This window comes from Acinonyx jubatus, chromosome E4 (assembly GCF_027475565.1).
Source record: "Acinonyx jubatus isolate Ajub_Pintada_27869175 chromosome E4, VMU_Ajub_asm_v1.0, whole genome shotgun sequence".
Lineage (NCBI taxonomy): Eukaryota > Metazoa > Chordata > Mammalia > Carnivora > Felidae > Acinonyx > Acinonyx jubatus.
This window is the reverse complement of record NC_069395.1, coordinates 19110936-19255114: the sequence shown is the minus strand read 5'-3', so window position 1 is coordinate 19255114 and position 144179 is coordinate 19110936.

Below are 144179 nucleotides of genomic sequence, written 5' to 3'. Positions count from 1 at the left end.
GTAGTAATTCTGTGAAGGAAGATAAACTTAGCTTATGAAAAAGAAAGAAAAGAACTGAGCCATTTAATCTTCTTATATTGATAATTGCAAGCTATGATAATTCTTTACACTGTGTGCACCTAGTACTTTCACATGACTAGGCTTAGCCATCCTTGAGTATTTCAATAAAAATGAAATTTATATGAAAACAGGTGTTTTTTTATGACCAAGTTTACACTTTTCTTTTACTTTTTAATGTGTATTACATACCTTCCATATTTAGATAATCAGATGATTATTTTGACACAGTACACACTTGGAGTATTCACACATTCATTTTTGCATACCTTATGTCTAGATTATGTCCAGAGTCAAATGCTTTAATAGTGGAAGCTGGAAAAGATTTTCCATTCATGGATTTTAATGAGTAAGGATGAAAAATCAAAGTTCTTTTAAGGATTAGGCAAAGGATTCAGCATGTATTGTATTAGAAAATCCTATTGATTTGCATATAAAGTATAGTGCTTAGTGTGGTATTATAGATATATATTTTATAAAGAATAATAGAAAATGTGTCCAAGCTTATAAATGAAAACTAGAGAGAACATCTGGTAGAGAGAGTAATTATATCTACATTCATTCGCATTTTAATATCTATATTAAAGTGTATATTCTAAAAATGTATTTCTCAAAAACAACATTTGTTAGTGACAAGAATAATGCAGCAAGTGAATGAGTACATTTTACAAGGTGAATTTTTTTCTATAAGAGTTTGAAGGATGCCGTTTTGACTTAACACAGACCTACGAAAGAACAGTAATCTTAGATTTGTGCCTCTCCACATCTTCTTTTCATCTAGGATAGGACAACTATCTACATAATCCCAGTTTCAAATTCAAGACCTCTTTCAATGGAGTGCATAGTTATTGCACTATTTCTGTTTTATATATGTAGAAACCATGAAACAGAGTCAACATTCCTATCCTTTGTGGCAGAATTATGTTGACTTAAAATATTGTTGCTGTCCTTTCTTCAATAAGATGTCAACAGCTGAATAAAGCTAGTATTCAATTCTCCTTATCAAGACTTCCAATGACTCAGTGATACGTAGACCAGAACACAATTCCAAAATCTGCCACGTCCAGGTGCACTTCGTTATTGGAGATTTTTGCAAATGATTTTTTACTGATTCTCAGAGCCACATGAATATACTCCCACATAATCCAGTATAGTTATATCCATGAGATTTATTTTACCAAAACCTGATATGTTTTTCAATCATGTATATATGTTCTATCTGAGAAAATTGTTCTATATATGAATGAGCTATTTTGAGACTCTTAATTTACTGAAGATGGATTCATTTGTAATAACTGAAAGAATAAGTCGACCAGAGTTAACCAGAAAATAAATAGGAATTTACTTATTTAAATGCAAGATACTGAGAAATATCTGTAAGTCTATTTGAATTTTCTTACATTTTATACCACATGTTTACACTGTGTCTATTCACATTAAATGAACACTGTAGGCTACATTCATATAGAAATTCTGGCATGTCAGATAAATAAAATACTTGAAAATTGTGTTGCTTTTTCTGCATTATTGCAACAAATAACTTGGAAAACGTAATATTTCCCACCGTGGGAATAGATTTAGACTGTGCATTTAATAACCTCTAAGATGAATGGTAAGATTTTACTTTTTTGTATGTGTTTGTATGTGCTTTATTTTAGTGTAGAAGTCCAACATTGATTTACAAGGTTATTTTCACTGTCATAAAAATATAAAACTTCATTAAACTGAATACTCACCAAGTATCTATACCTAAAATGTTAAGCTAAATATTGAGAATCACTGTAAGTGAGAGATATTGATGAAGAAGTGAACTGGTATTTAATCATGCCTGTGCAGTGAAAAATCCAGCTGCTTTCCAGGTACTTACTCTCACGCAGACTCTCCTTAACTCAACTCTGGGCACCATCTCTGAAGTGCAAGGGGCAAGCTTCAAAGCATTTGGAAAGAATCATCCTCTCCACCTTCAAGAGAAGGATAACATTCAATAATTACATATTATCCAAATATTCTGCTGTTTCCTTATATGCATGGCCTCATTCTTTTCTCATAACAACAATTGAGATGAAAAAGATAAAATACAATTCGTATTTTACATGTGAGGGACTGAGGCCCAGATACTTAGGAAGTATTAAAATCAGGTTTCAATTTGGGCACTCTCATGTAAAACCATTTTCTCTGAATTCCACCGCAAAACAATGCAAACGAAACACTTTTAGCTATAACCTTAAGGGAGCAATAAAGAAAGTTACAAGGTTTATAGGAACAGAAGATAAAATGTTTCTTTAAAAGGTTTCTGTAAATACATTTGATATACCTTGGGCCAGAAAAATAAATTTTATTAGCATTTAATACGTCTTAATTGTTAATTAAAATATATATTTTATTAACATTTTAATAGGTTTTTTGCATGTTTTGAATGTTATTCACATCTTACCTTAATTTGTGGAATCTTCAACTGCACTAGCAAACATTAGTTTTATTCGAAAGCTGAACTCATCATATAAAGTGATTAAAATTTATAGGTATAATAATGAAAAAAGAAATGGAAGACAAATAGTTGAGATTTAACACATACAGAAACCAGAGCCTAGATTTGGCCTACATGGGTCAGTTGTGGCTGAGATCCTCACAATCATCTAGAATCCTTGATGGGACTTACTGCTTTTAACAAAAAAAAAGGAAAACTTTTTAAAAATGATTCCATATGTAAGTAAAATCATATGGTATTTGTCTTTCTCTGTCTGACTTATTTCACTTAGCATAATGCCCTCAAGATCCATTCATGTTGTTGCAAATAGCAGAATTTCCTTCTTCCTCAGGCTGAAAGCAATCCCGTTATATGTATATATATACTACATTTTCTTTATCCATTCATCCATCTATGAGCATGTAGCCTGTTTCTATGCCTTGGCTATTGTAAATAATGCTACAATGAATATGGGGTGCAGAAAGATCTTCAAGTTTGTGTTATGTTTGCTTTGGAGGTAGCAAAGCAGAATACCCAGAAGTAGAATTGCTGGGTCATATGGTAGTTATATTTTTAATTTTTTTGAGGAATCTCTATACTGTTTTCCATAGTGGCTCTGCCAATTTACATCCCAAAAGTACACAAGGTTTTCTTTTCTCCATATCCTCACCGATACTTATGTCTTCCTTGTCTTTTTGATAATAGCCTTTCTAACAGGTGTGTAGCCATATCTCATTGTGGTTTTAATTTGTATTTCCCTGATGATTAGTGATGTTGAGCATCTTTTAGTGTACCTGTTGTCCATCTGTATGTCTTCTTGGGGAAAAACAAATGTGAGATCCTCTGCCCATTTTATAACCAGAATGTCTTTTTTGTTGTTATTTGCTATTGAGTTGTCTTTAATTATTGCTTAATTTAAATATTGCCAATTTTGGCAATGTGCCTACACAAATGCTAGATGGTAACCTTAATTTTCCTTTAATTCTAATATAGCATACTGGGACTTAAAGAATAGATTATAGATAATAGATATATAATTGATTGATAGATGATAGATAGCTAGATAGATAATAGATGATAAAAGATAGATGAAAGAAAGAAAAGAAAGAAAGAGAGAAAGAAAGAAAGAAAGAAAGAAAGAAAGAAAGAAAGAAAGAAAGAAAAAGAAAGAAAGAAAGAAAGAAAGAAAGAAAGAAAGAAAAAGAAAGAAAGAAAGGAAGGAAGAATAAGTGGTAAGTGGGAAAGTAAGTTTTAATCATAAAACACTCATAGCTGCTTGGATTATACATTCTGATATGATAGTTTCACAGAGAAGCAATTATTCATTTTTTTTTACCATAGTCTTTGAACTGCCTTTTCAAAGACCTTTGAAACTTGCAGGGAGTTAAGATGGTGGAGTTGTAGGGGGACCCTATGCTTGCCTCATCCCTCAAACACAGCTAGATAAATATGAAATCATTCTGAACACCCAGAAATTGATCTGAGGACTGAAAGAACTAATTGCATGACTAGAGGGAGAAAAAAGGCCACATCATGGAACGTAGGAGGTGTGGAGACCGGATTTGGGGAAGAAAAGAAGCCGGAATGCTGTGGAGGGGAAGGAACCCTGATCATGGAGAGAAGGGGGAGAGAGAGAGAGAGAGAGAGAGCAAGCGCAGTGGACAGGTGATCACATAAGAAAAACACTTCCTCAAAACCATTGAGAGAAAACGACAGAGGCTGATTATCAAATACCTTTACAGCTCAAGTAGATATTGTTGTCACATACAGCTGTATTTATTCAGCAGTTATTAACTGGATACTCTATGAGTTTATCAAGCATTCTGATATGTTTTGAGAACACAGTTGATGACAGTACCTTCTATAAGTAATAGTACATTCTAACTTTTGTGTGTGGCACTTGGATTGGAGATTCCACAATGAGAAAATAGTGTTCAATTATAGTTCAATAAAGATCCTGCTTAAGTTTCAAAATAAACACCATATATAGTTATGAGAGTGACAGAACACCTAAAAAGAATCTGCATTACTAAATGTTGTTGTTAAGAGCACAGATACAAGTCTCATCAAGTGTGTGACCTTCTAGAAAAACATAAAATTTATAAAAAGCCCTATGGGAATTGTCTGTGAATCAAATAACCAGTGGAATCTCATTATGCTAAAACCTCTCTGTTAAGTATCATTATTTGTTCCTCTCCTCAGTGTATTTTCCGTTAGCTCCCTGTTGCAGAAATCTCATACTGATTATTTGCCTTCAGAGTAAAATATTGAACTGGAAACATTCTTACAATCTACTCTTGTTCTAAATTGCTGTTGACATTTATGTACTTGGCATACATAATTGCCCTAATCTCTTTCTAGACCTCCTAATGCCCTGCTGGACTAAACTAAATTTAAAATACATTGACTTCAAATGCTGCTGTGATTCCTAACAGGTTTGTATTGACACCATTAGTGCCTGACATAATATTTCTGATAAGCTATTTATTTCATCAAATATATTTGACAGTTTTATGTTTATGACACCATATAACTATGTTGGAAAGGATTTTTATACCGATCTAATTAGAAATAATAATATATTGATATCTGTTATCATTTCTATTTCTTTCTTATACCAATACTCCAGTGGCTTTTATATTCTCATTCTAGGATGATTTTTGAATACATTGGCAATGGAAGAAATCCACATTAAGTCGCTATTTTCCATCTTTGTATATTTAATAGCTATTTACCAACATATAACTGCTGGTTTTAGGAGTTACCTTTTGTTTTAAAATTCTTTTAATGTGATCATTTATTTGCTTTATGTTTTTATTATGGTCATCATTTCCAATAACATTCTTAAAGTACAAATCATATACTTCTAAGTGTTAGAAAGAAGTACAATTTATGACCTCATTTATAAACTAAAATTCAGTTAATAAGAAGAGTTATTTAAATCAAAATGCATAAGTTACCTTTCCATAACCAGAAATATGTATTTATAGTAGAAAAGGAATGGTGATTATTAGTCTAGTATCAGAAGAGTAAAGAAAGAAGTATTTGCAGAGGTGATTGGGAAGCTTTTAAGACTTTTTTGGTATAAATTGCAGGGTGGTTCCCCTACTTACCAGATCCACTACTTAGCTTGACACCTATTTTTGTTTAATTCACATATCACAATTTTTTTTAATTTTTAATAATTAAAAAATCAAAAAATAAAATTTTGTGATGTAAAATTTTACTAAATTCATATTTCAATATTCATAAATTGGAATACTGTGTTCCTTTATTGGAGCACAGCCACACTCATTCTTGAGGGATTATGCCTGTGCTTGCCCTACAACGGCAAAGTTGAGTAGTTATGATAGAGAATGTATATCCTGCAAAGGCTAAATTGTTTACTACTTCTACATTTACATTGAAAAGTTTGTAAACACCTAGATCAAAGTATAAGAAGGACTCTTCCCTCTGGTACGTTCCCTTTGGTTTGTAAAACACAGAATCAAACTTGACCATGCTAAAAAGATTATTTTTTTAAGAGAGAGAGAGAGATAGAGAGAGAGCACTAATGGGTCAGGGAGAGAGGGTGAGAGAGAGAGAATCCCAAGCAGGCTCTGCACCATCAGCGTGGAGCCTCATGCTGGGATGGAACTCATGAACCGTGAGATCATGACCTGGGCCAAAATGGAGAGTCAGATGCTTAACTGACTGAGACACCCAGGCACTCCCAAGAGAGTATTTATTTTAAGATACCCGGATGATTCATTAAGCAGAAGGAAAATATTAAGGCTATACTTCAAAAACATACCGGAATCTCAGTTTAAATAGCCATTTTAATACCTTATTCAACTCCCTGTTCATCTACTCCATTTCCTTTTCTGTATCTAAAAAAGATTCTTTAGGGCACCTGGCGGCTCAGTTGGTTAAGCGTCCGCCTCTTGGTTTTGGCTCAGGTCATGATCTCACGGTTGGTGACATCCAGCCCTGTGTTGGGCTCTGTGATAACAGTGCTGACCCTGCTTGGGATTCTCTCTCTCCCTCTCTCTTTGCCCTTCCCCCACATGCTCTCTTTCTCTGTCTCTCTCTCTCTCTCTCTCTCTGTCTCTCAAAATAAATAAATAAATATTAAGAAAAGATTCTTCTACTACTTCAGTCAGCATAGATATTTTTTACACATATGGACACACCTATTCCATACCTCACACATACATACACTTCTTAGGTACAAGCTCTCAAAAGCTTTTTTTTTTTTTTAATTACTGGTCAAGCCACCAAATATAGATTGATTCTTTTTTTATCCTATTTCAAAATTCCTGGGAGCATGACTGGTTCAAACAAATTTAGTCAAGTTTACTCCTATAGGGCAAATAACTATGCTTAGGGAAGGTAGTCATATGGTAGAAACATGTCTGGCCTTAACTTTCCCCCATGGCCACATCGCCATCCATATGGAAGGGAGCATCCCCAGGTGCTCAGTACTTAGTAGACAATCCAGTATGTTAAACTAGCAATAAAAGTAATATAAAAAAATACATGTAAAATTAACATGATATATATATGATAAGGATATCAAATTACTTTAAGATGCCTTGAACACTTTGTCTTTTCTGTAATCAGACAAAATTATGAATCTCAAATTATACTTGATCAAACCAGAAGCATACAATATTAAAAAAATATGAATAACTACAAAAAATCTATAGCATTGATAGCAATAGTGTGTAATACTTATTAGTTTCTAACATTGTGCCAAATATTCCCTCCTTATTTATCCGATCCTATGATGTAAGAACTATTAAAACCACCATTGTACACAGAAGAAATCTCAGGCTTGGATAATATAAATAACAAAGGTCATACAATTTCACTGGGAGAGTCATGTATCAAATCCAATAGACTGCCTTCCTCTCCACTAATCTATTTCACAGGATGAAAAACTGAAAGAATTAAAATGTATCAGATACATATATATTTGAATTTAATTACTTTACCTGATAAACACTTATTTCTAAATTTATTAATATTATGAATATTAAGAATATGTATCCTCTTTCTCAAACTAGAATATATCTAGTAAAACTGACTAGGGACCAGATTTTAAATTCCATATACAATGGTATAAATTATTATTGGCCCTGTCAAGAAAAGACTTACTGTTTTAGTTTGAGTTTTGTTTCTTTGTTTGTTTGTTTGTTTTTTTAATGTGATTTAATTCAAAATGAATGGGCAACATTGCAAATTTCTGAATAATAATAAAATTGATATTTAATATTGATGATAATATTCAAAACTCTTCCTAAAATTCTGCTTGTTTTAAAGCTCAGCAAAAATAGCATTATATATTAACAAAAAGTATAAAATTTTCAATTAGGCACGTAGTTTTCAAACCACATATCTTGAACTTTGATTTTTAATGATTCCAAGCAGGTTTTTTTCTCCAATATTTGAATCAAACTCAGATCTTCCTCATATTTCATCTGTTAGAATGATTTATTTTAATTCAAGAATTGCACACAATTATCTCAGTTTGGTCCCAGTGGTTTTAACACTTCTCTCAGCAAACTTTATCTCATCAATAGTTTGGAGTTTGGCTTATTTTGACAGAAAGATGTATGGGTTTTGTAAAGGAATCAGCTGCCTCTCTGGATAGCATAATTAACTATTCAAAAATGTATATCAAAAAGATGTATCACTTGATGAGAATGATGCTTAATCTTAATAAATTATATGTGTACATGTGTATACATACACACAATAAAGATATGTATTTTGAAGTTTTATATAGTGTGATTCATAATTGTTATTTTAAATATCTAATGAATTTCTTATGCAGCAAGCAAGAGAAGAAATAATTCCTGAGGCTGTTTTACATATTCAAATTCTAACAGATAAATTTATTTTCATGGAACATTACATGAATGAAAACTTCATCTGTACTACCTCATGCTATTCATAAAAATGCTTATTAGACTATAGTAAAACTATAAGTATTATCATTCTATAAGTCCATCCTTACTTTTCCTGCTATATTTAACAAAAGATTTTCCAGAAAATAAATTGATTAAGAAGTAGGGTTTGCATATATTGTTTTAATGTATCTTGTCGTATGCAGAATGCCCTTTCTGATTTATTTTTAGGTCTAATGGGCAAACGCTGGAACCACAACACATGATATACAGCAATGGCTTTCAAATATTTTTGTCTACAAATCATAGTCAGAAATAGATTTCAGATTATGATCCAGAGTACACACCCTTATAGATATGTATGCATATATAAACTAAGAAAAGATGTATGACACATGTGATGAACTCTCACTGTAATTTTATTCTATTGCATATTATCTATCCTTTTTTTTTTTTCATTTTCTAATACTGGTTGCAGTCCACTAAATAGATTCCACAAGACCCAGTTTAGAAAAAAAAAAAATGCATCTCCAGAACCATTGATCTAGACGTGTTTAGACGGCAACATCACCTTTTCTACTGTGATTTTTAAATTTTTTTTTAGGTTTTAGTTTATTTTCTAATCTATGTAGTTCACATTTTAAGAAGAGAAAGAAGTACAAAAAGATGGCCATATATGAAGGAGACTGTCATCCATACAGTGGTCCAGACCACTGTGACTGTGCCATTTGGAAGGCAATTTATTTAACCATTAGAAACTTGGCCCAGCCTTCCTGAAATGTTGAAAAGCTCTCTGCTACTCCAAGTGAAAGGCCAGTGACATTTTTCAGCCTTAGAATTTTTGGCACAGCTCATCTCTAGAGCAGATAAAACTCAGAAAAAATCTTCCACTCCCATTCAACTTTGAAGAATACAAATTTTAATAAGAAGTGAAATTTCACAGCCAAAAATGAGGGGGAGTGTAGTGAGAAGGATATTGCTAATTTATTAGACCTGTCACTTATATTTCCACTCCCACTATGACGCTGTTTTAAGTGTCAGTGAAGCATGAGGATGAAAGACTTTTGAAGCAGTATCAAAGAAAAATAAGTTCTTTGACACAGAATACGGGGACCTGAATGTAATATTTTCTCAGCTTTCACTTTCAATGCTCTTTCATCATATATCACAGTTTATTAATTAACCTAGCACTCTTCATAAAATTAATTACTAAACCACTTCTGATTTAGTCATTAACACGTAAATGCAAAAATGGTCTAGCAAATGAAATATAGTTTTCATAAGTTGTTAAAATCATTGAAATGTGATATTAAATTGAATAAAATTTCTGATATCAATGCTCAGTTAAGATATATAAAGTTGCAAAATCTGGACATCTTAACTTTTAATCAAATTATATCATTTAGAAATAAATCATAGTTTGATATATGTAATTTTCCTGCCTTATTTTTTTAATGTACACTGCTCTGTATCATATTTTTTAAAAACATTTAAATACATTTTTTAAATGACAATACATCTCAAAGCTCTTACTTACCCTTCTACTACCTGTTTAAATCGTACACAAGAATGAAGTTTAGTCAATCATTCACCTATAAATAGCACTTATTTTGAATCCACCCTTTTGCCTCTGTAGGCATTTCATCAATAATTATCTTTATTCAGTTGCATTAAGTATTGCTTCTGCTTTGTGGGTTAGATTTTGAAAAATGAAATTTATAGATAAAATTGTAACTGTGGGTTTGCTTAAGTATTACTTTCTAAAGAGGACTTGAAACTTTATATTTCTTTCAATGTTTTATGAGAATCTCCTTTTCTCCACAACATTTCCAGCAATAGATATTATACATCTTTTACAAATATTTTTGTTAATTTTATAGGTATACATCGGTGTATCATTGACACCTTAATTTGCATTTCTGTGAATTTTGAGAATGTTGGTTGTTTCTTCATATTAAAACCAGGGTTCCATTAACATTTAAAAAATTTTTTTAATGTTTATTTATTTTTGAGAGACAGAGAGAAAGAGAGAGACATAGCGTGAGTGGGGAGGGGAAGAAAGAGAGGAAGACAACAGAATCTGAAGAAGGATCCAGGCTCTGAGCTATCCACACAGAGCCCCATGAGGGGCTGGAACCCGAGAACCTGGAGATCATGATCTGAGCCGAGGTTGGACATTTAACTGACTGAGCCACCCAGTTGCCCCAACACTTTTTTTTCCCCACTAAACCATCTATATTCTTTGGCTTTTTTATTTTCCTTATAATCTATCTTGCTAATGAAAGTTTAGATTGTTATATGTATTACTGCTATGATTTTTATAAATGGGTCAAATATTTCCCTATCCTAGAATTGTTCTTTTATTTAAATTATACATATGCTATACTTTTTATAAGCATTTTTAATGTTTATGTATGGAATATATGCATTTTCCCTCTATAGTGGGGAGTAACATCTTCATGAAAATATCTACTCCACCCCACTCATGCTCTCTCTCTATATATAATGAAAAGAAAAGAAAAGAAAAAAAGAAAAGAAAAGAAAAGATCTACTCCAAACTCATATTCTCTTCTTTTAATTATAAAAGTATTTTTATCTATGTGCATTTATATAGAGTAGGAATCCAGTTTTACATTCTGGGAGATTTATATTAGCTTCTGCTAGTTCCATTATGTACATGGTTGGACTAAATTTAAATAACTATTTTGCTATATAAAAAATTCTGATGTATTCTAAATTGTTTTTGGTGCTTTTTTCCTAGTTTAATTAATGTGTATATTTGAATGACAGATAAAATGATTTTATAGAGTATTTTACTATGTATAGGAGAATAAGTTTTGTTTTGTTTTATTTGCTACTCTAATTGGTTCCCCTTTTTTTGGTTCTAAGCCATTTCTTTTAATCAAAAAATAGTTTCTAATTATAATAATTAAAATTAAAAATTAATTTTAGAGAAATAGTAATTTTACTGTAGTAAGTTTTCCTTTAAAAAAACACAACATAGGGGCACCTGGGTGACCCAGTCAGTTAAGCGTCCGACTTCAGCTCAGGTCATGATCTGGTGGTCTGTGAGTTCGAGCCCTGCGTCGGGCTCTGTGCTGACAGCTCAGAGCCTAGAGCCTGCTTCAGATTCTGTGTCTCCCTCTCTCTCTGCCCCTCCCCTGCTCATGCTCTCTCTCTATCTCAAAAATAAATTTTAAAAATTAAAAAAAAATCTTTAAAAACAAAAGACAACATAGTATATCTTCTCATTTAAAATGTGTTATTTTGGGGCGCCTGGGTGGCTCAGTCGGTTGAGCGTCTGACTTCGGCTCAGGTCATGATCTCGTGGTCTGTGAGTTCGAGCCCTGCGTCAAGCTCTGTGCTGACTGCTCAGAGCCTGGAGCCTGTTTCAGATTCTGTGTCTCCCTCTCTCTCTGACCCTCCCCCGTTCATGCTCTGTCTCTCTCTGTCTCAAAAATAAATAAATGTTAAAAAAAATTTTTTTAAATAAAATGTGTTATTTTATCTACAAATATTTTTATATAAGCCCTAAGAATTCCTTGTTAAATTTATTGTTGGATATGTGATAATTTTCATATTCAGTGTTAACGTGCTATGCTTTCCATTTTTGTTTTGAGATACTTAGGGAAAAAAGTATTTATTTTTGTCTATTTTTCTATCAAATTATCTTTCAACATGTAGTATTTTTTTCCTAATAAAGTCTCTTGGTTTTATAGGTATAAATTTATATCATAAAATATTTCTCCATTATTATGCATTATTTCTTTTTCGTTTTCTTTCTTTTTTTTTTAGTTTTTAATTTGTTAAAGCTTCCCAATAATACAGAATTACATTCTTATTTTGTTCTTACATTCTAATACTTAGTAAATGTTAAAAGAGTGATTTTTAAATAGATGACCAAAAGATGTATAACACAAATCTATAATTTGCTATATAGCTTTAATATCTTTGTTTTCATTTTAATGAGAAACAACCATAGTTTAGGATACTTGAATATTACTTGGTTCAAAGATATTTTATTTCACAAACTTCATTTATGTAGAGCATCATTACTGAATTTCTGCCTATTTGATGTATCAATTCCTGACAGAGAAAGATTAATGTCTTTAATTATAAGAGTGGGTATGTCTCTCCTTTCAATTCTAGTAGTTTTTGCCTTACGTATTTTGGTGTTTTGTTATTAGACACATATGTTTTTACAATTGTTATTTTCTGATCTATACTTTAACCTATCTGAATGTTTATACATAGAGTTGATTTATTTTTAACAACATATAGTTGGGCCCTTTTTCTTCAATCCACAATGTCAGCCTATCTTTTAATTGATATACTTAGACTATACACATGAAAAGCGATTGTTTTTTTAATTAGACTAATAATTACCATTTTTATTACATTTTCCCCTCCACATTTCTCACTTTTTACTATTAGTTGCTTTTGGTTTTTGTTTTTTATGTTCTCTCTCTGCTTCTGACTTCTATGGATTTTAATTAAGCATTTTACATAATTCCAGTTTTTCCTCTTCTTTTGGATTACCAATAAACTTCTTTGTAAAATTTAGTGGTGTTTGAACTAGGGTCTATATATATATACATACATATATATATTTAAAGTTATCTAAGTGTACCTTCAAATAATACCATGCCACTTCACATGTAGTACAGGCAAATCTATAACAAAGTCTTTCCCAATTCCTCCTTCTTATCCCTTAAAAATTATTGTCATTCATTGCATATATCCATTTTCTAGAGTCACCCAAATATTGTGATTTGGCCCAAGTATTGCCTTTAACAAGCAGTTACCATAAAATGATTTAAAACAACAACAACGGGGCGCCTGGGTGGTTCAGTCGGTTGGGTGTCCGACTTTGGCTCAGGTCATGATCTCTCAGTCCATGAGTTCGAGCCCCGCGTCAGGCTCTGTGCTGACAACTCAGAGCCTGGAGCCTGTTTCGGATTCTGTGTCTCCCTCTCTCTCTGACCCTCCCCCATTCATGTTCTGTCTCTCTCTGTCTCAAAAATAAATAAACGTTAAAAAATAAATAAAAAAAATAAAACAACAACAAAAACAAATTTAGCTTCATTTTTTCCTTTTATTTTTCTATGCATTTCTGTATGTAGATTCTAGTTTCTGGCCTATTTATTTTTCTTTGGCTAAAGAACTTTTTAAAACATTTCTTGTGTAGAGGTGCCTGGGTGACTCAGTCAGTTAAGCATCCCACTCTTGATTTCAGCTCAGGTCCTGATCTCACGATCATGACCTCACAGTCATGAGATCAAGCCCAGTATCAGGCTTCCCCCGCTGGGTGTGGAGTCTGCTTAAGATTCTCTCTCTCCCCATCTCTCTGCCCCTTCCCACCTCAAAAAAAAATCATTTCTATGTAGCAGGTCTGTAGCTGATAAATTCCCTTAATTTTTGTTTGTCTGAGAAAGTCTTTATTTCCACTTAATTTATGCAGAATAATTATGTGGGATATAAAATTCTAAGGAGGTTTTTCCAAAATATTATATATTTTCCTTTATTCTATTCATATTTTCATGGTTTCTGACAAGAAGTCAGCTGTAATTCTTATCTTTGTTCTTCTATAGTAAGGTATTCCTCCTCCCCACCTGGATGTTTTAAGATTTTCTCTTTGCCTTTGTTTCCCTACAGTTTAAATGTAGTGTGTGGTATTGGGTTAAATTGTGCCCCTCCCCCAATTCATATTTTGAAGTCTTAACCTATAGTAGCTCAGGATGTGACCTTATTTGGGAAAAAAATATCTTTCTAGAGCTAATCAAGTTCAAATGATGTCATTAGGATAGCCCTTAATCCAATATGACAAGCGTGTTAATAAGAAGAGGGAATTTGGTTTCAGACATCAAGAAAGGGAAGATAATTTAAAGACACAAAGAGAAGACAGCCATCCAAAAGCCAAAGAGAGCTCTGAAATACATCCCTCCCTCACGGCCCTCAGAACAAAATAGCCCCTGCCAACCTCTGCCACAGTTCCTTCAGAACTGTGAGAAATAAATTTCTGTTGTTTAAGTCACCCAGTTTTTGGCACTTTTTATGGCAGCTTTAGCAAACTAATGTTAGAGAAGCTTTAACAAACTCATACGTATGCTTAACCTAAATATTTGTTTAGTTTAGTTTTGTTTTGTTTTTTCTATTCATTCTGCTTGTTTTCTAGGCTTCGTGTGTCCATTGTTAACTATGAAAAATGTGTAGCTATTTTTGCTTCAAATGTTAGTTATAATTTGTCCTCTCTCCTTCTTCTGCCATTCCAATTACACATATGTTAGTTACATCTTCTGTAATCACCCCACAGTTTTTGGATATTCTGTGGGTTTTGTTTGTCCTCTACATTTCATTTTGGAAAGTTCCTATTTTCAAGCTCAATGATTCTCTTCTCAGCTCTGCTAATGATTATTCAAAAGTGTTGCTCAAAATTTTGATTGAGTGAATGAATCAATGATTTAATGACAAATTGCAAAAAAAAAATTATTTTACAGTAAAAAAACAATGCCTAGAAAGTATTAATCCATACAGTGTTGAATATCATCTGCTTAAAGTCGAAACTCAAATAAGGCCTCTATTTATATCACAAACACAGTACATTGCTTTTTATTAACCCAGCTTGTAGGAGGAAATATGGCAGAAATGTAAATTAAAAAAATTTTTGTAATGTTTATTTATTTTTGAGAGAATGAGAGAGAGAGAGAGAGAGAGAGCACAAGCAGGAGAGGGGCAGAGAGAGAAGGATACAGAATCCGAAGCAGGCTCCAGGCTCTGAGCTGTCAGCACCGAGCCCACGCAGGGCTCGAAACCACAAACAGTGATATCATGACCTGAGCCTAAGCTGGATGCATAACCAACTGAGCCACCCAGGTGCTTCTTTTAATTTATTTTTTATTTTTTTAAATGTAGAATGAATAATTTAAAGAATGACTTTTTAACAAATGCCTTCATTTAAAATTTACTAAAGCTACCCACACTCTGTCTATTAATTCTGTTCCAACTAGTTCCTGGGCTTTTAGGATTTCTCAAATCAGGGAAGACTTCTTAAGCAGTGTGACAGCCCATCATTTGAAGCCCCTACAAGGAAGACAAGAGGAGTGATTTCATTTTATTTCATTTCATTTATTTATTTTGAGACAGAGGGAGAGAGAGAGAGAGAGAGTGAGAGAGAATCCCAAGCAGTCTCTATGCTATCAGTGCAGAGCCTGCCGTGGGGCTCGATCCCATGAACCGTGAAATCATGACTGGAGCCAAAATCAAGAGTCAGACACCTAACCCACTAAGCCACCCAGGTGCTCCATATGTCCTTCATGTCTTTAGACAATCCATCTATGAGAAATGCTTTCTTTGTGTTGGAGTTTGGAGAAAAGGCAAAACTGTAGCTTGGTGTGCTCAGCTAATATCCTGTGTCCTTCAAACGATCCTTTGCAGTTAGGAAGGAAGATTAATTCCCGAGTCATAATTAGATTCTGCAATTCCTTCACCGTTCATCTTCACTATTTTTCAAATATGACAAGGATTCTTCAACATCAAGTCCTTGGAATTTGCTGTTTCTCCTGCTTTGTATGATATTCCCTAGATAGAAGTATGGTTCACTCCTTCACTTTCTATTTAAAAGTGACTTATGAAAGGGGCGCCTGAGTGGCACAGTCAGTGAAGCGTCCAACTTTGACTCAGATCATAATCTCACAGTTCGTGAGTTTGAGCCCCACATTGGGCTTGATGATGTCAGCACAGAGCCAGTTCCCATCCTCTATCTCCCTCTCTCCCTGCCCCTCCCGTGCTCTCTCTCTCTCTCTCAAAATAAATACTTAAAAAAAGAGTGGAACTTATCAGAAAATATGTTGTCAGTTAGTCTGCATAAACTGTATCATACTTATACAAAATGATTAAATGCCTTAAGACTCTTTTCCCTATTATCATATTTTTCACTCATATTTTCATATTTCATTCATATCATATTTTTCATCATCACCTGACAGTACATGTTTATTTACTCTAAGGTATACAGAAAGAAGGTTTCCATTTTGGATGAAAATTAACACTACCTCTATGACAACATTGTTTGGAGTATATTCACAAGCCAAGAGTGTATTCCACTTCCTTTTGTTTTTTGTTTGTTTGTTTACCAAGACTGCTGCTTCTGGCCAGGTTTTCTGTATCAGCTAAAGAAAAACAAACAAAACAAAACAAAAACAAAAGGAGTTTTATTCTACTTGTCTCTCATTTATAAATAACTAACTTAGTTAATCCATAATTTAGAAATATGTTTACAGATTCTGATTTCATAAGATCCACAAAAATACATGCATGTCGATTTTGTGTGTGATTTCTGCAAATATAGATGTTTTTGCTAATATTCCTTGATGGATGTTCCTTTGGTACAGTTCACTTATGGATTCCAAATGAGCAACAGAATATTACATTGTCTTAGTTTGTCATTACTCATTTTTTTTTGATTTTTTTTCTTAAGTATGGCTAGATATTATTTCCAAAATTATTTTTAAATTCTGTGCATGTTGCTATAACTTACTTTTCCAGACTCCTCACAGTTTAGTTTTATGTGTGTGTGCTTGAATACAATGTATATTTCCCTGAAGTCTGGTATAAATCCCAGGTCTTTTGATTGTTGTACCTGAATTTAAATGAATTGAAGTAAAAAAGAAACATGACTGAGATGTATATAACTTTTCAGTATAAATTTTCCTCTTTTACTAACAAGTGCCTATTTTAATATTTGGTATTTATACCCTGTTTGGCTGTTTGGATTATACTTTTTCTAATCCCCACAAATCAGTTCTTTCGACTGCCAGAGTGACACTTATTCTCTGAACATTGTCTTCATGAAGAATAAGTGTAAACTACATAGACTGTCTTTGGTTTTTATTTTACTGTTTCCTTTTAGTCTCTGCCACTAAAGGACATACTGACCTATTGACCTCGCTTGAAAAAAAAAATGCAGAAGCACAGGGAGCAATACAGACTTTGGAGCTTGAGTCCATGTTTACTGTATATCAGGACAATCATAAGGCAGGTATCCAACGGAAAGCTTTAGAGACACAGGGGAAAAAACAACTCAAGTCAGAGTGTCAGAGAGCAGAAGAAGCTTATAGTCAAAAAGTAAATTATTTACTAAATACTCTTACCAAGGATTTTAATTTTCAACACTGTTGTCCTTGACCTACAGAGCACGTAGCTGAGAATGTATGAAAAGCTTTGCTCTGATGCCGACCAGAGCAGAATAATGCCTCTAAAGTAATTTCAAAGTGAAAAGAAGAAAGCAATAAGCACAGTGGTTGGTAGATTGGAGACTGGGAATAGACGCTCAAAGGAAAGTCTTCGTATCCAAATGAAGAGAAATGAGAGAACAGCACTGCAGACAGACGTGCTCTGGTGTAGCCAGATCTGTTTTGACTCAGCTTATTTTCCCCATCACTGAGAAGGGGCAGCTGTGCCATCAATCATAGTCAGATCATTTTTTCTCTGTTAAATAGACAACTTGTCAGGTAGGTAACTAAATGTATGTTATGCTCCAACAATGTCACTTAGGAACAGAATCAACACTCTGAGCGTGACTTTCACAATACAACATTTCATTATGAAGACGGTAGCGGTTCCAAATAAAGCTCCGAGGGCAATTTCCCAACAGCCATTCAGTGAAGTCAATGTCGGTTGAACTTTAGCAGAATGGAAAATGTTACTTCAACAAAAAGTCAACCTGATTGAAATAGTTTCCCTAGTAGCTCATTTATTCATGCAGAATACTTATGAGAGGAGACTCTGCATTGTTTAGAGGATCAGAATTAAATCTATACTTTAAACCTAAAACTAAGCTATTAAACAAGCAAATTATATCTTAAAAGCAAATGGATTTTCAAATTAGTATTGAGTGCAAACTGTGTCATACCAGCAACATGTTTCCAGGAAGAGGTTCACATTAAAGTAGATGCTGCTGCCTAGAAATGTCTTGAGAAATGGCAGTTTGATTTTATCACCAATTTTAGAAGCAGAGTACCTTCTACACTACAGTTCTCGGTGGCACAGTTCTAAATTTCCTCAAATAACTTTTCTTGAATTAATTGGTGGTATCCTATAGCACTTGGGTATTCTTTATAGTCTTTGGAAACTGTCAATATTTCTAAGGCCTTCTTGATATCTATGGGAAAAATGACATTGTAGTATTGAATATTTTCCTAAAACATTTTGTCCTTTTGGAAGATATTATGCAAGGAAGTTAGAATCTCTAAAGAAAACTGTATGATATGTGCAAAGCATTCAGCTATGTTTCAAAAATAACGGGTTGAAAGTCCTAGCATAATCATTAAATAGTAATAATGACCTAAGATACTTACTAATTAAGTGCTCCATCACTGTCACGGCAAATTGAATCTGACAGTGTCATTCAAAATTGTTACCTAAGCATCTAAGCAGCAAATAAGATTGAAACTGACATAAGGGACCTACAGTATTTAGACCTCTTGATCTCTAGGTCATATTCTTTCTCTCGCTCTACCACTCTCTCCAAAAAGAATGGGAGAAGAGACAAGAATTTGTGGAAAGGAATGTAATTAATACATACCCCCTACAAGTATTACAATGTTCTGTCTATATATCCTTTTATCTACTTACCTGTTTATCATCTATTGTCCATCTAAAACTGTATTTCCTTTCTTCTATGTCTTAATTTGTAAGGGATTTTGCCAACAAATATTTCAATTAAAAACATCTACAGTACTATTTTGGTTTACACTTACGGTACTCCTAACCCTTATTTCTCAGTAATAATAATATATATTTAATGATGAGACAAACATACTTTACTTTATGCAGAATTATATTCTTTAATGTGTTTGTGAAATTTGAATGTTATTAATTGGAGCATATGCTGGGTGCGATAAAATAGTTCTTTAAAAATGTCTGTGATTTTTTAGTAAGAAGAAAAATGGTTTAATTTTGTGATCAATCCATACTTCCATAAAACTAGAATACTTAAATCATTGGTTTTAATATAGTGAGTTACTTAATTAGCCATAATCAAAGAAAAAGTATATATTGAGCTTCTGCTGCTAAAAATATAAGACACTTGGAAGAAAAATAAATATAAAACTAGAAAATATGAATACTGTTCTCAATATTATAATCTAGCTATGAAGAAAAAAGCAAACATATGAAAATATTAGCAAGAATTAGTATTAAACCCATTTTTATTCACATCTTTTTAATAATCATTGAGACTCCAATTCTTTCTTTCACAATCTGCCCTCTTGTTTTCTTACTGCTAAAGACAAAGCTGGCCACTGTCTAAAATAATCTGTAAACTATTTAGCATGGCATACAAAGCCTATCATACATTTGACTTTCTTTAACTGTCCCCTTGAGTGATTTTTTAATTCCTATTTTCACTTTTTAAAAGGTGTACTAAAGCATTTTTAATTCCTGGAACATATCTTGGCTTTAAAATGTCCTTGACTTTCAATGTCTCTATGTACTTCCCTGCTTATCCACTTGTTAATCTCTTTGCCGGGAAACAGCTCTCTGGCTCCTCCAGGCAAACCTAGGCAGTCCTTCCTCATGGTCTTTCTGTGTCTTTCACATACCTCCTATCAGTACATTACACTATCATGTCCTTCTCTAGATAGTAGACTGGGAGTTGTTTGCAGGCAAAGACCATGTCTAACTTGTTCACTGCTCTTACACAGACATCTCATACATGGTAGACATTTAGTAAATATTGTTGAAATAATCACTGAAAAATTCTGGTGTAGTATAATTTTAATTTAAAAAGGCAGTTACAGATTTTTTTTTTTATTTCAGTAATATTATGCTGAAGTGCTAAGTACAGCGCATGGCAAGGTTAGTAATGCAGAGAACTGGTACTGTGAAAAGTTCAACTGATCATATCTGAAGAGTTTTTTGCGGGGGAATTATCTCTGTGATTCTATTATTATACCCTCCTTAATGCTCAATATAATTTAGGACAGGAGAGCCCCTGTGTCTCACAAGGGTTCTCACTTTATGCAAGCTGGAATACTGAGGTATAAAATTCTCACATCAAGTTATTTCTTTGTCTTGAGAAATATAATTGTTCAACAGACCGGAACACTCAGCAGCATGATTAGCATATTCTTTTAAAGCCAGAAACTGTACGAAGTTGAATAATAAGCAGAATATGGCTTGATGAGCATAGGGCCATTACAACATTTGAATCTTGAATTCCATCAAACTAAACGATGCTATACTCATCTAGGTAATAGAATTAGGAATGCCAAGGGACGACACTACCCAGCTATTGGCTGAGATGCGCACCCTGCCTTAACCTGGCCAGTGCTTAGATGGTCAATTTTTACATTTGTCTCTCTACATTAATGTCTAGCCAACCTCTCTTCTATTTATCTAGTCTTTCTTTGGTTAATTCAAACTAGTCAGGTTTTACTTATGCACCATTCACTAAGATTGAGATGCTTGCTAACATCAAAATGTGTTCCATTGCTCTCTCTCAAGGCATAGGCAAGCCTGGAAGTTCAAAACCTGCCTTTACTCTGTGCCTTTCCTGTATCAACATTATTTTTAATTTCTTAAGGGGAAAGGAATTTCTAATAAAGTAATGCAGAAAACAAGAAGAGTAGCAAATGATGCATATAGTTATATTAAATGCACATATTTAAAATATCACATTATATACGTGTTCTCTTCTACATAAATAGTGGTAATTTGAGAGCAAACATGCATGTGTTTGACATATGTTGCATTGGATTATTAGTACACAAATGCCATTACAGAAATTTTTATTACTTCATGTTTTATTAAATAATATAATTAATATGGAGCTGCTACTTCATAAATGACCCCACACTCTGATATGTAAGTGATTTGGCAAACCAAGATAGAAAAAAACTCAATGTGCTGAATGAATTATGAGCAGACAGAAAGGAGAAACAGACATTGAATGAGGGTTTGCAATGGGTGGGAAGGAAGACATCCTATTCTTCAAAAGCACTATGGCACTTCAAAAGTGCAGTAAAGGAAAAATGATTTTTAAATCAATACTTTGGTTTTAAATTAAAAAATAAAACCCTAATTGTTACATTAAATGTAAACAATACAAAGGTATATAAAGAAGATGTAGAGACCAAAGGCAGGCTGCCCTAAAATGAGCCATTTTGGCAGGTAGATTTTTGTGAGCTTAAGGTAATCAAGACCCTGTGGGCTCAAGAGAAACTTTTGCCCCTCCCTTAACTATAAAGAAAACTGTATTTGGGGGGCGCCTGGGTGACTCAGTCGGTTGAGCATTGGACTTCGGCTCAGGTCATGACCTCACAGTTCATGAGTTCGAGCCCCACGTCAGGCTCTGTGCTGACAGCTCAGAGCCTGGAGCCTGCTTCAGATTCTGTGTCCCCCTTTCTCTCCACCCCACCCCTGCTTGTGCTGTGTCTCTCTCTGTCTTTCAAAAATGAATAAACATTTAAAAAATTTAAAAAAAAAACCCGAAATCTCTACTTGGAAGGTCTTTACAGAATAAAGGTTATTACCAGAGATCAATTTTATCTGAGTAACCCATCTAATGCGGCAAGGCAACCATCTATTCACCAAGCATTACTCTTTTCCTTTCACCTGTGAATTGCGTTCCTTCCCTTTGCAGTTCCTGACCCCTATCCCCTTCTCCTTTGTTCAGAATGAGATATATAGCATATTTTGCCTGAGTGTCTCTGCAATTTCCATGTCTATGTGGAGATATATGCTACTAGATTTAATTTTCTCCTCTTATTCTGCCTCATGTTCATTTGATTCTCAATTCAGCGACAAAGACCTTCGAAGGGACAGGAATTCTTTTTGCCTAACAAAAAATATCAATATTCTCTTCCCCCAAGCCTAATCCCATCCCATCAATCAATATCAATAGCTTGGTGTATATATTTATATTATTATCTTTAACTATATCTAAATAGATATCCATGAAATAAGAAATATATACATGAGGAGAATGTATGATATATGCCATATGAATTATGATATATAGCATAACATAAAATGTGTAATAAAAACATATATTTTACTTATTTATATATTATATAATAACGAAGTATTAACTTTATATTCTTTTCTTAGTTATTTAAATGTGTATGTGTATATATGAATTACATACATAGTATATATGAATATATATATTCCTCACTTAAATATATAAATATATTTTTGAAATATTTCCTTACATATAATCAGTAAACTTGTAAAATCCTCAGGTAAAGTATACATTGGTATAAACCTGTAGGTGCTCCCACTTATGCTGACATCTGCAATAGCAATAGACTATATATTCTAAAAGCATTTTTAGCATATTACCATATGTAAAATGAATTTTCCAACTTTACGTTTGAATCCTTTTTTGAGCAAGCAAAATATAGGATGTATTTTCCAATTGCATGATTTTTCCCTAATTTTTAAGGTGAACAATGATTTATAAAAACACTACTAGCAAATGTGTGTGATACAACTTTATGGCAGTCACCAAAGATACAAAATTATATCTGTATGGTAATATGTCGCCTAGTCCTGATTCTGAAATGAATTTTCAGTGTTATATTAACAACCACTAGTAAATCACACACGAGTTATTTAGATTTTTATTTAATTTTGCTACTATTCAGTGGTTATCGTTTCAAACTTAAACTCTTCTTTCTCTAGTACCTCTTGTGTCAACTTCAACCATATAAAAACTAAATTATTTAAAACGAATTTCACACACTGAATAACAATCATTCAGAATAAGAAAAGTGATGTTCTCAGATCCTAATATGTACCTTCAAACACAACTTAATTCATTATAAGATTTAAAATAGAATACACACACACACACACACACAAAATGTTAAGTATGGGACAAAGGTTTAAAGAAAAGTGGTCAACTTTAGACTAAATGAGAATATTATCTGCATTGTTTATAAAAATGGAGAGAAGATAAATTTTTAATGTTTTTTGAGTATTTGTTTTTTTATATAATAGCTATGGAGAACAATAGGATGTTGTCTTTACTTGGTAAGTTGCTAAAATATTTTGTACTCAGGCTTACCATTGAGAAACAAATAAATACTATCTTCTGAAAGACAGAGTATGCCAAATAGTGTGTGTGTGTGTATGTATATACTTCTTGGAAGGATAATAAAGGAACTTGAATTTACCTATTTGGTGCCTATGTGATGAAGAGTGTCAAGAACAAGTGTGGTTTAGGAGGCTCCCCATGATGTCCATCAGCATCTCCTATCTGAAAGATACCATAAAAATGATACTGTTTGGTATGAGAGAGTGATATTACCTCTATATACATAAAATGTGAATAAAAGCATTTAAAATTCAATTTAATGATATTGATCTCCAGGACACATAGAACTACTATATTTGTGATCCAAATACAGCTTTATGATAGTCAGTCCATGATCTCATGTGACCAGAATGACACCTCTGATGAGAAACCTGTTTTAATACCACCATGTATTCTCTAAAGAACAGTATTTGTGTAGGGGAGAAAAAGTGTTATCCACATTGATTTCATATGATGTATTTTTATAGCTATGATTGCTAATTTTTCATTTATTCATTTTTGAGAGAGAGAGAAAGAGATAGTGTGTGAGTGGGGAGGGGCAGAGAGAGAGGGAGACACAGAACCTGAAGCAGGCTCCAGGCTCTGAACTGTCAACACAGAGCCCGACGCAGGGCTGAACTCATGAACGGCGAGATCATGACCTGAGCCAAAGTGGTACACTTAACTGACTGAGCCACCCAGGCGCCCCTATGATTGCTAATTTTAAATAACAAAATTAGAGTGACTTTAGAGTAAGTCTTTATGAAAAATATTTTATTTCCTCATGGATGTGTTAAAATTAGATAGAAGCAATACAAAGTAGAAATAAGTTTAGTATATGGAAGATGACAAAGCTTGATCTAATTCTTAATTAGGAAGTAAGAAAAAATACTAGTAATAATATGGATCACTGATTTATGAGGAGCATGAAGTTGTATTTGACTTCATTAGAGTCCACCCCCAGTGATACCTGGCATTGATATGCAATGGAGTAATGATCTGTTGCCCCTTTCTATCAAGTGAGAAACACAATTTTATATTCTAAAATAGTAACTTGTAGTCAGTGGGGATATATGTCAATTCATACTGTTTAATTGTACATATCAACAGATATCGATTTTCTGTTGCAACAGAAGCTCTTTCAATTATTGCTGATTTTATTACATAATATAAAAAAAGATTCTAATAGCAACATGCACTTGAGTTAAAGCGTTCTAATACTTTTTCTTTTTTCTTTATTTGCTCCTGTCTTCACATATGTAACCTCATATTCTCTCTCAAACATTCTGGACATTTTTATTCAAATTTATACATTTTTGTATTATTTGTGTATTTTCAAAATTTCCAGCTGATTTTATTTTTGTTTGACATATATAGTTCATACCTTCCAATTTTCTGCAAGTGATTTCAAATGAATTTTGCTGACATATGTATAAGACTTCCCAATTTAAAATTTCTGTCTAAGCTTCTCTTGGCCAATAGCAGTAAGTCAGTAGTGTTAGCACCGGAATCCTGAATAAGTTCTATGGTGCAATATGTAATCACATGCAATAACTTCAGTTAACTAAATTATTTTTATATTTTAAGAACATGATCTGTGTTTAAGGGAGCCAAAGAAAATGTTAAAAACTCCCTACAGATCCTATAACATTCTATGTCAATGATATCATCATAAACAACTTTGAGATAAACACTTACCTTTATGTTTGATATAGTTATCCTTGAAGCTAGTAATTATTTAGTTAGACAATGATGATTTAGTTAGTTATCACAGTATTTGGTCAGCTTTATCATAATTATTTCAGTATACCCCATTCTGTTATGTGTTATACCAAGTGATTTAACTTAGTGATTATTACATTTTCTCAATTTATGTCATTTTATATTAAAATTAATAACTCAATTCTTTAAATTATCCTTCTCTAAGTACACAAAAGTCTAAAAAAGTAAAAATTTCCAAAACGAAGTTAGTCATTATAACTTTTTTGCAAAAGGACAAAGATTTCAAAAATATTTAACTTGTTTAAATTAAATACATAATTTTATATTAATTTCCGTGAAACTTTAAAAATACATTTCATCTATATTTGACATTTAATTTCACATACTAAAAATTTCTATGATATTTAGAATGTATTTAGTCTGTTATATAAGAAAATATATCATCCAAACAAATTGTATATGCACTCAAATAGAAAGTATGTTATGCCATTTTTTTTCTGTTAGCAATTACTTTTCCTGCAATTCAATTCACAAGTTGTTCAGAGCACATTTTCATGTCTCTGCCTTTCCAGAACTGCTCCTCGATTTCTTGCTTAAAAGTTACAGTTTAGATTATGAAAAATTGGATGAGATAGGAGTGCTTCGGTGTAACAAATTGGTATCTAGGGCAAATCTAAAATGAAACACTATGGATAAGATCCACCTTTGCATTCAGAAAACTCCCAGCCTGACCCAGGAAAACACAATAGCACCGTCCTTAAATATAGCCGCATCATTCAGTTCTTCTATTGACCTTCTGATACCTGTGATGGAAAAAATAGGATTATATTTAGAAGAATAATCTCTGTAATATTTCAGGTACAGAAATCCCAGGCTCATAATATGGCATGACTTAGTTTTTGAAAAAAAGCAGGTTACAGTAAAATGTTACAAATATGACTAACACCTAACACATACTGGAGCCACTATTCAAACTACACATTCCTTTATTATATCATATGTATTATGATATATCACATATTATTATATCATATATATAATAACTTTTAAAAAGTTATCAGTAAGGGTCACTGTGCATTTTTTTGCTCTCTTTTAAGAAAAATGTTTCAAAATTTACCTAAGTTCTTAACAATTTTTTAAGTTTGTTTTATTTATTTATTTATTTATTTATTTATTTATTTATTTGTTTATTAGAGAGAGGGAGGGACAAAGGGAGAGGGAGAAAGAGAACGTCAAGCAGGCTAAGCGCTATCAACACGGAGCCCAACATGTGGCTTGAAGCCACAAACCATGAAATCATGACCAGAGCTGAAATCAAAAGCTGGAGGCGTAATTGACTGAGCCACCCAGGTGCCCCTTTAAATTCTCAACTTTAATCGTAGTCACACAAAGAAAATACTTTAGAAATATTTTTAGTTTATACCTGAATTAGTCCTGCCAATTCTAATTAATCCATTTGAACTAATAAAAAATATTCATCATATTTATGGCATAAAATTATGTTTCGGGGCACCTCCATGTCTCAGTAGGTTAAGCTTCTGACTCCTGACTTCAGCTCAGGTCATGATATCAGGGTTCTTGAGATCAGGGCATGCGTTGGGCTGTGTGCTGACAGTGCTAAGCCTGTTTGGGATTCTCTTCTCTCCCTTTTTCTCCCAAAACCAAATAATTAAATAGGCTTAAAAAATTATGCTTCAACATCCATAGGATTTCCAAAAAAAAGTATAACTCTTTAAAAAATAAGGCACCCCACTGAAGAAGAAATGAATATTGTGTGCTCAAATGACTACTAGCCCCAACAAAAGTGAATACAGGTACAGACACACCCACCTCTAGCTTTCAAGTTGAATGTCACTAACCTCACTTGAAAGGAAAAGTATCCAAATAATATGTTTGCATGCAAACATCTTTATCCTGCAGCCTTAACTGCAAGGGTGCCTTTGCCAAAAGCTAATTCTGTTCTATGGAAAAGAGAACATGTCCCCTATCACATTTTTCAGTTTGTTCTAACAAATTTTAAATCAATCCTCAAAGAATCACTAAGTTTGACTTATCAGTTGTTCAAACTTATGTTGGAAAAAGCTACTCTACCTCAAAACGTTTCTCTCTAAATGTAGAATTTTGTACTTTACAGACAGGATAAAGCACTTTACAAATAATTCCAAATTATGCTGTGTTTGCATGCTATTTAAATGAGACATTTCACAAAAGTAAAATGCTGCATTTGATTAGAAGCTAACCTATCTAAGCCATTTATAAAAAATATCTGAGTTGAGAGAATAATATCTTCATTTTGGAGGAATATGTTAGACACATTTATAATATTAAACACATTTTTATTTCAATGTTAATGCAAAACTCTTTTCATGTTAAGGTTGTGGTCATTATAATGTATTTGATTATTTTAAGTGTGGTTTGCTGGAAAGTTTATCTTTCCTCCAAGTTTTTGTTTGTTCATGTGAATAAAAAATGCAGTTTGGCCTGAGATTCAAGTTCATGTGATATTGCCAGCTTCCAATTGCAACATATTTCCTCAAAGATTTAGACCTTTGAGAAATTGTTAAGCATTTATTGTTCATTAGATTTTATTGAAGACATTTGCCATTTCTTTAATACTTTATTCAGGGTTTTAGTGATTATGTGTATTTCATATATGAGACATCAATTAAAATGTTCCAATATTATGTTTATTGATTGATATAAACAAAAAATGTACTCTATTCTTATACTGTAAAGCAGGACTCTAATAGAAGCTACTATTTTAATAACAAGTTTATAGGTAAACATATATCGATTCAGAGAGGTTAGAGTCAGAGTTTTTTGAGATGAGTAAACATGGTTTGAGAAGAGATGGTTGATTTCCTAAGCCGGAGTTCTTAGCCTCTAACCTAAACAACACCTACTAAGTGACCAGGAAGCTGCCAGGAACCTAAAATGCCTTCCCTCTCTATCACTTAAACTTATTTGAGACTCAATTTCATTCTTCTGTTCCATTCTTTCTCTCTCTTTCTCTTTCTTTTTAAAATAACATCGTCTTCTCTCCAATTCCCAAGAGAGAATATAACTACTCTCTCTTTATATCTCTCTATATATATACTCTATATATACCATAACTAACAAGTTTCCAGGTTGCAACAATCTATTATATACAGATAAACTCATTCACCCAGCTTAACTTTATATACCCAAGGGTGAGGTCTCATTGAATCATTATTGTAGCTTTGCTCCTGTCTTGTTTTTTCAGGCTGCTATAATGAAACGCCATAAACTTGCTGGCTTGTAAACATCAAATATTTCTCACAGTTCTGGAGGCTGAGATTTCCAAAATCAAGTCACAGACAGATTTGGTGTCTTTTGAGGACCTGTTCCTAGATAGATGTGTTTGGCTGTGACCCCCGTGATGGAAGGCCAAGGGAGTTGTCTTGAGCCTCTTTTATAAGTCACGAACCCCATTCATGAGGACTCCCCATACCGCCATCTTGGGGTTTAAATTTCAACATATGAATTTTGGAGGGACATAAACATTCTGAACAGCATTCTGCCCTGACTCCCCCAAATTGGTGTCCTTCTAGGATCCAACATATATGAATTCCATGTCAGTGACCCTAAAAGTCATAACTGATTCCAATGTCAATTCAACAGTCTAAAGTACAAAGTCTTATCTTTTAAAAAGTCTACTCCCAAGGCTCTACAAAGTTCTGCACCCATTGCTTTGAGTGATCCTGCACTTTAAGAAGGATCTATGCATCGGCCTCATGCTTGTTGTGGTTCTCTGAGGTGATCTTACCTCTGCTGTGGTTCTGTGCCTTAGTCCAAAGCTCCCTCGGTCTAAAATAGCCTGCCAGAGGTTCTACTTGTCAGAGGTCATGAGGGAAGTCCTGCCTCTGGGGCTCTCCTGAGCATTGCCATAACCGGGGATCTCTCTGCACTAGCCCCACAGGCTTGCCAGAACTCTTACACTCTGGGTCTCTGTTGGGAAGGGCATATCCAATAATCTCCAAAATGCCTTTGGAGTCATTTTTCCATTGCTTAGATGGATAGCTTTTAGCTCCCATTGATATGGCTGGTCTGTAAAAATCTGGTCAAATTGCCATACCCTCTGTTCTCTCCTGAACAGGTTTCCTCATTTGTTCCCCAATATATATGGGCTGAGAATTTTTCAAATCTTTAACTTCTGTTTTCTTTTGATTAACAATTTCATCTTTAAATTATTTCTCTCTTCTAGTCATTTCTACAAAAGGTCAAGAGAAGCCAAGTCACACTTTCAACATTTTGCTTAAAATTTGTTCAGCCAAATGTCCAATTTCATTGCTCACAAATTCTACCTTCCACAAAACACTAGAACATGAATGCAATTTAGCCAAGTCTTTGCCACTTTATAACAAGGATCACCTTTCCTCCAGTTTCCAATAACATGTCCCTCATTTCCAGCTGAGACCTTAACAAAATGACCTTTACTGCCTAAATTTCTAGCAGTATTCTGTTTTCGACCTCTTAGTCATTCTCTAAGAAAATTGAAGCTCTCTCTATAGCACTCCTCTTTTATTTCTGAGGTTTACCAGAATCTTTTTTAACAGTTTATTCACACCAGTGTAGGCCTTTCTAGGGTGCACATCTGAACTCTTCTGACCTCTATCCATTAACCACTTCCAAAGCTGCTTCTACCTTTGTACATATTGGTTCCAGCAGCAACCCTACTTGTTGGTACCAACTTTCTATCTTGGATCATTCAAACAAAACACCAGAGACTGAACAGCTTCTCAACAACAGATATTTATCTCTCACAGTTCTGGAGACTGGGAAGTCTCATAACAAAGCCCCAGCAGATTCAGTGTCTGATGAAATCCTCCTTCCTCAGACAGCATACCTTCTTGCTGAGTCCTAATGGCACATGACAGAAGAGGCAAGGGAGCTCTTTTGACCTCTTTTATAAGGTCATTGCTCCCATTCATGAGGGCTCTAACCTCATGACCTAAGCACCTCCCAAAGGCCCCACCTCTTAATGTCCTCACTTTGGAGGTTAGTTTTCTAAATATGAATTTTGGGTAATATGAACATCCAGACTATACAGCTTCCTCGACAATACTCTAACGGGTATATTCATTTTTGTGTCTGTGTTTTTGGAGAGAGGGAGGACAATCATATTGACTTAACAAAGCTGATGATAGCTAATCCTTATTCACTTTAGTGATACTATGGTGTTAAGTTTAAATGTCAAAAATGTTTGGGGGCACCTGGGTGAATCAGTTGGTTAAGCGTCTGACTCTGGATTTTGGCTGAGGTCATGATTTCACGGTTTGTGAGTTTGAGCCCTGCATTTGGCTCATGATGAAAGTGTGGAGCCTGCTTGGGATTCTGTCTCTCCTCTCTCTACCCCTCCCTTGCTTGCTGTCTCTCAAAATAAGTAAATAAACTTAAAAAAAAAGTTTGTTATATTTGTAAAAAGAGGAAAGAACAAAAATGAATATAATTACAATACCACAGTTCTAAGGCTTTTTATTTTTACTGATAAATAATTTATACATAATAAAATGTAATGATCTCAGGTGTTTGGTTTGATAAGTTTTGACAATAAGATGCCCCCATGTGACTGAAACTCAATTAAAAATATACATTTCCACAACCCAGAAAAATTTTATTTGTGCACTTTCCAGTCAATTTTCCCCAGTCCCTGATACAAGCATTTTCTTATTTCTATCACCATAGACTTTCTGTTTTTATACTTCATATATGTGGAACCATACATTATATATTCATGTATCTGTTTCTTTTTGTTCAACATAATATTTTTGAGATTCATTCATACTATCCCATTTATGAATAGTTCACTTGTTTTTATTTTTGCATAGTATCCAGTTATATAAATATAATGCAAATTGTTTATTGTTTGTGGACACGGGTTGTTTCCAGGTTTTATCTACTATGAATAAAGTTGTCACAACCATTCTTGTGTAATTTTTTTTGTGGGCATAGATTTTTAGTACATTTGAATCAATGATATGATTCTATAGAGATCTAAGAGACATGAGTTGAAGGGAGAGAAAGTATTCATCTAAATATAAGAACAACTTTTGGAAATAATCTAGAGTTATAAAAGGTAATAAAATATGTTATGATTCAGATATTTATGCATCATTAAAAAAATCAAATAGAAGCTGAATAAATATCTGAGAAATTGGAATGTGGTTTTGTACTGGTAGGTATTGGGCTAGCTACCTTCTTTGTATTCTCCCAGCTCTACTACCCAAAAATGGCAAGATTATGCTATTGTAGATTTAGTAGATTTAGTTCATTCAGCTGGTGTTCTAAAACAGGTCACTTCTCTAATACAAACCATATATTTTGTAGAAAAGTAAATTGCGACATAAAAATAGTAAAAAAAATATAACTTGAGTGTTGACCATATTGAGAGGAAATTTATACTTACATCATAGAATTTGAGGGAAATAGTGATTGCTGCATAGAAATTATCATGTATTAGACTTTACACTGAGAATAAACTTTTGCAATGTTTGAACATCTTTTTTCCATAAAGAAATGACATGATTTTTGAATGTTAAGTGAAACTCTGGTTTAGTAAATAGTGCGGTCTCATTTTTATTTATTTTTAAATTTATTTAATTTTTTTAGAGAGAATGAGAGACAGAGGGGCAGAAGGAGAGAGAGAGAGAATCCTAAACAGACTCCATGCTCAATGCAAAGCCTGACACGGGGCTTGATCCCAGAACTCCGGGATCATGACTTGAGCTGAAATCAATACTTGGACACTGAACTGACTGAGCCACTCACGAGCCCCCGCAGTCTCATTATTAGAGATTACCACAAATTTAACCTTGAAAGACTGCATTTTACAAGGTTCACAAATATCTACAATATGCAATTCCTTAGGGCATTTTAGCACACAACTGATATGCATATACAGACATTTATCAGTGTTTCATATTAAGGAAAGAAAAAAAGTCGTTCCCAATGGATCCTATAAAACACATAAATAAAAACTGATATCTATAAAGGTATTCAATCATGATTTGCTAAATTCAAAGTTTTTATTTTTTCCCCACAGCACCAAATTGTAGAGTGTTATTTAACAAAGTGACTTTGGTCTGTGTGAATGTCCTTTCAAAATGTTCTAGTAATTTGGCTTAGCAGCAGGACTTTTGCCACCAACTCAAACTAAAGCAAAGAACTCTAAAAAAGTGCAGTTGTTGTGTGAGAGAGTCCTCTGTAGGAAGTAGAAAGGAACAATGTGTTGAAATGTAAATTTCATTCAACTTCTTACAAATCCTGCTCTACAGGGATCTCCCTTTTCAAAGGAGTCTTCTGTATTTACTACTTCACTTGTTAAACTGTAACTCCCTGGGCCAAGATTTGTAAATGATCAGAGAACTGTCACCACAGGGCTAATTCAGGCATGTTTCCACCCTCCTTACATTGTACATCTTTCCACCTAATACTAATACTGTATTTGGAAAATGCTGTGTAAGAGGCAGTAAAAACATAGTTTTCAAAATATTTCTAATAGCTTGCTAATATAAAAAGTTAAAAACCAGAAACATTCTTAAGAAAGATAGAAGCCAAGGATACATCCCATTTTATGTCATTCTTTTCAGCCTCCACAGTCCAATCCAATATATTTATAAAAATAAGCTAGAATAAACATGGGGACCAATTGTGAATTTGAAAATAATTTAAAAGGCAAATTCTTAAGAACTGTAACCTGTTCTCAGCTGCAATAATGATAGGGGATAATACACAGATTGATACTATAATTTTTATGAACCTCAGATATTTCTTTTGAACATCACTGTAGATAATTTTATCCCCTACCGGATGTATTCACATATATAATGTTTATTAAATGTACTTGAGATTAGTGGATTTCTAAAAGTGTTTCTCAGAGACCTAAGGGCTCCATTGAATTGTATCAGAAGCTTCTAGGGTATGAGAGGAAGGAGGATTTTCTTCCTTTCCAATTCAATTATGCCTATCAAATCTGTTTTGATCTGATTCACTTACAGTATTTCCACATAAAAAGAGACTTATACAGAAACACTGCAGACACATATACACACACATATATACACACACACAACAGTTGGGTATGAGTTTATCATTCATATTGTAGGGACTGAGGACAGGCCACCCCAAGAGGAGCCACTATGGCATGAAGAGTATTTTGAGCAGAAGGCAACTGAAATACTGTATGCTCAAGAGAAACTTGTAACTACATATAAGGATATAAATCGGGGGTCTTTCCCAGAATAAGTGTTATTAGCAGAGATAAATTTTATCTGAGTCACCCATCTGTATGGCAGGGCAAAAATCTCATTACCAAATATCTACTCTTGTTCTTATCGTCCTGTGTATTACATTCCTTCTATTTGAAGTCCCAGACCTCTAACTCCTTCTCCTTAGTTCAGGATGACATATATACATCATTTTGCCTGACTGTCTTTGGAATTTCTATGTCTGCGTGGATTCCTTGTATATACAAAAGTAAATTTGATCTTGTCCTCTTAATCTGTTTAATGCTAGTTTGATTCTTAGACTAGCTAGAAGGACCTTGAAGGGAACAAGACATTCTGCATCCCCAAAAATATCCCAACTATGATACGTGTGTACCAGCCAGTCACTCTGATATTTCATTATAAACCTAGGAAGGTCTCTAATTATAGGGAAAAACTCTCCATCTATATCAATAGCCATATCTGTGTGTCTGGCTAAAAATGTAGCTTAGACTTAGATTATTAATTACAGAGCTCTACTTCTATTGTTGCTGTTGTTGTGATGAATATGCTTCCATTACTATCTATAACTGGCGCCTGCTGTGCCTCATGTGGGAGGCCGTGGAACATGTTGAGAAGCAGTGATGATTGGATTTATGGTATAAAGGTATCATGTTTTTGCCACTGCTATGTTAACAGAATACAGTGTCAGTTGAATTCAGAAGCATGGAAAACCACTGCCAAACTACTTCGAAACTGCAGGCAGGAGATGGAGGTTGCTGGAATAGTGTAGCCGTATTACAAGTGATGGACAGAAGTCACATTATGTACATCTTTTCATAATAGGAAAAATTGACTGGCTTGAAAAAGTTGACTGGAAGGAAAATTTGACTGGATTTTCAGGAGATTAAATATGGCGTGTGGCAGCACTGGAATTCCTGAGAGATAAAATTGTATACCGAACATAGAACAATTAGGACTTGTAGGTATGATAGATGAGGAGTAGAAGGGTGAGTCAAAGTAAAGTCAAGACTGTCTTTGTGGATGGTGGTAACATTAACAGACTATGAAAACTGGTAAAACAGCTTTACAGGGTGAAGATTGTTTGCTTGTTTGTAATTAGTTGGTAAATCTTAGCTGGTAAATCTAGTAAGTTTGCATCAGTTAGCTATAGCTGTTTTTTTTTTTCTTTCTTTTTTAAATCCTGAACCTAGTGGCTTAAAAACATTTTTTTTTTAATTACTATTGTAGGCTCATAAGTCCCTAGGTAGGGATCTAGTCATACTGGCCAGGCTCAGCTGATCTCACCTGGACTCAATCTTGCATCTTATGGGTCAGTTGGTGGTAGATTTTCTTATAGCAGTAGAATTGGCCGTAGCTTTCAAAAACAGCAAGTCTGACCAAGGAAATAGCAATAAGTAAAGAAAAAAGAAAAGCTGCAGTCAGAATGCAAGGCAATATATATTTTTTGCATACTTGCTTATATGCCAGACCTAGGTATTTGAAATATATGAGACTCCAATTTTAATAAAGATACCGTTACTTACAGGTTATATACGTAATATTCAAGAGTAATTTTCTTATTTAAATAAAGCTTTTGGGAAATAAACTAAATAAAAGTACATTATTTGAAATCCCTGGAAGGCTAAGATTTTGTTTTATTCTTAATTCTTTCCCATGGCTATATTTAAATTATACATATATATATAATTTATATATTTTGTATATTTCTTTAATAAACTGTACATTCTTAGAACACACATACACACAGGCACGTACACTCTTAGACAGTCCCAAGATTTTTATGTCCTCTGATAGAATTTATCTGAATTTAAAAAGTATAATATATAATGAGAATAAAAAGATGTAAGGATAAAGGCTTTGAATTTTTGACAGTCTCTCAAAAAAATAGAACAGTTTTCATCATTTGTTAGTAGAAAAGTAAGTCTCCAGTGTTTTCCTCTTCAATACATCCCCTACTAATATCTTCCCCCAGACATAGTGACTTCAAACAACTATTTACTAAGCTTGTGGTTCATAGGTTCCCCCCCATGAGTTTTATTGGGATATAATTGACGTGTAACATTGTATTAATTAAAAGTGTACAACATAATGATTTGATATGCTTATATATTTAAAATAATGACCACAATAAGTTTAGTTAACATCTGTCACGTCATGTAGTTGTAATTATTTTTTCTTGTGATTTGAATTTTTAAGATCTCTCTTAGCAACTTTCAAGTTAATTAATAACAAAATTATTAACTATAGTCGCCATGCTGTACATTACATCCCTGGAACTTATTCAACTTATAACTGGAAATTTGTTCACTTTCACCTATTTTCCCCACCCCACATCTCCTAACTCAGGCAACCACCAGTCTGATCATTGTTCTGTGGCTTGGTTCCTTAGATTCCATATACATGTGAGATCATATAGTATTAGTCTTTCTCTGTCTAATTTATTTCACTTAGCATATTTCCCACTCTTTGTCTTTGACTTTGACCATTTAATTATAATATGTCTCAGTATAGTCCTTTTTTAGCTCAACCTATTTGGGATCTGTTGAGCCCCATGAATCTAGATGCCTATTTTTCTCCCCAGGTGTGGGAAGTTTTCAGCCATTATTGCTTTAAATATATTTTCTGTCCTTTTTCTCTTCTTCTGAGATTCCCATAATGTCTCCTGTACTTGTGTCCCATAAATCCTGTATGCATTTTTTTATTCTTTTTATTTTTTTCTTTTTTGCTTCCTTGACTAATTTCAAATGACTGGTATTTGATTCACTGTTTCTTCTGCTTGGTCAAGTATGTTATTGAAGTTCTCTATTGAGGTCTTCAATTCAATCATTGTATTCTTCAATTCCAGGGTTTCTGTTTGTATTCTTATCATTTCTATTTTTTTGTTAAACTTCGCATTCTGTTGATGCATTGTTTTCCAAATTTTGTTCAGTTGTTTGTGTGTTCTTGTAATTCAGTACTTCTCTAAGAAGATTATTCTGAATTCTTTGTCAATTTATGGATCTCCATTTTATTAGGGTAAGTTATTGAAGTTTAATTTCTTTTGTCACATTTACCTGATTCTTCATGATTCTTGAAGGCTACGCACTACAAGTCATGGGCACACTACCTGTTTTTATGAACAAACTTTATTGAAACACAGCCATACCCATTGATATATGTGTATTTATGGCTGTTTTTAATGGCAGAATTAAATAGTTGCAAGTGACAGAACCCAGATACCTGAAAATCTACTATGTTTACCATCTGGTTCTTTAGGGGAAAAAATGTTGACTCCAACCTATAGACATGCTTCCCAGCTGCCTTTCCATCTCTACAGGTATATGCTGCTTCACCTTTCAGGAAAATGACTCTGCTGCTTTACTTTTTCTTAAACTTAGGCTGGTATTATGATTTTTTAATAAGTGAAATATGATGGAAATTATCATTTGACAGTGGACATTAAAAAAGGCTCATAGTTTCTGCTTTTACTCTCTTAGATTTCTGTCACATAAAGAATTCTACGTTATTCTGTTTCAGAGACAATTTGGAGTATACCTTAGGTACTTCAGCTAACAGCCAAGCCTATGTGATCTTTCAGATGAATGTGAACATGTGGGTGATCCCAGCCAGCCACATGTGGAGCAGAAAAATGGCCCAACACAGATAGACCAGCCAATCCAAAGAAATGTAGAAAATAGTAAGTCATTGTTTTAAGCCGCTAAATATTGTGGTGGTTTGTTATTCACCAATATTTAACTGACAAATAAATTAATTTATAGAATTGGGGTGTTCCAATAACAAAATTCTACAACACTGACTTTAGCTTTGGGTCTTGGCAACAAGCAGAGGGTAGAAGACAGTGAGTAGACTTTGAGAAAACTGGAAAAGCAGTGAGGTAAATGTGTCTGGGGGAAAGTGACCATTTTAGTTAGTACTTCCATAGTTTTATATCTACTAAAATCGTTCTAATGTTTCCAGAGATTTCCCACTGTAAATTAGCTATTTAAATCTTTTTCTGTCCTTAGTTCTTTTGCATTTTTGGAATGTTTAATTTAAATTGGTCAAAATAAAGAGATACCAATTTGCTTCAAAATTGGTGGTAATTTTTGTTTTCCAGAATATTGTTGGTTATGTTAGATTAGTACTTTTATATTTAAAACAGAAGCCTGGCTGATAAACTTTAAAATACCAGTGCTATGGTTTTAGATCTCAGTGCGATAGAACTTTTTCTTCATAATATCTTCTGTTTAGTAAAGCAGCTCATTTCTTAATGAAATTTTTTTTGACTCTGTAGATTCGATAAGATTACAAGACAATTTCTGGTCTTATTCTGGGAGACACTGGCAAATAATGGAAGAATCCCAGTAGGTGGGGTGGAAGGGTTGTCACTCTGTTGGCTGGCTTTTTTATTCCCAAGGGTGATGGGTTGCTCTTGCCTGAAGTCCTCTAAGGTCATGATTTTCAAATTCTAGTACTCGGATGAAGGGAGACCAATGAAAATATTCCAAATATATACAACAGCTTTATGTTTATTTTTTTAATGTTAATTTATTTATTTTGAGAGAGAGAAGGGAAAGAGGGGCAGAGAGAAAAGGAGAAAGAGAATTCCAAGAAGGCCCCATGGTGTCAGTGCAGAACTGGATGCAGGACTCAACCCCCAACTGTGAGATCCTGACCTGAGCCAAAATCAAAAGTCGGTCCTTTAACCCTCTGAGCCACCCAGGCATTCCTACATTTATTTCTTTAAATTAAGTGCTATAATTTGGTTTGTTCCAAAATATGTTTTCCTTATAAGTAATAGGGTGATTTTGTATTGTTACAATTTAGCTATGATGGAATTACATTTCTCAAAAGTTCCTCTTATGCATATTCTAGGTTAGCATGGACCACAAAAAAATGTTTGTATGGAATTGAAATGATAAAGGTGAAGTAGGAACCATTACAGTTTTAAGGTTGATGCTGGATGCCAGGCACTTTTGTAACTTCACGCATTATCACAGAACTGCTGGCTTATCTTGGAGGCATAGGCAGCAGCTGGCCCATCATCTTTCCTGACTCTCATAGATCTGCTTCAGTGTCTCTAGGCCCTAAGTCAGAAGCATAAGGAGCTCCAGGTACATAGTTCCAACTCTTTCTGCTGACCTCCATGTAGTCAAGGCTGGTGGCATAGAGAGAGTCATGTGGTTCCACTGTGTTCTCATGTGTTCCAGTTTGTCCTCACACTCACCTCCCCCACATCCAAATTTTTATCCCTTCTAAAAAGACTCTACTGACTGACAGAGACATAGAGCCCAGCATGAGACCCAAATGTGATGGTCTTCAATAGAATTATTTAAGAACTTCCACTATTACCTAAAGTGTAATCTCTCCCTACAATATGTCCCTTCTACTGTATTACTTATAACCATTCTGCTTCCTTCATCAAGGGCAATGGTTAAGAGTGAGGACTTTAGGATTCAGTTTTCTGAGTTTGCATTTAAAGCTTAGCCTCTTACTGGTCTTGTGACCATCAGCAAATTCCTTAACCTCTTTCTGCCTCAGTTTTTGCATTGGAAAAATAAGGATGACAATATTATAACCACATGAGCATGTTGCATCAGTTACTATGTTTAAGTACTTAAAATGTAATTTATATTACTTATTATTATTTACTTTCCATTAAACTATGTTGTTTGAAGAAGGAGAGATAATGAATTCACTTTGTGCCCTTCATTCAATTTGTTTAGATCCTCCTAATGTTTATGTAATTATAAATATGTTAAAATCCTCATTTCCATTCCAATGAATACTATTTCCTATAGTTTCATATTTAATTGAACATTTGGAGTAAAAGGATATAACCATTTGAGCTAACATAGCTATTTATCTCCAAATTGGAAAAACCTACTATTTTTTCTAGAACCTAGCACATTGTGTAGCACACAGTAGGCATTCACCATGTTTTTCAATGACTAATAGACTATTCCATTTAAACTATTATAATAATTCATTCTCATATCTCCACTTTATGTTTAAGAAAAATTGTGCAAATACTAAAAAATTCTTGTTCGAAAATAAAGTTTAATGATCATTTATTAGTGTCTCAAGTGATTGAACAAAAATTCACTGTATTTGTTTTCATCTTTATATCATTCTACCTATACCATTCTCTGTGCCTTTGAAAATTACTTGAGGCACACTTCAAATTCTGTAGCACAAATATGAAAGGCACAGGGGTTGTTGAATTACTGCTTCTGAAATCAAGACAAAGAATAATTATATCTTTATTTCTAGGTTAAAGGTATGTCTAGAAACTCAGTTGACTAAATTAAACATAAATTTCCAAAAGCTACCTGAGGGGGTGACTATAAGCTATTCCAAGCCATCAGGTCAGTTGGATAAGATTTCAGTTCTTTTTTTACTCAGAAACATGAATTTAACTACCGATATTTATTAATGTTGAATAGGAGCATCTAATGTATATTGCTGCCTCTCTTAGCTGTGTATAAAATGAGTTTCTTATCAGTTTATTTAGCAGCCTTCATTCATTATTTTGAGGAATACTTGTCCTCTACTGAGATAGTAATAATGCCCTGGCTGATTAATTACCAGTGCAGATGGGACAATGACTTAATATACTACACCCCAAAAGAGGAAACTTTAAGATTAGTGGCTTTGTGAGTAGGTTATGCCACCTAATGGTTGGGACCCTAGCATCGATCTTTCCCTTCTACCAATAGCACATAGGTTTTACATTGAGCCAAATTAATCTCTTCTATATTTTGGCTGTGGTAAAGGTATGATTAACCCACCTCTGATCACAGTGGAAGCCCTAGTGACTTGAGTCAAGTTCTTATTGATCAAGGTGTTTTATTCTGGTTTAGGTTTATTTCCCAATGTAACCCAAAGAGACTGAGGTGACTGGCATGGTTATGCTACATGGTTGAAAACTCATAGCATATTTGTTTTTCCCTTTGTTTGTTTTCTTTCAATGAGAGGAAGAAGGAGTGAAAATAAAGTTGTCTTACCTGGCAAAGTGGAGTGGAGAGTATCACCTCTACACCGATTTGCCACTCTGGTGACACCACTGACCTCTGAATCACTTAGTCTGGAGCCAGCCCTCCTCTGTACTCTTTATAAGATTCAATATTTTTGTTCTCAATTTTAGTTTGAAATATTCTGTACCTGGTTTGATCTTGTTTTACCAGTTTAGGAAATTTTCTTCTCCCTTGCCGTGGTAGGCATAATAATGGCCCCACATGGATATAACTTCCCAATCTCTGGTACCTGTAAATATCACCTTATAAAGAAAAATAGGTTTTGAATAAATTAAATTAAAGATCTTGAGATGGAGAGATTATTTTAGATTATCCAGGCAGGCCCTAATTGCAATTGCAATGTCCTATGACAGGCAGAGGGACGTTAGACAGACAGAAGATGAGATGATAAGGTGAAAACAAACGGATATAAATTGGAATGGTGCAACCAGAAGCCAAGATTGCCTGTAGTCAACAGAACCCGGAAGAGTAGGGAATCAATTCTCGCCTAGAGACTTCAGAAGGGGTGCAACACTGCAGACACCTTGACTTGCCCCAGTGATACTGATTTGGATGTCTGGCGTCTAGAACTGTGAGACACTAAATTTCTGTTTGTGATAATTTGTTACAAAATGTGTAGTAATTTGGTAAGGCGGCAGAATACAATACACTTGCAAATAAATTATTTCTAATTAACATAGAGGCACGAATCAAGCACAGATCTAATACCAAGAACTCTGTTCCACAATTTATCAAAGGAGATAGGATGAAGACACGAGACACAAATATTGTTCAAAACTATTCTCACATATATGTATGTTATAAACCTCTCTTTCACTCTCTTCCTTTCTTTCTTTTCTTTCTCTTTCTTTCTTTCTTTCTTTCTGCTTTTCTTTCTGCCTTTCTCTTTCTTTCTTTCTTTCTTTCTTTCTTTCTTTCTTTCTTTCTTCTTTCTTTCTTTCTTTCCTCCATTGTTTCGATAGAGAAAGAATATTTAAGGACAAGACAGTTGTCTGCATTGGCATCATACTAATTTGGTTTTGTCTGTAAGATAGTTTGATGTGTTATTTTATTGTGTGTCTCTCCAGGATTTCAATCTTCTGCTTTATTCTGTCCCATGTTTGTTTCTCAAGGTTCAAATTATCATTTTGACTTGCCTCAAAATTTGTAGTTTTCCAAATCCCTAAGAGATCAAAAGAGTGCTGTGTTTGTTTATAACTTAGTGTGGTCTCTTCTGTATACCATTCTTGATGTTTCTGAATGTGCTTGAAACACACTCCAAGTTCTGCAGCACATATATGAACTTGAATACATTTACAAGGGAAAGAGAGGTAAAATTCAGTCCCACTTTGTTTCATTAAAATATATGCACACAAACTGATTTTGGATGAATTTTTACTAGCATTTTCAGCACCTATTGTATTTTTATAGAAAATTTTGATGTAGGGAGCTGACATAGTAAGTTTAAACAATTAATTTTTTGTGATGTTTTTTCTAGCTTATATGCCACATGAAAACACAGTGAAAACATGTAAACACTTCTTATTTTGTTTTGGGGAAAATAAAATGTCAAACTTCAAAAAATGAAAGTCCCTGTGGTTATAAGATGTGTATTTTATGTTCCTATTATTTATTTTTTGACAGTAACTAAAATATGTTTCTTTTGTTCATTAATAATGCCATTTTTACATTTTAGATATAATTTCTAAAATGTAGCACATAGTCATTTCAACCACACTGGCCATTTTTGAGTTTCTGAGTTTCTGTTTCTTGACCACGCCAACCATACCCTCCTGAGGTTCACTGCACCTGCTGTCCGCTTTATTTAAACATGTCCCCCAGCCTGTCCCTGGCTCCCTTCCTCGCGTATGAAAATGTCATTTTTACCACAAAGACCTTTTCTAAATAGCCTGTATATAATCTTCATTTCTATCTCCTTATTTCTGCTTTATAATTCCTTTTCACTTACCACTTAACATAGCATATATTTGTTATTTTTTTCACAATCTGTCTGTTTGCCCTCCTTCCCACACCATTTTCTACTTGCCCACAGCATGCACATTGCCATACAGGGCAAACATAGTTGGCTGTTTTGTATACTTCTATATCCCCAAACCCTAAAACACAACTAGGACAATTTGGGGGCTCAATAATTTTTGTTGAATCAGTAAAATAATAGATACTTGTAAAAATGTTTTATATTTCAGGGCACTTGGGTGGCTCAGTTGGTTGAGCATCTAACTCTTGATTTTGGCTTAGGTCATGATCCCAGGGTTGTGGGATGGAGCCCAATGGGCCCTGTGCTGAGGGTGGAACTTGTTTAAGTTCTCTCTTTCTTTCCCTCTCTCTCTCTCTCTTCCTTGGCAGAGGGAGGTGATTAGGTATCACCCTGCTCCCACTCTTGCTCTCTCTCTCAAATTAAAAAAAAAATTATATATATGTATGTATCTTTATACATAAGTTTATGCCAAAATATTTAAATATGAATATATATGTATATACTATACATACATATATATTTATATTTAATATATATTTAAATATTTATGTTTAAATATTTTGGCATAATATATTTATATTAAATATTTATATTTAAATATTTTGGCATAAACTTATGTATAAAGATCAAGATAACAAATTTACTCACTTCTATCAACCTTGATCTTCATATCTTTTATTATAAGTGGTGTTGGAGCCTGTCAGATACCTGGTCAATGGCATCTACCTCCATCCCACCTCAGTGAAAGATACCAACATGAATTTTGTGTTTATCCTTCTGTGTATGTTTTCTTAAGTTTAATACATATTTCTGCATCTAGAATAGTATGTATTGTACTCTCACGTATTTTTTCAATATTATAGACATAGCATCAGGGTGCATGTGTCATTTTTCTTCCCTGTACTTGCTTTTTCCCTTCAACATTATTAGACTTTTTCAGATTGTTGTTGAAAATGGTAGTACCAGAGGGGGCTCAGTCGGTTGAACATCCAATGTCAGCTCAGGTCATGATCTCATGGCTCAATTCTGAGCCCCACATCGACCTCACTGCTGGCACTGCAGACCCTGCTTTGGATCCTATGTCTGCCTCTCTCTCTCTGACCCTTCTTTGCTCACTCTCTCTCTCTCTTAAAAATAAATGAACATTAATAAAAAAGAAAATGGTTGTACCAGCCTATAGCAGTATAAGTTCCTTTTGTTTCTTATTTTCTTGTTATTATCTGATTGTAATTTTGCCTATATAATAGATGTTAAATGGCAATTTGTTGCTTTTTTTTTAAATTTACATTTCTCTGATTACTGGTGAGGTAGACCTTTATGTTATTGTTTTATTTATATTATACTTTTTCTTCTAAGAAATAGCTCTAAATCAGCTCTACACTTTGGTCACTTTTTTTCTTATTTTTAATAGATCTTTCATATTCTGAGTAATACCTTTTTGGTGGTAAGCATTTCAAACAGCTGTTCTGAAATTGTGTCTTGCCTTATAATTTTGTTTATGGTATCTTTTGTTATGCAGAATAATTTAATTTTTATTACAAATATATTTAATATATTTTGTTTGGTTTTTGGATTCTTTATGATGTGCCTATGCCTAAGAAATTGCCTATTTTAGGGTGCCTGGGTGGCTCAGTCGGTTAAGCATCCGACTTCAGCTCAGGTCATGATCTCACAGTTTGTGAGTTCAAGCCCCGTGTTGGGCTCTGTGCTGACAGCTAAGAGCCTGGAGCCCGGTTCAGATTCTGTGTCTACCTCTCTCTCTGCCCCTCCCCCACTCATGCTCTGTCTCTGTCAAAAATAAATAAACATCAAAAAAAATTAAAAGATATCTGACTCATGAGTAGTGATAAGCCACTAATGTCCATTTTACCATTATATCCCATTTATTTTCTATCCATCTATCTGTCTATATTTTGATGTATATATTCCATTATGTCTATTTCTATGTCTATATATGTCTTAATGTATATGTATATATATATAAAGTGACATTTCCATTATATCCTTTTATGTGTCACTAATTTTATTTTCATAGAAAATGTATTCTACTTATGTTGCAAATAAAGCCTTTCTTGCATTTTTTAAATTTCCTTTATTTTAAATTTTGATTTCCCCAACCAAAAATAAAAAGAGCAGAAATTATACACTTATAAAGTCTTTAAATAAGTAAAAATTTAGATTACAGTTAAAGTGTTGTTTTCTAATCTTATTTTTGGAATTGAGAATTTATCCAGCAAAAACACGAGTCTGCTGCTGAGCTTTCTGATGTTTATTAACATTGTTTTATGTGAATTGTTCCCAATTCAAACTATAAAAACTCAGGAAAATGTCCAAATAGCCCTCAGTAGCTATAAGAAAATTCTGTAAAAGCTAATAAAAATGTCCATATCCCATAGTATATATATTTTGTATCAAAGATGTCACGGCTCCTTCTCAGTGTTACCATCTGCTATTTCAGGATCTCATGATTGCCTCAAACAAGGATAAAAATTTCTTTCTATGAATGTACATTTTTACATTTAATATTCTTATAAAATAATTCTTATAAAATAATAGTTTATTGCTATACTCTGATATTTTTTCCATTTTGAAAGGATGATTTGGCATTTTTTAAGCAAAATGTTTAAAAGATTTATACACATGTACACACACACACACAGAGTCTTGGGTATATGTGATTTAATTTCTTTCATGTTTGCTGTCAAAATTTTGTAAGAGATTAGGGTGTAATCTCAGTAAAAATACCAAATTTATTTTCTGTAAATTTTTCCTTGCCCTGTTATGTGTTTTTACCACAGGATACTTATAGATGTGTATCAAAGATATTGCAAATTGCTAGTTTTATCATTAATGCTTTGTCATAAAAACCTCTTGACAGCTACACTTTTTGCACAGTCTAATTTCTTGAATGTTATTTACTCATGTTACATTCTTTATGTTGATGTTTGATGAAAATATTCAGTAATTCAAAAAATAGGTACTAAACATTTACTTTGTGCTGGGCACTTTTTAGGTGTTTAGGATACATTAGTAAGCATAATGAAGATCTCTTCTTCATCGAATTTATTTGTTCATATGAACTTGAATAAGAGGAGTTAGAAATAAAAACTAAAATAATAATTTATTGTATAGACTGTTAGAAATTTAAATGAATGCTATAAAGAAAAAAAATTAAAAAATGTAAAGGATGTAGTTTTCTTGGTACAGTCAAGAAAAAATAACATATTTGGATCATTTGGGGCAGTACTACCCAAAGTAGAATCCACAAGACAGAGTTAGTCCCTGGATTATTTGTTTCTAATTTGTATCAGTTATTTGTCACACCAATTCTGGATAACAGGCTATTCCAAAAGCAAATGGTTTAGGACAATAACTTATCATGTCTATAGTTCTGACCATCAAAGCCAGGTTTCATTTATCTTCTCTGGGTTTGCTTATGCATCTGTGATAAACTAGACAGTTGGCTAGCGTTTGACTGGCATAGAATGACCTCAACTGGGGAAGATTAGCTCTGCTAATGTTTCTCACATTTCCACAGTACTAAACGGGGAATGTTATTGTAGAAAAGGCAGAGGAAAAAGAAAGAGAAGTAACAAAAGTGTTAAAGTGTTTTCTTTCTCTTTTCTTTTTTTTTTTCCAGACTTTGCCTGAATTAAATTTGTTCTTGTCCTGTTGGCCAAAATAAGTCATGTGACTGACACCAGAATCACGGTATGATAATTTGGTTGGAACACCCACTTGCAAATTAAAATATATGACATAAAGAACTTGAACATAGGATCAGGACAGGATGTGATTGCTCTGATGCAAGTTAATGAGAAGTAAATGATTTACTTAAGCCACATGATCAAAATAATTATAAAGTTAATGTTATTAGTGTTAACATATAATGAACTAATTTAATTCTATATCTGTAAATATTTGATAAATATTTGTTGGATGATAAACAACTAGATAGTAGATACTGTTTGAATTAAGATACATATTACAATAAGATGCTTCTCTTTTAAAGAGAACTAAAACATTTGTTCTAAAATGCAAACACTTTTCTTCAAGAAAAAAAAAAATGCTGTTGTAATAGTGTCCTAGGAGTGAAAGAATCCCAATGGAGTGGTGTTGAGAAGGAAGGAGGAACTGAAGGTAACCTTGAGAGATGGTGTATCACATCTTGCAGGTTCATCTATCTAGTACCTATTAATCTCACATTCTTTACTGTAAGAATCATGATGTGATTCAGAGTGAGCATGTTCTGGGGGAAAAAACAACAATAACAAAACCATAGTTTTCTTATCTCTCCAGGTGACTATTCATGACATTGTCTTACCAATGAGGTAGAAGTGGTTGTCTACAGCTCTAGGTTTTCAAGTAGGTTATTGATTTTTGGTTTAAAAAGTACGAACAATTGCATTTAGAGAAGCACCAATAACACTTAGTATATTAAATTTAACAAAAAAAAAAACATTCAAGAGCGCTTCATGGAAAACTAGAAAACCTTACTGAGAGAAAATAAAATAAGATCTAACTAAATGGAGTAGATAGAACAAGTAATTGTTAAGATGCCCATACCACCAAAATGGATCTATTGACTCAGTGAAAAATCTGATAAATCTCAAGAAAAATATTGGTAGATATTAATAAATTCATACCAATATCTACATGGTACAATTAATAACCTAGATAAGCCAAATAATCTTGAGAAAAAGAACTCCCTGTCTTTAAGTTTTAGAGAAAACTTCAATAATCAGAACAATATATTATTGGTGAAATAATAGAAAAATATGTCAATGAGAGAGAACAGATTGTTCAGAAAGAGGCCCACATATTTGTGGTCAAATCATTTTGACAAAAATGCAAAGACTATTCAATGGGGAAAGAAGTCTTTGAAACAAATGGAGCTGAAATAACCAGATAAGTTTATGAAAACGTGCACTGAAGTCTCTACCTTACACAATTTACAATAAATAAGTTATACCTAAACATAAAGCTATAGTAGAATAATTCTAGGAGATAATATAGTATATTTTTGCAACTTTAATGTAGCAAATATTTTATGAAGACACTTAAAGTATTAAACTTAAAAAAAAACATATGATGTATTGAAGTTCAATGGAATTCCATATATCTGTGTGTATTAGATAGATACATTGACAGATAAATAGATATAAATAGATAGATGTAGCTCAATATGGACATGACAGGTATGTATATACAATATATTATTAACTTTAATGAATCAATAAGATAATAATAAGAAGAAGAAGAATGGCAAAAATTTTGGACAGATATGTCACAAAGAATATATACAAATAGCCAATATGCACATGAAAACTTGCTCAGTCCCATTAGTCATCAGGGAAATATGAATGAAAACCATAATGGTATACCATTACCCTCAGAAAAGAATTACTAAAATTGCAAATATTGACATGATCAATACGAGGATCAATCAATCCAGAGGATGTAAGATAACTCAAACTCTCATATAATTTCTAATAAGACATTAGTAAATAGACCAGGAATATAAAGTGCTTCATAGTTGTCATTACGGGAAAATTTTAGAGAACCAAAAATCTAGTTACCAATGCTGTGCACTTTCAAAACATAAGTCATAGGGGCACCTGGGTGGCTAGGTCAGTTAAGCGTCCAACTCTTGATTCTGGCTCAGATCATGATCTCATGGTTTGTGAGAATCCCCACGTTGGGTTCTGTACTATAAGCACAGAGCCCACTTGGGATTCTTTTTCTCCCTCTCTCTTTATCCCTTTCCTGCTTGTGTGCACTCTCCCTCTCTCAAAATAAATACATAAACATTTTTTTAAATATTCAAAACCTAAGTCATAAAATCAATGACTTGCCCAATAGTGAAAATAAAGTCTAGTTCCTAACTATGGCCTACAGTGTCTCAGGCATATGAATCATTATCTGACTACTCACTTTTTCTGTCTCTCTTTCTATTCACTGTATTCTAGCCATACTGATCCCCATTTCCTTACACACGTTTCTCCCCCAGACTCAGGGCCTTCATATATCTTATATTTTCTACCTAATATTCTTTTTCCAGATCTCCATATGGCTCTCTGATTTCATTCATCTCTCTCCTTAAATTTCATCTTTACAGAAATAACTTCCCTGGCATCTGTTCTTTATAATTTGAAAGACTAATTATTCTACATATACATCATCACTACTCTTATCTGTTCTATAATTTGTTTTGTATTATCTGTCCTATCTCACTAAAATATGAGCTCTGTGAGATTTTAACTCTTTCATTTACTGTTGTATTTCTAATAGTCATTAGAGTAGTGCTTGGCACATAGTTGTCACTCATTAAGTGATACTGAACAAAGGGATGGGTGGTAATTTAGAGTTTGGCATCTGGGAAAATTTCTTGTCCGCAACATATGGTTAAAACTTTATAACCATTTTTTTATTTTTTTTTATTATTTTTCACATTTAATTTAAACACAAGATTTGTCTTTCTACATAATCTAATCCACAATATGGTCAAAATAAATTATTATGAGGTAGCATCTGGACCAGTTGTATTGATATTTTTTTTAAAAAATCATGAATATTCACATATTTTACCAAGGTTCCTAATTATCCTTAGCAGGTGTTTTCAATACACAAACCCTTCTCCATCACATATTTGGAATTTTATGGCTACCTCCACACTAATGAACATTTGGAAAAAATTGAATACTACAAAGCATGCATGGTTGTAACTCTTAGAACTTTGAGTTCAATTTGAGATCTAATTTTATTTAGAACTGCCAAAAAATAAATTGCTGCTGATTAAATTTAGACCAATAATTCAGAGACATATTACCTCCTAATTAGAAAAAGAAAAGTAAGAAACGATGCCCATAAGAAATGATGTTTTCTTTATTCAGCGAAATTTGTAACATTGCTACCTATAGAATACTTTTGACTATTATGAACTTGGCAGTTGATACAAATATACATGATATAGATATCTTGGTTGTAAGGAATAGAAGGTAACTTATGCTAATGAACATAAAAATTGACTAAAGGGATATCAAGTATCTGCAGACATTTGGGAGGAAATGAAAAGAAAGCCCAAGAATGGGATCCTGTATTTTGAAATAGCAATGTGTGAGAAGATCATAGTGAAACTGAGGCATTGAGCCTCTAAATTTTGTTGAGTCTTCTTTATCAGTGGAAGGGTTCTCCCAACCCCTTGCCTCCCTATCTCAAGAAGCAGCCTCCCCACCCTTGCTGGTATTGGCCTCTCCACCCACCATGGTACCTTCTTTTCCAATGCTGTCTGAGGGGATTAATATTGTATTGCCTAAAAAAAAACTGTAATGATTTTTCTTGAGACAGCTGCTGTGCAAAACAATGCTGATTCTCCTTAGAACCCAGCCTTACCATTCCCCTTTGCTAGAAGTAGAACCAAGCCCCTGCAGGCCCCTAAAGTTGAGGTGCATCCAACATGTGACCCATGAGTAGCTGTGTTACATTTCAAAAGAACTACCTGAGGGGGAGCCTGGATGGTTCAGTTGGTTAGGCATCTAATTCTGGATTTCAGCTTAGGTCATGATCTTCCAGTTCATGAGTTGGAGCCCCACATAGGGCGCTGTACTGACAGTATAAAGCTGACTTGGAATTCTCTCTCTCTCACTCTCTCTCTGCCCCTCCCCTGCTCATTCTCATTCTCTCTCTCTCTCTCTCTCTCTCTCTCTCTCTCTCTCTCTCTGAAAATAAATAAACATTAAAAGCAAAGATGTACCTGAGGTTTTCTTTTTAATAAATCAAGGAAACATATGTGGGGATGGATAATAATGATATGGGATAGTGGTGTCAGGAATACAAAGTTGGACAGGCCAGATTTAATAATAGAGGTTCACTGAACAGAGATTCAGCATTTGATTTTTTGGTTGGCTGAAACCTGGATTAAAAGGTGGTCCACAGTGAATGAGTTAGAAATATCACAGCTGTCTTGGATTAATGTAGAAGAAGAGATCCAAAGGCTTAGAGAGTTTGAAATATCAGAGCATATTTGTCATTTCAGACATACTCACACATACTATGAGGGTCCAGAATGCATGCTTTTCACTGGTATTATCAGGATACGCTTATGAGAGGAGTCCTGACGTCCTTGAATAGCATTGTGATTATTCTTCTGTTTAGGTCCGACCACAGAGTGGGAACTGCAGTTCCTGAATTAGGAAACCAGGATGCAGTGGCAGTAATTAGATGCTTGGGTGGTAGGGCAAAGTGATGGCACTCAGCTACCAGAGCTAAAGTGAGTATAGTTTCGGTGACAGACAGCATGCTGAGTCAAACACCACAGAATAGTCTGATTCACGCAGATCTCGGCATTGGCTGCTCGGTTCTGGTGCGCCTAGGATTTGTTCCATCTGAGTCATCCTACAACCAGAGATGACGCACAATGCGTAGCGAGCGTCTTTGGTCTTTGGAGGCACCTATTTCTCTTTTGGGTGTTACTCCAACCCATTTATCAAGAGACCAGAAAAGCTGCTGGTTTTGAGCAGGGTGCAGAACAAAACAAGGCTGTGCAGTAGGTTCCAGACTGCTGTGTAGGGTGCCTGCCACTTGGACCAGGTGATGCAGCAAACTCAGTGGTGACTGAAGTATAAAAATGACAATAGGGATGCTGTTTCGAGCCTTTGGTAAGGCCCTAATGGTGAATAACAGTGCAGACCCTTAGGATTTGAGAGCAAAGATCTGCTATCCTCCACAGATAGCTACCATCTTTCTGAGAAGCAGTTTCTTGCCTGCTACTAGGCCTCTCTAGAGACCAAACACTTAGCCACGGGCCACCATGGGATCTGAGCTGCCCATCATGAACTGGGTGTTACATGAGCCACCAAACCGTAAAGGTGGCTGTGCATAGCATCATTCCGCCAACCAATGTAAATGGTATATATGTGGCAGAGCCTAGGCAGGCCCTAACGGCACAAGTGCGTCACATAAAGAAGTAGCCCAAATGTCCATGGTCCCCACTCCTGCTATGCTGTTTTCTCTCTTCCAGCCTGGACCTGTGGTCTCCTGGAGAATTCCTTAAGATCAGTTGGCAGGGGAAGGGAAGACTCAGACTTGGTTTAGAGATGGTTCCATATGATAGGCAGTACCTGAAAGCGGCCAGCTGTAGTACTACAGCTCTTTTCTGGGATATCCTTGAAGGACAATGGTGAAGGGATGTTCTCCCAATAGCTGGAACTTCTAGTAGTGCACTTGTGTTTTCACTTTATAATATGCACTTATACACTGATGAATACTGAGCTCCCGTAGCTCTTCTCCAGTACCTGCCTGGTGCATATTGAGTAAGTCTTCCAGATGGATATGGTATTAGGTGTCTGAGTGCTGAAGCATTTCATTAGCCTATCTCACATCAGCACAGCACTCAACATGCTCTCCATTAGGGTGGCATTCGGGGCTTCCAGCCTGACCTCGTGGCTGTTCTGCAAGGAATTCAGGATAAGGTTGGTAAGGCCACATCTCTTGGGATATTCTGCACTGCAGCTAGAGGAAGAGGTTCACTTAACATAACAATAAAGCTGTGTGCTTTCTAACTTTCCCTGGTATAACCTCACAATATGCTTTCATTTTAAATTATAAAATGCCATGCTGTGCATTTTAACTTTACTTTTAAAAGCGAAAAATGAATGAAATTACTTATATAAAGATATGTTGGATTTAATGACAGCTGTGCCAAGCAAATAAATTACAGGAACCAGAGGATATTTCTCCTCAAAAACAGTAGTCGTTTCATACCACACATAGATACAAGTTCATTAAAAGCCACTTAGTGATGAATTAGAAACTCACCAATATTTTTAGTCAGTTTTATTATCATTAAATGTAGGTCTTATTATTTTTTACTTTGGAATATTTGCTTAATGTACCACAATTGATATCTGTGAAATAATAAACAAGTATTTACAGAGAGATTTCCTGGGAGAAAGAAGGCTGGGGATTATCAAGATGTGAAAAAAATGCAGCTGAAGGGTTCTAGCCCCACAGCACAACTCACAAGACAACTCTCCAAATCACACCGGGAGTGATTACCTAAGGGAAACAATTCAGGAACCCCTTCACTGCATCTAATTTCATCAATGCCCACATTCTTACTGGGAAAAGTGTGCTTGACGCTAGTATTTATCTGAGTAAAAAGTAGCTTTATTTCTTGCTGTTCAGATAACTTTCTTAATACTCTTAGAGAGAAAGATTTAGAAGACAAGATCTACAATCAGAAGAGACTTCAGATAAAGCATATGCTTCTGAAAGCTGAAAGCATCAAGCAAAATATTTCTATAAAGAGAACAATATTGAATGCTTTATAAATACAAATGAATCACTTTAGTATGTACACTTTTTCCTTTTATTTAAAGTCATAAGAGTGATGTTGTCATGTTAAGATTTTTATTTAAATTAATGTGAGTCACGTACATGTTAAAAACACATCTGGCAAGGTATAATCCAGTAGCAAAATGCAGACATTATTCTCAATAACATTGATTACATTTAATGCTATTGTTCAGAAAATTTTGTTTTTTTTTAATAAAATGATCATTTTAAATCATTTAACTTTTTATTGAGACAGAGTGAGAGACAGAGAAAGAGAGAGAGAATGAGCAGGGGAGGGGCAGTGAGAAGCAGGGACTGAGGATCCGAAGCAGGGTCTGTGCTTACAGCAGAGAGCCTGATGTGGGCCTCGAACTCACAAACTGAGATCATGACCGGAGCTGGAGTTGGGATACTTAACCAACTGAGCCACCCAGGTGCCTATTAAATCATTTAACTTTTTAAAAAACAATTTGCTGTGATCCATCTAAATCTGTGTTTGCTTGCTCTAAACATGATGCAACGAAAATAAAGCTACTAATCAAAGGAAAGAAGTTTCAGCCATGACATAATGTCTATTTCTTTTTTTTAAATTTTTTTAAATTTAAATTTTATTTTTTTAATTTACATCTAAATTAGTTAGCATATAGTGCAACAATGATTTCAGGAGTAGATTCCTTAATGCCCCTTACCTATTTAGCCCATCCCCCCCCCACAACTCCTCCAGTAACCCTTTGTTTGTTCTCCATATTTAAGAGTCTCTTATGTTGTGTCCCCCTCTCTGTTTTTATATTATTTTTCGCTTCCCTTCCCTTATGTTCATCTGTTCTGTGTCTTAAAGTCCTCATATGAGTAAAGTCATATGATGTTTGTCTTTCTCTGACTAATTTCACTTAGCATAATACCCTCTAGTTCCATCCACGTATTTGCAAAAGGCAAGATTTAAGTCTTTTTGATTGCCGACTAATACTTCATTGTATATATATACCATATCTTCTTTATCCATTCATCTATCAATGGATATTTGGGCTTTTTCCATACTTTGGCTATTGTTGATAGTGCTGCTATAAACATTGGGGTGCACGTGCCCCTTCGAAACAGCACATCTGTATCCCTTGGATAAATACCTAGTAGTGCAATTGCTGGGTCATAGGGTAGTTCTATTTTTAATTTTTAGAGGAACGTCCATACTGTTTTCCAGAGTGGCTGCCCCTATTTGCATTCCCACCAGCCGTGCAAAAGAGATCCTCTTTCTCCACATCCTCGCCAACATCTGTTGTTACCTGAGTTGTTAAAGTTAGCCATTCTGACAGGTGTGAGGTGGTATCTCATTGTGGTTTTGATTTGTGTTTCCCTGATGTTGAGTGATGTTGAGCATTTTTTTCATGTGTTGGTTGGCCATCTGGATGTCTTCTTTGGAGAAGTGTCTATTCACGTCTTTTGCCCATTTCTTCACTGGATTATTTGGTTTTTGGGTGTTGAGTTTGATAAGTTCTTTATAGATTTTGGATAATAACTCTTTATATGATAGGTCATTTGCAAATATCTTCTCCCATTCCGTTGGCTGCCTTTTAGTTTTGCTGATTGTTTCCTTCACTGTGCAGAAGCTTTTTTATTCTGATGAGGTCCCACTAGTTCATTTTTGCTTTTGTTTCCCTTGCCTCTGGAGATGTGTTGAGTAAGAAGTTGCTGCCGCCAAGGTCAAAGAAGTTTTTCCCTGCTTTCTCCTTGAGGATTTTGATGGTGTCCTGTCTTACATTTAGGTCTTTCATCCATTTTGACTTTATTTTTGTGTACGGTGTAAGAAAGTGGTGTAAGAAAGTGGTCTTCTGCATGTCATTGTCCAGTTTTCCCAGCACCACTTGCTGAAGAGACTGTCTTTATTCCATTGAATATTCTTTCCTGCTTTGTCAAAGATTAGTTGGCCATACATTTGTGGGTCCATTTTTGGGTTCTCTATTCTGTCCCATTGATGTGAGTGTCTGTTTTTGTGCCAGTACCATATTGTCTTGATCATTACAGCTTTGTAGTATAGCTTGAAGTCTGGGATAGTGAGGCCTCCAGCTTTGGTTTTCTTTTTCAAGATTGCTTTGGCTATCCGGGGTCTTTTCTGGTTCCATACAATTTTTAGGATTATTTGTTCTAGCTCTGTGAAGAATGCTGGTGTTATTTTGATAAGGATCGCATTGAATATGTAGATTGCTTTGGATAGTATCAACATTTTAACAATATTTGCTCTTCCTATCCAGGAGCATGGAATATTTCTCCATTTTTTTGTGTGTCTTCTTCAATTTCTTTGATAAGCTTTCTATAGTTTTCAGTGTATAGATTTTTCACCTCTTTGGTTAGATTTATTCCTAGGTATTTTATGGTTTTTGGTGCAATTGTAAATGGGATCGATTCCTTGATTTCTCTTTCTGTTGCTTCATTGTTGGTGTATAGGAATGCAACCGATTTCTGTGCATTGATTTTCTATCCTGCAACTTTGCTGAATTCATGAATCAGTTCTAGCAGTTTTTTTGTGGAATCTTTTGGGTTTTCCATACAGAGTATCATGTCATCTGCAAAGAGTGAAAGTTGGACCTCCTTCCGGCTGATTTGGGTGACAGTTATTTCTTTGTGTTGTCTGATTGCAGAGGCTAAGACTTCCAATATTATGTTGAATAACAGTGCGAGAGTGGACATCCCTGTCTTGTTCCTGACCTTAGGGGAAAAGCTCTCAGTTTTTCCCCATTGAGGATGATATTAGCATTGGGTCTTTTGCATATGGCTTTGATGATCTTGATGTATGATCCTTCTATCCCTACTTTCTCGAGAGTTTTTATCAAGGAAGGATGCTGTATTTTGTCAAATGATTTCTCTGCTTCTATTGAGAGGATCATATGGTTCTTGTCCTTTATTTTATTGATGTGATGAATCACACTGATTGTTTTGTGGATATTGAACCAGCCCTGAATCCCATTTTGTCATGGTGAAAACAAAAATTTATTGTATTGTTGGAGACGGTTGGCTAATATCTTGAGGATTTTTGCATCCATGTTCATCAGGGAAATTGGTCTATAGTTCTCCTTTTTAGTGGGGCCTCTGTCTCCTTTTGGAATCAAAGTAATTCTGGCTTCATAGAAAGAGTTTGGAAGTTTTCCTTCCATTTCTATTTTTTGGAACAGCTTCAGGAGAATAGGTGTTAACTCTTCCTTAAATGTTTGGTAGAATTCCCCTGGAAAGCCATCTGGCCCTGGACTCTTGTTTTTTGGGAGATTTTTGATTACAGACTTGATTTCTTTACTGGTTATGGTTCTGTTCACATTTTATATTTCTTCCTGTTTCAGTTTTGGTAGCGTTTATGTTTCTAGTAATTTGTCCATTTCTTCCAGATTGCCTTTTTTATTGGCATATAATTGCTCATAATATTCTCTTATCATTGGTTTTATTTCTGCTGTGTTGTTTGTGATCTCTCCTCTTTCTTTCTTATTTTATTTATTTGGGTCCTTTCCTTTTTCTTTTTGATCAAACAGGCTAGGGGTTTATCAATTTGGTAATTCTTTCAAAGAACTAGCTTCTGGTTTCACTGATCTGTTCTACTGGTTTTTTGGTTTCGATAGCACTAATTTCTGCTCTAATCTTTATTATTTCCTGTCTTCTGCTGTTTTGGGGTTTTATTTGCTGTTCTTTTTCCAGCTCTTTAAGGTGTAAGGTTAGGTTGTGTATCTGTGACCTTTCTTCCTTCTTTAGGAAGGCCTGGATTGCTATATACTTTCCTCTTATGACTGCCTTTGATGCATCCCAGAGGTTTTGGGTTGTGGTGTTGTCATTTTCATTGGCTTCCACATACTTTTTAATTTCCTCTTTAACTTCTTGGTTAGCCCATTAATTATTTAGTAGGATGTTCTTCAGTCTCCAAGTATTTGTTACCTTTCCAAATTTTTTCTTGTGGTTGATTTCGAGTTTCATAGCATTGTGGTCTGGAAATATGCATGGTATGATGTCAATCTTTTTGTACTTGTTCATGGCTGATTTGTGTCCTAGTATGTGGTCTATTCTGGAGAACTTTCCATGTGCACTGGACAAGAATGTGTATTCTGCTGCTTTAGGATGAAATGTTCTGAATATATCTGTTAAGTCCATCTGGTCCAGTGTATCATTCAAAGCCATTGTTTCCTTGTTGACTTTTTGATTATATGATCTGTCTATTGCTGTAGTGGGGTGTTGAAGTCCCGTACTATTACGGTATTACTATCAATGAGTCTCTTTATGTTTGTGATTAATTGATTTATATATTTGGATGCTTTCACATTTGGTGCATAAATATTTACAATTGTTAGGTCTTCTTGGTGGATAGACCCCTTGATTATGATATAATGTCCTTCTGCATCTCTTGATACAGACTTTATTTTAAAGTGTAGATTGTCTGATATAAGTATGGCTACTCCAGCTTTCTTTTGTTGGCCATTAGCATGATAGATGGTTCTCCATCCCCTTATTTTCAATCTGAAGGTGTCTTTAGGTCTAAAGTGGGTCTCTTGTAAAGAGAATATAGATGGATCTTGTTTTCTTATCCATTCTGTTACCCTATGTCTTTTGACTGGAGCATTGAGTCCATTGATGTTAAGAGTGAGTACTGAGAGATCGAATTTATTGCCATTATATTGCTTGTAGACTTGGAGTTTCTGGTGGTGTTCTCTGGTCCTGTCTAGTCTTTTTTGCTTTTGGTCTTTATTTATTCATTACTTTTTTTCATCTTTTCTCCCCTCAGAGTGTCCCCCTCAAATTTTTTTGCAGGGCTGGTTTAGTGGTCACAGACTCCTTTAATTTTTGTTTGGGAAACTTTTTATCTCTCCTTCTATTTGGAATGACAACCTTGATGGATAAAGAATTCTTGGCTGCATATTTTTCTGAATTCAGCACAGTGAATATATCCCTCCACTCCTTTCTGGCCTGCCAAGTTTCTGTGGATAGGTCTGCTGGAAACCTGATCTGTCTTCCCTTGTAAGTTAGGGACTTTTTTTTCCCTTGCTGCTTTCATGATTCTCTCCTTGCCTGAGTATTTTGTGAATTTGACTATGATATGCCTTGTTGATGGCCAGTTTTTGTTGAATCTAATGGGGGTCCTCTGTACTTCCTGGATTTTGATGTCTGTGTCTTTCCCCACGTTAGGAATGTTTTCCACTATGATTTGCTCACATAACCCTTCTACCCCAATTTCTCTCTCTTCCTCTTCTGGGACCCCTATAATTCTGATGTTTTTCCTTTTCATTGAGTCACTGATTTCTCTAATTCTTGAATCAGGCTCTTTTGCCTTAATCTCCCTCATTATTTCTGCTTCATTATTATCCATAAGTTTGTCCTCTATATCACTGATTCTCTTCTGCCTCATCCATCCTTGCCGCTGTGGCATCCATTCGAGATTGCAGCTCAGTTATAGCATTTTTTAAAATTTCGTCCTGACTAGCTTTTACTTCTTTTATCTCTGCAGAAAGGGATTCTAATCTATTTTTGACTCCAGCTAATATTCTTATTATCGTGATTCTAAATTCTGGTTCAGACATCTTGCTTGTATCTGTATTGGTTAACTCCTTCGCTGTCATTTCTTCCTGCTCTTTCTTTTGGGTGAATTCCTTCGTTTTGTCATTTTGAAGGGAGAAAAGGAATTAATGGGGTAAAAAAATTAAGAGTAAAAAACATATTAAAGTTAAAAAAAATAAAAACAAACACACAAAATCGAATAAATGATCCTGGATCCTAGGTGTGTTTTGGTCTGGGTGTTGAAGGGGCCTTGATGGATTAGAGAAAAAAGGGGAAAGAAAAAAGAAAACAAAAAGGAAATCGTTTGTAAATTTGAAAAAATGAATACAGTGAATAGACTAAATTGAAATGATGGAAGTAAAATAGAATTTGAAAAAAAATTACACCAAAGTAAAACATATAGTAGAAAAAACAAATATATTTTTTAATAAAAATTGAAAATAAAAATGAATTTTTTCTGTCTCTGTATTCAAGAAAAAGAAAAGAAATGAAAAAAGAAAAAAGGGAAAAAAAGAAAGAAAATTGAATAGATGGACCATTGAACAGGCTGAAACACGACTGAAATTACATTGTTTTCCCCCAGAAGTCTAACTATGAAGCACTTTATAGTCCTAAACTAAGCAGGTGGAGAGACTTGTGTTCCTGAAGAGGGAGGTTGGCCCAGTTGGGCGGGGCTCAGTGTAATGGCTCCGTTCCCCAGTAGATGGCGCTGCTAGCCTACTGGGGTGGATTACTGCGGCACTCATAGGTGTGTATGCGAATGCGCAGGAGCGGTCAAAATGTCGTCACCCACATACCCAGTCTCTAGTATCGAACCTCTGTTCTTCCAGATCAGCAGTTGTGCACCTGTCCTTTGTATTTGGCTTCCGTCCATTCCCCATTTTTACACAGTCCGTGACCAGGCCCCAAGCAGCACCTCCCTCCTGAGTTTTGTCTCAGATGTGGCTGTTTTTCCCAACCCCTTACTTCTGAGGGACTGCGGCTTTGATCTGTTCTGCCCCTTCTGCAGGAGGTTCTCACCGAGCAATGGCCGGGTGCTGGCCACACCCAGGTACGTTAGCGGGACCATGCTGCTGCCACCTATGCCCAGAGACCGTGGCCGGGTGCCAGCCCGCCCCTGGAAAAGGTCACACGATTGTGTAGCAGCAGCGTTTCAGGGATTATGGAAAATCACAACACACATCTGGCACCAGGCTTCACCCTTAACGACCTTGTTCTAGCACCAGCAAATGTGGTTGTTCCCCCCAGGTCCACGGGGCCTTGCCTTTGGGGGACCCACACAGCCTCTACCAGGTGTCCTCCCAGCAGGGGAACCGCCTCTCCCATGTGGCCTGAAAAACCCCGGACTCCACTCTGCTCCTGGGAATTCGCCCTTCTCACCAGAGCACCACCAGGTATTGAGCTGCGGCATTTCAGACTCTGCACTCCCCCTGTTTATAGAGTTATAATGGAATATAAACCCTCTCCTTTCTCCTTTCTCCCTTTTTAGTTCAGTCCCTGTGGCTGTTTACACTTTTCCACTTTCTCTCCAGCTGCTTTGGGGGGGGGGTGCTTTTCCCATATTTCCCCCCCGCCCCATCTCTGTCCTCTCTCCACTTGCAAAAGCTGCTCTCTGCCCTCCGCAGCTTCTCTATCCCCCAGTTCACCTCTCCGCGCCGCATACCTGCTGAGTTCTGTGGTTCAGGTTGTGCAGATTGTTGTGTTAATCCTCAGATCAGTTTTCTAGGTGTGCAGGATGGTTTAGTGTTGGTCTGGCTGTATTTCATGGACGCGAGACACACAAAAAACTTCCATGCTGTTCTGCCATCTTTCGACCTAATGTTTCAAATCAGCTATATTTGCAATAACACAAAAATTATTCCATCAACTAAAGTGTTTCGATTTACCTGTGAACACAACATTTTTGTCTAAGAACTTATGTTTAAATTTTATACATAAAAACACTTGCTGTTCTTGTTGACATAAGCTGCAATATGAGATAATTTTACATTTTCAAATAACTAACATTTACGAATTTGTAAAAATTGAATTGATGGATTATTTTATTCATCCTTTGTTAATCATTTTTCCTCAAATTTTATTTTTAGTCTACTGTTTTATAAGGATAAACACTCTTATGTAAAATACAATAAATACTTGCTTCCTTGTATAAGTAGATGTTAAGTATATGTATATACATACATTTGTGCATATGGATGTCACATAATACATCAAAGTGCTGTCTGGTTTGCTGAGAACTTGTGCCTCATATTTTGTGTGCTTTTACGACACAGTCTCATATTTGGAGAAGCACACACACAAATGTTGGTGATGTAGTGATGTTTGCAATAATAGATCATCTTGAATGTGTTAAAATCTATACATAATCCAAAGATCTAATTGGTTATTCTTTATAATATTCTCCATAATCTTCTTCTAAATAAAATTTCAATTTATTTGGCATATTTAGAGTTTTCCTTGGCGATTTTATTGTAGATTCTAAGAAATACAAAATTGCATTTTAAAGTATAGCTATTCGCATAATATATCCTTTCTAATCACGAATGTGCTACATCTAAAGATTCGGATAGTCACATGTATCTATTCAGATATTATATGTTGAATTAACTCTAATTTTCTAATTAGGTCTTTTGGCTTTTCTAGCTCCTATATTGATTTTCCTATTGTGCTTTATTTTAATGAGCATTCCTCCTTTTTTCTGCTAGACATGCTTTAGCATGGGAAAGCATAAACGTTTGGTTTATTAACACCTTTTATTACGATGTATTAGTGGACTGTACTTCTGTGACATAAAACCTGCTTATATAAAATGGTTAAACTATATTTAAGGTGGTCCAGGTGGTCAATAGTACCAGAGGGTCAGATAGAGCCTTTGAAAAATATTTTTAGGAAAATTCAGAAGGCATTGTTTAAAATATACTACTAATCTAGTACAAGTATTTGTATATTCAGAAATACTTGATGTAGTGAGTGCCTAGGTTCTTTATTCTTAACATCCAGTTAGAGATAGCCTCTTGAATATGAGTGGCACATTACAATGCAGGCAACTTCTGTATAGTTTTACAACAATAATTCGCCCAAAGCATTATTTTGTTGAGGGTTTAAAAGCACCAGGAAAATAACCCCAACCTTGAGTGACCAGGTCTGCTTCCTCCCTTAAATTAATTGTGTTGTTTTCCTGAATTCAGCAAGGCAGTATCATCTACTCAGTAAAGTCAAAAGGGACCTATTTATTTATTTATTTTTTTTCTATTTCCTCAGCATCAAATCTGGCTGAATCCATCTTGTATATATTCCTTCAACCCCTCATTTTTTTTTCTTTGCCCATTGTCACTCTGTCATAGCTTATATCCTTGGGGTATATTACATTTTGGGTTATATCAATTTTGTACAAATTAAAAAAAATTGATTATTATGATCAACACATATGTGACCCCTGATATTTACTTTTGCTTACCTCCTATGTGACCTCCACACTGAGACCCAAGTCACAGGCACAAAATCAATCTGCATTTGTCATCATTCTTCTTAAAATCCTCTTAGGACATGGCACAAGGCCCCTCCTATTTTTCTACCATTCTCTCTCATCTCTCTGTCACATTTTTACTTCACTGTTACCAAACTACAGAAGTTTTCAACACATACATCCTTTATTTGTTGCCTCAATTTTTTTCTGTTCCCTGTGTCTGAAGACCTTTTAACCTCTTTACTGGCTCTCTCACCCTTTTTTTTTTTTAATAAAGTTTATTTATTTATTTTTTTGGAGGGAGGGGCACAGAGAGAGGGAGAGAGAGAGAATCGCAAGCAGGCTGTGCTTTGTCAGAGCCTGACATAGGGCTTGAACTCAGGAACCTTGAGATCATGACCAGAGTCAAGGTCAAGCGTCCAATGCTTAACCTACGGAGCCAGCCAGGTGGCCTGAGGGCTTTCTCAGCCTTATTCCTCAATACTCAATTGAGTGCTAAGAGCCTTCTTTGGCAACCCTGACCTATCTTTGACTTCCCAGCCTGCAATAAGTGTCTCTTCTCCATTATCACAGTGCACTGGCTTGTCTCCTTTATTCTACATAGCATGCAAATGTCTGTGTTCTCATGCTTTGCCTGTTTCATGGTGTCCTATAAGCTGACTTTGGAATGCCAATGCTCTTTATACCCCAAAGTGCCTGAAGCAGAGTCAGATGTCACAGTTTCACAATTAGGTTGAAAAGAGCTTTCCCCTCATTTCTGCTTTCTCCCCTCATGCTATTCTTTCCCTTCATTTTTACCACATGTTAATACCATTCGGAGGTCTTTTTCAATCCATAATGTCTGACCTGAAATATGTTTATTTATTTTCAAAGATGTATCAATATGTGCAATGAAATTGTGTGCAGAAAAACAGAGACCTTATATATAATATTTTTGCTCCTTCAGAAGAAAGTGCTAAAAATTAAAGTTGCAATTATGTACCACGTATAAATTTTTGTCTAGGATTAAAGTAGATCATAAAAATATTAAAATTGTGTCTAAATGACAGTTAACTGATAATCCTTAAATGGAGTTAAAATCTATCAATTGTTGGGTATATTGGAAGATGATGTGGCACTGAACCAAGTTTCTGGTGTTGAGTACAATATTATCAAATGAAGAAAATTATCTCATTTAAATTCAGGTGTGATAGTAAATTCAGGTATGATAGTAAATTATATTCTCTTTTTAGCACAAACATGTTTATTCTGTTAAATCATGAGTGACAAATCATTGAAATTAATTAAATCTAGGTAAAAGGGTGGATAATACCAGTGACAACAAATTTGGCTTTCTTTTTCTCAGGGAACAATAATGTAAAAGTCTCCCTAGTAGCATTGTATGTATTTTTTTTTCTCCTCAAAGATTGCAGTTACGTTTGTCCCAGAGAAATAAAGAATATGTTCATACATAAACCTGTACGCAGATGTTTAAAGCAGTTTTGTTTATAATAGCCAAAAACAAGAAACACTGAGATGTCCTTCAATGGGTAAATGACTTTGCAGACTGTGGTGGCCCATTCCTGCCATGGAATACTACCCAATAATAAAAAGCAACAGGCTGTTGACACATGCAACAACCTAAAGGTTGCTCAGTGAAAAAGTCAATTCTGCGCAGTGAACAAGTCAGTCCTGAAAGGTTATATATTGGATAATTCCACCTATATAACCTTTTTGAAATGACAAAATTGCAGAAATGGAGAATAGATTAGTGGTTGTCAGAGGAAGTGGAATAATGGGAAAATGGGTGTGGTTATAAAAGGACAACATGAAGGATCCTTTGATGATGGGAAAGCTCTATATCTCCAAGTCAATATCTTTATTATGGCATTCATATTGCACTATGCCTAGTCCTGCAAGATATTAAAGGATACATGGAATCTCTCTGTGTTCTTACAATTACATGAGAACCTGTAATTATATCGAGATAAATTTTAATTTAAGAAAGGTAATTTTGTTGATGATTAAAGAATAATAAGGAGGGCACCTGGGTGGCTCACTCGGTTAAGTGTCTGACTTTGGCTCAGGTCATGATCTCACAGTTCATGATTTCAAGTCCAGTGTTGGGCTTCCTGCCAACAGCTCAGAGCCTGGAGCCTGCTTTGGATTCTGTGTCTCTCTCTCTTTCCCCTCCTTACCCACTCATAGTCTGTCTCTTTCTCTCTCTCAAAAATAAATAAACATAAGAAACAACAACAACAAAAATGATAAGGAGAACTTTCCAACCTTTCTAATTCTATGTTCCTTAAGATGGGTAGTAAAAACTTTGATTATAATATGTGCTTTGAATCCCAAAGCACAGACAGATGTGATTAGGAAGACTAGTTTAAATCTTATGCTAATATTTGTAGATATTACTTTGTAGATATTTTTGTAGTTTGTAGATAACAAAATATTCTAGGCAGTTACTTAATTGTTCATTTTTTTAAAACGTTTATTTATTTTTGACACAGAGAGAGAGAGACAGAGAGACAGAGAGACAGAGCATGAGTGGGGGAGGGGCACAAAGATAGGAAGACACAGAACCTGAAGCAGGCTCCAGGCTCTGAGCTGTCAGCACAGAGCCTGTCGAGGGCCTCCAACTCCTGAACCGTGATATCACGACCTGAGCCAAAGTTGGACGCTTAAGTGACTAAGCCACCCAGGCACTCTATTTTTAAAATGATATAATAAAAAGTTAGCCACATATTAAGCAAGTTATTCCATTAAGTATTGTAATAATTGAACATTTATATGATTTCAAAGTGTTTAAACTTTTTCTCTTTTTCATTTTTTCCCAAAACAATGCAAGTATTTGTTACTTTACACTACCTTGGAAACAAAAGGCACAGAAGGACATGAAACAAAATAAGTTAGTGTTATTAATATAAAATTCTAACTAGGGGCGCCTGGGTGGCTCAGTCGGTTAAGTGTCTGACTTGGGCTCAGGTCATGACCTCACGGTTCATGGGTTCGAGCCCCGTGTCGGGCTCTGTGCTGACAGCTCAGAGCCTGGAGCTGCTTCGGATTCTGTGTCTCCCTCTCTCTCTGCCTCTCCCCCACCCGTCTCTTTCTCTCTCTCAAAAAAAATAAACATTAAAAAAATGAAATAAAATAAAATTCTAACTAGACAAGGTATTAACTCTTTACCAATGTTTCATAAAAGGCAAAAAAAAAGATTCATTAAAAATTTATCGTTTGTTAGACACTTGTTGGCAACAACATAATATCTGAAAAATAAGTTGCTAATCAACAAAGACAATACAGTAAGTGTCAAGTGACCTGATATGAACTATATGCTATGGAAAATGGGGGAGTGGGGAGAAAGGAGGGGGTGTGCACAAATAATTACTGTTAACTCCAAACCAAATACCTAAGACGAGATTGTTTCTTTTAAATCTCTGATGTAGTCTAACAGTTAAATGAGTGAGATATAGCTCCAATTCAATCATATTAGTTAACTTACCATGTTGATTGTTCATATTTGAAATCAGATTTAAAAATTAGGTGTTTTGGGGCGCCTGGGTGGCTCAGTCGGTTAAGTGTCTTACTTCGGCTCAGGTCATGATCTCATGGTCCGTGAGTTTGAGCCCCACATCGGGCTTTGTGCTGACAGTGCAGAGCCTGGAGCCTGTTTCAGATTCTGTGTCTCCCTCTCTCTGACCCTCCCCCACTCATGCTCTGTCTCTCTCTGTCTCAAAAATAAATAAACGTTAAAAAAATTTAAAATTAGGTGTTTTGATGAGTTTTCAATCTGTTAACTGAAATGTTATATTAAAATATTTGAGAAGAAATTTTTCATGTTAAAACAGTGTAATTGCATCAGAAACTCCAAATTCCCTGATCTAGTTTGTTATTTTTATTTGAAATAAGTATTACTTGAGTTATTCATACCTTTATTTATTCTTTTTCATATATTTCCATCTAATAATACCACATATTCAACAATAATCACTAATATAATCCACTTACCAGAAGTTTACTAAATGTTAAACACTAATGTAGACAGCAAAATTATATAAATTATGTCTATTTTTCAACTTAGTAAAGCTTATTTTTCTTTTACAAATGAGAAACTAGTGATTTTCGTGTCAGAGTTGTGCCTCTAGTGAGAAACAAACTAGACTAATATAACTCTAAATTATTTTCCCTTTCCACTCTACTGTGGAAATATTCTAATGTATTGTGTACAGTTGAGAATATGAGCTGTGTGATTTATATATATTAAACAAACATTCTTGGGGATATTTCTTAGTAAGAATATGTAATTTTTAATGAGGAAGTAAACAAAATCAGAAGGCAATAAGAAAATACATTATCAACAGAATTAATGTTATGTTTTCTAAAGTCTTTCATTTAATGATTTCATCAATAGTGGTAATGTTAATAAAAGCAAACGACTCTTATTCGCTCTGGTCTCCTGTTCTGCAATTAGAACATTGACTCTTGGAGTGATGAGAACACAAGCTGCATGATTAGGGAAACACCAGCTTTTACCCCTGGATGCCAATTTATCAACTATGGTAGCTGAGTGAACAGGCCCTGCCCAGATAGAACTGACAGTTCAAGCCTTGCAATTGTAGCTTGGTGGTATGGATATCTCCAGGTAGAATTATCCACTGTGGCATTCCTAGATACACCAGCTTGACCTCTTGTTGTGATCAAATGTTGGAGAAGTGGTGGGATTCAAGACTTAAAAGTGTTCAATCCTTGCATTTAAACAGGAGCAATCATTTTAATCAATGAACCATAGCTCATTTCTCCTGAGTTTCAGAGAAAGCCAGTTCCTTTTCCAGGATGGTAGGCATTTTTAGGTCTTAGGCAAGTCAATATTTACCTTTCATTAGGAAGGTTGTTTAATTTTGGAAGACTGACTCTCTCAGCTGCCTTTGGTGGTTAAATGTAGTAGTACAAATAAAAGGTTCCAAAGATATTCTCTATAATGTTAATTACTGCTATATACATAAATATGTTATAATAATTATTAGAATATGTATAAAATAAAAAACATAGATGATCCTAATTAACAAATGAAATTAAAAAATGAATGAGATTCAAAAAATGTAAGTGAATTGTCCACAGAGAAGTTAATGACCTAAGTACCAAGTCTCTAATTTTCTAAATCTAAAATAGTTTCTTATTTTTTTAGCCTACATGAAAAATGTATTTTGAACTTTATGTATGAAAAGTAGCGGTTTTAAATATAAAGTGAACATATATACTTTTTTATTTAATAACGGATTTCTGACATAAGATGTATTTTTATAATATATTGCAAAATATTTTATAAAATATGTAAAAGTTTTCCTCATAATTAGATTATACTAAAATTTAGAAATTAACTCTTCAAAAGTACAAGCTCAAGAAGTATATAAGTTGAGCAATGATGCTGAAAATATCATGTTTAATGTGATTATAAACATAAAGAAAAAGAACATTACCTGCCTATGGCAATGCTTATTATTCTTCACTTTTATTTGATAACGAGCTAAGTGTCATGGGAACCATAAATCATTACTTCTTATTATGTGGAAAAGGATACTGTAGTAGATGACATTTCTTACATGGGAATTTTCTTTTAAATAGATGTTATGTTTTTTCTCTCATTTAGTTATAGGAAATATTGAATATAACAAATTTCAGGGGAGGAGGGAAGGAAGTAGCATTGTATAATAATTAAATGCACAGATTTGGAAATTATACTGCTCAGGCAGGAATACAATATCCAAAATTAGTTACATTTGAAAATACTGATCATCAGTTTTCCTAAAATGTTACAATTCATGGTTCCAACAGTGTGTAGATGTAGCTATTCCATATGTTCTCCAATTCTTGATATCTTCAGCTTATAAAAACTAGCTATTCTGGGGCGCCTGGGTGGCTCAGTCGGTTAAGCGTCCAGCTTCAGCTCAGGTCATGCTCTCACGGTCCGTGAGTTCGAGCCCCGCGTCGGGCTCTGTGCTGACAGCTCAGAGCCTGGAGCCTGTTTCAGATTCTGTGTCTCCCTCTCTCTCTGCCCCTCCCCTGTTCATGCTCTGTCTCTCTCTGTCACAAAAATAAATAAACATTAAAAAAAAATTAAAAACTAGCTATTCTAGGGAGGGTATATATATATACACACACAAATACACACACATACGTGTATATATATATATATATACACACATATATATGTATGTATAGCTATGCCTCCTTGTGGATTTATTTTATTTTAAGTGTTTTTGTTTGTCTGTTTGTTTGTTTTGCTTAAAGTAAGTTCTACACCCAAGCGGGGATAGAACTCACAACCCTAAGATCAAGAGTTGCATGCTCTATGGACTGAGCCAGCCAGGCACCCTTGTGGGTTTATTTTATTACTTTATTTTATTTTACTTTATTTAATTTTAACTTTTTAAGTTTATTTATTTATTTTTGAGAGAGAGATTGATAGAGAGAGAGCACAAGCAGGTGAGGGGCAGAGAGAAGAAGAGACAGAATCCCAAGCAGGCTCCGGGCAATCAACTCAGAGCCTGATGCAGGACTTGAACTCATGAACTGTGAGATCATGACCTGAGCTGAGATCGTCGGATGCTTAACCAACTGAGCCACCCAGGCAACCCCTCTGTGGGTTTGTTTTAGACTTCCCTATGAATTATGATGTTTAGCACCTTTTCATTGCTTTCTAGTCATTTGAAAATTTATTTTGTTGTCTGCACTACTATTTTTCCTTGCCCTCCTCCTCCTCCTCCTCATTATTATTATTATTATTATTATTATTATTATTATTACTAACAATTATCTGTTAAAGCCTAATAAATCAAAAACCACCAGGAAAAAGCCTGAAGCCTGTCAAGGTCATACTTACTGACCTGATACAGCAAGGGAGGCAACTTCAAGGGAAACAAAAACGCCACTCCACAAGAGAGATTAGGGAAGCATATTTTCTAATGTTTGGCTTCTTACTACATGACTCTTAAAGTCTAAGGGAAGCAAGAGTCAATAGTGGATTGGTCCACATCTCTGAGGTGGGCTTAGAAGTAGGGATCCGCTATGGGTTGGGCGCTCCTGCAAGGCAAAGGCAGTTCAGTGATTAGGTATCACCAGTAATAGATAGGACTGGCAAAGTGGCTGTAAGGTGTCATTGATAAGAAAGCAAAAGTCTTTAAAAAAAAGAGGTCATTATGCTATTTCACAGTTGCTTCATGACCTTGAATAAACAACAGTTGTAGTTAATTTTGCAGCTGGCTTTATCTGTGTCTGTTCTCCTGGTGTGATTAATGGCAGGGATACCTCTCTTTTACAGCCCCTAAGTTGATTTTCACTCTTCTAGTCCCAGACAGGTTTTTACTTTTGCACTATGTATTTTTGATACAAATCTTTGTTATTTTATGCGATGAGACTATCATTTCCCATTCTTTGGTTTTTCCTTTTCTTCTCTTAATGATGCCTTCTGATAAACAGGGGTCCTTAATTTCAATGAAGTGAAATTCATTAATTTTTAGTTCAGAGTTAGTGTTGGTTTATACTATTTAAGAAATGCTTGCCTGGGCAAAGTTTGTGAAGGTATTTTCCTATATTACCTCTATTAGCTCTAAAAGATAATTTGTTAATTTCCCTTTTATGTCAAGTCTACAATTCATCTGGCATTGATTTTTGAATACGATGTAAGGTACTACTCTAGATAATGAGATTCAGCATTTTTCCCCTCCTTGCATATAAACAGTCATATTGCCCAATAACTTTTATTGGGAGGTTATTCTTTTTTCCTGAGTTACAATGCCTTTTTTCCCCATAAATGTGGTGGCAATATATTAGGTTGGGTCTGTTTCTATACTAAAATATTTTTCATAGATCTATTTAGCTATCATCCTTCTACTGTTATTGTACCATTCTATTTACTGTAGCAATAGAATGAATCTTGGGACTGGCTAATGTAACTGCTTTAACATTATTCTTATTGTCAATTGTATCTTTAATTTATCTTGTTTGATAGTTTGCAACACACACAGACACACACACACACAGAAATCACAAAAGACAGGATGATGACAGAAATTGCATTGGATCTATATGAATCTAGATATCAGTTGAAGGATATCTCTTAATTTTGAAATGTCAGTCTTTCAAACTTTGAGATGGCATAGCTCTTTTTATTTGTCTTTACTTTTAATTTCTCTTAATAGTATCTTGTAGCTCTATTTATAGATCTTGCATATATTTTTTAATGTTTATTGCTAGGTTTTAACATTTTTTTCATAATTGAAAGATAAATGATATCATCCATTTTCTAATTGTTTGTTGATGGTATACAGTAATGCATTTACTTATTGCACATTGGTCTTTATCTGGGTAACTTGCTAAGTTGACTTATTAATTTGAGAAGATTTTTATTAGTATTTTAATATTTTTTACAATCCAGTCATATCCATGAAAAAGACAGTCTATATTTTCTTCATCTTTCAGCTCTATACTCCCTTATCTTCTATTTCACTTAAACAGAAGTGAGGGTAATGGACATTCTTTTCTTTTTTTCCCCAGTCTCAAATGGAACTTTCAATATTTAATAAGTATGTTTTCTCTAAGTTTGTTGTACCCAATACTTATTAATTTAAGACATTCCCTTCTATATTTATTTTACTAAAATTTTTGCCTTAAAATTATTTTAAATATCAAATTTTTATTAACGTCCTTATGTTTTTCTGGTTTTATCAATGAAACGTTATCAACCAAGTTTTTTCCAATTGTGGTAAGATGCATGCAACATAAAGTCTACCATCTAAACTATTTTTAACTGTACAGTTCAGTGTGGTATTAAATATATTCATAATGTTGTCTTACCATCACAGCCAACCATTTCCAGAGCTCTTTTCATTTTATGAAACCACAACTCTATCCTCATTAAATCGTATCTTTCCGTTCTCCCATTTCTCCAGCCCCTGGCAACGGCCATGAATGCTGCTATAAACATAGATGCACAAATATTTCTGGAGAACCAGCTTTCATGTCTTCTGAGTACTTACCAACATGTGGAATTACTGGATCTTATGGTAATTACAGTTGTAATTACTTTTTGAGAAACCACCATACTGTTTTCCATGGGGGTTGTATTATTTTACATTCCCACCAATAGTACATGAGAGTTCCAATGTTTCCACATCCTCACCAACACTTATCTTCTGGTTTTTTTTTGGGTTTTTTTTTTTTTTTTTTTGCCTTTTACAATAGCCAACCAACTGGAAGTAGGATGAACACTGCTTCTCAAGTTTCCTTGAGCTTTCCGGATTTATTTCATTCTTGAGTCTTATTAATTCAACATTCTTTTGTAATTTGTGAGAGATCTAGTATTGTTCAAATATATTTACTTTTCATTTTGATAGGTAAGATAGATTTTTGTTATTTGCAGTTAAAATAATGCTAACATCTCTACACAGTATTTTTTACCTTCCTCCTCACAATGACGTGTCTTCACTGTCGGGATGTCGTCACCTCTAACCCTGCAAACAATGCCAGTTTATTCTGCAGTGGTATTTCATGATTGCATGTCCCTATACAGACAGCTATAGTTATTTCAGGGAGAACAATCCCAATTCTCACCACTAAGTTCAGACAAGAATATTCCATGCTTTCATACTCTTCCTTGCCCAACCATTGTTGTCACGAGCACAAAGATTCTGCTATATGTCAAGGTTGGGATAAGCTCTCGGTAGCAACTATTTTCCTCTATCCAAACTTATTATTCTTCTCAGATCCTTGACTCCTTTCCTTAACTTAGAATTACCAGTTTACATCATTCCTTTCTATTGTTAATTATATTTTAAAAGACTTTTGCCCACCTTTGATACTGTGTCTGAGTGGAGACCTTGCAGTTCTAAGCCAACATTTAATCCCAGGACACAGAATTTGATATATTTTCTTTCTGCTCAAAAGACTGGACTTTCATGCAGATTGATCCCACCTCATGCCTTCAAATCTTTGCAAGCCAGAAATTTCAGGGAGCGGAAATCTTTAAAAAGTCATATACGAGTTTACTGTGTCAGCTCTCTTATTACTATTTGCCCAAGCACTTTAAATTAGCCTATAGAATTCACAGAGGTCAACTTCTCTTGATTAAAACTAGCCAGAAACAAAAACATACAAGGAAATCAAACCGTTTTCTTCTTCAATTATTCTTAGAACCTACACTCCTGGAAGTATATTGCTCACTGGGTTTCCAAAGTCATGGACTGCCATGTTTAATCCCTGAGTCTTAAATGAGAATAGACGGGAAGAAAATAAACTTTTCAGTTATTTTCCACACTGCATCCTCTTTCTTTCCTCCTCTAAACTTCAGCCCAGTGAATTCTGAACCAAGTTTTACTGCATCTCGGTCATGTGGCGGACACTCCTGCTGGGGTTAATTGATGATTATTCCCCACCATAAATTTAATTGCAATTCCTGAAATGATAATATGCATTCATAGTGCAATAATTAGTTCTAAGTTAATTTTACCTTTACTGGGAATTGATAGGTGAGAAGACCCAATTTAAAAAAAAAATTAATATGCATTATAATTTATAATTTATATATAATTAACATTATAAATAAAGCCAAACATTTTCCAATGCGGCTTTATTATTTTTCATTAAAACAACAACTATTTATTGAATATCTATTATTTTTAGAAATTATCCTGGTGAGAAATGTAAAATCACATATGCTATCTCATAATTCATAGTTTTGTGAAAATAAATTTGTAGTCTAATGGAGGATACGTATGAAAAAAATACTCCGAACCCTTGTACATTTAATTTGCTACATTTTTCAATGTAACAAAAATTTACTAAAATTAATTTATAACTATTAAAATTTAGGGACCATACTGTAAATCAGGGATAATTTGGAATGGTAACAGGTCTTGCAAAGAAAACTACCCATTCTTTATAAACCAATGGCTGAACCATTTAATGATAACAAAATTATTATTACTGGCAGAAAAAAATGAGTTAACGTTAATGCTTTAAAACCCCTGACCTGGTTAATTCTACAAAACCAAGTCAGTTACTTCACTGATTTATTATTACATAAATAGAGTATGAATTATTAAAACTACTTATAGGCCTTTACTCATGCATTATTTGCCAATGAAGTCACAGAGTATATACAAATTATTTTGCTGATCAATTATCAGTTACGTTAATAAGATTCAAATGTATATACATAATTTACACAAATAAAATTAAGTTTATTTGGTAAGTTGCACATATGGCTTCTAAAATATTAGCCTATGGATTTATAATTTTAAACAAATTGATCATAAAAATGCTGAAAACTTTTGTATCCTGAGATAAAAATGAGACTAAAGAAATACATCGCTTAAACGTTTTTAAACTTGTGTTATAAATGTACTTTTAAAGTCTTTTCTATTTCTTTTAGAAGTGAAACATCAATAACATAGTCATTTTCACATTTAAGGTCCACGTAGGCTTTTTGCCTCTTACTTTACAGTGCAAAGTCAAAGGTGCCAGAAGGGCCACCCTCACTTCCTGCTGTGGCTCTTGAGCCAATGGCAATTATTTTCATTCTAGGTTAACAGGGCACCAACATCCAGCATATATTTTGACAGCTGAAACTTTGCCATTTAAAGGTTAGAATCTCTTTTTTTTTTTTTTTGAGAGAAAAACAGAGAAGCACTTCTATCTTATAAGACATTTTCTAACTCTCCAAAATATGTGAGAATATCATTAAATTATAAAACCTTCAATTTAAGGTATCACAATTTTTTGTTTTATTTCATGATACACCTAATAATTAGTATATGTCCATTGTCAAAATTGAATATAAGAAAAATGATAAAGGAGGGGTACCTGGGTGGCTCAGTCGATTGGGGGTCTGACTTCAGCTCAGGTTATGATCTCACAGTTTGTGGGTTCAAGCCCCGTGTTGGACTATGTTTTGAAAGTGCAGGGCCTGGAGCCTGCTTTTAGTTCATTGTCTCCCTTTCTCCCTGCCCCTCCCCTGCTCTATCTGTCAAAAATAAATAAAAGTTAAAAATTGTTTTTTTTTAAATGATAAGGGTCACTTGGGTGGCTCAGTCATGATCTCAGGTTCCTGGGTTTGAGCCCCGTCGAGCTCTGCACTGATAGCTTAGAGCCTGGAGCCTGCTTTGGACTCTGTGTCTCCCTCTTTCTCTCTGTCCCCCTAGCCCCCATTTGTGCTCTCTCTCTCTCTCTCTCTCTCTCTCTCTCTCTCAAAAATAAATAAACTTAAAGAAGGAAAAGAAAATGATAAAAAAATAACAAAATTTAAAACAGAAGTTCAAAACATTATATTACATGTTACTCAAAATCATCAATACTTAGGGAAAAATGAAAATAAATTTAATACTGAGGTATTTTATCCTTGTTGGACTGGCAAAAATTAAAATTCGAATGATATTAAGTACCTTAAGGATTTGGGTATATAAAATCATTTATGCATCTCACGTAAGAGGAAGCTCTTTAGAACTCATGACTTCAAAATGTTAATTAGCTTGATTGTAGTAATCATTACACAAGGTAAAATTATAGCAAAACACCACATTGTACACATTAAATATATACAATTTTTAATTTGTCAATTACACCTCATTAAAGATGAAAGAAAATAAGGTACCTGGAACTGAGTAATGTGACTAACTTAACTCTTGCTAATTGAGATGTCGAAAAAAATGCAAAAGAAGAAAAGGAAAAGGAATTGATAAAGAAATATTAAATTATAGGGGCACTTGGTTAACTCAGTCAGGTAAGTGTCTGACTTCGGTTTATGTCATGATCTCACGGTTTGTGAGTTTGAGCCCCACGTCTGGCTCTGTGCTGGCAGCTCAGAGCCGGGACCCTGGTTTGGATTCTGTGTCTCCCTCTCTGCCCCTGCCCCACTCATGTTCTGTCTTTTTCTGTCTCTCAAAAATGAATAAACGTTAAAAAAATTAAAAAAAGGAAACACTAAATTATAGATAAGATATTAGGCAGCATATGAGACCATACTACCAAATGAAAAAGAAGAAAATATTACTCAATAACAATTTCCTTCCAACATACAGTTTTGGACATCTCTCTATATAGCTCTCTCCTATCCCCATCTCTCTCTCTCTATCATCTATCTAGTTCTACCTATAGTGATGTATTTTATAGCCTTATACAGATTCATATATACATGACTTCAAAATAGTGTTTTCCCGTGTCACAGTAGACTTAATAAAATTGTCTCTTTTTAAATTTTTTTAATGTTTATTCATTTTTTAATAGAGACAGAGTGTGAGTGGGAGAGGGGCAGAGAGAGAGGGAGACACAGAATCCGAAGCAAGTTCCAGACTCTGAACTGACACCACAAAGCCCGACGTGGGGCTCGAACTGATGGACTGCGAGATCATGACCTGAGCTGAAGTCGGACCCTCAACTGACTGAGCCACCCAGGGGCCCCAAAATTGTCTCTTTTTTAATCAGCGGGTTGTCCTGGTGATATTTGGGAGAGTAGACAGTCAGTAATTTTGTAGTCCTTGTGAAATGCAAAAAAAAAAAAAAAAACCCTTGCCACCATGCAGAAACAGTTTAATCTTCTGTGGACCCTTGACCTAAACATGAGCATCTGCCTGATGTCAGTGTTGTGGCAGGTGTCACAATAGATCTGAGCTCTGATTTCTTTCATCGGTCTTCCAAATGCTGAGATTATTTTGTCTCTTGCATATGATAAACCTCCTTTAGGATTTAATGGTCTGGTTAGATTTGAAAACTTATATCCTTAATGAAAAGCTACTTTGTTGTTAAATTACCAACACTGTGATCATCCCACAGGAACAGATGGACCCTCACCCAAAATTTGGTTCAGATATTAAAACTGAATGCCACACACACACACACACACACACCAAGATAGCAGAAAAAGTTTATTGTTTACATAATAATACTTTCTAGGGAGAACAAACTGACTTCCTAAACTGGTTTAAAGATAGCTTGAGAGGGAAGGAAAGGAGCCTGACTTAGGTTTTATTGTAATTAGGGGATGGGGCTGGGTTCTGTGCCAAAGATGAGAGCACAGCAGGAGAAGAGAAAAGAGAAGGGTAAGGTTTAGAAGTCATTAGCTATCAGATATTGAAAACTGGAGTCTGACTCTATGACAAAAACTGTTTTTTCTGATCTTTTCAGTTTTTAATGTGAGTCTCTTGGGTGAAGTTCCTAAAGAAATAGACAGGTGGAGTGTTGGATAAGTCCTCTTTCATAGGATAAACATTGCCTTGGGATACTTACTGAAACCTTTGCAGCAGGATTCTTGCACAGAGAGTCATGACACGGAGGCTTTTCTTTCCAGGAAGCAAGTTTATTCATGCTGGAACTGCTCAGTTGGGTTCTTACCCAAAGAACTGAACCTTGAACGCCACGTGGCCTAGTTTTGTATAGATTTTCTATTTCTTTGTCTCCCATATATGGTAACACGCAAACATGCAGTCTGATTAAGTGGTCTCATGTTACAAGGTCTAGGGAGTGATGTTGTCACTTAAGGTATAGCCAGGTTGCCTTAATGTTTTTGTTTGTTTGTTTGTTTGTTTGTTTTGTTTTTCATTCCTTAGGGAGGAGACCCTACCACACCTTATGAGAGAAGTCAGGGAATCTTCCAATTCTATGACTGAAAGAGTGATACAGGACCAGTAGGAATCTCCATAAAGAGACTCAGTTTCTAAAGACTCTTGAACCAAGGAACATATAAACATATCTTTACAAAAAATCATTTTGAAACTGACTTCCTATTTATATCAAATATCTTTTTTTCTACCCCACACAACAAAGTCAGGCCATGTAGCTTCATCTATTTTTAAACTACTATCCAGATTTGTTTGAAAAGCCTATTCTAGAGTGTCCATACTGAAGAATAAATCATTGTATTGGCTTATATTGAACAGCTTCATAATTGAAATGAAGCCCATTTTATTTATAAGAAACCCAAACTTTGAGGATTTGGTGAGTTCCCAGTGCTGGTGCTACATGTTGATGACAATTTTCCTAAAAGAGAAAACTCAGTAAGAAAAAATATTGAGAATTATAAACACTTTGTAGGGGTGCCTGGGTGGCTCAGTCAGTTGAGCAACTGACTCTTGGTTTCGACTCAGGTCATGATCCCACAGTTCATGAGTTCGAGCCCTTCATTGGGCTCAGTGCTGCTGAGGTGTGGAACCTGCTTGGTATTCTCTCTCTCTCTGCTCCTCCCCTGCTCTCTCTCTGTCTCTCTGTCTCTCGAAATAAATAAGTAAACTTAAAAAAAAGTAAACACTTGTAAAGCATGTGTACTCATTATCATGTTGGTCTGGATTGCATGGGTTTTGGAGGATGGAAGAGTGCTATCACCCAAACAATTTTTCCCTGCTCTGCTTTTTTCGAAAGCTTTGTGGAACTCAAAAGTATAGCACATGTCGTCTTTATGTTTTGTCACTGTCTTTCATATTTACTTATGACTTTTTTCTTTCTTTTTTTTCACAAAGTATACTTGCATTTAATTATTTTTCCACTTAAGTCTTTCCGTTTGTTTCAGTAAGTATTACTATTGCTCTGAACTTCTCACCAGACTGATAATTTTGACCTAAGAAAGACCATAGGATTTCTAACTCCTTCACCAACAAAACCTTCCTATGTGTTTACTTATGCCCTCTGACTGGCATGGGCATTAATTGCCCCAGGCCTCTCAACCAAATTCTGCCACTCAGGTATGAATAAAAGATAATAAACTGGTTCAGGAGAATGCATGTAACTCAAGGGTGAGCCTTCTGGGCTGACAAGCAGAGTACAAAGTCCATTGCTTTTCCTTTGTCTCTTTCTATCAATAACTCATGGCAAGGGGAATTTATTAATTTGTCCAGGAATGAGAGGACCTGTTTAAAAAAAAAAAACTGCAAATATCCAATGGTTCAAAGTTCATCTATCTAACATTTCAGTTTTGTTCATTCTGGCACTTATTAATATGCTACTCTGGCTTGATCTAAATATCTTACCCAGTGATTTTAAGATGACCTTTAAGGAGTAGAACTGTGTATGCTGGAAAATTATAGCAGAAAATACTTTTGCTTCTCTTCAAGCTTCAAAAAAATAAATTAATAAAGAAAAAAAATGCCTGACTTTGTAGAAATGTAGTGTTTCATTGCAAGAAGCCTGCAGGTATGTAATCTACCCTAGTAAGAATTCTTGAACTGAGTCTGTGAATTGTATAGACACACAGAAAGATAAGCTTAAGACATACAAAGTCTGAAAAGACAGAAACCTGTTTTTCCTTTATTCTTTGGCAAGGTAGATATGAGATTTGTTTGTAACAAGCAAAGGACATTTGCGTTTTACATGTAATACTTTGAAATTAAAAAAAAACATCAATATTTATCCCATCCATATAAAAATTAAATAAATATCAAAAACAAAAACATAGGAGAACTTTCTTCAGTCATATTGGCTCTGTTCAAGATAATCTACATCTAAGAGATTCTCTAATCCTTCTTTTCACTGGGAATGGAAAATGTCTTAGTTCTGCAATTGGAGAAAGAGAACTGTTAGCTTGTGATTGGACACATGGGTCCCACAAGCAACACATCTCGTGAACTTTGCCAGATGCTAATGGGTTCTCCTTATTATAAGTCCTCTGGCCCAGACACCTGCTTCTTTCATGTACTGACAGTGTAACTCTGAACTATGTGCTATCTGTCTAAATTGGATACCTTTATCAAAGATAATTTAGAATTACAGGTGCAACTTCAGGGAACTTTTGATATGAGGGCATTGTTCATTTGAATGGATTAGTGGTGAAAATTATCACAAACATCCATTTTTTTATTAGCATAATAAAGTTACTAAAAGACTTTCATAAAAGACTCCTATCCAACTCCAGTAAAAATGTAAAAACCTTACAACTATTTCTCTTTAAATTACTCCAGATCATAACCTGAAACTAATGCTCTTTCTCTCTCTCTTACTTGCAATCTGTCTTAAGCTATCCCACTGAATTCTGTTCCATTTTTTACCCAGGACAATACATAGAAAGACTTAAATAAAAAAAAAATCAAATATTTGGGCAATTGGGTGGCTTAGTCAGTTAGGAGTCTGACTCTTGGTTTCGGCTCAGGTCATGATTTCACAGTTTGGTGAATTTGGGCGCCTGGATTGGACAGTGTTGAGCCTGCTTGGGATTCTCTGTCTTCCCCTCTCTCTGCCCCTCCCCCAGTCGTGCTGTCTCTCTCTCTCAAAATAAATAAATAAATAAACTTAAAAAAATTGCAACTAGGGGCACCTGGGGGGTTCACTTGGTTAAGCATCTGACTTCATCTCAGGTCATGATTTTGTGGTTCATGAGTTCGATCCCCGCATCAGGCTCTGTGCCGACAGCTCAGAGCCTGGAGCCTGCTTCAGATTCTGTGTTTCCCCATCACTCTGCCCCTCCCCTGCTCATGCTCTCTGTCTCTCGCAAAAATAAATAAACATTATGGGACGTCTGTGTGGTTCATTCGCTTGAGTATCTGACTTTGGCTCATGTCATGATCTCGTGGTTCAAGACTTTGAGCCCTGTGTTGGGGCTCTGCACTGATAGCTGAGAGTCTGGAACCTGCTTTGTGGATTCTGTGTCTCTCTCTCTCTCTGCCCCTCTCCTGCTCATACTTTGTCCCTCTATCAAAAATAAAGAAAACATTAAATTAAAAAAATTAAACATTAAAAACAATAATAAATTAATTTAAAAGTGCAAATATTTAGTATATTCAACTTCAAAAGATTTTTTGATGATACCTTAAATAAATTAAAAGAGCAAAATACATTGGAAAAATATCTGTGCATGATAACGATAGGGTTTGGTCATATGGATATCATTTAAGGAGAACTAATTCAATAAAGTAAAGGAAAATAGTTACCTATTGCTGTGTTGCAAGTTACCAGAAAACATCGTGGCTTAAAAAAAATCAGCTGTTTAAGATTTCTGTGGGTCAGAAATTTAGGAGCATTTGAGAATGTGGTTCTGGCTCAGGGTATATCACTTGTTTACAAGCAAGATATTAATAAGACTGATCTTCTTCCAAATGGCTCACTCACATAGTTGTTGGCAAAAGGCCTCAGATCCTCACTGCCTATTAGCAGGTGCCTTAGTTACTTGCTAATTGAACCTATCTATAGACTACTTGACTATCCTCATGACATGACAACAGACTTCTCCAGCATAAGCAATCCCAGATAGAAGCCCCAGTTTCTGAAGTCACACATCATGACTTCCACATTCCTGTATTTGTCTGAAGTCAGTCACTGAATTCAATCATACTTAAGATGAAAGGAATTAGGAATTGCTGTTTGATGTTGGGAGAATATAAAGAATTGTGGATTTATTTTCAAACTACCACAACAATAGTTAATTCATAGTTCTGGCAGGGAGGTATTGATATACACATGCTAATATAGAATAAAGAGAAGAACATAACCAGAACTCTCTGCTAACCCATTCCGGTGGGTTTTGGTTCTCCTTCTCCTTGGTCTTTTACTCCATCATCACTTGTCCAAGCTTTCTCAGTCCATAGAAGTTCCTAATGATACTTACTGCAGTTTTATATATTATAATTCCTTCTCTCTTTGGTGGCATCTCTTAGTCTGGGTTTAGGAATGGCTGTGAGAAATCCATGTTTATTAACTATCTTGTGCACAATGACACTTGTTTTTTCTATTGTAAATATACTAAGATAGTGATACAGCACAAAATATTCTTTTTTTTTATAAACATTTATTTATAACTTTTGTTTTCTCTATTAACTCTAAATTTTGGTTCTGTGAAATTTCATTTAATAGACTACACCCTAAATGATTATTTTTTTAAATTTTTTTTTTAATTTTTATTTATTTTTGAGACAGAGAGAGACAGAGCATGAACGGGGGAGTGTCAGAGAGAGAGGGAGACACAGAATCTGAAACAGGCTCCAGGCTCTGAGCTGTCAGCACAGAGCCCGACGCAGGGCTCGAGCTCACGGACCACGAGATCATGACCGGAGCCGAAGTCAGAGGCTTAACAGACTGAGCCACCCAGGCGCCCCTGATTATTTTTTTTTTAAGTAAGCTCTACACCCAATGTGGGACTTGAACCCATGACTCTGATATCAAGAGTCACATGCTCTACCGACTAAGCCAGCCAGGCACTCTTCAATGAATATTTCTTGACTAATAATATTTCCTTAAAACAAATATAATATATGGTCCATCAACATTTTTGAATGATAGTAATATTTACCCAATGACCAATTTATTGTTTTCCAACCAAGGCTTAATAAAATGTTTTCAATACACTGAATAAGTAAGAGCACCTAGAATTTCTGAAACCCAAAGCCTAGAAATTTTGCTGCTATCTTAAAGCATTAAAATATATTAATGACTAACAAATGAGTAGAAATATCAGGCAGTTGTGATGTGTTTGAAGAATATGTTAATGGCTGTTCAACATTGTGAGAGATATTTTATTTTTTGGTACTATGAATATCTTAGTTGCAAGGAGTCAGTGTTAGTGATAACACTTGAAATGTCAAATGTATCTTACTTTTCATTGTTTAAAGATGTCTCTCAATAATGGGTGTTTCCAGATCACTTGTTTTACATCTTAGCCTCTGCAGTGACTAATTTCAGCATATTCAAACTACAGCACAACATTTCTCCTGCTTATACGGTTAGAAGAAAATTAAAATGGAATTTTATGGGTTCATTTCGTGTTTAAAACACATTTGATTTGAATACTCAGTAGGAAGCATATTTAGTATTTTATCTCTCATATTTCACATTTTCCAGGTTCTTGATATTACATCCAAATTGTGACACAACCAAGTAATCCAATTGTCAAAATTTTTGTAGTAGAGTTCATGAACTAAGTGTTAGTAAAGCATTTCCTTTCTAGTACACACTCAAGAAGTCTCCAAGAAGTATTCCAAAAGTCTGCTTGGTAATAATATTTTATTGTCATTTTTAATGCCAAGTTCATGCACATTTTTTACTACATTGCTAAATTATATATTCCAGTTCAGTCAGAGGTTTAAACATTATATATTCCAGATTGTGATTCACACTGTGCTGCAAACAGCATTATGCCTGGTGCAGCTGTCATAATGGAAGTATTATAAAGTGTTGTACAGATATAAAATGTAAACTTAAACTCTGCAAAATTCACAGAAATTAAGGACGAGCAAGGAGAAAGTTAGTATTAAAAGTTTTGCTATAAGATAGTCTTTCTACATATATATTAGATATACCGAGTAAATTTGTAAATACATTCATCAGTCTATTGTCATTCATTACTAAATGACAAACATTGACCAAATACTCAAATTCTTCACATACAAAAGTGAATAGAACAGTCAAATTCCTCCCCATATGCTGCTTATATGGTAGTGGAAGGAACCAGATCTTAAATAAGTAAACATGTAAATATATAACATGCCAAATAATGAAACAGTCTATGAATGGTAATAAAACTGAGAAAGAATGATAGGGGTTTCTGAAGATGGGCTAGGGAGAGTATTTTATTTTGTATAATATCAATTTTGTATCTTACATGATAGTCAAATAAGATTTGTCAAATAAACTCTTCTAAAATATAAATCTGTAAAAAATACATCCAATGACCTTAAAAGTCCTTCATAATGCTGACACAGTTCTATGTCTTCATGAGAATCTTCCATTGGCTGTCCTTTTCACAGTCTGCCCCAGCCATAATAGCTTCCACACTGGTCCTTGAGGACACTATACCTGCCTCCATCTTTGGAAGCACCTGCTGTGACTTCTACCTGGAACATTCTTTATACAGATATCTGCTTATATCATTAGTTCTTCAGGTCTCTTCTCAAAATAGCCTCATATAAGATTTATATTTTAGAAAAGTTTTAGATTACAAAATAATTGAAAAGATACTATAGTTTCCATATACCTATCCCTGACTAATGTCTCCAACTCTAATCCATTACTACCATAGGAATCATTGTAGCCTCCTGCTCGTGCTTTTATGTAAATCCTACTCCAACAGAGTAGGCTGGCTCTGTTATTTTGCTTCATTTTTTAACTCTAGTCTCTCTCTCTCTCTCTCTCTCTCTCTCTCTCTCTCTGTATATCAGAATTGTTAACTATTACCCTCATGGAAAGAACTTAATCAGCTAGAGTAAAGTAATTTTATAATGTTCCTTTTGCCTTTAGGATTACATATACCCCTCATTTCCAAAGTTAGTTATTTCAGCAGCTTCCCCCCACACCCCACCCCTGCCACATCTCACTGAGGATGTTTCATACATTTGTAAATATAGTGACAGCCTCTTGTCATAGTCTGAATTGCTTCCTGGGATCTCCCAACCTCCTAAAATATATATTTTTTAATTTGTATATGTTTAATAAAATAATACTATGTTTCCAACATTATAATATAGTACAGAATAGTTTCACTCCCCTAATAATCTGTTTTTCCCTATTCACTCCTATTCTCCTCCCCCCCACATCCTAAGCAGTCACTGATATGTTTTTACCCTTTCTAAAGTGTTGCCTTTTCCAAAGTATCAAGTAATTGGAATTACCTATAATTATGCATTTTCTGTTTCTGCATGTTTTTTTTTTCTTTTTGTGTGTGGGTTATAGCTCATTTCCTTTTATTACTGGATAATATTACATTGTATGGATATATCACTATTTATGCATTCATCCATTGAGAGATATTTTGGTTGCTTCCAGGTTTTGTCAATTGTGAATAAAACTGCTAAATATTTTCTTCTAGTTTTCTATGTGGAAACCGGAAGTTTTAAAAGCCAGTTGGAAACATACCTAGTTGCAAGACTGATGTGACTATGTTTATCTTTTTAACAAACTGCCAAAAATGTCTTGCAAACTGGCTGAACAACTTTGCATTTTCATGAATGAAATGAATGAAAGTTCCTGATACTGCCCTAAATCACCAGCATTTAGTATTGCAAGTTTTTATAGATTTTAGTCATTCAAATGTGTATATTGGCATCTCATTGGCATTTTAATTTCTGATTCCTTACTGACAAATGATAGTGTATTTTTACATAGTTATTTGCCATCTGTATATCTTTTTTTTTTCTTTTTGATGTGGCATTTGTTCAGATATTTTGCCCATTTTTTAACTGGGTCGTTTGTTTTCTAAATGTTGAATTTTAAATACTCTTAGTGTATTTTAGATACAATCCTTTATCAGATAGGTGTTGTACAAATATATTTTCTAAGTCTGTGGCTTAATTTTGGCTCTAAACTGTGTTTATTACTGTTAATACAGTCCAATTTATCATTTTTTTCCATGAGTTGTGCTTTTGGTACATCTAAAAATACATTGCCAAATTTTGGTGTTTCTAAAAATACAATTGCCGAAGGTCATGTAGATTTTCTCCTCTGTTTTCTTCTAGTAGTTTTACAATGCTGTTTTTTTTTCTACTTAAGGTCATGATCCTTTTTGAAATAATTTTTGTGAAAGGTTTAAAGTTTGTGCCTCAATTCATTTATTCTCAAATGAACTGTTAACTTTTCTAGCACTATTTTTGGTAAAGACTATTATTGCTCCATTGAATTATCTTTGTTCCCTTTTAAATGATGAGTTGACTATATTTTTGTGGTTTATTTCTACAGCATTCTGCACTGCACTGTTGCAAATGGTATTTTTAATTGTCGAATTTCAAATGTTTATTGCTAGTATAAAGTAACACAAATGAATTTTGTGTAGTGACCTGTTATCCCATGACCTTGCTAAATGTATTTTTACAGGTGTTTTTCTTTTTTTTTTTTGTAGATTTTTAAAGGATTCTCTACACATGCAATCATGTTGTTTGTGAATAGAGACAGCTTTATTCCCTTCTTTTAATCTGTATTGTTTTTATTTACTTGCCTTATTGTAGTAGTTAAGACTTCCAGTATAATGTTGTTGAACAGAAGTAATGAGAGAGGATATTTTCACCTTGTTACTGACATTAAGGAGATGGCATTCAGTCTCTCACCATTAAGTATGATATCAGCAATATTATGATAGGAGAATATAAGATAAAATAGGCAGAGAGGAAAAGGACAGGTACTTGAGGTCCCTGGGTGAGGAAAAGAGCATATTTTGCAACAATGCTGGGACCCTCTGACCACAGCAAGCCCCCTCAGGCTTAAGGTCCCTCTTAAGAATATAACAGATATCACCTACTCCCTCTCAGGTTCCCCTCAGGAATTTGATAATCAAAATACCTAGCTGAACCATAAAACTTACGTTATAGGTGGGACAGTATGACCAGTCTGACTCCTCACACAATGGAGTCAAGCCACTCAGGAATGGACAACCCAGCACCTAGAGTGATCCAGCCAGTAGGACCTGAGAAGGAACAAGGGAGAAGGGGTGGGGGTGGTGACCAGACCTTATAAAACAAGGACCCTTACCTATAGTCTCAGGCATTCACTTTCGAATGCCCGCCTCTGTAAAGAGAGCTTTCCTACTATTCCTACTTTCTGATATTACACTCTAATAAACTTTTGCCTGCTGCTCGTTTTATTCTGTGTCCACCTCTTCACTCTTCGAAGTGGCGAGACAACGAATCCTGAGTATTGAGGTAATAAAATCCTAACTTTTTTTTCTATACATTAAAAATATATTGTCTAGGGGCACCTGGGTGGCTCAGTCGGTTAAGCGACCGACTTCAGCTCAGGTCATGATCTCACGGTTCATGGGTTCGAGCCCCCTGTCAGGTTCTGTGCTGACAGCTCAGAACCTGGAGCCTGCTTCGGATTTTGGATTCTGTGTCTCTCTCTCTCCCTGCCCCTCCCCCGCTCATGCTCTGTCTCTCTCTGTCTTTCAGAAATAAATAAATATTTATATTTATATATTATATATATTATATTTTTTATATAATTTATATATTATATATTATATAATATAAATATTAAATGTTGATATTAATTAATATTAAATATTAAATAATATAAATTATATATTATATAATATATACAATATATATAAATATATATTCCAGATGAGTTAAAGATAGATATAGGAAAACAAAATTTTAAAACATTAAGTTTTCCATAGAATATATTATAATCTCAATGCAGGAAATGGAATCTTAAATAAAACATTAAAAATGTAATGATGAAAGAGGCGTCTGGGTGGCTCAGTCGGTTAAGCGTCAACTTCAGCTCAGGTCATGATCTCGCAGTTCCGGACTTCGAGCTTGGCGTCAGGCCCTGTGCTGACAGCTCAGAGCCTGGAGCCTGCTTCAGATTCTGTGTCTCCCTGCCTCTCCCCCACTCATGCTTTGTTTCTCTCAACAATAAACAAACATTAAAAAAAATTTTAAAAATGTAACCATGAAAGATAATTTTGAAAGATTCGATTACAGTAAAATCAAGAACTTCTATTTTATTAATTTTTATTTATTTTTTTTCCAGTTTTTATTTAAATTCTAGTTAGTTTACATACAATGTAATATTGGTTTCAGGAGTAGAATTTAGTGTTTCATCACTTACATATAGCATCCAGTGCTCAGAAGTACCCTCCTTAATACACATCACCTATATAACCCATCCCGCACCCACCTCCTCTCCAGAAACTCTCAGTTTGTTCTTGATAGTTGAGTCTTTTTTTCCCTTCCCCTATGTTCATCTGTTTTGTTTCTTAAATCCCATATATGATATAAAAAGTGTATCTCCTTCAAATGGGGAGACAATATTTGAAATATATGTCATAGAGAGATATTATTTATCTGCCATCATCATCACATATCTATCTCCATATAAAGAATTCCTACAAATTATTAAGGGAAAAATTTGGACCTCCTAGAAAAATGAATAGAATATGTGGATAGTTATTTCTAGAAAAGGAAATATGAACTAATCATAGTGTTCATCTTCTGTGGTAGAAACTGCCAACTATGGTTCCATTTCACCTAGTGTCAATTCTTCCCTTTGTACCTTTTGTAATGGAAACCACCAAAATAGGCGCCAGAATCATGATTATTCATGTGGAAGACCCAGTCATTCTTGGGTCTATGCATAGTCTTGAGATTAAGGGATCTTGACAAGGAGATGTGAGTGGAAGTAACATGTGTAAATTATAGGTCAACTCCTTGAAAGACCAGCTCCTTTTCTTTTCTTCTCTTTTCTTCCCTTTTCTTTTTCTTTTTCTTCTTTCCTCTTTTCTTTTCTTTTCTTTCTTTTCTCCTCTCCTCTCTCTCCTCTTTTCTTTTCTTTTCTCTTTTCTTTTCCTTTCTTTTCTTTTCCTTTCTCCTTTCCTTCAAACTGGAATTTAGATGTCATACTGAAAATTGGCATTCAACTATGGCTGAGAGAAAGCTCTATGAGATGATAGAATCACAAGGTAAAGAGAGCCAGAATCTATGGATAACCTTATGGAACAGAGCAACCTTCCTTCTCTGGGCTACCCATCTATAGTGTGAAAATTTTATCCAAAAAAAAATCAATATCTAGTTTGTTTAAACCACTAAATACCCTTGTTACAGCACCATACTTCAATAATCAGAATTGGTATTGGAAATAAACAAAAATGTTTTGGCACAGGTTATTCTGCCATGACAAATCATTTCCACTGAAATACTGTGGAGATAGATATCTACAAAGGCTGTTAAAAAAAAAAAAAGTTTAAGTATTGGTATTTCTTTTTAATCCCTTCCTGCTTTAGCAACATAGTACAGGCCAGATTAACAAACCAGAACACAAAGGGAGGACAAACCACTCTACTAAAGAGGCTTTGTCTGACCGCAGCTGTGATCTAAATTGACTGAAAATCCACTAAAGTTGAGACTTGCAGGGTAATAAAAGCCAACTGCTTCTGTCCACTGAACAGCAGTTGATAAGATTATGGAGCCTACACATCAATGTGCTTGGACATAAAATGGTAGCCAACCCAGCTGCAAAGATCAGATTATGTATATTGTCTGTTCACTAGCCTATTTTTTCAGATGCCCTTGAGGTAGCTGCCATTAAAATGAGTATAGATGTCAGTAAATAAAAGAGAGTCATCCAGGCTTAAGAAGTAGTCCAGGTAGATGTTTGTTTGCATTGGAATTTCTTTCACATGGAACTGAATGGGATAAAATAAATCAGGAGCCTCTTGAGTTTTTGAGGAAATTGTTTTATCCAAAAAAACCTTAGCTTTAAAGGCTGCTGTTTTTCAATTCCTCGGGCAAACTAAGTCTGAAAACCTGACCAACATGGGGTTCACTGTTAAAACTCTGCCACTCTAAGAAAGGCATAGTTGTTATTTTTATTTTAGATATGGGCATAATGAACATGAAAGCTCTTGTCATAGAGGAGTCACGTACCTTTAAAGAACTTACTTTAAGAGTAAGAAAGGCAGGCTTCATAATATCTATCCGATAGATTTTGTAAGTGACCAGGACTTTATTATGTGCGCCCTTTCCCCTTTTCACAATTGAGTTATTATTGCAGTTACCCTGTAGTTGAAGGGTGGAAGGTGGTTGTTAGAGATGAATATCTTTGTCTATTGACTTATGGATCACAAAATCATGAGGATTTATATGTAAACCTTTGGGTAAAACTATATCACAAAGAGATCAGCATGATCAAAAGAAGACTGAATAAGATAGTAATAGAAAACAAGATGATAATGAGGTAAAGTTGTGTGGTGCCAATCTCATAAGCCTCCACTTTCATGCATGCTCACGAAGCATACAATTCCAAAAGGCTGGGAGAAATTAATTAATCAATACTTAAAGAGTTGAAGCTCCCCAAAACCTGCTACAGTTGCTCAGGTGTTTTAAACCAATACCAATCTCACTATGCCAATTATTGCTACTTCGAATACAGAAAGTTTCCACTTTCACAGCTGTCTTAATACAGTTAATACTTTAAGTTCTATGTACACTGTATGTAGTGATATATATATATATATATATATATATATATATATATATATATATATATATGTAAGGTATAGAGTTGGAGGATCCCAATTCTGATACTTACTAATGCATCAATGAACCTGAGGAAATTTATCTTCTAAACTAAATTATCAAAATGATTGGATAATGATATGACTTATCTCCTTAGATTCATTGTATTGATTCATCTCAAATTCTCCCTTGACCTTTGCTATGAAAAACATTAGTTTATAGAGATACCTTTTGGAAAAGGTTGAGAAGTTGTGTATTCTAGGTCGCACTTGGAAATTTATACCAAATATTTGCCCCAAAGGGCTTTTATTCCTGCAGAATATAAGCATATTTGAATTTATTAACAACCTTTTTTTCAAAAACAGGAACACATGAACTCTTAATGAGTATTATTTGAATATAGGAATGAATAAATACTTTATTTTCATGGCACTCACTACCTCTGTTGACCTCTGCTGATTCATAATCCCCCCCCCCATACACACACAGATGTCATTGAATTTTAGTATGGTAATCAAACTGTAATGTTTCATCTTTCCAGTACTGTCATCCTACATATAAATACACTTTGTATTTTGAAATAGTTGAAAAATTCAATTGTCTACTGCCTGACATTCTATTATTCTAACTTCACACCTTTCCATTCTAGGAAATATATTCATGGAAAAAAAAAAAAAACTTGATTCTAACTTTGCAACAATAACACACATGATCCATTATTCTTTTCTTTCAATCTATTATAATTTTTGAACATTCTCTAAAGTAACAAAATTAAAGCATTGATATAAAATTTGAAGATTATATTTTGTAGCAAATATATTATAGAACTTACAGATTAATTCTGGTACTTTACCCATCAATTTCCCCAAAGCCTGGTTATTTTATATTCTTGAAAAAAGTATAAGTGCAGTATCTCTGCTCTTAACTGAAGAAATAATAATAATTTTGAATTTTGCAGCATCATAAAGTTTGTCACACGTTAAATCTTATATTTCTAGAGGCAGAGAGTTTAGCTACTCTACTTGGAGCACGTTAGGCTCTGGTGACTTTTCCTCCTACACCTAGTTTCCCAAGGATAAAATTCTAAGCCCCTCATCAATCATCCCCAACATGTTTTCTTCATTCTCACATGTCCAATTTACTTTAGGAGTTTATTGTTAAAAGGCCTTTTATCTCATCTGTTTCACACAAAGCTTCTAGAAGAGCTATCAAAATTTTTAATGCATTTATTACTTTCCATTAAGTCACTCTATGTCCACATGAATGATGTTGAAATGGCTGACAGCTTTTCTTACTGTTGAAAACTGAAATGCCAAGGTCAAGGTAAGCTCTACTTAGGCCAAAGTATACTGGGACTTGTTGTCACTCTCCAGCATGCTTCTCTTCAGGAGGTTCGCTGGATAGTTTCTGGAGAATTCTTTTCATATACCTGCATAGAAACAGAACTTTATGATTAGCTAGGATACACTAAATTTGTAGAACAAAATCAATACCAAGGCTTAAGGTATCTCAATGATTTTGATTGCTACATGTTTTGGATTCATGCACTTATATCAAGATTTGAGTGTTTACTTTGCCTCTTTAGAAAAAAATCGTATTTTATATTTTTCTCAAGCAAAATTGTGGTATATGATTTCAATTATTTCTCATTGCAGGTAAATGAATATTCCAGTATCAGCAAAATATTGCATCATAGTATTTAAAGATAAATCATCCAAGCTATCTATAAAACTTAAAGCAGAATTTTGGTCCCATCTCTTGAAAAAATCCTGTATGCTTTAATAGTTACAACTGATGTTATAAAAATAACATTATAGCATGAAATTGCCATGTTATTATTTGAAGAGTTCATAATTCATTGATCATTGGCTAGACCATGTTAATGTTCATTAAATAGAAAGAAAAGAGGAAAAAACACAAACCACTGAACATTATTTGTCATTTAATGTTCTGAAATTTTTTGAAAAATATTTTAAATTTATTTCTTATCCTGGAGATCCAAGGCAAAGAAGTCTCAACTTCTTTAGTAAACATTTGAGAATACAAAATATAATAACATAAATTAATTGTTATAACATTTGGATATGTTATACTAAAGAATTAGAAAATAGAAAAAAAGAATAGAAATTAAATCTAAAATATACAATGAGATTTATTATTTTGAGATTACTTAAATGAAATATAAGATATGATATTCCTTAAATGAAAAATAAACTGAATCTGTAATTGAAATGGCATAACTTGTTTTAGGATACAAAATCATCAGTGAAGGACTGAGTTTGAAATAGTTATTGCTCAGATTGCTAAAACCAAAGCAAAATAAAGTACTTCACAGACATTCAGAGGAAAATCCACAGAGATGAGAGAAAAAAAATCTAAACACCCAAATGTGCAAATAGGCTGGCCACCATTTTTACAATGAAAATTTTAGAAAAGAACTGAACTTTTGAGGCAACAGAGCATGACCCTAGAGTTTTCTTGGAAGGTAGATCATCTTTGAGTAGAAAGACAAAGTAAGGATTTTGTAAAACTATCAAGAATATGGAAGTATTTTATTTATGAACTCTTCCTCACTCCCCTTCCAGATTGGACAGACACACACACACACACACACACACACACACACACACACACACACTCATACTCACACACGAAAATAAGTAAATAAATCACATGATAGAAGAAATAGTTCAAAATAAAGACTGAAGGAATTAGGAATATCTTGAGGGGTAGGATCTGTGCTAACTTATACATTATAAAATGGAAATATGGTTTATGTCTTGCACATAATTTAAAAAGGATAATATTTAAACCATTTTACCGTAATATCTATTAGATTATCTTTAATTCTTGAGCAATTAATTAATTTTTCTTTAAGTTTCTAAAAAAAAAATGACCCATCTTCCATTCCACAAAGTGTAGTACATCTATGCCATTACTGTCCACAAAATTCCCAAAGTTTGCTGCTGGAGGGGAAGATAATATGATGAATGATTTTACAATAGAATTCTCAGAGTCACAATTTTTCCAAATACTAAGATAAGAAGCACTTAGCACAGAAAAAAAATAATGTAGTTAACACTTTTTTCTGACATATAGAAAAGGGACAAAATTTCAAGTTTGGCTAGGGAAAAAAAGATCATCTTTCAAGCTTGAGTTAAATAGAAGGAGCAAAAACAACCCTTGAAGTGCTAGGTGGTTTAGTTTTATTTGATGGAAAGGAGTTGGTAAATATTTGGAAGCAATTCTACTTATATATACATATTTTTCTCTATTAATTCCCTCCATATTTACCTTCTTCTGTGACTTAGAGAATCTGTGGACATAGATATAAATTCAATCTTCTGGCCATTTATTCAAAACAATCTAAAGTAAGTCCTCAGCAAATTTCCTTGAAATTAATTAACATTATACATATTTTATTGTGTCATATCTACATAGGAAAAGGTATTTTAGAAACTTTTGGTTTTGTTTTTTAAATCTGAATCATCCTATCTAACACACATTTCAGCTGCTGAAGAATATTATTCATTTTATGTAAATACAATTAAAATTTTAATCACATCAAACTATGATACAATCCTTGGAAAAAGTTAAATGAAATTTAGTATTCAAAACATATTAAGCTTAACTGTATAACAAGACTGTATTAGTTAGGATTCTCAAGAGAAATGGAACCAATATATTATGTATTATATATTATATATTACAATATTTTATATTATAATCTCTTTATTGATTATATACAATCTCTTATATATTATATATTTATTATATATATTATAGATGTATAATCTCTTCATGTGTATGAAGAGATTTCTCATAGGAATTTGTTCAAACAGTAATGGAAGGCACATGTCTTCTGCAAACTGGAAAACCAGATATGCCAGTATTATTATTCAGTTCAAGTCTGAAGCCCTGGAAAACAAGAGAGCTGATGGTATAACTCCCAGTCAGAGCTTAAAGGCCTGAGAATCAGGTGTGTGGGGGGATTTATTTGTGTGAGGGGCACTGCTAGTGTAGTCCAGAGTCCAAAAGTCCAAGAACTAGGAGCTCCAATGTTTTAGGACACAAGAAGATAGGTATTCTAGCTCAAGGAGAGAGAAACTGAGAGAGTGGGGGTGTGGAACATTGGCCCTTTTGTTCTATTTGAACCCTCAAGCCATTGGATGATGCCAACTCACATTGGTGATAGTGATCTCTTTCACTCAGTCTGCCAAATCAAATGCTAATCTCTTCTGGTAACAACCCCACAAACATATCCAGAAATAATGTTTTACCAGTTATCTGGGCATCTTTTAGTCCAGTCAAGTTGACACATAAAATTAACCATCATAGGAAAATATTTGTTGTGAAAATAATTAGGACATGTACAGAAAGAAAAAGCTGTACTTTAGTATAGTATGCTTAAGTGACAAATTATTATACAGATTAAAAAGAACCATTGATCATGGCATTAGGATAATATTTTTAAAAAATTGCTTTCTTTAGGTTACATAAGGGCAGACCTCTTCATGGTCAAGGTAATTTTATCTAGGTAAATCTATGTATGTATATATGTATGTATGTATGTATGTATGTATGTATGTATCTATAATCTATCTAATGTTTCAACTTTTAATTTAAATTCTAGTTAGTTAACATATAGTGTGATATTAGTTTCAGTAGTAGAATTTAGTGATTCATCACTTACATATAGCACCCAGTGCTCATCACAAGTGCTCTCCTCAATGCCCATCGCCCATTTAGCCCATCCCCCAAGTGCACTCTGAAAGAATGTGTATCCTGATGCTTTAGGATGAAATGCTCTGGATATAACTAATAAGTCCATCAGTTCCAGTGTATGATTCAAAGCCAAATCTTAGATGATCTGTCCATTGCTGAAATTTCTGAGTTGTGTTGTGTTATTACCAGTTTATTTATGTTTGCTATTAATTGCTTTATATATTTGGGTGTTTCAAGTTGGGGGCATAAATATTTACAATTTTTAGATCTTGTTGGATAGACCCCTTTATTATGCTATCGTGCCCTTATCCATCTCTTATAATCTTTGGGCTTAAAATCTAGTTTGTCTAATATAAGTATGGCTACCTCTGCTTTGTTTTGATGTCAGCATGATAAATTGTTCTCCATTCCCTCACTTTCAAAAAAAATTTTTTTTACACTTATTTATTTTGGAGAGACAGAGAGAGACAGAGCATGAGCAAGGAGGGGCAGAGAGAGAAGGAGACACAGAATCTGAAGCAGGCTCCAGGCTCTGAGCTGTCAGCAGAATCCAATGCAGGGCTCGAACCCATGAACCATGAGATCATGACCTGATCTAAAGTCTGACGCTCAACTGACTGAATCACCCAAGCCCCCCACTATTCCCTCACTTTCAATCTGCAGGTGTTTTTAGTTCTAAAATGGGTCTCTTGCAGGCAGTATATAGATGGGTCTTGTTTTTGTATCCATGCTGGTACCCTATGTCTTTTGATTGGAGCATTTAGTTCATTTACATTTAGAGTGATTATTGATATACCTAGGTAAGTTTAAACTGAAAACTGTGTTTTAATATTGCATCTTCAATTATCTGAAAAGTTTGTCAAGGAGGTTTGCAATTAAACTGTAACTCTGAGTACTAGCTCATTTTAATTTATAGAGCTTTTTTGTGTCTTTTGTTAAGAATGTTCTTAAAATCTCACTACTCATTTATTTTTTTTAATTTTTTAAGTTTTTCATTAATTAATTATTTTTTTTAAAGAGAGAGAGCGTGAGCAGGGAAAGAGTTAGAGGGAGAGAGAAAGAATTTTAAGCAGGCTCCATGCTCAGTGTGGAGCCCAACTCGAGTCTTGATCCCATGACCCTGGGATCATAACCTGAGCTGAAATCTAAAATCTGACACTCCACTGACTGAGCCACCCAGATGCCCCATCTTTGCTACCCATTTAAACTCATGTTTCTCTTTGATAAATGTTTAAACAAGGGTAATATGTCTATAGAAAGTAGATTGCATTTTCCTTACAAAAATATCCATTTAAAATACATTACCTATATTTCAAATTCAAAGTACTCACAAGGTATTTGTATTAAACTATACAGTAAACTATTATATAGTTTTTGTTTGTGTTAGGCTATACAAGGGCAGGTGTATTTGATTTGTTCTCAGAGTATTCACTCTTTTGGGTTCATTCAACTACAGACTTAAGAATTATATTTGTTTAATTTCCATGGGATATATGGTGAGTCTAGTTTAAATGGCTTGTCCGAATCTAAATCTTGGCTAATGCCAGATGACAGATTTCCTACCTGATTCTAAATCATGCTGTTAAAATTATTCTTCATTCCTTGTGTTGGATTCCAAAGTCAAAGAAATATAATCCTGTGAGAGTTCTAAGATAACTTAAGCAGCTTGTCCAAAACACATGTCCCAAACAATAGACACATGGAATAAAAGTTTTTCTGCTCTTGTAGTTTGTTTCTTTTCTTTTCTTTTCTTTTCTTTTCTTTTCTTTTCTTTTCTTTTCTTTTCTTTCTTTTTTAATGAAAAGCATTTATTACCCTCTGAAGCATGCAAGCATTCCTGACCTTACATCTCATTGGCTAGAAGGTGCTTAGTTAGATATCTCTGGTTTCAAGAGAGTCTGGGAAACTTAACACAACAAATGGGTGACAGTGTCTTGATTGGCTTAAAAAATCATGATTCATGCCTGGGGCTATGCACTGAGCAAAGTGAGAGTTCTGACAGCAAAGGAGGAAGGAGAAATAATTTGTAGAAACAGCAAAGCATGTATAAACATTTATTTTTTTCTTAAAACTCCAACACTAAGTACTAAATCCATTTGTACAAGCATTGTTTACCTAGTGAATACTAAAGAATAATTTACTAGTGTATCTGGACCTTTCTTTGTAAATCGTATGTTCAAATTATGTCCAAAATATTTTATATTTTACCTGAATAATATCTAAAGTGTTGCTAGTATTATGTTGCCAACTATAAAGGTTATGGAGAGTATGCTATGGCTGCTAGAAAAATCTGTTGAATCAAAGCAGTTTCCACTTATGGGATAGTGATTCCCATGATTTCTGGGATTGGTATTTTCAAGCCCTCACCTCTTTACAGAAGGGTGTATATATTGCATAGCAAGTTTGATAAGTGAATCCTTTATTTATATGCAATTAAACTGTAAACACATACATGGGTGATGTTGATATAGCAGTTTTATTCAATGTTTGTATAGACAAATATATGTTTGTATACGCAAACATATACTCTCCTGACTCCCTCTGGGAAAAAATAAGTTTTGTGTCAAAATGCCAACATTTATTAAATGGAAATGGTTATATCCTTTTAAAGAAATTATTCTTCCTTTAAGTGCTTTAGGTACTCATGATGCATATTAAAAGAAGATAATTATTAGCATCATAAATTTATATGACATATTTCCAAGTAAGCATTTAATTTCATCAGTTCAAGGACAATTTTAGATTCCATATAATCTGTGGATTATAGAGGCAATAAATACATTGCTTCCACAGATGAGGTGACATTTTAGCCAATGAGGGTTTGGACTCTGAACAGCATGACATTTCTGCCTTCTGTTAAGATCAAAGTGACCACTATGTCCTTTCATCTGAATTTACAGACTATAGGTAGGTGATGATCCTTAACATCTATGCATTATTTACACTGAAAAGAAAAGTGCCCATAAATAGATGATGGGATGACTGCCTGTTAGTAAATGCTGCTGTCCCCGAATTTGCTTTGAATTTCCTTAAAGTAAGTTTGCATGTGACTGTTTCAAATTAAATTATAATCATAGATAACAAAATATCATTCTAAGTATCGAAGCAGAATTCAAAGTTTCATAATACCTTTTTTCTTCACCACAGGACCTATATAGTTATTAAATATATTTGACAAGACTCTACTAATTAGAATCAGCGAAACTGTATTTGCATCCACCTTCTGACATATTACAGTTCTGTAAGCTTGGGAAGTTTATTTAACCCTCAGAAGTTCGCTTAAAAATGTTTAATGCACATACCCTAAAATTTACTACCTTAACCATTCTTAACTATGTTTATTGTCATCAAGTACATGAAGGTTATTGGGCCACTGTAACCACTGTCCCTTTCCAGACTTATTTTCCTCTGTGTAACTTAATTTCTATACCTACTGAACAGCAAGTCCCTAGATCTTCATCACACAACCCCCTGGTAATCACCATTCTACTCTATTTCTCTTAGTATATTCTTATATACTTCATGTAAGTGAAATAATTCAATATTTGTCCTTCTATGACTGGGTTTTTCACTTAGCATAATGCCCTCCAGTTTCATCCATGCTGTTTCATATGGCAAGATTTCCTTCCTTTTTAATGGTGAATAATATTCTACTCTATGTATATACCTATATACCACATTTTCTTTATTCATTCATTCATTGATGGACATTTAGGTTGTTTCCACATCCTTGGCAATTGTGAATAATGCTATAGTGAACATGGGAGTGCCGACATCTCTCCAAGATCTTGACTTTAATTCTTTTGGGTATATACTCAAGTGAGATTTCTGGATTCTATGGTAGTCCTATTTTTAACTTTTTAAAAATGATATTTCTATGTTTAATTTTTTGAGGAACCTTCATATTATTTTCCATATCTGTTACACCATTTTACATTCCAATCAAGAGTCTACATGAGTTCCAATTTCTCTACCTTCTCACTTTTTATTTTTGTCTATTTGATCATGTCCATTCTAACAGGTATGAGGTAATATGTCATGGTGGTTTTGATTTTCATTTCTCTGATGATTACTGATGTTGAGCATCTTTTCAAATACCTGTTGGCCATTTGTATGTCTTCTTTGGAGAAATGTCTATTCAAATCATTTTAAACTTGGTTACTTGTGGTTTTGTCATTGAATTATATGATTTTCTTATATATTTTGGATATGAGTCTCTTGTCGTATATAGTTTGCAAACATTTTTTCTTATTCCTAAGTTGCATTTTCACTATCTTGATATTTCCTTTGCTATGAGGAGTTTGATAGTTTGACGTAGTCCGTTTGTCTATTTTTGCTTCTCTTGCTTTTGATGCCATATCTGAGCAATCACTGTGAAACCCAATGTGAAAGAGTTTTCCCCTGATGTTTTCTTCTAGAAGTTTTACACTTTCAGGTCTTATATTTAAATTTTTAATCCATTTCGAGTTAATTTTTGTGTATGTTGTAAAATAAGAGTCCGATCTTATTTTTTTGAATATGAATAACTACTTTTCTGAACTATTTATTCAAGAGACTATCCTTTCCCCATTGTGTACTCTTGGTACTTTGAAGATCCTGTTTACTGTATATGTGTGGGTTTATTTCTGGGCTCTCCATGATGTTCTGCTGGTTTAGATGTCTGTTTTTATATCACTACCATACTGTTTTAGTTGCTGTAGCTTTGTAATATATTTTGATATCAAGAACTATAATACCTCCAACTAAAGATTGTTTTAGCAATCCAGGATGTTTTGTTCCATGTGAATCTTAAAATTTTTCCCCATTTCTGTAAAAATTGCCATTGTGATTTTAATAGAGATTGTGTTGATCTATAGATCATTTTGCATGTATAGGTTTTAATATGGATATTATATAAAAAGCCCACAGCTAACATCATAACTCAACAGCGAAAAGCAGCTTTTACTCTAAGATCAACAGTAAGGCAAAAACTCTACCCTCTCACCACTTCTATGTGACATAGTTTGAGAAGTTCTAGCCAAAGCAATTAGACAAGAAAGAAACGTTTGAAAATACCCAAATCAGAAAGAAGTAAAATTATCTCTGTTCACAAATTACATGATCTTACACATAAGAAACCTTAAAGACTCCACTAAAAAAAAAGAAAAATAATAATACGACAAAAACATCAAAAAACTGTTCAAATAAATACATTCATTAAAGTTTCAGGATATAAAATCAACATACAGAAATCAGTTTTCTTTCTATACATTAAAAATAAATATTGAAGAAGCATATTTCAAAAAAATCACATTTATGATTACATCATTAAGATTAAAATATTTAGGAATAAACTTAATCAAGGGCGTGAAAGATTTGTATGCTGAAAACTACAAAGCACTGATGAAAGAAATTTAAAAAGAGAAAAATGAATGGCAAGACATCACATGTTCATGGACTGGAAGACAATGTTGTTAAAATGTCCGTATTATCCAAAGGGAAACTTGTTTTTAAAGTGCAAGGAACAGGGGCGCCTGGGTGGCTCAGTCAGTTGGGCGACTGACTTCGGCTCAGGTCATGATCTCATGGTTCGTGGGTTTGAGCCCCTCATCGGGCTCTGTGCTGACAGCTCAGAGCCTGGATCCTGCTTCTGATTCTGTGTCTCCCTTTCTCTGCACCTCCCCTGCTCTTGCTCAGTCTCTCTCTGACTCTCAAAAAATAAGTAAATGTTAAGAACATCAACAAAAAAATTTAAAGTGCAAGTAACAATACCTATATCACATTTAGATGTTGATATCATGATTTGTTATACCTTGTATATTGCACTTTCTAAAATCATTTTAATGCTTTCATGATACTCCCCTAAATGGAGACAAAGACCTCATGCCTTCTAACGAAAGCAGATCCTTTGGTATAATTCTATGTCCTCTGTGTTTTGTCCACTCAGGCTCCTCAAGCAATGAGATTTTGTTAAAGGAAATAAAGATGTCCAAAACTACATAAATAGCCTGGAATTGTCATTTACTTGCCTCTGTCAACAACTCCAACAGTTCATGTATTGAAAAAATTTGCTATAACTGTAGAGACTAAGCCTCAGTCACTCAAGTATTTTGCTGTATTTAGCAAATTTTGTTTGATCTACTTTAATTATGATACCTCAGATCCCACTGCCACTCCCTGTCCTTTCTATCTTTCTCTCTTTCCACCAACTACCTTCATCCCAAGCATTCTTTTTTGCTTCATGGCTTCAGTTAGCTTAACGTTTAATTACTCATAGCTATCTTTTGTATGTATAGCCCCTCCTGCTACTGTCATCTTGTGGCATATTTCCAAGCCTCTTTTCAGCTCAAAATGTCCCTATCAACTGACAGGTAATTACTTTCATTTCTAAATTCAAATTATGCAGAGAAAAACTGAGATATTTAGTATCATCCTTGTTTGTGTGGAAATCTCACTGCCTAATTTATTCGCCGGGTGATGACCAGAATGACTTTGCACAGAGCAGGTCATTTAGCACAGTTTCTCTTAACTAGGGAATATCTATATCTAAAATTTTTTTTTCAACGTTTTTTTTATTTATTTTTGGGACAGAGAGAGACAGAGCATGAACGGGGGAGGGGCAGAGAGAGAGGGAGACACAGAATCGGAAACAGGCTCCAGGCTCTGAGCCATCAGCCCAGAGCCCGACGTGGGGCTCGAACTCACGGACCGCGAGATCGTGACCTGGCTGAAGTCGGACGCTTAACCGACTGCACCACCCAGGCGTCCCATGGGAATATCTATATCTATCTATATCTATATCTATATCTATATCTATATCTATATCTATATCTATATAGATAGATATATAATTATTATATATATAATAATAATTATTATTATTAATCTTGATTTATCTATAATATAGGTCTGTGCTTCTGGGTTTTCTTTGGTTCATTTTGGAATGGATAAACATATGGAGAGAGTTTCTCCCATTATTATTGTTGTATTATTAATATTATGATCTATATTGGTTTGATAGGGCTGCCATAACAAAGTACCACAGATCGGATGATCTAAACTGCAGACATTTATTTTCTCACAGCTAAAAAAGTGAAAAGTCCAACATCAAGATTTCAGCAGGCTTTCGTTCTGAGTTCTCTCTTCTTAGCTCGTAGATGGCTGTCTTCTCTTTTACATGGTCTTTCCTCTGTGCACACTCATATCTGTGTCCCCATTTCCTCTTTTTATAAGGATACCAGTCATGTTGGATTATGGCCCACCCTAACGACCTCATTTACCTTAATTACTTCTTTAAAAGCCCTCGCTCTAATTTCAGTCACATTCTGAGGGACAAGGGGATAGGACTTCAACACATGAATTTCAGAGGGACACAATTCAGTTCATAACACCATCCATATCAACTTTTAAAGCACATGAAAAATAATTTTATGTGTAGTATAGTTGTGAGTAAATCTAAAGGATGACTTACAAAAAGAGGAGGGATACTACGGCAGTTTAGAACATGGCCCATATCCTATTAAGAAAAGAAAAAAATGTTTGGAAAGAAAATATGATTTTAGAAACTTAGCCCACCTTGTTCCTAAAGTTGTTTTGGTCTCTGAAAAATGCTAATGTGTATACTAATAAAGTATAATTAACACTGAATTTTGAGACAATGAGAATGAGACTTCAGCAACGGAAAAGACAGATGAGACAGAGAAATAGTGTTCTCTGATTCACTAACAACTGAATTAAATACTTCCCTCAGGATTAGGCTTCTCTATTGTGCACCTTATGCATAAAAATAAATGTTGGAACATGGCCTGCAGCACATTGGGATTTAGGCAGTTTTAAGAGATCTTACATAATTAATGGAAAACAAACACAGGCATACAGAAGCATCATAAATATAGTCTTATGCAAATATTCTATGCCACCTAATTCATAAAGATTAGAGATATGCATGATTCCAAGAGACCTCAATTGTAGCTACTTTTCCTCAATATAAAATAAAAATGGCCTTTGAATTTTTAATTTTGTTAATCTAAACCAGATGTGATAAAAAATCTGTCAATAAAATAGTACTGAATGAATCCCTATTTGTATTAATAATATAACTTAAGTGGAATCCACAGATAGTTCTGAAATCAGATGCTGTTCCATTCTCCCCCAATCCAGGACCTTTCATTATACTAATCCTGGTCTGACATTTATGAATGTCCAACTTGCATCTCTGCTATCTAAACACTTTCACAGAAATTATCCTAGAATTTGCTTAATTTTACTTCATGCTCATTTCCTGTATGGTGCATGGATTTTGCCTGTCTTTCCACATCCCAGATTACCTTTGCATTTGATGATAGAATTAGCATTTTTGACTTTGACCCTTCACACCTCACAAAAAAATGAAGGCTTTTGTGGTAGATTACCTTAGTGGTCTCAATTCTTTACTCTGCTCTGAACAGATACCATTTTATGGTCTTCTCACCGATGGAGTGTACTTCTCTTTCTCTTGTCTTTGGGCTGTGTACCATTTTGCTTCTGGCTTTAGATGCATGTATTTTTATTTGTCTTCATCTGTCTATTCTAACCAGAAGAATATTTCCCCATCTAAAGTTATTGCCCCAGGAAGAGGATGATAGAAATGTGGAGCCAAACTGACCTCAACTTTTGCAACCTGAGAATAGTTTGCAGGAAGAAGCACAATTGTCAGGCTAAGTTCATTCTAGATCAAAATTCAAATACTTGCCCAATAATAAGTGATCACTGCTTTGTGGTAGTTTGCTATACAATGATACCTAACTGATACAGGTTGTGTTATGGCCTGAACTGTCTAAAAATTCATATGTTGAATCCTACACTATACCTCAGAATGTGACTGCATTTGGACATAGAGACTTTAAAGGGGTAATTAAAATAAAATGTGGTGATTGTTGGGGGCCCTAATCTGATATGGCTGATGTCTTCATAATGAGTTGATTAGGACACAGAGGCATACTGAGGGAGGGCCATGTGAAGATATTAAGACATTTTTCTTTCAAATAATATGTTTAAGTACTTGTTCTTTTTTTTTTCTTTTTTTTTCTAATTTTTTTAACATTTATTCATTTTTTTTTTTTTGAGAGACAGAGAGCAAGCAGGGGAGGGGCAGACACACACATGTGCGTGTGCACACACACACACACACACACACAGAATCTGAAATAGGCTCCAGGTGCTAAGCTGTCTGCACAGAGCCCCATGTGGGGCTCGAACTCACGAATCATGAGATCATGACCTGAGCCAAAGCTGGTCACTTAACTGACTGAGCTACCAGGTGCCCAGTTCTTGTTCATTGTAATGGCTAAATTCATAAGGATTAGGGATTCCATGCTTTATTATTTTGATGTATTCCACTGTAGGGTTATTTCTGCTAATGAGAATTAGCAAGGAGTTAGCACTCAGAGAGATACCAAGCATTTGATCTAATGAAAATAAAATTAGAGGTCACATTAACAAACACATAACACAATAAGAAATAAATGAAACAGCAACAACAAAACCCTGGTTGTTTTAATTCGGATATGAAAACTATATTTGGCAAGAGTTGGCTTACCCTTTGGGATTATTAATTAGCCAGGGTTTCTTTTATCTGGTGCCACTGCAATTTACCAAACATGAGAACTTTCTCAAACATGGTATGTTAATTTCCATCTCAAAATTTTACAGATGGTTTTTTGGTAAAAAAACTACTATAGTTTCCATACTACATTTGTTGCCAAAAATTCAGACTTGCTTTAAATGGGAATCTCTCAATATTTGACTGCTTGCTGCCTTTTGACACTTCCCAGTGCGACACACTTTCCTTATTTCATTCTGGGCCAACTCTGTGATCTGCTTTAACAAAAACAGTGTGACAGAAAGTGATGATGTGCCAGTTCAGGGACAAAGCTTTAAGACATTTCTGACAATTTGTCAGGAAGCTATTAGCCACATAAATCAACAGGTATGAGACCATCATTCTGTAAGAGAGACTCAGATAACTGAAATAGACATATAAAGAGACCATATGAAAGAAAGTTGAAGCTCCTTTGGCCAGAGCAAACCCTAGTCCCTGACTGCAAGTCCTGGATGCAACCCCGACTAACACCTGGTATCAGATTGCCAGGCACATGGTTGTGCCTTCTGGAAAATGGATCCCCTCCAGCTCTCAGACATTCAAACAGTTCACACCAGATATGTGAATAAAGCAATCCAACCATGTTGGACGGACATCATGTGGTACAGAGAGGATTCATCTTACAATGCCTTATCCAAAGGCCTAATCAAAGAATCAGGAGCAAATAAGATAGCTGTTGTTTGAAGCTTCTAAATTTTTGAGTTGTTTCTTATACATATATGGTAGTTTCTTAGGGTATTAACAGAATACCACAGATCGAGTAGAAATTTATTTCCCACAGTTCTGGAGGCTGAAAGTCCAGTTTCAGGGCGTCATAGGCAGGCTTCGTTTTTCCAGAGACCTCTCTCCTTGGCTTGCGGATGCTACCTTCTAACTGTGTCCTTGCATCAAGGACATGACATGAATCACATTAAATTATAATGACATGAATCACATTAAATTAGGGCCCTGCCCTTACGGCTTCATTTAACCCGAGCTACCTCTTTAAAGGCCCTATCTTCTAATACAGTCACAGTGGGGGTTAAGTCTTCCTCATCATATGCTTTTGGCATATGATGGCATACAATTCAGAATATAACCACCTCTATGTGTCCGCTCAAAATTTGTAACCACAAAGGTGATAGTATTAGGAGGTGGGGCCTTTGGGAGGTGATTAAGATAAGAGCAGTGCTCTTATGACAAAAGGTTCAGAGATCCTGCATCCCTTTCCATCAGGTAAGGGTACAATGAGAAGTTGGCCATCTGAAACCCAGAAAAGGGACTTCACCAGACCCTGACCATGCTGAAATCCTGAACTCAGACTTCCAGTCCCCAGAACTATAAGAAATAAATTTCCGTTGTTTACAAATCACCCATTCTGTGTCATTTTGTCATAGTGGTTTAAAAGCTCTACAGATATAGATTAGTTAAAAATCAAGGGGTGCCTGGGAGGCTCAGTCAGTCAAGTGTCTGACTTCTGCTCAGGTCATGATCTCACTGTTCTTGGGTTCAAGCCTTGCATCGGACCCTGTGCTGACAACTTGGAGCCTGGAGTCTGCTTTGGATTTTGTGTCTCCCTCTCTCTCTGCCCCTCCCTCACTTGTACTCTGTCTCTCTCTCAAAAATAAATTAAAAACAATTAAAAAATGAAAAAGAAGTTCATAGTTAGAATTTGGGTCTTTCCATAACAAAAATCTAAACCAAGTAGTACTGACTGACATCAGTGATGGCAGGCAGAATAATCTTGAGAAGACTATTAGACATATGTAAAGGGCAGTGAAGTAATAATTGCTGTTGGGAACCGAATAAAACGAGGAGGCCAGTGTTTTTATTGGCAGAACCATTGGCAAGAGTAGCATTTGTGGTGACTTAGAAGATTAAAAAATACTTTTAACTAACCCCTGAACTTGTGTTTGGCTAAGATAATTTTAATGCAGATATTAAAAATGCAAACTACTCTTTGGTTTTTGCTTTTATGTGCTTTATTTTATCTACGTGTAAAAGATAAAGATAAAAAGAAATGAACTAATGCAAAACTGATCACCTTCAAGCAGAATCTAAAGAAAATATTTCTGAACCAAGACTTGATATTGGAAAATAAAACTATTCTTTAGTTCCAGTCTCTTCAGCCAATTCAAGGTTCTCAAAGTAAGAAATGATCTTAGTGCAAAGATTAAAAGTCAGGACACTACCGTCTCTACAACCAAATTCCTGTAAGATTTCAGAAAAATCTAAGGTGGTACATCAAGATCCTCTAAACCACAGAATAAAACTCATAATAATTTTAAGAATTGTCCTGCAGCACCAAGTAGAAGGGAGTCTACCGACTTGGGACATGTGTTTGTATGCCTCTTTTCACATGTGTGTACGTCTTTGTGCCGTATTTATTGGAGGAGATTATAACTTAATATATAGAAAGGGCCCATATTTATAAAGCAAAATATATTAGCTTGGACAAAAGGGCTAAAGAAACTGCAAAATGGAAGGAGGTTTCTAGGCCTCCAATTTCCTACAGGCAGAAAACGGGCTGAGAAAGCTACTTAGCCACAAACATGTTTTTATTGTTTTTTAAATAAAGTATGACTCAGAGGGAAGATTCAAGAACCACAGAAAGCATATAGAAGAGATAGATTATAGACACACATGATACAAGAGTCACATAAAACCCTTCCCAGTAGTAAAATTGGGATCTAATCAAGAACTGGTTACATATGCTTGGCTATATTTAAGAAAGATTGTAAACAAGTGAATGCTATGTGGATCTCATTAAATGTGTCTCATTATGAATGAAAATGTTATTGGAATTATGCAGTTCTTACTTCAAATATGTTGGCCAAATGGGGAGAAAGCACCTTGTCTATTTAGTTTGTAGATATTCAGATGGAGAGGAACCACACTTGAGAGGTCTTATCCCTACCTGAACATGAGTTACAAAACTTGACCTGGGACTTCAAACTTGAGCTTGATAATGTAAACAAGATGAGATTTGGAGTACCTTGGGGCGGGGGGAGGGGTTGAATGTATTTTGCATATGTTAGGTCATAAGTTAGTGGAAGACAGAGAACAGCCTATTGTAAAAGGTTATATTGGTGGCTCTAATGAATAATGCCTCTGGATATTGACATGTTTTTAGTACTTTCACTGCCCCTCCCACTCCCAGCTGTCCCATATGATCTGCTTTAGCTGCGTGATGTTGCACCATTTCCAGGCCCAAGGAACCCTAGCAGGTTTTGCTTTTGTACTTCTAGCAGTAAGCAACCGTCAAAGAAATACAAATATGCTGATTCCATCATGCTATGGGAAAACCTAAGACCATCATGTGCAAGAGAAGGGAAGAATGTGTCTGATAACAAGGAACACACTTTTCTCAGTTGAAAGTGTCTGCTGAGCTTCTAGCTAATTTCAGACCCATCTGGATGGCCCTTTGAGTGATTCCTCTTGGAAATGGGTCATACAATCCCAGTTGAGACATTGTAACTGTTCCACAACCACTCAAGCGATATTAGCTCAGGTTACTACACATGGGAAACAAGAAATAATCTTGGGGATTTCAGCCCCAGAAGACCACTCATGGAGCAAAGATAAGCTGCCCCTTAGATGTCCTGTCAAGGTTCCTGATTCATAGTCTAGGGAACAAATGAAACAGTTCTTGAATTAATCTAGTAAATTTTGAGAAACTGTATTGTACAGGAATGGATCACCAAAACATGTTGACCGGATCCTGAGAATAGTTAACTCATATAATTTTTTGATTAAAAATATCAAATTAAGTAAAGAAACCTGTGAGTAAAATTTCTCACCAAAGTCAAGAGTTTTCAAAGACCATTCTAATAAAAAGAACCAATTGTTTTCTATTATTTTTCCTTGATTCTTCAATTTTACTCCCATCTGAAAGGATTCAGAATGTATTATTTTTGTGCTTAAAAAAGACAGATATTGTGGTAGATCCATGCATGAAAAAACCTCCCAGTTTCTATTTCATTTGACAGTATACTCCCATAATAATTCTGGGCTTGGTGTGTGAATTTCTTTGACCAGGTAGAAGACTGGGAGAGCACTTTGTGTTTTCACTTCTCTTTTGCATTCTTCTTATCACCATAAAGCATGCTGAGAGTAGGCCGTTGGAGGAATGAAGCACATGTGGAGTCCTCCCAGCTAGGTCGTCCTATAGCAGCCAGCCTACGCCAAATAGCCAACTTCTTGCAAATGTTTGAGTGAGCCCATTCAAGATCAGCTGAGCCCAGACTATGTTATTGTAATCTCAGTGCACTCAGGCATGAAGATAACTTTTGCTGTGGTAAACACTAGGTTGTAAGGTGGTTTGTAATGTGGCATTATTGTAGCAATAGATAAATTAGCCTAGAATTAAGAGCAGAAATTCACCAGAAAATGAGTTGTCAGGAGTGTGCTAAGAAAAAAGAAAAACATTGTGTGAAGACGCTAATGAGGGGAAAAGCTTGGTGTGCAGGAGAAAAGAATCCCAAAGTAGGTCATGTTTTGTATCCTTTGGAATTGGGGACAGAATCATGGCTTTTGCGCATAGTTAACTTAAGGTTTTGATAAAGCCATTTTTGTTCCCAGGAATATAATGGCTTATTAATTGCTTGAATTACTAGACACCCTGATTCCAATCTGATACCAAAATTTCAAACATGACAGAAACCAAAAATCTAGATCTTGATTAGACTGTTCACTTATTCTTATATGTTTAAGCATTATGATAGGCACTGGAAATGCAATAATAAATATAATGAAAGAATAATGAATAATAATTACTGTCTCATTAAACACAAAAAACAAAATGGTTGTAAAGTCATTAAAAATGCAAGTGTAATTTTTGGATTTTTGGGAGCAAAGACAATGTAATTCTGGCCAGTCAAAAATATCCATGATCTATTTCAAAACCTAACCTTAGCCACAATAATTCTGGGATTGAGGAACTGTTATTTTTTTTTAAGTTTATTTATTTATTTTGAGAGAGAGAAAGAGAGAGAGAGAGAGCAAGCACATGAGTTGGGGAGGAGCAGAGAAGAGAGGGAGGGAGAAGTCCAAGTAGACCCTGTGCTGTTAGCATAGAGCCACATACAGGACTCGATCTAACCAACCGGGAGATCCAAAATCAAGAGTTGGACGCCTAACCAACTGAGCCACACAAAAACCTTTAGGAAGTTTTAAATATATTTTTAAAACCTCATTTAGTATTTATAACAAAGGAATAAAAATGTAATCCTTATTAATAAAGTAGAATATAACTTTTTCTGTATCTATGCATTCTCATTCCGGTGCAGATACATGTACATACAGACAGACATAAATGTAGCAATTTCAGGTAAAAATGTGTCATTCAGAAAAAAATGTTACCACTTTTTTTTTCTTAATGGATGTTTTATTATGTTGTGGGGTGGCTTGTCACATAGAAATATATACCTAATACACATGTTGTGTAATTTGTTTAGTCTCTAGCTTTTGAAACGGATACATTGCCCATTTCAGTTCACAGACTAAGTGCATAAACCTCATTCTTTTTCATTCTTGTATGGCATGCCTGTTTAGAGATAAATTTATTTAACTACTCTTCTATTGATACAAGTTTTTAACAACATTATCTATTAAAATAATGCTAAAGAGAATATTATTGTAGATAAGTATTTTCACATGTGTCCATATATCTATAGATAAAACATTGGAAGTGAAATTTCTGAATAAAAAGTATGTGCATTTTTATTTTTGATAGACTTGGCCAAATTGCCTTCCATTGAGATTATATCAATGTACACACCTACCATCAATGTAATGAGAGTGCTTATCTCCATGTACTCTGGCCAATACAGAGAATATAAATATTTAAATATCTGTTAACCTTATAGGTGAAAAAGATGTCACTATAAGATTTAATTTGCATTTCTATTATTATGAACAAACTTGCTCATCCTTTCATACTTTAAGAGCCATTTAAATATTTTTATAGGAATCTTTGCCAAGTTTTCTATTAAATTGTTAATCTTTTTTTCTTATTGTTTTACAGGAGCTCTTTATATTTTAGAATAGCCTTTTATTTTGATGTGAGCTGCAAATAATTTATTCCCACTTTGTTGTTTGTTGGGGAGCATCATTGAAATTGGTGACCACCCGTTGACATGTGAGCTGGATGCTGGCTCTTGGAGGCTCTCCCCACCCCCTCCCCCGTCCTTGGAATGTGGGTTCTGCTTGCCTTTTACATGCCCAGAGGCTGCTCCCTCTGGGGAGCTATGAGATAATGAAGTGATGTTGACGGCCCCTGCACAATACATGTGACTGAACCCACTTAAGGCCTCTCTATAAACATAAGAGTTGGTAGGCTAATTTGTGGATCCATTCATTTTGCTGATGCCCAAGACAAGCCTCATATGTAAGTTCCCTTCTCTTGTTGAGACCGCCACTTACCACCCCGGAGTGAATGCCTCCTTCTTCAGTCTCTCTCTTCCCTCTGAGTACAAGGCCCAGTTTCAGATTTCAGCAGGGAAGCTCCTGGGAAGGTTACAAACCAACATTGTTTGACTTTTTTTAATTGAGATAAAACTGACATATAATACTGTATTATTTTTATACGTATGGCACGATTTGATATATATAAATATTGTAAAGCAATTGCCGCCATAAGTTTAGCTAACAGCCATCACCACATAGAGTGACGGTTTCCCTTCTCGTAATGAGAACTTTAAGATCTACTCTCTTAGCAATAAGATACAACCGCTTTTAATTTACCTAAAGAATAATCAAAGGATAGGGGCGCCTGGGTGGCTTGGTCGTTAAGCTTCCGACTTCGGCTCGGGTCATGATCTCACGGTCTGTGGGTTCCAGCCCCGCGTCCCGTCGGGCTCTGTGCTGACAGCTCAGAGCCTGGAGCCTGTTTCAGATTCTGTGTCTCCCTCTCTCTCTGCCCCTCCCCTGTTCATGCTCTGTCTCTCTCTGTCTCAAAAATAAATAACCGTTAAAAAAAATTAAAAAAAAAAAGAATAATCAAAGGATATATGTTTTGATAGTGATGTATGTTATTTTGTTATAATTTTAAGGACTCGTTATGTCAAGCATGGCTTGCATGGTATTTTTCATTTGAAAATGATAGAAACCATATAGTTCAAAAAATGTGTTCTGTGTAAAAAAAAAGTAGAAAATTAGAGGGAAAACTGCATTACAGCCAAAAATAGACTAATAACCCCAAATTAATGAAAACTTCTGCAAAAATGCTAACACCAATAATCTGTTAGTAAAAAGAATAATTAATCTACCTAATGCTGTGTTAATATTTCACCCCATTGTGTATCAGAATAATTATTTTTAAAAAGTGTGCATAAATAATAAGGAGGTCCAAATAACATTTTGTGTTATTGTGACCTATCTGGAATAATGTAGTTTAGAAGAAGCCAGAATAAAGACTTATTATTTATTCTCCATTGCTACATTGTTAACTTATCCATTAGTCCTTTATCTTAATGATATTCTTTCAAGCACTAAATGAAATGATAATGATCAAAAACATCTTTGGTTTGTTATAATACTGCTAAAACAGAACTATAAAATATGGCTTATGCTATCAAGTTATCATCAGCAGATTTTTTTTCATTTGCTTCTTGAGGATAATCAATTATTTTAAAAATAGGAAACATTTTAAAGATTTGAGAACGATTTTATATTGGCAGCAAAATTGTAAGTATAGTGAGAGTTTTGATACACACTACACCCAGTCTCCTATATTATTATTAACATCTTACATTAGTATGATACATTGGATACAATCAGTGAAACATCATTGAGACATTATTTTAAACTAAAGTCCAGAGGCACCTGGATGGCTCAGTCGGGTAAGTGTCCGACTCCTGGCTTTGGCTCAGGTCATGATCTCACAGTTCCTGAGATCAGGCCCTGAATAGGGCTCTGCACTGACTGCACGGAGCCTACCTGAGATTCTGTCTCTCCCTCCGTCTCTGACCTCCCTCACACACTCTCTCTCCCTCTCTCAAAATAAATAAATAAACAAACACTAAAAAAATAAAGTCCATACATTATTCAGATTCCCTTAGTTTTCTTTCCTTAGTTTTAACCTAATGTCCTTTTCCTGTGCTAGGATTCCAGCCAAGATTCCATCATGTCTTCTTAGGTTCCTATTGGTTGTGAGAATTTCTCATCTTTTCTTCATTTTTGATGAGTTTGACAGTTTTGAAGAGTGCTGGACAGGTATTTTGTAGACATATAAGTGATTTGTTATTGTTATCACTGTTGGTGCTTTGATCACCTTATGTCGGTACACTGTCAGGTTTCTCTATTGTAGAGTTATGTTTTTTTACCCCATCCCGTATTGTACATTTTGCAAGGAAGACATTATGCACAGCCCACCCATGAGAATTGGGGAATTATGCCATAGCTCCTTGAGGGTGGACTTTCTCTCTTTTCCCACTTATTCACCAACTCATTTATATCAGTACAGATCATAGGTTTTTATTTCATACTGTGGGTTGTAACTTAGCAATACTTTAATTTTTTTGTGTTGCTCAGATTGGTTCAGCATTGGCCACTGAGTACTCTCTCAGTTGCTTCCTGTCTCCTTTTGATATACTGTAATCAATATGGGTATTTAAAAAATATACTTTTTACTTTTTTACACTGTAGCACTATACAGTTCTCTGATCTGATCTTGTGTATTTCTAGTCCCAGTCTTAGAATCAGCCATTTTTCTATGGAGTTCTGGTTCTTTTTATTGGAAAAATAGCCTTAGAAATCAAGAACCAGGTATTACTGTGTTCATTGCCACTGGAGTATCCTTATATCTAATCCATCCCAGCTGTCCAAGACAGGAACCATATGTGTGTGTAAGAACCCATGTGTATACACATATCTATAAATATTTCTGTATGGAACCATCTGTATCTATAGTAAGTTTTACATGAGTTTATTCTGCTATCTCCAATTCTATTATTATTAATAGGTTACTAATGATGTAGATTATGTCCATTCCTTCTTGTTTATCTATAAATTCTCACTCACCAGGAAAACTCTGGCAGTCACCATTTGCCCTTTATTTACTTCACTATTGAATTCCAGTGTAAATGTTAAGCAGCATCAGGATGGTTAACCCACGCTCCCACGGAAAACAACTCTATCATGCAGACTATAAGGCTTATGCATAGTTGGTTTCGCCTTAAATTCTGCAGACTACTCTCATTTCCAAAATTATTTAGATCAGCACTTTCCTGTATTTACAGGATACTTAGACTATCTTGTCACAGTCTAAATTCCCTCTTGGGATCTCCAACTTCCTAAGTGACTTTTAAAATTTGCATACGTTAATGTTCAGTCTTTGTGCTATAATGTTGTATGGTTTTTGACAAATGCATAGTATCTTGTATCCATTATTACAGTATCATAAATAATAATTTCAGAACATCAAAAAATTCCCTTAGCTTACCTATTCAACCCTCTCTTCCCCCCAAGCCCCTGGCAACCACTGATGGTTTTACCATTACTATAGTTTTGACTATTCCTGAATGTCATATAATTGAAATTATACAATCTGTAGCCTTTTTAGACTGGCTTCTTTACTTAGCAATGTGCATTTAAGATTCATCCATGTCTTTTGTTGGCTTGAGGCTCCTTGCTTTCCACTGCAGAATAACATTTCATTTTATGGGATGTACCACAGTTTGTTTATCCATTAACCTATTGAAGGCTGTTTTGATTACTTTCAGTTTTTGGTGATTATCATTAAAGCTGCTATAAACATTCACATGTAGGTTTTGCATGGGTATACTGGATCCTACGGCAAGAAGATGTTGAGTTTTATAAGAAATGGCCAAATTGTTGTCCAAAGCAGCTGCACAAATTTGCAATTCCACAAGCAATGGATAAAACTTCCTGTAGCCCTGCAGCCTTGCTGTCAAAGTGTCTTTTTATTTTATTTTAGCCATTCTAATACGTGTGTACAGGAATTTCATTATTGTTTTCACTTATAATCCCTAATAACAAGTGATGCTAAATATTACTTTATATGCTTTTTTAATGTTTATATTTTCTGGTGAGGTGTCTATTCAAATCTTTTGCCTGTGTTCTGTTTGCTTGGTTTGTTTTCTAGTTATTGAATTCTAAGAATTTTGTGTATATTTTGGGTATGAGTCTTTTATCAGATGTTTTGAAAATGTTTTCTCTGTAATTTTCTTATTTTAATAGTGTCATTTGCAGAGCAATTTTCTTTATTTAGTAAAGTAAAATTTATCATGAATTTTTTTTCATGAATCATGCTTTAAGAGATATATTTTAAAATTTATCTCCAAATGCAAACCCACCTAAATTTTCTCTTATGCTTTTTTCCTAAGGTTTTAAATTTTGTATTTACATTCAGATCACTAAAGGCTTTCTTCGTATCTGTTACATTTTTTTATTTTAGCGCTTCCTTAAATCTTTCTTAGGCTTCCTATTTCCCTGCTTACATTACCTGTTTGTGCTTCATATTGTCTATTTTTTTTCCTATCAGAGTCCTTAATATATTAATTATAATTATTTTAATTCTATGGTAAATCTGCCATTTCTGCCCTGTCTCATTTTGGCTCTGATGATTGTCTTATCTCTTTTGATTATGTTTTTTCCTGCCATTTAGCCTGGCTTGTAATAGTTTGTTGGTGTAGTGGTAAGATGTGCATGGGTAAGTATTCCATAATCTTATATTAAACTTCAGTTTTTTAGTGAAACCATTCAATGGGTTGTGATCTTCAAAAATGTTTCTTAAGTGTTTTGTTTTGTTTTGGTTTTGACGTCTTAGCTAAAACATAAAGGCTCAAGAAGGCTGGAGTAGGAAAAATGCCCTTCCCCCAGGCAGGAAAGTATTTTATCCTGGAAGGTAAACATTTAATATAGAGAATGCTTTAGGTGTCTTTCCTCGTTATTACACTTTCCCTTAACCCGCCAAAGACAAAGGAGATCTTTCTTTGCTCTTTGCTCTTTACTCTGAGACATTGGTGAAGTTATAGGAGTAAAACCCATGAATGTATCCAGGAATTTTTTCCTCACCTGTTAATCCACATTCAGCTTCCTGTCGTTCAAAATCATTTAACTTGTCATATAATTTCATTGGTCCAATGTCTTCTGCTCTAAGTAAGCAGGTCTTACCCTGATTCTCTATATTTGCCTGTCCATCCAGATTTTTCTGGTAGCAGCTGTCTCTGCATTCTCAGCTCTTTGTGGATCCAAGATAAGTTATTGATTTGCAGTTTGGATCAGCTTTTTCTGGTTGGAGGATAGGACTAATGACTTCTAAGAACTCTACATGTCACAGATGAAATTAGAAGTCTCAGGAGATTTTCAAAGCTTGTGTGTATATATATGTGTGTGTAATATATATATATATTATATTATATATTTTTTATTTTTACAATTTTTTACAAATATTTTACAAATATTTATATTTGTATTTTCCAGTACAAATGTCTACATAACTTTTGTGATTTTGTAAACAAGACAAATTTCAGCAAACATAGTTGTTTCAATTTTTATTATTTAGAATATTTCAATTACAATTAATTAAATATAGTGCCTGGGTGACTCAGTCGGTTGAGTGTCTGACTCTTGATTTTGGCTCAGGTTATAATCTCCCAGTTTGTGGGTTCAAGCTCTGTGTGGGGCTCTGCTCTGCCTGGGCCAAGCCTGCTTGGGATTCTCTCACCCTCTTTCTCTGCCCCTCCCCCTGCTCATGCTCTCTCTTTTTTAAAATAAACAAATAAAATTAATTAAATATCTATATACTGAGCTTATATTAAGCTTATGACTTGATAGCAGCTATTAGCAACATGAACATGGCGAAATCCTATTTTTCATATTTTGTACAGCTTTGAGACAAAATTGTTGTGTAAATAGCTAAGACAGATGGAAGAGTATAATACAAGCTATGAAAAGTAAATATATTCTGGGCAAAGAGAACAAGAATTTACATGTAGCTAGTGAATCATAGAAAACTTAAAGGAAAATATGGAATTATTTCAAACAAACCTACAGAATCCTTGTAACAGTATTTTAAATGTGTCTACATTTCTGGAGGGATATGTCATTCCTTTAATTTTTCATCATGTTCTGAAAGAGATCAACATTCAGGGAAAAATAAGTAACAATAATTTTTAGATTTTAATAGGTAATGTATTAGATAATATTCTTTCTTATTGTTCATAAATACCAGTAACTCTAGATTTATTTCTTTTATCTTTATAATTGATCTTAGTGTGAGGAGCTGTTAATTTTCACATATCACTTGATATTTCTCACTTTTATCAGTCTCTCTCCCTTTATCATATCTTACTTCCCATCCTTCCAGTGTAGCCAAAGGTTCAGGATCAGTAGGACAGAGAGGGAATACCTTTTTGGCAAGTCTGTGCTATCAGGGCTGAAAACATATTTCCTGAGATCCCAATATCCAGACACTGGACAGAGTTAGAAAAGTGACCCCACTGAGAAAGTAGAAGAAGACATCCAACCTGAAAGGTATTATATCTCAGCAGTAACCTGCCTTAGTTAGTAACTTGGGCTGAACTTTGCAGTCACTAGTGAAAAACCATGAATTGACTAAGATCAAGTTCAATTATGCCACCAGGATGAAAATCATAAATAGAAATTAAATGTGCTTCGAAAAATAAAATGTTGGGGTGCCTGGGTAGCTCAATTAAGCACTTGACTCTTGATTTCGGCTCAGGCATGGTCTCACAGTTCATGAGAGTGAGCCCTGCATTAGGCTCTGAACTGACAGTACACAACCTACCTGGGATTGTCTCTCTCCCTCTCTCTCATCCCCTTCCCCACTCTCTCTCTCTCTCTCAAAAATAAATAAACATTAAAAAAAAAGAAAAGAAAATGTCATGTAACTTCAAAGAGAGTCTTGTGGACTGAGAGTTGCCTGACCGTAAGACCATGGTATGACTAATATCTTACATTTGTATAGATCTTAAAAGTTTTTTAAAACTCTTTTCTAACCATTTTCAAAGAGCTTTCTGTACATTCACTAATATTATTTTTTGAACAACTGTGTAAAGTATAAATTAGGAATTTATTATTATTTTCCCCATTATTTTTTACCTCTTAATCCCCTTTGGCTATTTCACCCACCCCTCTGGCAACCACCAGTTTGTTCTCTGTATTTAAAAGACTATTTTTGTTTCTTTATTTGCTTTTTTTTACATTGCATTATAAAGGAGATCATGTAGTATTTGTCTTTCTATGTCTGAGTTAATGCACTTAGCATAATACCCTCTAGGTTCATCCATGTGATGACAAATGGCAGAATCTCACTCTTTTTTATGGCTGAGTAATATTCCATTTTATACATATAGCATATCTTTTTGATCCATTCATCTACCTATGGACATTTGGGTTGTTTCCATATCTTAACTAATGTAAATAATGTAACTATTGTAATTATATATATATCTATCTATCTATATATCTATATCTATATCTATATCTATATCTATATCTACATGATATACTTTTCAAATTAGTGTTTTTGTTTTCTTTGTACAAATACCCAATTTTTATTAGCTCCATTCTTTTTTTTTTTTTTCAACGTTTATTTATTTTTGGACAGAGAGAGACAGAGCATGAACGGGGGAGGGGCAGAGAGAGAGGGAGACACAGAATCGGAAACAGGCTCCAGGCTCTGAGCCATCAGCCCAGAGCCCGACGCGGGGCTCAAACTCACGGACCGCGAGATCATGACCTAGCTGAAGTCGGACGCTTAACCGACTGCGCCACCCAGGGGCCCCTATTAGCTCCATTCTTAAAGATTGACATTAAAATCATATAGATTTGTGTTAGATAAAGGAATGAATAGTGATGCATAAAACCTCTTGCCAAAAGTAAGAGATAGAAGGACTAATTGATCTTTATATAAAACTCATGTTCACTTGGTTACTTCATTTAGTAACAAGTCAGATTCTTTTGCTATGTCTTGTTTACTCAAACATACCCCAAATTTTCAGATTTCACAAGAAGATTTTACTTCCAATTAGCAGAAATTAAGAATAAATGTGTCAAGGAAAACCAAGTAACATAGTATAGAATGTGTACTGTTATAAAGAAATATAATGCTATTTTCAGGAAAAATGACCAAATTAGTAAATATCACATAATTTGGTATAAATAATTCTTTTGAATGCCTTAAAATTGTTTATGAGTGTGGTGCCTAAAATGCAAATTCATAAAAAATCAGAGTATAGTTCATGTCTGGAATAATGATAACATTTATGATAATCCATACTATAGTAAGCAGTATTGTTAAATCTCAAATGTATGTTATCGTGGGGTATTATTATACCCCCTGTTTTACTGGCAACTAGTTTGGAATTGCAACTCTTCACTCCAGTTCCAGTGCCTAGGGATTTTTATATATGCTTAAGATTTTGAATTTATGTTCTGGAAATGGGTCACTTAGTGTAAAAGGTAAAAAAATAATAAGAATGTTTATGTAAGTTAAATGGCATGTTATTATACTCAGTTTTTATTGTATTTCTAATCAACAGAGTTTGTGCTTTAATAATGGCTAGTCAGGTAAATATATGATAGAGTCAAATAATATATCAACATCATTGGCTTTGCTCACAATTGCATAAACAATTTGTGGTACACTTTAGAGAAAATAAAACCAATTATAAAGTATTAGTACACTTTAAGACTTTAAGGTAGGAAACTAAAGGAAAAATTCATGGTTGTCTTTGCTTCAGTTTCCTATTACACAAGCAAAGAAGTGGTGCCAGTTTTAATGGCATTGAGAACACGTGTGAGTGCATATAGCCACCTAATATGTCCCTTGTTATTCAGAAACACACCTGGATTTTTATGATGAATGAACCATACAGAGAGTCCTTGGAGTTTTTTTAGGTCAAAAAGGCATGAAGCTGGCAATACTTCCTTTTAAGTCACTGAGCTGAGAAAAGTGAGAGAGGTCATATCAATACATAAGATTCTCTATTATTATCTCATAAGGATTAACCTGCTGCACTGTAGTTACATATTTTGTGATCTATTTCCTGTTTATAATTATGCGTTCTTTGAGATTTTAGTGCAGCTGAACTGGCCTTGTCCTACACAACCCATAATCTCATTAGTTAATTAGCATTAGAACTATAAGTATATATTTTTTGTGAATATAATTGATTAGTCTGAATTTAATCTGTTGAATTATTGACAAATTGTATATTTATGGATTAACAGTTCATGCTTACCCACATATTTTTTTCTTAAATGTGGACAAATATAACCTGTTCTGCATCTGTAAAGATCTCTAATCATAAGATTGATTTTTTTTTAAACTCCTAGTAGGTCACTATTTACTGATAAGAATGTTATCGATCTCCTGTATTGGAGGAATACAAATTACTATAGTTTATATTCATAATGGTCTTTTGTACAATACAACAATTCTCCTAAACTTTGCATAACATTATGAATACTTTATTAACTTGTCCTGAAGGGTTAAAGAAATATGTATTGGAGAGAAAAAAAAAATTGGAAAGAAAAAAATGAGTGTAGCTCCAGATACTATATCAAAATGTACATCATCAGTGAGGGGAAGACTCGTTAGAAACGTTAAGCAAGATTCCATCCAAAAAAAGGATTTATTAGTTCATTAGTTGTTTGAGTAATTTTTTTAACTGATTAAGATACTGACAAGGCTTTGAAGAGATCATTATCTATGGCTATCTATCTATTTTGTTTTGTCTACAAACAAAAATTCTCTAACTGGAAGCAAAGGTATATCTTAAAGAACAATCTTTGTTTTAGAAAAACATTATTAAACCTTTGGTTTATTTGTTTGTTTCCAAAAGTTTGTTCTCGTGTCATGGTCAAAATGGACTAGGAAAGAGGCCTTGATGTAGTTCAGTTGTATTGCAAAAGACTTTTAAATTTGGGAAGGAGAATTGGGGGAGAGAGTGACTAATAGCTAGAAAGAGAAAAAAAGTTACCAAGAAAAGGGAAGAGTAATTAAGACAGTGTGGTATTCTTGAAAGAAAAGATGAATACACCAGTGGGGCTAGAGAGCCCAGTGGTAGATGCACATAAATATAGTTCAACTGATCTTTGACAATGGAGCAAAGACAATACAATGGAGAAATGATAATCTTGTCAACAAATCATGTTTGAACAAGTGGACATCCACATGCAAAAAAAAAAAAAAAATTAATTCAGATATAGACCTCACATCCTTCACAAAAACTAACTCAAAATTGCTCAAGATCTAAGTGCCCAACACAAAAGTATAAAACTCCTAAAAGATAACATACAATAGGGGCGTCTGGTTAGCTCAATTGGTTAAGCGTCCGACTCTTGGGTTCAGCTCAGGTAATGATCTCAAGGTTCATGAATTCAAGGCCTGCGTCAGCTCTGCACTGACAGCATGGATCCTGCTTCGGACTCTCTCTCTCTCCCTCTCTCTCTGCCCCTCCCTGGCTTACACACTCTCTTTCTCTCAAATTAAATAAATAAACTTCAAAAAAAAAAAAAAAGAGAAGATAATATAGGATAAAATCATTAAATACTGTTAATGACATAATTTTAAAAGTTTTATAATATTGTCCTAGAAAGTTGTTTACTATTTTTAAAAAGTATGTTGTTTTAAATTTCTACAATTATTAGAAATTATTATAAAATTATTTAGAAATTATAAAATTATTAGAATTATTAGAAAACCTGGGATTAACCCATTTGTGTAAAACTTCTGTGCTTTTCCCTTAGGACAAATCTTTAGAAATATTCTTACTGATGTGAAAAGTAGCATTTTAAGTTCTTAATACACATAATAAACAGCATTGCAGAAAGGCTTACCTTCTTTCTCTTCTCACTAGTTTTGTATTAGTATTCCAGTTGCCACACTAATAAGAGCATCGAGTCTTCACTTCCTTTCTCCTTCCTTTCTTCCTCCCTTTCTCCCTTTCCTTTTTCTTTCTTTTTGCCTTTCTTCTGTTTGTCCATCTATATGAAATAAAATAATATGGCTATTTACACTTTTATTGTATTTCTTCAATCATTATTTTGGTTATATATTATTATTCATGATTTTTTATAGTTTCATATTTATGCACTTTTGAATACTTTAATAAGAAGCTTAATTTGGATAGAGCCTGCACTCTTTCCAGGTTTCCAGGCAAAATTGTGAGTGTGTGACATTTGCCTTAAGTTTCATTCTTTTTGATAGCTTACCTCCTCCAAACTCCTATATATTTCATGGTCTCATTTTGCCACCTGCATACTGATTTGCCTACAGCTGTATGCATTAGAGGTAATCAGAAAGTTTGTCCATCAGAATGAGGAGATATGAGTTATTCTTAAATTTTCGGCTTGTGTTGTGATCAAGCTTCAGTGTTTAGAGCAGCTGAAGGGAGTCAGCACAGGCCTCACTGAGCAGCTGGGAAGCCTTAATTGGAGCTAATTGCTGATTGGAGACTGGCGATACTATTTATCCTTACCTATACAAATTGGCCTATAAAAAAGCACCGGGAAAGGTAACCAGGAGGATGGAATTTAATAGCCTCTTACAGTGACTCTTAGAACAGACAAAGCAAATGATCTGAAGTCATGGGATGAGAGAATGAAGATAAGAACAAACTAAAGCTCTCTCACGTAATGGATTATCAGCTGACTCTACAGTTACTGTTGCCTGTAGGCTACACCTTTGTTTTAGTGCACAAACTAGTTCCAGTTATGTGCTTACTAAAAGAAAATTACTCTCCCAATTTAAGAAAGAGCGTTTTAGAAAAGATGAAAGCTTTTAAACTGTATTGAAGAAAATACAGTTGTAAAAGGAAAATTAACAAAAACCTAGTTCAAGAAAGGTAAGTTTTGTGATGTTATTTACAATATTCTTTTGGAGAGAAGCTAATTCTTCCTAGCATAAGGAAGCCATTGTTCTTGTCCTTTTAGAAAACTAGTTATATAATGACCAAGCTGGTGGTCATTCAGGGACCTAATAAACTTTATATGCATTTTGTCTTATACACAAGGTAGGAAAGAATATTTAAACATTTTCTTTGTCTACATAATGTCCCTATAATATTGGATTTTGAACTAGCTTAGTTAGAAAGTTCTTCCCTTCTACAAGCTGGAAATAGAATGTTGGCCTACGTTCATTACTAAATTTTCTAAAATCATATTTTCAATACTCAAAGAAGCAAAAGTGTAGAGCAACCAATTCTATGGAGAGCAACTTTTATAACTGGCAATACAAAAAAATAGTGAGCAGAATAATACCCAAGAGGAAAGAAACTACAAAGCAGTAAAGTGATGTTATTCTTTTATGCAGACACCTTCTTCTAAAGAGGCATATTTTTATGCTCTAGAACGAAATAAGAATTTCTAATCAGTAGTATATTTGGGGAAATATTATAGATACCCAGGGTAAAAATATTGGTGGGTAAATAAATTAGATTTATTTATGCGGACCATGATTTTGGAAAATAATAATGTTTTGTGTAAGAAAGAAGTCGATATCATTTTGACTGATTGGAATATCCCTAGTTGGAGAGGTGTATATATCCAATGAAAAAAAACATTCGTATGTGTGGAGAGGACAGGAGGGAATAATCAGATAATACTGTCAAATGCTTACTCTGGGAGAAAATCTTACAAAAAAATAAATATTCCATGAAGTGTTTTTTTTAATATACAGGAGAAAAATTTTTGAGAAAGAAAAAAGCAAATAGTATGTCTTCACCAACGTTATAGAACAGTTAAATCTTCAGTCCTAATATAATCTTTAAAAATGAAAGCAGATCGTTGAATATTTCTCCTGAATATATTTGACATGTTGGACATATGACAGCTTTATAGTTATGAAAGGGATTACCTTATAGGACATAGTTTTATTTGAAACAAGAGAGTCTTTATATGTTAAAAAATGAACATAATTGCATGAAGATAAATGCATGTAAATGAGCAGTTGGTTAAGGGTAAATGAAATACAAAAATTAAAATCTTTGTGGATATATAATGAGCATCATTTTAAAATTCAGGAAATGGATGTTATATGTTTTACACTAATCCCAAGTAATTACAGAGGCAAAATTATAGTAATGATAATGGTTTTAGCTATTAATTTTCATTCAATTAATAATAATGTATTCATCTAATTGTAATCTGGAATTCATCATGTACTTCAATATTCTCTTAAAATTCACTAAAATTTTTTTCCTTAACATATGAAGAAATCCACTGCTTCTTCCATTTATATCACTGTTTCTTAAGAAGTGACAAATATTATTTACCCATATCTGTCTTCAATTTTTGGGCTCCCCTAAAACCTCAATATCTTTCACACCATGATGTTTATAACTTTACTTTTATCCTTGCTATTCTGACGTCAATGTACAATAGAGTGCTTCTTTTCCATTTTTCCTAAAAAAAAAAAGTGGAGGTTTTACCATGATTGGGAATTGCAATTCTGAAAACCACAGTACAAGAACCCCTGCCTTTAACTGCAGGTGTTTTACGAATATATGTATTTTTAGTCACTTGGCTTCATCTTTCCAATCTTGCTCTTCCCTTTTCTTGGTAACTTTTGTTCTCTTTCTAGCTATTGGTTGCTCTCTCCCCTAATTCTTCTTCCCAAATTTAAAAGTCTTCTGCAATACAGCTTAGCCACATCAAGGCTTTTTTCCTAGCCATTTTGACCATGACATGAGAACAAACTTTTGGAAACAAACAAATAAACCAAAGGTTTAATAATGTTTTTCTAAAACAAAGATTGTTCTTTAAGATATACCTTTGCTTCCAGTTAAAGAATTTTTGTTTTTCTTATCTCCTAGCCATAGATAATGATCTTCTCAATGCCTTGTGAATACCTTAATCAGTCAAAAAAATTATAAAAAACAACTGATTAACTAATAAATCCTTTTTTTTTTTTGGATGGAATTTTGGTTAACCTTTTATTTATTTTTATTTTTTTTAATGTTTATTTATTTTTGAGAGAGACAGAGACTGTGCGAGTAGGGGAGGGGCAGAGAGAGAGGGAGACACAGAATCTGAAGTAGGCTCCAGGCTCTGAGCTATCAGCACAGAGCCCAATGCAGGGCTCGAACCCACAAACTGTGAGATCATGGCCTGAGCCCTAGTCAGACGCTTAACTGACGGAGCCACCCAGGCGCCCCTGGTTAACATGATCTTTAGTTCTTGTGATAATAGAAGGAAGACAGCACTCTTTCAAAATATTAATTGTCCCAAAAGGAATTAAATCCATACCCTTTGTTTACTCGTTCGCGCTGCCTAATTCTATGTCAAGGGAGATGTACCCTTTGGGCTAGACCTGAGTGTTCTAAAGGCCGAGCTTGTAAGATAAGCACCATTTGAACCATGTCACCTACCCAGGTCAGTGTAGACAATACTAATCAACTCTTCTCATAACCATGTCATTAAGAATGTTTGAAATAGTCAGGGCCTAGTAAGTATTAAGGGACGATAAAGGAACACAGTCTCAAAATTAGTGCTATAAGTTGATATAGTGACCTGCAGTTCTGATTAGATTAATTGCTATTCTAAAATAAAATGTTTGCACTAAAACCTAAAAGATAATGGAATTTAGCATGAAGATGAAAAGAAAAGGATATATACTTCTTAATTATTTTTTAATGTTTATTTACTTTTGATAAAGACAGAGTGTGAGCTGGGCAGGGGGGGAGGGGTGCAGAGAGAGAGAGGGAGACATAGAATCTGAAGCAGGCTCCAGTCTCCCAGCTATCATCACAGAGCCCAACATGGAGCTCGAACGCACAAAGTGTGAGATCATGACCTGAGATGAAATGGGACGCTCAACCAACTGAGTCACCCAGGCACCCTGAAGAGGATATATTTTTAAGTAATCTCTACACCCAACATGGGGCTAAAGTTTACAACCCCAAGATCAAGAGTCACGTGCTCTACTGACTGAGCCAGGCAGACACCCAAGAAAAGAAAAAGATATAGGAGGAATGACATATGAAGTGAGAAAATGAATAAATTTGAGGGAAAAATAAGCATTTTAAGTGTGATGCTATTTTTAATTTTGGAGAATATATCCAGAGGTACAATTGCTAGATCATATAGCAGATCTATTTTTAACTTTTCCAGGAAACTCCATATTGTTTCCAAACTGGCTAAACCAATTTACATTCCCACCAACAGCACGTAAAGTTTCCCTTTTCTCCACATCCTCACCAACACTCATTACCTTTGCTTTCTTGACATATGATCCAGCATTTCCACTTCTGGATATATATCCCAAGGAAATGAAAATAGAATCTTGAAGAGATAGCTGCACACCCACATTGATTGCAGCATTCGTCACAATAGCCAAGACGTGAAAAAAACCTAAGTCCCCATCAATAGATAAATGGATGAAGATGTGATACACACACATACACACACACATACAGTGGAATATTATTCAACAATGAGAAGGAAGAAAATTCTGCCATTTGCAACAACATGGATGGAAGTTGAGTTCATTATGCTAAGTCGATATGTCAAGGAAAGACACATATGTATTATATTACTTATATATATAATAATAATCATCAAACTTGCTAAGAGACTGTATCTTCATTATCCCAACCACAAAAAAGACATGATAATTATGTGACATGATAGAGGTCAATCACTACAATGGCAATAATATTATGATATATAAGTGTATCAAATCAGCATGTACAGGCAAAATTCGTACAGTGTTATGTGTCAAATATATTTCAATAAGGGGCGCCTAGGTGGCTCAGTCAGTTAAGCATCCGACTTCGGCTCAGATCATGATCTCATGGTCTGTGAGTTCGAGCCCCGCGTCGGGCTCTGTGCTGACAGCTCAGAGCCTGGAACGTGCTTCGGATTCTGTGTCTCCCTCTCTCTCTGACCCTCCCCCATTCATGCTCTGTCTCTCTCTGTCTCAAAAATAAATAAACATTAAAAAAATTTTTTAAAATGTATTTCAATAAAAAATAAAATGTGGTTCTGCATTTTATAGGTTTACAAAAGTTTTACGATATGTATATCATAAACCTCTTACCTGTTAAGTAGACTATATGGTTCCCTTCTTTCTAACATGTATGAAATTATAGTCACATTTAAAAATATGACATTATTGAAGCATATTTAATTGACTAGGATTTTAAGAGAAAATAAAAAACCTTTCAACAAAATGCACGGAAGACATAATCATCTTAAAATTCTTGGTCACATGAGTCCATTTTTGCATATTCTCTCAGGCAAAGATCCTTAGAGATTGGTAACTAGGTGTAGATGTTTTACAAGAGAGAAATAAGTATGTAAACATTCATATGAATTTCCCCACATTTATGCATTACTTACATTATTTTAATATATCAGTTTACAGTGACTTTAAAATGAATAAAAGTAAAATTTTTGAATTGGTTTTAATGTGCAATTTTTTGAAATAGTTTCTGCAGTCAGAAAGAGAAAATCTAGTATGAAGTCATTTCTGTGTGTTCTAGCCAGCTTCCTATATTAAAACTTCAAAATAAAATGAATGATTTATGGTTTCTAGAAAAATGCCATTTTTAGATTTGAAATGTCACTTATACTTTTCTGTCCATTCAATTTGTTTCCCTCTTTTGCACTTAAATACATTATTCTCTTACCTCAACCTCCCATAAATATCATGGTTTTATATCAACTATTCCAAGTAGTTTCACAGCACTCTGGGAATATCTTACCAAAAAATTGTTTTAAGAAAGCTATTGAATTTACTTAAATATTCTAGTAAAGGGAAGAATGTGGCAATATATGTACTAAATTTTTTTCTAGGCATAGAGTCTCGAATAGGGAAACCTTGACTGATCAAACAATCTATGCATTTACAAAACAGACAGCTAGAAAATTATTTTTCTATTTTGTTACTTTAAGACTTACACAGTTTTTCTATATGATAGTAATAACTTTTATTAAGGTACATATAAGTGAAGTCATTGGCTTTATTCTTTATTTTTCTAAGATAATATATTTTTAAAATTCAAAATGTTTTGGTTACTAATGAAGAATAATAGAGACATACATAACTCTATGCTACCAATTGTATTATTGCATTTGTTGTTTTTGTTATTTTGATTTGATCTGACATTTTTAGTAAGTAGATTATGTATTTCTATCATTGTATTGTTTTGAAATGGTAAATTTATATGTGCATACATCTGTGTACCTTTCCAATGAAGAAAGAAAAAAATAATAGCACCTGAATTTTGCCTTTCAATGTGACATTAGCTTCCACAATCATTTTTAATATAGCACTACAAGATCTAGAGAGAGCATTTATATGCTGAAAACTTCTGTTCAATGGGATATTTAAAATTTTACTTGAAATCTAAAATTGTTCACATTATAACTGGTAATATTCTAAAGCAAAATTGTATTAGTGGTTAATAGTTCCGGGAAGGGACATTAAATTGTTAGAAACCATCAGGTAGGTTTTTGATATTTGTGGAATATAGGCATAAATAAATAAGAGTCATTTAGCCAAGTGTTCAAAACAATTTTTTTATTAAGATAACTATTTCCCAAAACCAGTTAAATGTTAAAATATTGTCTTGGGCCAATAATTCCTAAAAAAAATTATTCTTGAGAATTCAGGAAATGAAAGAGTTCCCTTGTAAATGGACTACTCAAGGGCAAAGGGTTCACCCTAGAGCAAAATCAGCTGAATGTTTGTGAGTTCAGCATGGATGCAGGGCAGGCCAGGACCCAGTCATCCTGCCTCTTGTGAGAAACCACTTCACCTTCACATCATCCATTACCAACAGAATTTGAATCCTTTAAATCTCCACAAAATAACAAGTGTTCAGACTTGACTTAAGATTTATAACTGACAACTTCTTTTTTTTTAATTTTTTTATGTTTATTTATTTTTGAGAGACAGAGACAAAGTGTGAGTGGAGGAGGGGCAGATAGAGAGGAAGACACAGAATCCGAAGCAGGTTCCAGGCTCTAAGCTGTCAGCACAGAGCCAGATGCGGGGCTCGAACTTGTGAACCACAAGATCATGACCTGAGCCAAAGTCAGACACTTAACCGATGGAGCTACCCAGGCGCCCCTATAACTGACAACTTCTAATCAAAGTTTCTAATGTGTATGCCTAACCTAGGTTATCAAGACCAAGAATCTACTATAGTTTCTGTTGTAAGGAGGTCGAAGTTCAATGTATGTTTATGTTTTACTGACTTGTTCAGAAACATATCTTACAAACTGCCTTGTCTCATTTGTTATTGTTTCTGGAAACAAAATGTATTGACTTGCTTTAGTTTTAATATAGAATAATATTTCTTAATTAAGGTTTGTTTTGTAAAGTTGAGGTCAGTTTAAATGTAGGCCAATATCTTGTGGAGGAATGCAAAGTCAGAGGCAGTTGTTTTTGATCAGAGAACATGCCTGAATTATTCATTTTCTAAGATTCCATATTAATAACTATCTTTAACTTAAATATAATCAGAAACTGCATTATTCTCTGCATTTCCATTGTATAGTGTCAAAGAACTTAGTTGCATACAAAATACTTAAACTGGAAACAACTCAATGAGGGATGATGTAAGCTGCCAAAACTTATAATTTATTACTGCAGAGGAACTGAATTTTCATAGGCCAGACAGGATGCTGAATAGGATAATAAATCATGCTTCTGAAGGAAAGCAATTGTGAATCCTTAATACTCAGACACCCACTTATACATATTATACAAATATGTGAAAGTAGAATTTTCACAGGTGCACAGGTTCACAGGTGCACAAATTCCACAAGTTTTGTCCTTGTATACCTTAACTGAACAAGTTAATTCAAAGTGAATTATAAAAAAAAAAAGAGAGAGAAAACTGCCAAGAAGAAATAGGTCAGAGAATCTGTAACCCAAGAGTTCAAGAAAGAGAAGTCAGAAGAAGAAAAATATGCAGCAGATATGTGAAAAGCATTCACTGTGAACACAGCAGTAATGGGAGGGCCTTGACAAAACTAGAGGTTCTATGCACTGGATGATCAGAAGAATATGGTAAAGGTGTCTTGTCCTTAGGTTAATGAGAAAGAGACTATTAGAACTCTAGGAGGGCAAACATATAAAAGAAAAATATGACCCAAGCATAAAGCAAAATATAATGTAGCATTAACATAATGTTACAACATAACTGTTGTAGATCAAACAATTAATTAATTATAGGACAAATGATTTCAGCCAATATTGATGCTAACACTGTTCTCTTTTGAGACGCGTGGAACTCCTACATCATTTATACACACAAAAAAGTTGAAAAGAAAACCCACAGTGTGGAAATATATGAAGTCATAATAGTGTTGTTTGTTGTTTGTGATATTTTTTGTTATGTTGTGTTGAAAATATTATTAGTTGGGTTTTGGTTTTTTATCTGGGCTCTAATTTCCTTTTTGATATGGCTTCCTTGTTTCTCTAACTCTTCACTGCCTGCCATAATCACCTCACAAGACACCTTTACCATATTGGCCTTCTTCTTGGCCAAGCTGGTTCCCATTGCAAAGCTTTGTTCTATCCAGTACTTTAGAGTCCAATAGTTTTTTTTCCCAGGTTTCGCATGAGTTATTTCGTCCTGTCAATCAAGCTTCACCTTACAAGGGTTTTCATAGAGGTCTTCTGTGACAACCAGATCTAAAGCAGAAATTCCATTGTATGGCATATAAACTTTGTGTGGATATAAGCCTTGTGTGGATGTAAGTTTTCATAACTTGGGTGAATATCAGGAGGCTGAATCACTGATTGTTTATAAGTGTATTTTTAGCTGCTTTATAAGATATGGCCAGACTCCTTTCCCCGATCGATTATATCATTTTATATTCCCACCAACAGTGAATAAGAAGTCTAGTTGTTCCACCTACTCGATAACACTTCGTACTAATGAATTTCTTGATTTTAACTATTTTAATGGCTATGTGATGCTATTTATTTTTGGTTTATAGTTTGCATTCCTCTAATGATTAATGATGTTGAATATCTTTCCATGTGCTTATGCATTATATATATATATATGTGTGTGTGTGTGTGTGTGTTTTCATTTTATATGTATATATAAATATATTTTAAAGCTATATATATGTGTATATACGTGTATACATATATATGTATATAGATACATATACATATATATGTGTGTGTGTATATATATATATATATATATAGAGAGAGAGAGAGAGAGAGAGAGAGAGAGAGTACTGCTCTAATCTTTGCACATTTCCTTTAAGTCAAGTTGCTTATTATCCTATATCTGAGTTCAAAGAATTGTTTATATATTTAACATAGAAGTCCTTTGTCAGATACATGTTTGAACAAAATTTTCTTCCAGTTTTTTTCTTGCCTTTCCATTTTTGGTTCACTGATTTTAAAGAGAAGATATTTGTGTGTTTTAACTTCGGACTATGTCAAGTTTATCAGTCTTTTTCTTTCATTCCTTGTGTTTTGTGTCCTAAGACATTTGGCCTACATCAAAGTTGAAAAGATTTTTTCTTGTGTTTTCTCTAAGAATTTTTAGAGTTTTATTTAGATATCTTACCTATTTTGAGTAGTTTTTCTGCAAATAGTAAGAGAGAAGGATTGTGGCGGTACCTGATTGGCTCAGTTGGTTAAGCGTCAAACTCTTGATATCGGCTCAGGTAATAACCTCACGGCTCATGGGCTCAAGCCCCATGTTTGGCTTTGTGCTGGGTGTGGATCCTGCTTGAGATTCTCTTTCCCTCTCCCTTTGCCCCTTCCTCACTCATTCTCTCTCTCTTTCTTTCTGTTTCTCTTTCTCTAAAATGAAATAAAATTTAAATTAAAAAAAATGTTTAAAAACAATGAGAGAGAGAGAAGGATTATGGTTCACTTTTTCCAAACATGTTTTTTTCTGACACCATTTGTTCATATTTAGGGGGTTTTAAAAAATAATTTTCTTTTATGTATAAAGATCTACAGTCTTCATCTAAGAAGACAGCCCAAAATGTATGGTTTATTAAAAAGAGTGAAGAGGCAGGAGAGGAAGACAAAGCAGCCAGGTCAGATCCTTTAACATAGATACTTTAACTTTATCCTGAAACATGGAGAGCCAATGAAGAATTTTAAGAAAAGAAATGACATAGTCACATATATATTTTCAAACATGCTCTGGCTTCTGTAAGCAGGAAAAATATATATGGCTTGATGCTATCTCATTTATAGTACTAAATATTTATTTGTTCCACAATCTCAACAAAAAATGTAAAAGCATTTAGAGGGCAGTTGAAGAAATGGATATAAATGTATTCAGTTATTTTGACCATTAATCATTGTCATTTTACTATGTTAAATACTCAGTAACTTAATTCAGTGTGCTCAAATTCTACATTTCCTAGGAGGTAGAACTGAGGAACAAATATAGACTGTTTTATCAAGAAAATTAAGAGTTAACCTTTTATACATTTTATACATTTTATACATTTGTAAGATTTTACTTTAATATAGAATGAACTGTTAAATATAGCCCATATACAATATAATCCTGTGAGTAAGTAAATTCAAGCAGGCCTTTGGTATATGTACATGCATACTATTTGGAACCAGAGCCAGAAAGTAAGCAATAACTTTGTTACACATAGATAGAGATAATTCTGCATTTCCATAGTCAATAATAATAAACCTACCTCTAACTGTCAATGTCTTGACAGAGAGAGAGAGAAGTAGAGAGAAGAGCAAGCAGGAGATGGAGAAAGAGGAGGAGAAAAAGAAGGAAGAAAGATGTGACTTTTTGTCGGAGATGAATCATGTGAACCTGCCTCAATTCCAAAGGGAAAACCAAATTCAAAAAGCTATAATGTACGGAATGCTCCCAGTTTACATTCTGAGAATCATTTGCACATTTGCAACAGAGGATCAATTATTTAGTTTTACCCAAATTGATAAGTAGATGGATTATGGTACTGTTCAACTACGAAATCACTAGTAATTGTTACAGAATGTTTTGAAGATGTTTTACACAGTATAAGTTCATTATCTTGCACTAGGATGTGTGCTCACCAAGCAAGGTTAAGAGCCTAAATATTTGATTCATCAGAAGAGTTTTAGGGAAAGCTAAGTTTGATTCTATATGTCTTTTACATGTGATTTTTAATGATATCAAGAGAATTTGTCAGAGATTTAACAGAAATGCCAACTTTGTAAAGTCTAAGTTTGCAAGAACTGAATGTTTTTTTTTAATATTTTGTAATGTTTATTTATTTTGAGAGAGAGAGAACCCCAAGCGGGCTCCATTCTGTTAGCACAGAGCCTGATGTGGGGCTTGGTCTCATCAACCATGAGATCATGATCTGAGCCAAAATCAAGAGTCAGATGCTTAACTAACTGAGCATCTTGGTACCCTGAACTAAATGTTATTGAGGAACACAGAGAACGTAGTTTCAAATATTCATACTTGTAAAAGTTTAGAATGACATTTTAACTGAAGAACATATAAAAATAGTTGTGGTTTACAATATATTAAAGAAATTGTTCTGTTATATGTCGCAATTACATATAATCCTAAAATATCACCTTAATGATCATTTTATAATTTTTAAAATTTTTTTGTCCATTTCCTAACTATAATATTATTTGTCAGGCTTTGGTCAAGAATGGGATTCAATAGGTCTTTGGGATTTACACAGGTATTGAAAGACAGAGATAAAAGTTTAGGAAATTCATCACTGTTTCAGAAGCAAGTAGTTGAAAGCAGCTCCCTGGGAAGCTGCTACTATCCGAGACTAAGGGAACTTCCACCTGTCTTGTTAAGCAGCAGCAATGTGGATGGGTCATGACACTCACCAGGAAGCTGATGTGTCCGGTCCAAATTTCCTCTGCAGAGGAATGGCTTTTTCTTCTTTTGCTACCCTCCTAATCTTGCATTCTTGCCTTTCACTGGCAAACCCTAATGTGGACCTGTGGGGAATGGTAACTGAACAATGTAGTTCTCCCTTCTCTTCAGGGATAAAGAAGAAATCTTTTAAAAAGTTTGGGTTAAAAGAGGTGATGCTGATAGAAAATGAATAGTCTCAAGTATTAGCTTTTATTTCCCCTTCTAAAAAGTGGAAGAATTAAACGAACTCACAATGCCTAGAATAAATAATTAAATGACGAGATTATTATTGATGGCAGAATAATTTAAATGATTACTAATTAAACAGTAAAACAAATTATTAAACTTGATTTTGCACATTTTAATATACGGTGGAAATTATTTACAAATGTAGTTAAAATTTCTAACCTGATATTCAAAGTGTCCTAAAAAGCAATTTAGTCTCTTTTCTTAAACTTGTCTCCCATTGTTTCCTCAACTCTACTCTCAGCACCAGCTTTCCCTGCTCATATGTGTTTGCTCGTGCTAGCCATCTACTTGAATTAACCTTACAGACTAATTTCATTTAATCGAAGTTTTACCTATATGTCAAAATTATTGTTCTTAGCTGGCCTGAAGATGGTGTAAATCTTATTCAGTTGCTGACTTGTGGGGGGCTCCTGAATACCTCTGTAGGAGGATTGCACTGTAAATTCAAATCTGGCCTTTCCAGGTGTGTGTGTGTGTGTGTGTGTGTGTGTGTGTGTGTGTGTGTGTTTAAATGTTTATTTACTTTTGAGAGACAGAGAGAGTGGGAGAGGGGCAGAGAGAGGGAGAAAGAGATAATCCTAAACAGACTGTGCTCATAGCATGGTTCAATCCCATGAACCCTGAGATCATGACTTGAGCCAGAATCAAGAGTCCAAGGCTTAATCAACTGAGCCACCCATGTGCCCCCCACCTTAAAAAAAAATGTGTCGTTATCCTTGCTGCACAACTCCCAACCAGTGTTTATTGAGAACTTACTCTATCTCAGTCCCTCTTATTGGGATTAGGGACTCCTGATGCCTGAATGAGACATCTGGACATTACGAGACAGTAATTCAGTGGTTAAATCTTAAATGATTCTGATAAATGTTGTAAGACTAGAAGATTGTGTATGATGACCACAAAGAGTGGTGGTATTTTCACTATTTTATTATTTTCTGTTACATAGTGTAAGTCCTAAAAGCCATTGCTAATAAGTGAATTTTATTTTTTGGTTTCCTCTGAATTGGATGGCATGGGAGACAGTTCTCTTAGAAAATTTCAGCTTGACAGTCCAGAAGTACTTGAAGCGTACACTTGGAGTGGGTTTGGCGAATGAGGAAAGAAGTAGCAGATCCATTTTGATTTCATTCCCCATTAAGCTTTATCAGGAAAAAACAGGAACAAAAACACTATTTTATTTCTTAACTGACTCCAGAGTGAATTCCTCGGTTGGTTAAAAATATTTGGAGTTGAAAGTGATGTTATTGATTAGCAAATCAGTCATATTTATAATTTCAAAAATTATATATTTTCTCCCACAGTTAAAGGACTTTATATTATCTTATTTATATTTATCTACAGTAGTACCCAACATAATGTCTTATAATTTATTCATTTAGTGTACATGATATAATAGAAATATATTTTATATATAGTATATATACTGTATTATAATGTATTACATATATATAGAAATATAAAACAAATATTTATAGTCTAAATTCTTTTAATATTATACCCTGTATATGCATATATATATATATACATATATATGTATATGTATATATATAAAGATTCTATATACAGCTTATGTAATTGGATAAACAACCACATTGTGTTTTGCTCTGTAAAAACTAAAGTCTTCCAAGAGGTCTAATTTAGTTGGTGGTATATTTTGATATATCACTCGAGAAGCATAGTGAATTAGCAATAAATGGTTGCTAAGCTGCTTTTAGAGAAACTTAAGTTCAACTAACGTTGAGTTTTAATTTTGCTGAATGGAGTATGCAGTTTAAAGAAAAGGCACACTTTATTTGCTTAGGACATAGAGTCACATGGAAACTTTTATTTCAAAATGTAAAAGGGAAAGGGGAAATGATGTAACTAGAAGCCAGGAACAAAATAATTCCATTTAATTTTTCTGAAAGTTATAAATATAATACCCAAAATGTATAATATAAAGAGTATTAATTATTAACAAATGTGGATTTTTTTCTTTTTCTCTTTTCTTTCTCTCTCTTCTTTCTTTCTCTTCTTTGTTTCTTTCTTTTCTTTACCTTTCTTTAAGATCATCAGGGTAAGGTTAAGACAAATGCTAAGTGTTGCTTCATAGTAAGTGAGCTGATAATAGAAAATGTCCATTTAGGTCCAGTCATTCCTAGTCCAGTCTATGAGACAGATTTATTCAGCACTCTGAACATATATATGATAATTTTATTTTTCTCCAATAACTTCCACTAAATGTCTACTTAATTTCCCTTTTAATCCATTAATGCTATTCAAAGTTTATCTCATTAAAATGGATTCTTTGCAATAAGACTTATATTAGGGACATAAAATATAAACTGTAGAATATCTAGTCCAACCTATTTCAATGTAAAACTTCAGTTTCATATACAATTTAACACCAGTCTCCTCTCTGTTACCAGTACCTGCCAGACTCTCCCTGGAGGCTTAGATGCTGTCATGTCTCTTTTCACTCATCCTCTTTCTTCACACTTTTCTGTATCTAACTACTCCAGAGTGGGGAGTGGGGAAGGAAAAATCTGGAGACATAGTCATTTCCTAAGGCTGACATAAAAAGGCTTTCCACAGGACTGGTTTCTTCTGACAGCTCTGAGGGAGATTCTATCCTAGGTTCTTTCCTAGTTTTATGGTGATAACCAACAATCATTGTCATTGCTTGGCTTGTAGAATCATTACTGCAATCTCTGCCTCTATTTTTAATGGTATGCTCCCCATATGTCTCTGTGTCTTCTTATAAGAACACCAGTTAGATTGGATTAAAAGTTCACCCTACTCTAGTATGACCTTAGTTAAATGAATTATATCTACATATTTCCAAATAAGGTCACATTCTGAGGTATGGGATTAGCACTTCACCATATATTTTCCCGGGGCACAGTTCATTTCATACAGAAGAAAAGTTCACAAAATATAAGTAAAAAGTCCTTTGCTTAATTGGTGAGGTCATAATACCTTCTTAATTCTCTGATGAAAAGTATCTATGAATGATTCTGGAGGAAGGATGCATATCCTTTTTTTTTTTCTTTATGATTCCCAACATGGGAAATTTGTTTATTGACTAACCCCCTACTCAGCACCTGCTTTGGTCTACTCCACGTCCTTCTCCAGTTGGAACTTCCTTATCTGACAGCTTGCATTCTAGGTGGGGAACCATGAAACAAACCATACCTAGCTAATCTTCCACCTAAACTGCAGGAAATATATCCCCTGTCTGACCAAATCATGGGACTATTATCTGATCCATTGTTTTTTTCTTCTTTCTGCCCTGTCATATCTCTCAGATTATTTTTCTACTTGCTCAAATTCTTACAAAATGCTGATCAACAAATTCGTTCACTGAATAATAATCTGTTGGGAAGTGAGTGGCCTCGCTTTCAAACAATCACAGCATCCCCAGGGTTGTTTGTGTTATAATCCACTTCTTTGATGAGGCAATGGAAAATGTTTCATAAGATTTGAAAATTCCTTTTATGTTGAGTAACAAAAAGCAGATTTTTTTCGTTCCAGCTCTAAATAAGAGAAGGTTGCCAGGAAGGGATGCAACTTGGTACAACATACAACAGGCTGGAGCTGTAAGGAGCAGCTTATGCATGGCAAGCTAGGTACGGTTAGCGAGAATCTCTGAGCAACTTGTGAATTGCCAATTTGAATAATTTCATAGGCTCTGGGCAAGGGACTTTCCCTAGTTGTCTGGTACCCAGCCCCGGGAAAATTAGGATGGGTATATAGTAGCTCAGATTATAAGAGTCCCACAAGGGAAGCGGGTGGAGATGTGGATTTAGTGGCTATCAAAAAGGGGAACTAACCTGGCTTAAAAAATGGATGGAGACAGCAGAATTCAGAAAGAAGAAACAAACAAACAAACAAACAAATAAAAAAACGAAATCTATATTATAGGGAAGACCTTCACTCTTAACCACAATGAAAAGGCTAACAGAATAGTCTCTCACCAAAATCACCATACCACTATTGATGCTATGTCTTCTGTAACTCATCAGTCTTCGGCTTGATTGGGGTATCCTAGCATACAGCATCCCCGATAGCCTTCTATTCTGAGGAGTGTGCATTTGGTGCCTCTTGACCATCTCTTTTAGACTTTGGTGGTGCTCTGATCCTACTTTTTCAGCTTTGGAGCTGTAGGAAAGAGGTTTTCATCTTTTTATGACAGGAAAGAAAATGATCCATTTAGCATCCTTTTCCTGATGGCACTTAGTAGGCTCTATTTCTTTGATAAGATGCATTCTGACTAATAAAATGAATATATCCTGCCAAGAAAGACGGTACTAATGTCCTGGGACACAAAGATAAATTTACCTCTGTCTGATTTATCTCCCTCGATCCTAAGTATTCTTCAAAATCTTTTATGCTTGCAGCAGATGGAAAAACATCATTGGCCAGCCCATTACTGAATAAGTGATAAGTTCAGTTCTTTTCACATGATTAAGATTGAACTTCCCTCCCTCTAATTTTTAAAATTGAGGTCAAAGATACCTAGTGAGCATTCTTCATGTGAAACAATAAAGCACTTAGGAAGAGGTTTTCTGTCAACTTCTTTCTCCTATTACTCCACTGTCTGTCTAGTATCTTCAGATCTTATGTGGCTTGAAAAGACAAGAGAAATGAAGGAATGGTGATACTTCTTTCTTAGCACTCTGGAACCACAGTGACTAAAGAGTTTTCCTTAGAACACTGGTCACTTGGTTGCTCTAAAAATATAAATGGAGTGTGGCGGAGAAAGCAAGAGTCCCTAGCCAGACAATTTTGTGAACTTCAACAAAAGAAAATCTTCTCTTGCAGCTTCCCAACATGCAATAATATGTCAAATGATGTGAGGAATTTTGCAACAAATTAGCCACATAACATAATTTAATTCAGACATCAACATTTTTTTGACCCAAGAAGTTGTTTTCAACATACAACATTTCAGTGATTCTAGAGGGCAGTTTTTCAAGGTTTAACACCTCTGGACTTGGGAGGCAAAGTGAATTTCTTAAAATAGTATTCTCACCATTTGTTTAGGTGGCGGTACTGGCGTTTTTATCACTGTTCGTATTTACTTGAATTTCTTCATGGCTTTTCGGGTTGCTGTTCCTTCATTTGGTTTTGTGAAGTATTTTTACTGCATTTGTTGAATTTCACTGACACTCAAATTTTTCCCATTTTTTTCCTGAAATATCATGTAGAAACCATCTAGTCAGATAAAGCAAGAGCCATAAGTACTTGCAGAATAGATGCCATTAGTTTGGAAGAAGAACCAGGAGAAAATAATGGAACACTTTAAGAATGCTGAATCACTCGCATTATAACTACGTAAGATCTAAGAAGTTTTAATATATGACCAAAGTTATTACTAAATTTGAACTCTCTCCTTAAACACATGTGGAAGAAACACTGAAAAGTTATATTAAATTGATATGTGAAATATAAACATTTCCTTGATTAAACATAATTGATGCCAAGGTCACTTTATAGTCTATACAATATCTAAGCATGTTTAAATTAAATACACTCACATATATATGCAAGAAAATGACACATAATAATTTTTCACTTTGCACATTATATAGTAACATTGTCACAACGTTTTCTTCCAAAGAGTTTTTGATCATGCCAATTGTTTATCTTCAAGCCTCAAGACAATAAGGTGGATTCAGAGAGACGGGGGTGGTGTGGGGTGTAGTATATAACTGGATTGTCAGAGGCGACACCACTGAGAAGTAGACATTGGAGCAGGCTTGAAGGTTAAGAGGGAGTTAGCCATTTAAAATAGCATTCCAGGCAACAGAACAGCCAGTACCAAGGCCTTAAGGTGGAAAGTATTTGACATGTTTGACAGAAAGCAAGGAGCGCAGTGACATAGGAGTAGGGTTAGTAAGGAAGATCTTAGTAGGAAATGACCTCAGAGACATAATAAGGAGTAGATCATCTTCCAAGGCATTTGATTACCTCATAGGGATTTGTAGGCTAAAGATTGTGAGTAGAGGAGTCAAGGATAACTCTGGTGTGTTTGCCCTGAGCACCTGGCATGATGGAGTTACTGTCAGCTGAGATGGATTCTGAGTGGAATACATTTGAAGGGAAAGATCACATTTTGAGCAGATTAAATGTGAGATATCTGCAGGCAGTTGGATATATGAGTTCAGAATTCATAAGAGTAATATTGGAAATTGTTAGCCTACAAAGAGTATCAAAGTTATGAAACCAGGTAACTAAGAAGGAAGTGTAGATGCAAAAGAAAAAAAAGAGAGAAATGCTAAGTCATTGAGTACACACTGAAGATGGATGGTGAACTAAGAGCAGTTTGTCAGTTTCTGATCATGAAAGTACAATGAACTGTTCAGTTTTTTTATATTATTTATTCTTCTCAAAGAGACCAAGCTTTATTTACTTTAACATCATAAAAAAATAAATAAACAAATAATTAGAAGTCTTGAAGATTCAGCACAGTAAGTTTTCCTCAGTGTTCTTTCTTTCTGGAAACTTTTTTGGTAGGAAAAAAAAAGATCTTGTTTGGAAACATGCTTGTAGAGTTATTTCCATTTATAGAACTAATACTATATGATGTAATTTACTCATTCTAAAATATCTTAGCTATGTCCATGCCTGAACTCATACACATAGTTTAATTAAACATTTAAATTAAGATGAGCAATGTAGTAATTGAATCTTTGATGAATAGATTGAAGATCCTATGCTTTACCTGAAATATATGAAAATACATAACCAATATGACTTATGTACAAAAATAAAATAGTGCAACTGAAAAAAAATATTAGGGTGAAGAAATGCACTACCATAACAAAGTTTCTTTGTTAGGTAGAAAGTGGAAGGCGTGATCAGAGTTAGTAGAAAATCGAAAGTATGATCATCATTAATGATTTCATTGAAAAGATACAAACTCTTTTCTTCCAAAGCCAAAACAAAACACACGCTATTCTAATTTAAGATTATGATGGAATATGTTAGAAAACAACAACCGCTATATGGCAATAAATTAAGCAAGAAAAGTAGTGTGACAGGAGCACTATGCAAGATAGAAGGAAAGCCTTCACTGAGATCATGTTTGCTAAAGACTTGTGTTGTTCCAGCTGGATGGAACAAAAGAACAAGTGTCAAGACCATAGGGGGATCTGACTATTTTTAGAAAGCAAAGTTAGGATACTTGGAGCAGAGTAAATGAATGTAGAATACTAAAAGGTGAAGTGAGAGAAATAAAGGAAAGATGGATCATATAGGTTCCATTGGAAGAGCTTTGGCTATCGTGGGGACATTAGATACAAAAGCAGAGACAAAATGTATCTTCAATATAAATAGGTGAGAGTAGCCTGTGAAAGATGTAACGTGGGTGAAAGATAGGATTACAGTCTGTGGCTTTCATCAGAGTGTTGCCAAGGGGGATGTTTAGAAAGAGTCAGGTTAGGGGGACTTTGAAGAAATAGCTAGCAGAGTTTGTTGATGGATTGCATGTGTGGCGTAGCAGTAAGAGGAATACAAAATGATCTAACGTTTCTGGCATGGACCACTGGTAGAATTCTATTTTTTATTAAGAAGGTGAAGGCTGTAGCCAGAGCAGGTTTAGTGGGGCAGAGGAAAGGGAAATCTCAGAAGAGTGGTTTGAGTACACGTATCATCCACTTTCTGAAAGTTTGTGCCACTTTGCTTTTATGAAAGACCTATGTGAGTACGGAATGGCTTTTTTTCTGTACAAGCAAAACTGCTCTTCAGATTTCTTTTGGTTGGCTGAAAACAGTTACTAAGGTAGGTCTTTTGTAAAAGTGAAGTAGTAGAAAGCAAAGTGGGAAATGGAAAGTAAAATGGAACAGTGGGAGGATGTTCTTTGTTTATGCCAGTTTGGTTTAGGAAAGCTTTCTTGGGAATGTTCTACTTTGAATAGCAGGGGAAACCTGTATATTATATTTAATGATGAATATTTTAAGTGGGCTTAATTATAATGAGTAAAATTAAACCCAAGATTATTTTTAAACATGATTAACTTTAAAGAACCATTTCTTTTTTAGGTATTTAATTTTAGAATTAGGGTTGCCTTAAATGTATATACTTTATAGATGTATATACATTGATGTATATACATTAAATGTGTATACTTTATCGAATGTATTGAAGATTACATTCTTCTAGTTTTGGTTTTTCTCTATCACCTGACCATGTAAATATATTTTGCCATTATTTTCGACAATGAAATACCCATATTATCTATATTAGTTTTCTATTATTGCATAACAAATTATATAAACATAGAGGCTTAAAACAATACCCATTCACTAACTCACAGTTTTCATGGGTCATGAGCTCTGACACAGATTAACTGGATCCTCTGTTCAGAGTCCCACAAGGCTGCAATAAATGTGTTGACCATGATGTATTTCTCACCTAGGAATCTACTGGGACAAGATCCACTTCCAAGGTCACTTAGGGTCTTATCAAATTCAGTTCCTTGTGGTTGGATGACTGTTTTCTTTCTATCAGTCAGCAGGAAGCCACTCTCAGTCCTAGAGGCTGCACAGTTACTCATCATGTGCCCTTCATAATCAAGTTCACAAGACAAATGTTGCTTTTTTTTTTCCAGGACAGCAGGGGTACATCTCATGTTTGATCTTTCAGATGCTCCTTTAATTAAAACCAGCTCAAGATCATCTTCATTTTGATTAACTGAAAGTCCACTGATTAGTAACCTAATCACAGGAGTTGATATTCTATTATATTCACAGGTAATGTGCACATTTAAGGGGAAGTGATCACAGAGGACATTTACACAAAGAATCTGTAACAGGAGGGGCCTTAGAATCCTGCCTACCCATTGACTCTAAAATTTATCATCTTGCTAATGCTAATTTAAAATAATGCCACTGGTAATATCAATATAACACATAAGTTTATGAGTCATGATGCATTTTTCATATGACTCAATCCATCTGCAGTATTTCTGATGATATTAATTAATGTCCCAATAAGTATATTTAGTGATAAAACTGAGTAAAACAGGCACTTATTAGAAATCACACACACACACACAAAAAAAACCCTTTACCTTTGTATGATTTCCATTGCCAACTAACTAAGCAACATTTAGGACATAATGCATCATGGGTTCTAACTTTTATTTGAAAGAAGGTTAAAAAGAGGAAATAAAATTTCTTTATTGAAATTCAATATGCGCTTTTATTTTTCCTATAACCTAAGATTAATGAGCATATGAGATTTTGATAAATGGTCTATTAAAACAGAAAAATGACATAGAAAGGATGAAAGGCAGCCATTACTATGAACAAGCAGGTGTTTTCTTTTCATATTATACTGCAGGCTTTCATCAGACATTCCTAATTACAGTTTGTACATTGGTATTCTTGCAAATCAAACCATTAACCTTCATCTGAAGCACTAGTGTCTGCATAAGGTACATTGTCACTGCAATGCTCTTTCTCTGTGAGAGTGTATGCTTGCTTGCAGAATGAAAGGACTATTGAATGGACTTGGGGTTCATTTTCTGTTCCAATGCAAAAAAAAAATCCTAAATTCCTCTCTCCAACGTCTCAGAAGAGGCATAGGCTATATAGCCATTTTCAAGGAGAAGCAAAAATATTTTCATTATAGAATACGTAATAATGTATTGCTGAAACATAGTTTGGCTAAAATTGAAGAGAAATACAAAGAAAATTAGAGGGATAATTTAGCAGTTCCAAAAGGAATGGTGTGCAATTATAATGTACAATTAAATTCAAGGCTATTCTTCACAAAAGAAAAGGGAAAATGGCATGCCCAGATAACAGATGCTTTGTTTAAAATGTAGTTTTGTTTTTCTTAATTACTACTTAAGATTCAGAATTTTTCCTTTTAGGGTTATAAGAGCAAATAAGCACTATTTTCTTTCATTTCTATAGTATACGCTTAATAAGATGGAAGAATATTGCATGCATTAGTTTATGTCTGTTAGATGAATCTGAATACAAACTTGAGCGGAAAAATTACTTGATTCATGTTGTCTCTCAATTAACCCTTTAAGTGTTAGAAAGAAGAAATGATGGCAATGAGACCAAAGCACATTTAGATTATTTTCTTGCTTAAAAAAAAGGTGTATATATCTATTCTGATAGTATCCACGTAGGAAAAATAATTTTAATATATGTAAATGACAAAATATCTTTGATCTGATGGATTTGATAGTATCTGTTTAGTGTATTTTTCCCCAAATGCAAGCAGTTTTATTTTTAATAGGTTTCTTTAAGTATATTCAAGGTGAAATTATTTCAGACAAATTTACCCCAAACTTATTCCTTAGATAATAAAATACATTTGGAAACTACAAAGTAAGTAGAATAGGAGAGCTGAGAGGGACTTCTAGAATCTCCTAGGACCGTTCTTTCATTTAAATTATGAAATGAGGTTAGCCCCCAAATATATGAAGTGATTTGTTATAATAATTATCAAATAAATTAATCGATGTTAAATCACTACTTAGCTAATGAACACATGGAGATTTTAAAACAACATGATTTCTGAATACCGAATTCAGTATTTTTGATGTTAAATAGTTAAATTTTATTTTAAAAAAAGCTCTATGACTACTTTATATAAATCTTGACATGTATTATTTTAAAAAATCATTTTTTAAAATATTTGTTTATTTATTTTGAAAGAGAGAGGGAACAGGGGAGTGAGGGGCAGAGACAGAGGGAGACAGAGGGTCCCAGGCAGGTTCTGTGCTGTTGGCACAGAGCCCGATCTGGGGCTCCATCCCAAGAACCATGAGATCATGACCTGAGCTGAAATCAAAAGTTGGATGCTCGACCAACTGAGCCACCCAGGTGTCACCCCAATAATCATTTTTAATGTGAAAATTCCAGTGTGGGAAATTTTGGGGTAGGATCAAAAGTTTCATCTTGATAGGTTATTTCTCAGGGGGATTTATAATTTAGGGCCCTAATTTCATTGGAGTTTTTGAGAAGTCACTGTTATCTTACATTGAAATAAATAATCTCAACACTTTTGCTATAAAATTGCTTGCTTATATGCTACCTCCAACTCTCTTCTCCATATCCCAAACCATGAGTTTGGATTTCATTAGGTTTCATTTACAAGATATTTTCAATAGCTTTTGCATGCTTAGGGTAATACCTACTTTCAAACAAGCTTAAAATATTAGGAATATATGGTTTCATCTGTGAATGAATTAAATACTTTGTTATGCTTTGAGACTTTTTAGGTTTTGATATTGTACTCTAAACTTTGAATTGTAAACTATTCCTTTAATTATTTAATATTTTTTATTTAAATCTAATTCTTGAATTTATCATTTTCAAATATTTGCTATTGACTGCTTCTTAGCCTACATGGAGCAAATGGAGATGACAGAATAATTTTAAGTTAAGATCCTAATTATGAACTACTATCCATTGTACCCAGAGTATAGATGGGAAAATAATTATATACAATAAAGTAGTGAAATTTTTTATTTTAAATTGGGTTAAAAGTAGAGTCTTCTTCTCACTTACTGTATTAAGTGAGTTAATACATGAAATTAACTTAGCTCAATACCTTGTGTGTAGCAATCTATGATATCATCTATTATAGCTATTAAGTCTGATAATATGGAGAGTGGTAATGAATGAAATATTTGGTTTTCCAGCCCTTTTAGCGTATGAATGCATTTATTAGTACATCAATAATAAAAGGTAGCATATTATGTTTGAATAGTCAGATACATTTATCAACCTTAAATAAGTACATGTAGTTTAGTACGTATATTTTTTTAAATCAAAGACTAAAAGTTGTCAATAAATCTTGCCATCTTTAAAGCAGCATGTTGATAAACACAATGGCACTGTTTTAAAATAAATGAAACAAACATTCAATTTCTTTAGCGTGGTGGGATTTTTATCACTTCTATGAGTCATCGACATATCACAGAGCTCATATTTACTGTACTGAACAACTTTTGCATTACAAAGCATGAGTCATGGTACATGCTTTTAAGAACCCTCTCATACAAGTCAGGTGAGTGTATGTGGAAGCCTTACAGCTAGATTTAATTATTCAACAAATACATATAAATGCATGGTATTTGAGTGTAAAAATGTAAGTAA